Source organism: Bufo bufo, chromosome 7 (assembly GCF_905171765.1).
Source record: "Bufo bufo chromosome 7, aBufBuf1.1, whole genome shotgun sequence".
Classification (NCBI taxonomy): Eukaryota; Metazoa; Chordata; class Amphibia; order Anura; family Bufonidae; genus Bufo; species Bufo bufo.
In genome coordinates, this window is record NC_053395.1 from 128,353,774 (window position 1) to 128,497,952 (window position 144,179).

At 44.7% G+C, this 144,179-nt stretch overlaps 1 protein-coding gene across 1 annotated transcript; it reads right to left on the reverse strand.

Moving 5' to 3' along the window:
- Positions 1–2,428: 2,428 nt before the first annotated feature.
- On the reverse strand, positions 2,429–74,634 carry CREB1 (cAMP responsive element binding protein 1). The gene is given in 9 exon segments (XM_040440654.1): positions 2,429–4,579; positions 6,102–6,133; positions 6,135–6,253; positions 25,401–25,577; positions 32,155–32,297; positions 34,441–34,541; positions 41,078–41,224; positions 44,671–44,792; positions 74,480–74,634. Coding segments are annotated over 8 exon segments (930 nt in total). The 5' UTR covers positions 44,785–44,792; positions 74,480–74,634; the 3' UTR covers positions 2,429–4,482.
- Between the last annotated feature and the right edge of the window lie 69,545 nt (positions 74,635–144,179).

Below are 144,179 nucleotides of genomic sequence, written 5' to 3' on the forward strand. Positions count from 1 at the left end.
CTAGGAATTTTAGTGAACAGCAAACTAAGCTGTAAAAACCAGTGTCAGGCAGCTGCTGCCAAAGCCAATAAGATAATGGGTTGCATCAAAAGGGGAATAGATGCCAGTGATGAGAACATAGTCCTACCACTTTTCAAATCTCTAGTCAGACCACACATGGAGTACTGTGTACAGTTCTGGGCTCCTGTGAACAAGGCAGACATAGCAGAGCTGGAGAGGGTACAGAGGAGGGCAACTAAAGTAATAACTGGAATGGGGTGGGGGGGGGGGGGACTACAGTACCCTGAAAGATGATCAACATTAGGGTTATTCACTTTAGAAAAAAGACGACTGAGGGGAGATCTAATATTTATGTATAAAAATATCTCTCCCATCATCTATTTATCTCCAGGACTGTGACGAGGGGACATCCTCCGCATCTGGAGGAAAGGTTTGTACACAAACATAGAAGAGGATTTTTTACGGTAAGAGCAGTGAGACTATGGAACTCTCTGCCTGAGGAGGTGGTGATGGTGAGTTAACAAAAAAAAGAGTTCAAGAGGGGCCTGGATGTATTTCTGCAGTGTAATATTACACGTTATAGCTACTAGAGAGGGGTCGTTGATCCAGGGAGTTATTCTAATTGCCTGATTGGAGTCAGGAAGGAATTTTTTTCCCCCTTAAGTGGGCCAAAATGAGCTTCTACCTCACAGTTTTTTTTTTTTTTTGCCTTCCTCTGGATCAACTTGCAGGATAACAGGCAAACTGGATGGACAAATGTTTTTTTTTTCGGCCTTATTACTATGTCAGTCTAACGGTGACCCTGTAAGGGCTTTATCTCCTTGGCATCCTGATTGCAGAAGAAGCGGTTGTACTGAAGATCAGATTATACTGCGTGCCTCAGTCCGAGGCTGCCACAATCAATACAGGACCCTAGGGAGAGAGCACCCAATTGTCTCCTGTCATTTTTATTAATGGCACACACAAAGGGACATAAGCAGGTCGATCACAAGAATAAGGGATATATGGCTACCGGCATATGTCAGGTTATTTTCATGTAGTCATTTAGTGCTGCAACAAATAAATCTATCACTGAATATTCCAAGGTGATCCAGTTTAAAAATACTGTGTAGATTTGTTACCATTGCTACTGTATTATCTCACTGTCCACAGAGGAAATATGGATACCATTAATACATGAAATGTCACACTATCTTTGAGGCCACAAAACCACCTAGGACAGTACATTTTTTCTTCAATGTGAAATGAGTTGTGCAGTCCTCAGCTTCCATACACTGTGCTGATACAGCAGGAGATAAATTCAGGACTAGCTTACCCCCAAAACAGCAGGTTTTCTGAGGGCATCATTAGAAAGCTGCATGATGGCATGCTAATGGTTTAGTGGGCTCAAAGATAGTGACAGTTCATTTTGATGTTATCTGGGATCTATGTAATGGGAATATTTCAGCCATTTCTCACCCCACTGAACTGCTAACTGAATAGTTCCTGAGAAATCAAGGGTAACTGTTGGCGATCAAGAGAGAAGAAAGTTTTAATAACTCGTGTTGTAGTATTCAAACCAGTGGCAAAGTGTTCCAGGCTTCTTTGCTGTAAACGCTCCTCTGCAGGATTACGGATATCTCTCAGTCTCTCACACGTACAGTTGGACTTGGCTATTTGTATAACGCCTTTCCCTACAAAATTTGAGCGGTAATGGACTTTTACTCCGCACAACAAACTGGAACATGAACATTACATAAATGTCTGTGTGCACAGCAGGAAAAGGCACTGCATATGTGCAAGAGTTGGAGAAGACATCCTATGACACTGGCGACATCAATAAACTGCAGAAAGGAAGGTCCTTCGAGAATCACCTATGAGACAAAGCCAGTCATTTGCATATGGCATGTGAATTACTATAACTTTCTGACCTTAGTCATCCTTGATGTATCATCAGCAACTTATGCATCACTATACTTGAGCTTTTCAATGATTTTAGCGGTTCAGAAGTGTGAAAACCGCCAACAGACCTCCCCTTAAGGGAGTCTTGTCACCTCTTTTCACCAATATATTTAAGAGCATTGTACCACAGAAGATTACAGCACATTCCTAAGCATACCTGTGTGCACTTTGTGTCTGTATTCCACGGCAGAAAAAGCACTTTTATTCTGCTGGAAAACAGCTCCTAAGTGGCCAAAGCAAACCAGGACTGAAGAGGGGATGGCTGCTTCAGCTGCTCATATCTTCGGATTGGTACAGCTAGAAAGATTCTAACCTTTCAAACTATAACAGAACCACAGAATTATATCCACTATATCAGAAGATATAGCCGTTAGAAATCGAGTCAGGAGTGAAAGCCGTTTTTACTTTCACTTTTCAGCTGGGCACTTGGGAGCTGTTTTCTAGCATATAAAAGTGCATTTTCCTGGACATGAAATACAGACACATAGTACACAAAGGTATGCTTGGAAAGCGTTTGCAATCTTCTATGGGGCAGTGTTAGTTATATTGGTGAAAATTAGGTGCAGCCTCCTTTTAAGGCAACCTGCACATGGTGTGGATTATGCACGTTTTTTTCTGTGCAGAAAAACCACCATGTAATACAGCACCAGCAAACTGTAGGAGATTAGACAAATTCATGTGCAATTAGCTTTTTTTTTTTTAAAAGCAGAAATTGTCCTCCCACGGGATTCTGAATCCACAGCATGTCAACTGTTTGCGATTTTTGGTGTGGCTCGACCCTTTTCAATGGAAGGCTGAGGTTAAATCACAACAAAATCTGCAAGTAACACATGCAGATTTTGATGTGGATTTAGCGCGGAACACAGAAATTCTTGCAGAGCCCTACCAGTGCAGGCAGCCTTAAAACAGATTTATATTTCTTTCCAGGTTTGTAATTCCATTTTGTCATCTCGAAACCTTTAGCTGTTTAATGAAGTATAATTAATATCCGTAAAACGGTTCCTAAACCAAATCTGTTTTGAACCAGCCCTTGCTAGTTTCTATAAATTGTCTTGTAAATTTTAATACTGTAACTTGAAACTTTTAGCCCTGACCACCTCAGAAAACACATTCTAAGATTACAAAACTGTTTGAATTTCAGAAATTCAATTTATATAGTAATATATGTGTGTAAAAAGTTAAAATATAGGGTATATACAATAGCACATAAGCACAAAGGAATTCTGCACACAAAGTAAAAAAATGTTTTTGATGCAAAAATACATCATAAGTTTTAAAATACAAAATGATTTCAAATAGTACATGATAACTCTACTCAACATAAAATATTTTACAAGAACAACAAATCCCAAAACACTAAGTAAGCTTCGGATTTCAAATGTTGCAGTGAGCAGAGGCTAACAGTAAACCAATTGGATGTGCCCGTTTAGTACAATTTTTTTTTTTTTTTTTTTTTTTATATCTTTTCAAACATGGGCACAGGGAAGGAACAAAAAAAAAAAAAATAATCCAATTTATAAATATAAATGTGGAGTCAACATCCCACAACAGGTTGCTGGTGATAGGGATTTGAGTTTAACAAGGTACAGTACATAAAGAAATTGATTTCAGTTTTAAAAATTGCCCAGAGTGTCAACCGTTCAGTGAATAATTAGACATTCTGCTTTCCTTGACAGAATGCACAAGTGTTGAAATTCAAATCAATCATTCCTGTATTTCCTTTTGAACTAAGGAGTGCTTCTTTAAGGTCCTCCTTCGACTTTCGTCCTTTAAAACTTAGTAAATGTACCTCAGTGTGCTTAGAAAGACCTTTCAATAAAGTTTTGCACAGCTGCTTAATGTAGAAAGAGTAGAATGCGCTAACTTGTCAAATGATTGGTGCAGCTGCCGAGCAAAACCCCAGTCCAATCATCCCCAAAACACAATGCATTAAAATGGTTATCTTCCATTGTGTTGGCTATGGTCAGCTGGACAGCTCAATGAACTGATCAATCTCTCATCTATGCTTGGGCCAGGCTTAGTGGAGTAAAGTAGATGGCAAAGCAAGGCAGTGTCTGTAATTAGCTCCAATAATACAGTATATTAATTGTACTAAGAGCCAAATGAGTGATAGATGCCTCAATGCATTATATATATCTATACACAAACCTTCCCTGTACTAACAATGTGGAGCTAAAAGTAGGTAGGGCCAAAGCAGAATTGCAAATAAACAAAATCTGATAAAAAAAAAAATAATAATAATAATAATAAAATAAGTCTTTTTTCTTCTTGATCTTGACCAGATGTTAAATTCTCTTGGTTTTGGAGGCAGGAGTTAAGAAGCATTCACAGGTTTAATGCAAAAAGCATAGATGAAATGAAATCCTGTTGTGGCGGTCAGGCAGTTTTGCGCAAAAGGGGAATATAGAAAATGAAATAAAAAAATACAGTTCATCAGGTTTATGGTCAACCAGTCTCATCGTTAGGGGTTCATAAACCTAAATTAACCTGCCCATCTTAGTCAGATTTGTGGCAATAGAGGTCCTAAGTGCTTTCAGTTCTTCAATCAATGTTTGTTTGATTTTCAAGGACTGCTACTCTGTTCTCTAAGCATTTGACATATTCTTTCTTTTTCCGGCGACATTCCCGAGCAGCTATCCTGTTGGAACAAAAACAAACCAAACAGTGCTGTAAATTAGCCATCAATAAAAAAAAACATGTGTTCAACAAATGGAAGACAAATTACACTATATGGGCAAATGTGTGTTGACAACTGACCATCAAAACCTTTCGATCTTTTTGGAGATCTCTTTTTGCGGTGCGGACAGATCATGGACCCATTTAAGTTAAATGGGTCTCGATCCGTCCCGCCGCCGCCCGTGGCATTGGGGACTGCAAATTGCGGTCCCCCAATGCACAGAACGAACCCACAAAGGCCGTGTGTAAGAGGCCTAAGGCTGATTTCAGATGGCCATGTGTGGTCCCGAGAGAAAACAATCCATTGACCGCAGCTTGTCTGACCCAACTCATGGCACCATAGTAAACTTATGATGCTATGAGTTCTTACAAACCGTGGCACTACTTTACTGTAATCATAGTTATCATGATACATCACTTTGATGCTGTGAGTTCAGTTCAGACATGTCACGGTCAGTCTGGTAAAAGGTGTTTGTCACAAGAAACCATTTTTCCAGACCTCCCATGGCCATCTGAAATGACCTAAGGGTCCTTACACGAAAAAACAAAAAACACTGAATTTGAGTGTGGTTTTTAATGGCATAGTAGGGTGAGTTTGGTGTGGCAGAACTTGACTGACCCACACACAGCAGTGACCTCAACCACACTGAACACCTTTGGGAATTAGAAAGCAGACTGCGAGTCAGGCCACCTCATCCAACAACACAGGTCTGACCTCAAAAAATGCTCATCTGGGTGAATGGGCAAAAATTTCCACGGACACACTCCAAAACCTTGTAAAAGGCCATCCCAGAAAGGTTGTTGTACAATAAAAGCACTTATGCCTCATGTAATCACCCCTATCTCCGCAGGTTGTAGCTCTCACTCATACTGTCTGAACTGTTGTCTTTTCATTCTGTGATGTCCACTTTGTTTGTACCTGTTCCCTTTGAATTCTAAAGTGCTGCAGTTTTGTTGGCGCTTTATAAAGAAAGATTATTATTAACTCCATATTAATGCTAAGGATTTAGAAGGGGATGTCATAAAAGCTCCTGTAGGTGTAAACGTGTAGATGTCTCAATACTTTTGTCTATACATACTAGTATGTCAATGCCGTGAGGTGCCTAGTCTGAACATATGGTTGTAGTCATGACTTCATAGACAAATTATGTATCAAGGTTATCCCCATCTTGTTAAGTGATAGCATGGGGCAAAGATATGCCACCACTTTTTCATTAGTGGGGGAAGAACCTGTGGGACTCGAAACTGATCCTCAGAATGAAGAGGGCTTCAGAGATGATTAATGTTGCATCCTCTTCTAAATTTGCCCTGCAGAACAGTGCTCCTGACCATCTGGGAACTGCAACGTGGCCCTGTTCAACGGTAAAAACAGTGATGGGAGCGCAGTGCTAGAACTGCATTGCTGCGCCTTCAATTTTAATATCGGTGAGGATCCCAGGGGTCAGAACCCTTATAACCTTAAAACACACAGAGAACTATCATACCTGTTCTTCATAAGTCTCACTTCTCTCTTCCGTGCTGGCTTCCTCAGCAGGCTGGGCAGGGATTGCTGGAGATGATGCCATGACCACCCCTGGTGCAATCGTGCTTGTGGGAGCTGTGCGAATCTGGTAAGTCTGTACATCTCCTGAGGCAGCTAAAATGGGATATGTATATATATTTTTTAAATAGTTTATAGTATATATAGTCTAAACACAATAGTTATTGTAACAGGGATGATGTCAATTTACAGTTGAAATGTTTAGTAAAATATAAAAAAAATTATATATATATATAAAAAAATTATATTTTTATCCCATCTAATATCCACACTATCTATAATCTATCCTATGAAGTATACCATGCACAAAAGACTGTCCTAGAACAGATAAGCAACATATAAAAAGTTAAAAGGTAGACAATGAATAAAAAAAAATAATATAATAATACTATTTTAGGGTAACACATACAATCACAAGAACAACTAAAAAAGTTCCCAGGATTCCAACTCATCTATCCACAGGATAGGGGTGTAAGTGTCTAATCAGTGCTGGTCCGACCACTGGGACCCCTACCAATTACGAGAATCATGCAAGCTACCATTCCATTCATCTGACAAGAAACCACATTTCTTTTGATAAAAGTTTAATCCATGCAGAGAATTAGATGAATGGCAACATAAAGATAAAAGATGTTTGTAACCCAGTAAGACAGGTACATAAAAAATTAACACACAAAAAAAAAAAAAAAAACTTTATAAAATCAAAACTGGGATTTAAAAAAAAATAAAAATAAAAAAAAAAGTTAAAGAACAGGGATCTTGGCATGCACTAGTGCTGGGTGGGAGTCCTTGCAATCCAACATGAACCCTGTTGGTGACTGCCCATACGTGTTTTTATGGCGGTCACTAGTGGGCTTTAAACCTGCACAATTCCTTTTTACAGCAGAGCAGGTTTAGACCAGAGCACAGCGAGTGTTCAGATGTTTCAGATGGAGGGAGTTCCCTCTGTCACTAATTAGCACACCGCAAATGCAATCATGGGGTTTCAATGCCTTTACATAACATCTAGAGGTCTATTGAAGGCTCCCATGTCTGCCTTCAGTGTACACCTACTAGGCAATCAATAAGTCTTATGTATCCCCAAAATGGTACTAATAAAAATTACTAGTTGTCCGACAAAAATAGAGCACTCACACAGCTCTGTTATAATCAGTGAGCCCCGCTGTAAATCAAGCAAATGCTGGAGTGCCAGTGGCTGAAGGGCGATCCCTCAAGCCCAAACATACAAAAAGTAAGGGTCCATTCACACGTCCGTTGTTTCTTTCCTGATCTGTTCCATTTTTTGCTGAACAGATCTGGACCCATTCATTTTCAATGGGTCCTGAAAAAAATCAGACATTGAGCTGTCCGTTTTTTCCAGGACCCATTTGAAAATGAATGGGTCCAGATATGTTCAGCAAAAAAACGGAACAGATCAGGAAAGAAACAACGGACGTGTGAATGGACCCTAAAGATGCGTTTATTCACCTGGTATCGTGCAAACGTTTCAGTCCTCTTAGTGGGACTATTCTCAAACAGTGGTTACAAAGTAATGGTGCTCAATACACATATAAATAGTGACCCAATCATTATGAAGCAATTAAATAATGAAAAAAAAATAAAAATTTTATCACTCTCAAAAATTGTGTTTCGTTAATACGTTAAGGACCCAGGACGAGAATGCTCGTCCTAAACGGCCGATAGTTAGTGCCTCAGGACGAGCATTCTTGTACTGCTGTAACTTCCTCCCCCCCCCCCCCCCCCTGTTACTGACAGCCAGATCCCTGCTGCATCCACCAACATTGGTGATGATGCAGATGCATTAACCCGCATATACCGCGGTCAGCGCGGACCGTGTATATGGAAGGTTTGCACTCCATCACCTCATCCATCGGGTCCCCGTGCTGCTGTGGCGAGGACTCGATGGTAGCCATGGCAGCCCCAAAGCCATTCTAAGGCTTGGGGCTCGGCATGTACGGAGGCCTAAGAAGCCCAGCCCCCAGGCTGGGTCTCCTAGGCAACTGTTAGCGTTTTCCAGTGTAAGAACACTAACAGTTCAATACAGCACAGTTTCAAGTAAAAAATAAATAAGTGTCTTTTTCCCAAAATAAAAAATTGTAAAGAAAAAAGGAAAAAAAAGAAAAGTAGACATTTTAGGTATCGCTGCATCCGTATCGACCAGCTCTATAAAAATATCACATGACCTAACCCCTCAGGTGAACACAGTTAAAAAAAAAAAAAAGTGCTAAAAGAGCATTTTTTTTGTTACTTTACATCACTTAGGCTCAGTTCACACCTGAGCGTTTTACAGCGCGTTCCTACGCGCTGTAAAACGCTCAACAGGAGAATCCATTGCTTCCCTATGGGAATGGTTTCTCACCTGGGCGTTTTACAGCGCGTACGATCGCGCTGTAAAACGCCCGACGCTCACACAAGTACAGGAGGTTTTTTTGGGCGCTTGTCGCGCGTTCCCCGTAACATAGACTTTCGGGAACGCGCGACACTGTGTGCACACTTGTCTCTGTATGCGCGCTTGTAAACGTCCGTAACAATCGCGCATACAGAGCGCTCCTTTCAGAACGCTCAGGTGTGAACTGAGCCTAAAAGTGCAACACCAGCGATCGAAAAGGCGTATGCCCGACAAAATCAGTACCAATCTAACAGTCACCTCATCCCGCAAAAAACGAGCCCCTACCTAAGACAATCGCCCAATAAATAAAAATAACTATGGCTCAGAATATGGAGACACTAAAACATTTTTTTTTTTGTTTTAAAAATGCTGTTATTGTGTAAAACTTAAATTAAAAAAAAGTATACATATTATGTATCGCCGCGTCCGGAATGACCGGCTCTATAAAAATACCACATGACCTAACCCCTCAGGTGAACACCGTAAAAAAAAAAAAAAAAAAAAAAAAAAAGCCATTTTTTTGTCACCTTATATCACAAAAAGTGTAAAAGCAAGCGATCAAAAAGTCATATGCACCCCAAGATAGTGCCAATCTAACCGTCGCCTCATCCCGCAAAAATGGTACCCTACCTAAGATAATCACCCAAAAACTTTAAAAAAAACTATGGAGACACTAAAACATGATTTTATTTTATTTTTTAAATGAAATCATTGTGTAAACCTTACATAAATAAAAAAAAGTAGACATATTAGGTATTGCCGTGTCCGTAATAACCTGCTCTATAAAAATATCACATGACCCAACCCCTTAGGTGAATACCGTAAAAAAAATAAAAAAAATAATACATTTTTAAAAAAGCCATTTTTTGTCACCTTACATCACAAAAAGTGTAATAGTAAGCGATCAAAAAGTCATATGCACCCTATAATAGTAGCAATCAAACAGTCATCTCATGCCCCTACATAAGACAGTCGCCCAAAAAATAAATAAAACTATGGCTTTCAGAATGGAGACACAAAAAATATATTTTTTTTTTTAATGCTTTGTTATGTAAAACTGAAACAACCAACAAACAAAAAAGTTGTCATATTTGGTATTGTTGCGTCCGTGACAACCTGCTCTATAAAAATACCACATGATCTAACCTGTCAGATGAATGTTGGAAATAACAAAAAATAAAAACGGTGCCAAAACAGCTATTTCTTGTTACCTTACCTAACAAAAAAGTGTAATATAGAGCAACCAAAATCATATGTACCCTATAATAGTAACAACAAAACTGCCGCCCTTATCCTGTTGTTTTCAAAATGGAGGTCACTTTTTTCGAGTTTTCTACTCTAGGGGTGCATCAGGGGGGGCTTCGAATGGGACATGGTGTATAAAGAAACAGTCCAGGCAAATCTGCCTTCCAAAAAACCGTATGGCATTCCTTTCTTCTGCGCAATGCCGTGTGCCCGTACAGCAGTTTACGACCACATATGCGGTGTTTCTGTAAACTACAGAATCGGAGCCATAAATATTAAGTTTTGTTTGGCTGTTAACCCTTGCTTTGTAACTGGAAAAAATGGATTCAAATGGAAATCTGCCAAAGAAGTAAAAATCATCTCTATTTTCCATAATTCTTGTGAAACACCTTTAAGGGTTAACAATGTTTGTAAAATCTGTTTTTAATATCTTGATGGGTGTAGTATGTAAAATGGGGTATCTATTATGTAAGCCTCACAAGTGACTTCGAAACCTGAACTGGTCCTGAAAAGTGGGTTTTAGAAAATTCTGAAAAATGTCAAGATTTGCTTCTAAAACTTCTAAGCCTTGTAACATCCCCAAAAAAAATAAAATGGCAATTCACAAAATGATCCAAACATGAAGTAGACATATGGGGAATGTAAAGTAATACACTATTTTTGGAGGTATTACTATCTATTATAAAAAGTAGAGAAATTGAAATTTGCTAATTTTTCCTATTTTTGGTAAATTTGGAATTTTTGTTATAAATAAAAATTATTTTTTTGACTCAATTTTACCACCGTCATGAAGTACAATACGTGACGAGAAAACAATCTCAGAATGGCTTGGATAAGTAAAAGCGTTTTAAAGTTATCTCCAACATAAAGTGACATGTCAGATTTGCAAAAAAATGGCCGGGTCCTTAAGGTGAAAATATGGCAGGGTCCTTAAGGGGTTAAAACAAGTGCTGACCATGTACAATTCATTGACCTACACCCATGTTTTTTACATTCATACACAGTTATGTGCAAATAATGTGAAAAATATACAGTTCAATATAAGATAATTAAAAACACTGTATACAACCAGTGCTTTAAATATAGAATCGCTTACAGCTGATGGGAAGGAAGCGGAGAACACTAACTGCCCAGCATGTGTAGGGAAACATGGGCCTCCCAGAGCATCTGTGCTTACAGAGTGTGAGTGTGTGAGTGTGTGAGTGTGAGAGTGTGTGTATTATATATACTATATATATATATATATATATATACACATATATACATACATACATACATACATACACACATACAGTATATATACACACAAACACAACACAATTATTTAGATTTCAGTATATTCTTAAAGTTATCCTTCTTTAGAATATCGGGTGTCTATTGTTACTTTACACTCCATTTACTGTTTAAATATCTATATATCTTTGATCAGGTGGCTTTGTACCTTCCTGGACCCGTGGATTCAAATGTGATATATAGCTTCTGATTATGCCCTTCTTGGAAAGCTGTACCTTCCAGGACCTGTGGGTTCCCTGACAGCCTCTGATGCGGCTTGCGATCATGTGAGCACATGTGATTTGTCAGGTGGACGTCACAGGTCCTGGTTTTTCTTCTAAGTATATTTCTGACATGCGCAGTCTGTAAGCACAGATGGGAGCCATGTTTCCCTACACACAGCTGGGCAGTTAGTGTTCTCCCTTCCTTACCATCAGCTGTAAGCAATTCTATATTTAAAGCACGGTTGTATACAGGTGTTTTTAATTATCTTATTAATATTGAACTGTATATTTTAAATCACATTATTTGCACATAATAACTTGTATGAATGTAAAAAAAACTAGATTTTTGTATAACTTACCAGTAAAATCTCTTTTCTCGCTCTTCCTTGGGGGACACAGGAAACCTTGGGTATAGCTCAACTCCCTAGGAGGCGTGACACTAAGTGAAAACTGTTAAGCCCCTCCTCCAGCAGCTATACCCTCAGCCTGGAGAGAGAGACCAGTTGCGTGTCCAAGTAGTGAAAAAAAGGCAATGACCAATCATGTGAAACCAAACAAGTCAACTACCTGACAGGGGCAACTAAACCGTAACGGTAAACCAGAACAATGGGTGGGTGCTGTGTCTCCCAAGGAAGAGCGAGAAAGAGATTTTACTGGTAAGTTATACAAAAATCTCGTTTTCTCGCCCAATTCCTTGGGGGGGACAACGGAAACCTTGGGACGTTCGAGAGCAGTCCAAGAGGGGAGGGACTACAGCCCAAGGCAAAAACCACTGGAGGTATCAAGAAACCGCCGCCTGCAAGACCAGGCGACCCAAAGCAGCATCCGCCGATGCATAGGTGTTCACCCTGTAGAACTTGGTGAAGGTGTGCAAGGAAGACAAAGTGGCCGCCTTACACAGTTGTTCAGCCGAAGCCCGATGCCTCTGAGCCCAAGAGGCACCGACCACTCTGGTAGAATGAGCGGTAACACCAAAAGGCGTCTCCTTGCCCTTGGCGCTGTAAGCCTCGGCAATAGCCATCTTGATGAAGCGGGCAATAGACACCCTGGACGCCGCCAACCTCTTGCACGGACCTTCCGGAACCACAAAAAGAGTCCGTGCGCCGAAAGGGTCCGGTGACCGCCAGGTAAAGCCTCCGGGCCCTAATAACATCCAGGTGGTGAAGCTCCCGTTCTCTAGGGTGAAAAGGAGACGGACAAAGGGAAGGGAGGACGATGTCCTCATTGAGGTGAAAGGTGGAGACCACCTTCAGGAGGAAGGAAGGAACCGAACGGAGAACAGCCTTATCCTGGTGGAAGACCAAAAGGGGCTCAGTACAAGAAAGTGCCGCTGTAACGGAACTCCTAGCACCCCGACTGGGTACCTCCGTTGAATGGATGCTCCTAGTGCTTTCCGAGGACTCCAAGCACTCTACTTGACACCGTCAGCACTGCAGACCCCACGAACCGCCGAAGCTTGTTGAGGTCTCACCGTCTCCTACCCACCTGGACCTACGACAAGAATCCAGGCTCCAGTAGGTGATCCTCTCCTAAAACCAGAGAGCAGGAACAGCTCTTAAAAGAGCTAGTAGTTATAGTAGCCAGGGGAGTATAGCAAATCTCCCAGCGTATAGCAAATCCCCAGCGTCGATCAGTTACCCAAACATCAGCCTCAACATGATAAAAGGGTAAAACAGGAACACTTTATTGAGGGCTACCCGCCCGTATTTATGCAGGTCCCCATCTGGTGGACACTCCCCTAGGGGACCAGAATGAAGACTATGACACAGGACAGATATGCAGCACTGCAGGAAAGACAGACACAATACATCCCACAATGCATCATGGTTTCCTCCTCTCTGCCCTGGAGACACCCAAGGAGTAATCCAATTATCTCTCAAGACAAAAGGGAAATCACCAATACACATGTGGAACAACAGGACAGGAATCACCACCCAAATACACAAAATCCTCCCATCTGTCTGTGATATATTTATGGATTAACATAACTATCACAGACAGTAAAAATATAGTTTTTAAACATACACTAACTTTAAAACCATACATTCCATCTCCATAAAAATTACATATTTAAACTCAGCATACATCAAACAAACTTCCAAAAATCACACAAATCCCTCCAGCGGATCAAAAGTTAAGTGGAAGTCCTTTATGACCGACCGCAAGCACAATTTCCTGCCCAAAACCGTTCCATAGATTTAAGCTGTGCGGCCGGTCTGTCTGCTCCTTTAAAGTTAGTATGGGCCATAATCCTGAGGCAAGAGGCTGGTAGCCAGGCCCCTCCGAAGCCCAGTGGCGAGGTTGGCTTCGCCACAGCCGCCAATTCAGACACCCGTCGAAGGGACATGATGGTCACAAGGAAAATAACCTTGCAGGACAAAAGGCGAAGAGAGACCCTCCGTAACGGCTCGAAAGGGGGAGGACTGGAGCGCCGAGAGCACAACATTAAGGTCCCAGGGTGGAATAGGAGAGCGATACGGGGGAACAGAGTGAGCGACTCCCTGGATAAAGGTTTTGACAGGTCCGAGAGGGGCCAAAGGACGCTGGAAGAGGATGGAAAGCGCAGAGACCTGACCCTTTAACGAGCCGAGACCCAGACACAGGTCCAGGCCAGACCGTAGGAAGGACAGGATCGTGGGAAAGGGAAAAAACGAAGAGGATGAACATCCAGATTGGTCGCAAATACCTAGGTAAAACCGCCAAGTCCGGTAGTAAATCCTGGACGACGCTGGCTTCCGTGTGCGGATCATGGTACGAACCACATCCGCCGAAAAACCCCGTTGCGTTAAAACTGTGGTCTCAATTGCCATGCCGTTAAACGTAGCGACCCTAAATGCTGGTGGAAGATCAGCCCTTGAGAGAGAAGGTCTTCTCTTAGAGGCAGCGGCCAAGGCGCGTCTGCCAGGAGCAGCATTAGGTCGGCGTACCAAGGCCAGCGAGGCCAATCCGGAGCTATCAGAATCGTAGGCATGCCCTCTGTCGCGATTTTCCGGAGAACCCGCGGCAGAAGGGGGAGGGGCGGAAACACATACAGGAGGGAAAAAAATTCAGTCCACGGAAGAACACAGGAAGGTGGGGAGCTTGTGGTTCAACCTGGAGGCCATGAAATCCACATCTGGACGACTCCAACGGAGGCAAATGGACTCGAACACGTTGGGATGCAGAGACCACTCGCCCGGGTCGATCGTGGTCCGGCTGAGAAAGTCCGCCGCCTAGTTTTCCACCCCCGGGATGTAAATTGCCGACAGCGGAGGATGTGTGACACTTGATGATTTATGTATGCCACGGCCGTGGCGTTGTTCGACTGGACACAGACGGGATGGCCCCGAAGCAGGGGAGTCCAGTGTCAGAGCGATAGGAGAATCGCCCTCAGTTTCAGAATGTTTATCGGCAGCTTGGACTCCGATGGAGACCAAATGCCCTGGAGGGACCGGGGAGGAAACAACCCCCCCCCCCCCCAACCTTGCAGACTGGCGTTGGTAATGACCACCAACCAGGCAATCGGCAGAAAGGATTTTCCCTGGAGGGGGGTCCGTGGCCACCAGAGGAGGGAGGTCCGAACAGAGGGAGATAGGACGAAGGGCCAGTCCAGACTCTCCGGGGACTTGTCCCAGGCAGACAGGATCGCCGTCTGGAAGATGCGGGAGTGATATTGCGCGAACAGGATCGCTTTGAAGAAGGAGACCATCTGTCCCAATACCCGCATACTGGACCGGAAGGACGGACGGCAGTGGAGAAGAAGGGTCCGAACTGAACGGTGAAGGGTTAGACGCTTTTCCGGCGGGAGGCGAATCTCCGCCGCTTCTGTATCCAGCAGCATCCCCAGAAAGACGAGCTGTCTGGAAGGGGTAAGCGAAGACTTGAGAAGGTTGATAATCCAACCGAACCGCTCCAGGGTTTGCAGTGTGAGGTCCACGCTGGTGGACGTCCGGGAAAAGGAAGGCGCCTTGATAAGCAGATCGTCCAAGTAGGGAAGTAGAAAAACACCCCTGGAGCGGAGCAAGGGCTAGGATCTTGGTGAACACCCGAGGAGCCGTCGCCAGGCCGAAGGGAAGGGCGACAAACTGATAGTGGTCGCTCCCCACTGCAAAGCGAAGGAAACGCTGGTGAGACAGAGCGATCGGGACGTGAAGGTAAGCATCCTGGATGTCGATAGACGACAGAAACTCCCCTTTTTCCAGAGAAGCCACCACAGATCGGAGAAACCGGTTTAACCGTTTGAGGTTCAATATCGGTCTCACCGAACCTTCCTTTTTGGGGACCACAAAAAGGTTCGAGTAGAACCCCTGGAATCTGTCCCTTGGCGGAACGGGAGTAATCACTCCCTTGTCCAGAAGGGTGCGAATGGCTTCGGAGAAGGCGGCCGCACACTTGGGGTCCCTCGGGGCACGGGAGCGAAAGAAGCGATTCGGAGGGAGGGACGCGAATTCGAGTTTGTATCCGGACGACACAATCTCTGGTGCCCAGGCGTCGGAGACATGTGCCTGCCAGATGTCCCTGAAAAGGAGGAGGCGGCCCCCCACCCGGGTGGGTAGGGGCGCACCTTCAGGCGGGGGTCTGCTTGGCCGAGGAGGGGCGAGCAGGTTGGGACTTACGCCAGGAGGGCTGAGTTCGAAAAAACGGCTTTTTACGTGTATCCTGGGAGGGATTAGAGGACGGATCGGTCGCGGGTCGAGGGCCAGAGGACCTAAAACGAGAGAAACCAGGACGGCCTCGAGTGGTGCTCTTGGTCCTAGGTTGGGGAAGATGGGTGCTCTTCCCCCCCCCCTGTGGCTTCAGAAATGAGCTTGTCCAAGCGGGTCCCGAATAAACGGGAACCCGCGAAGGGAAGTCCAGCAAGAGACCGTTTTGAAGCGGCATCCGCCGTCCAAACTTTTAGCCAAAGTTCCCTCCTGACCGAAACCGCCAGAGCAGAGGAACGAGCAATGAGGGCACCCGCATCAAGTGAGGCCTCACAAATGAATTTTCCTGCCTGAACAACGAGCTGGGCTAAAGAACGGAGGTCCTGAAGGGAGACGTCCGAATCAAGTTCCTGGTCCAGTTGGGAAGCCCATTCCGAGACCGCCTTCCCGGCCTAGGCGGAAGACTGGTCTGAGGGCTGAACCGGAGGCGGCAAATATGGCTTTTGTAAGGGATTCCATGCGACGGTCTTCAGTGGACTGAAGAGAGGAGCCGTCCGCCACAGGAATGGCCGTGCTTTTAGACAAGCGGGCCACGGGAGGGTCGACCTTAGGTGGAGACGCCCAAGTGGAGATGCAATCCGCTGGGAAGGGATAACAGATATCAAACTTCTTAGGGGGAGTAAAGCGGGCATCGGGGCGGGTCCAAGCCTTAGAGACCACCGACGAGAAGTCGGCATGGAGGGGGAAAACCGTGGACGCCTGCCTGTTTGGGGCGGAAAAAGGACACACCGGCCTTGTCGGTGCTGGGAGGGTCGTCGTGAATTTTAAAGGTGTCGCAAATATTGGCAATGAGGTGACCCACAGCAGAGGCTAGCTTGGACGGCAACGCCGAGTCCATTTCCCAATCCGAATCCACCAGTTCTTCCTCAGAGGGCATGTCCTGTGAGGAGGAAGGCACCGACTGAGTCCGCACCAGCGGAGGAGACAGGGACGCATCTGAGGAAGATGCGCACTCTGTCCCTGGCGCTTCTGGAGGTGCCTGGCCCTGGAGGCATCACTGGGAGCGAGGGACCCAGACGGATTGGCAGAAGTAGCGGACCCGGGGGGTACGACAGGGGGTGTAGCAGACTGCGCGGCAGGCTGTGTGTCTACAAGGCGGCCCACAACATGAGTAAGACTTTCCACGGCCTGGGACAGGGATCTTGCCCAATCAGGTGGATCCAAGGAAACAGGGGGCGGCACAGCAAGTGGCGGACCCTGTATTGGGGCCTGGCATGCAGAGCAGTGCGGGTCTGATTGCCCCCGTGGAAAGGGTGCTTCACAGGCGGTGCAGGCGTGATACCAGGGCCTAGAGGCCCCTGAGGGGTCTGACATGTTGGTGGTGATAAGGTTGGGGAAAACTGCCTAGGCTAGGGGCTGGTGCCAGGAGGGGTCAACAGTCCTACCAGACGAAGTTAGGCAGTGCAGCAGCAGCAGGAGCAGCGGCGAGGTCACTTGTGGAAGGCGGGAATGAGAAGGGGAGCGGGAAGCAAAGTCCCCCCCACGCCCCCCAAGGCTCCGTTCGCGTGCGCGATTCAAAACAGAGAAGGAAGAAGGGGGGAGGGACGGAACAGCCACTCTCCCCATCCTGAAGTCTTCACCCTCTGTCCATTCCAGCAGGGTCGCCCCTTCAGCTGCTGGCACCGCAGTGGCAGGAAGCTGGAGAGGGGCTTGACGTGTGGGCGACCCTTACGCTGGCGGGATGCAGGAGAGCTGGGCTGCCCTGGTCCTCCTTATCTTCTGTGGGGGAGGCAGCAGTGCGGATGACCGGGAGAAACAGAGGTCCAGGGGTCTCTGTTGTCCCTGTGAAAAATAAAATTAAAAATAAAGTGTCTTGCCTCCTTGGACACTAAGCAAAAACTGGTAGTCTCTCTCTCCAGGCTGAGGGTATAGCTGCTGGAGGAGGGGCTTAACAGTTTTCACTTAGTGTCACGCCTCCTAGGGAGTTGAGCTATACCCAAGGTTTCCTGTGTCCCCCAAGGAATTGGGCGAGAAACATTGATGTAGGTCAATGAATTGTTCATAGTCAGCATTTATTTTAATGCAACACAATTTTTGACATTTTTATCACTGTTATTTATTAATTATTTTAATTGCCTCATAATGATGGGGTCACAATTTATATGTGTATTGAGCACCATTACTTTGTAACCACTGCTTGAGAATAGTCCCACTGTGAGGACTGAAACGTCGCATAATACCGGGTGAATAAACACACATTCACGGAAGTGCCGCTGAGTTTCTTTAATTAAATTATATATATATATATATATATATATATATATATATATATATATATATATATATAAAGAAAGACACCGCGGCACATCCGTTTAGTGAAAAGAGTGAGACCCTTTATTCACCCATGCGACGTTTCGGTCCGCTTGCTGGGACCATTTTCAAGCAATACAATACTGTGAGAATTCTGGGTATTTATGCAGTCATAATCAGTGCACATTCATAATTGACAATTAGCAAAACTTTACAAAAAACAAAGTATCAATACATATCATAAATATAAAAATGTGTTCAGCCCGGAGGAAAGCAAGAATCAAAACCATAATCGATATATGCAAAACTTCCAGGTACATATAAATATTAATATTACAGTGGAATACATAAGTGGCAATCAATAGTGAATCAATATCACCTGTACGTATGTGAGGATAACAGGACCGAGCATGGAATCAGGCGTGCTCAATGGAGGGAGGAAACAGTGTAGCGAGTTGCTCCACATGGAAGCGGCGTCCCGGAACTGCGGGTGCGCATGTCCGTGACGTCACTGGAACGTCTCACGTGACTTCTCAGAGAGGCGTCACATGACAAGCGGCAGGATGTAACATACAGAAAAGTATAAAGACAAGCGTCCTAACAGTAAATTCAACAAGTAATACAGTGATTCAAGGATAAGACACCCAGGGTATGATGTCTGGTGGCGTGCTATCATGCGATGCACCGTCACTGGATATCTACGGGCAAAAAGGGGGAGGGGACAGCGGCAGCCATCACCCTCCCACAATGCTCGTCACAATTTAACCCTTTGACAGGTGAAAAAAATCCTCCACAGTAGCAGATGCGCTTGTTGCAGTAATAAATGTGTGTGATAATAGGCAGTAATCAGGGAATAAGCCGCACCAATCCAAACAGTGAGCATCTCGCCTCCCGTTGAGCTAAGCCCATCCAGCAAAGGGTCCTGAAAGTGAAATAATAAAAGAAATATATTATCCAAATATTTTCATTAAAAGCAGAACAATTTTTTCAACACGTACACCGACAGGAACAGAATCGGGGGAAGTCATATGAAGAGCCATGGCCTATATTCTACATTCAAGCCCATTGGTCGAATGGTTTGTAGCTTAAAAATCCATTCAGACTCTCGTTTTTTAAGCATTTTGATGCGGTCACCCCCAGTTCGCGGTAACGGAACATGATCAAGGATCATAAACTTAAGATCACCCTCTACATGGTCTTTGTCCGCGAAGTGGTGTGAAACAGGCAGGTCCTTACGCTTTTTGCGTATGGAAAACCTGTGTTGATTGAACCGTGACTTAAAGTCACAGGTGGTTTCACCAACGTATAAAAGTTTACAGGGGCACCATAAAACATAAATCACAAAACACGAGTCACAGGTCAAATAAAATTTCAGTGGGTAAGAGATCCCAGTTTGAGGGTGGATAAATTCACGTCCCTTCACCATGTATTTACAGTTCACACAGTGAAGGCACGGATAACTGCCACAATTTTTAGGTGCCAAAAGTAATTGACGGGTGCTTTTTTGTGAGCCTATATCGTTTTTGACTAATTTGTCTTTTATGTTACGAGCTCTCTTGTAGGAGATGAGCGGCCTACTGCAGAATTCAGAGATGTTTTTGTGTTCCGTTTTGAGAACTGGCCAGTGTTTATTTAGAATCTTATTGACAAATGGACTCGCTTCACAAAAAGTGGACACAAAGGGTATTCTCTGGAATTGCTTCCGTTGTGTGCCCTGAAATAATTCGCTTCTTTCTTTTTGTTTAATGCGTTCAAGTTGTTGCTGCAATACAGCAGCTGGATAATGTTTTTGTCTAAAGCTCTGTGTCATAGTTTCCAATGTAGTATTAAGCAATGTGGTATCACTGACTATACGCTTAGCTCTGATGAACTGGCTATACGGTAATGACCGCACCATCGTCCGGGGATGAGCACTGTCAAACCTCAGGACGGTGTTGCGGTCAGTAGGCTTAGTATAGACCTCAGTGCCAAGTGCACCGCCAGTGCATCGTACATTGACGTCTAGAAAGTGTAACGTATGGGTAGAGAATTCCAAGGTGAATTGTATGTCAGGAATCAGGCTATTTAAATAGTCATGAAACAGGTGTAGCTCAGGGGCGGTACCCGTCCAGATAACAAAAATATCGTCTATGTATCTCCACCACCTCAGCACATGGCTGAAGTGGTGGGACACATAGACGTGCTGTTCCTCCAAATGGGAGACGACCATGTTGGCGTAAGTGGGGGCCACGTTCGTCCCCATGGCCGTCCCTCTGATTTGCATATAATAATCATCTCCAAAGAGAAAATAATTATTATATAAAATCATACGTAATAAAGCCAAGAAAAAAGTTTGTGCTTCAATGGTGTAATTAGAGTTAGCTAGAGCGGATTCCACAACAGACATCCCTATATTATGTTGTATAGAAGTATACAGACTGACGATGTCGAAGGAGGCCAAAATGGCGTCCTCCGGCATCGTCACGTCTGATAACTTGGAAAGAAAATCAGTGGTGTCACTTAAATATGATCTGGAGTTGATCACATATGTCTGCAAAATCTTGTCTAAAAAAATGGAAGCATTGCTAAGTAAAGAGCCACGGCCAGAAACTATAGGTCGGCCGGGCGGACATTGCAGGTTTTTATGGATTTTAGGCAATAAATAAAATAAAGGGGTAACTGGATGTTCTATCTGAAGGAACTCGCTCAATTGCTCGTCAATGAGGCCAATTTGTGTATAGGTGTTAATTAATGACTTAAATTCACGTTGTATGTCAAATCTGGGATCCCTTTGGAGTTTAACATAAACTGCAGAGTCAGACAACTGGCGGGCTGCCTCTGTTAAATCAGCCTTCACCGGCTACTTTTTCGTACACTGAAGCCGACAGGGACAGAATCGTGGGAGCATGTGGAGGTAATGTGGACTTTCTTACGGTTCCTTCGCTGCTTGATATTAAAAAAAGGTATGAACGTGATACAAAAAAATGCCTCACCTTGGAATTACATTCCACCACTTTAGTGGAATACATTAAAACCAATCGTATACCCAGGGGGATGCGTGTACAACCAAGATCCTCCATGTACTCTAATGACCTAGAATTCCGGTCAAAATATGAACAAATTTCCAACAAATATTCTTTAGATCTGATGCTTCTAAACATCGAGTTTATGCGCAAAGATTTATTTTCAACAGCAGCTAACAAGACCGCAGATGAGGCCTCATTAAGGGCAACCTTGTCCCCACAGGACTTTGACGACTACTACAATAAGCTTCAACCCCATCTTAACAAACTCAAAAATGATATTCAAGAGACCAAGCGAGGAAAATGGCAAAGGGACACAACGGATTACACCACGGGTCACGTCTATAATTGGAATGAAAATAATCGACCAAATCCGAACCTGAGTCAGAAAAAAACGAAAAAACGTGAGGATTCCAATACCAATAATCCAGCTATTTTTTTAGGTCCTCCACCAGTCCACGGAAAAAAGCTACAAGAAGGGGCGGTAGAAATAGAAACCGATACCGTAAAAACAAGAAGCCAAAAGATGCTGAGAAAGACCAACGCCTGACTGAAAAAACGGTGGTAAATATATCATCTCACATATTGACTCCGGTACAATTACAGTTACTTGAAAAGGGTTTAAGTTTTTGTCCAGCTAGTGTCACCAATTGGTATGAGTTGGAAGCTGATTTATTGTACTTCTTTAGATTAATCAAACTTAAGATCCATTTCCATAATGCACACAGCTCTGCCACTCAGCCTATGCATGAATTGCGTTTATCCGACTGGGGATTGAGGATCAAGAGGGACTTCTCTCCCCAAATAGCCTCCAAGGCTTTTGATGTTTTCTCAGATGCGGTGCTGGGTGATATACAGGAGCTAAAACAATCAGGGCTCCTGGATCACATCCAGCACCCCAATATTTCTAAACAGGAACTACAGGCACTTGAACAGTTAATCCATGACCACTCCCTCACCATCAAGTCTGCTGACAAGGGTGGTGCGGTAGTGGTCATGGATACTGCTATGTATTTGACAGAGGCAGCCCGCCAGTTGTCTGACTCTGCAGTTTATGTTAAACTCCAAAGGGATCCCAGATTTGACATACAACGTGAATTTAAGTCATTAATTAACACCTATACACAAATTGGCCTCATTGACGAGCAATTGAGCGAGTTCCTTCAGATAGAACATCCAGTTACCCCTTTATTTTATTTATTGCCTAAAATCCATAAAAACCTGCAATGTCCGCCCGGCCGACCTATAGTTTCTGGCCGTGGCTCTTTACTTAGCAATGCTTCCATTTTTTTAGACAAGATTTTGCAGACATATGTGATCAACTCCAGATCATATTTAAGTGACACCACTGATTTTCTTTCCAAGTTATCAGACGTGACGATGCCGGAGGACGCCATTTTGGCCTCCTTCGACATCGTCAGTCTGTATACTTCTATACAACATAATATAGGGATGTCTGTTGTGGAATCCGCTCTAGCTAACTCTAATTACACCATTGAAGCACAAACTTTTTTCTTGGCTTTATTACGTATGATTTTATATAATAATTATTTTCTCTTTGGAGATGATTATTATATGCAAATCAGAGGGACGGCCATGGGGACGAACGTGGCCCCCACTTACGCCAACATGGTCGTCTCCCATTTGGAGGAACAGCACGTCTATGTGTCCCACCACTTCAGCCATGTGCTGAGGTGGTGGAGATACATAGACGATATTTTTGTTATCTGGACGGGTACCGCCCCTGAGCTACACCTGTTTCATGACTATTTAAATAGCCTGATTCCTGACATACAATTCACCTTGGAATTCTCTACCCATACGTTACACTTTCTAGACGTCAATGTACGATGCACTGGCGGTGCACTTGGCACTGAGGTCTATACTAAGCCTACTGACCGCAACACCGTCCTGAGGTTTGACAGTGCTCATCCCCGGACGATGGTGCGGTCATTACCGTATAGCCAGTTCATCAGAGCTAAGCGTATAGTCAGTGATACCACATTGCTTAATACTACATTGGAAACTATGACACAGAGCTTTAGACAAAAACATTATCCAGCTGCTGTATTGCAGCAACAACTTGAACGCATTAAACAAAAAGAAAGAAGCGAATTATTTCAGGGCACACAACGGAAGCAATTCCAGAGAATACCCTTTGTGTCCACTTTTTGTGAAGCGAGTCCATTTGTCAATAAGATTCTAAATAAACACTGGCCAGTTCTCAAAACGGAACACAAAAACATCTCTGAATTCTGCAGTAGGCCGCTCATCTCCTACAAGAGAGCTCGTAACATAAAAGACAAATTAGTCAAAAACGATATAGGCTCACAAAAAAGCACCCGTCAATTACTTTTGGCACCTAAAAATTGTGGCAGTTATCCGTGCCTTCACTGTGTGAACTGTAAATACATGGTGAAGGGACGTGAATTTATCCACCCTCAAACTGGGATCTCTTACCCACTGAAATTTTATTTGACCTGTGACTCGTGTTTTGTGATTTATGTTTTATGGTGCCCCTGTAAACTTTTATACGTTGGTGAAACCACCTGTGACTTTAAGTCACGGTTCAATCAACACAGGTTTTCCATACGCAAAAAGCGTAAGGACCTGCCTGTTTCACACCACTTCGCGGACAAAGACCATGTAGAGGGTGATCTTAAGTTTATGATCCTTGATCATGTTCCGTTACCGCGAACTGGGGGTGACCGCATCAAAATGCTTAAAAAACGAGAGTCTGAATGGATTTTTAAGCTACAAACCATTCGACCGATGGGCTTGAATGTAGAATATAGGCCATGGCTCTTCATATGACTTCCCCCGATTCTGTTCCTGTCGGTGTACGTGTTGAAAAAATTGTTCTGCTTTTAATGAAAATATTTGGATAATATATTTCTTTTATTATTTCACTTTCAGGACCCTTTGCTGGATGGGCTTAGCTCAACGGGAGGCGAGATGCTCACTGTTTGGATTGGTGCGGCTTATTCCCTGATTACTGCCTATTATCACACACATTTATTACTGCAACAAGCGCATCTGCTACTGTGGAGGATTTTTTTCACCTGTCAAAGGGTTAAATTGTGACGAGCATTGTGGGAGGGTGATGGCTGCCGCTGTCCCCTCCCCCTTTTTGCCCGTAGATATCCAGTGACGGTGCATCGCATGATAGCACGCCACCAGACATCATACCCTGGGTGTCTTATCCTTGAATCACTGTATTACTTGTTGAATTTACTGTTAGGACGCTTGTCTTTATACTTTTCTGTATGTTACATCCTGCCGCTTGTCATGTGACGCCTCTCTGAGAAGTCACGTGAGACGTTCCAGTGACGTCACGGACATGCGCACCCGCAGTTCCGGGACGCCGCTTCCATGTGGAGCAACTCGCTACACTGTTTCCTCCCTCCATTGAGCACGCCTGATTCCATGCTCGGTCCTGTTATCCTCACATACGTACAGGTGATATTGATTCACTATTGATTGCCACTTATGTATTCCACTGTAATATTAATATTTATATGTACCTGGAAGTTTTGCATATATCGATTATGGTTTTGATTCTTGCTTTCCTCCGGGCTGAACACATTTTTATATTTATGATATGTATTGATACTTTGTTTTTTGTAAAGTTTTGCTAATTGTCAATTATGAATGTGCACTGATTATGACTGCATAAATACCCAGAATTCTCACAGTATTGTATTGCTTGAAAATGGTCCCAGCAAGCGGACCGAAACGTCGCATGGGTGAATAAAGGGTCTCACTCTTTTCACTAAACGGATGTGCCGCGGTGTCTTTCTTTATCTACACTGTACACCTTGGTAAGGTGTTTCCACTGCTGGCACCCTAACTTCTTATACTGAGGAGTGCTGCCTTGAACTTTCCTTTCTATATATATATATATATATATATATATATATATATATATATATATATATATATATATATATATATATATATACATACACACACACACACACACATATATACATACATACACATATATTATATAGGGTTTTCATTGTGAAAAAATAAACAAACTACTTAAAAATAACTCAATTTTTGGTATCACTTTAATCATATCGAACCAGACTCACGAAAAAACCCTGCATTTTGAGTCCCTGTGAAAAAAGCGTATTACAAAATGTTTCTCGTTATATGGATCATCATTCCTCTTACCTTGCACAACAACTTGGTTACTTGGGACAAGTATCTGCTGTCCATCTGTCGTCTGTGCATACTGTAAGATGGTAGGCTGAGATGTAGCTGTGTTCGCCATAGTTAATGTCTGAAGCCCTTGGACTCCATCTGTACCATTGTTAGCTAGCTGTATCGCTCCTCCCTGAGTAATGGCAACTAAGTCAGAAATACACAGCAAAATATTAAATTATAAGAAAAGGTGTTTGCAACAACAACAACAAAAAATAAAAATAAAGTATGTGTATATACACTGACCAAAAATATAAAACGCAACACTTTCGGTATTACTGCCATTTTGCATGAGCTGAACTCAAAGATCTGAAACATTTTCTACATACTCAAATGACCCATTACTCTCAAATATTGTTCCCAAATCTGTCTAAATCTGTGATAGTGAGCACTTCTCCTTTGCCGAGAAAATCCATCCCACCTCACAGATGTGGCATATCAAGGTGCTGATTAGACAGCATGAATATTACACAGGTGTGCCTTAGACTGCCCACAATAAAAGGCCACTATGAAATGTGCAGTTTGATCACACAGCACAATGCCACAGATGTCGCAACGTTTGAGGGAGCGTGCAATTGGCATGCCGACTGTAGGAATGTCTACCAGAGCTGTTGCCCGTGCAATGACTGTTCATTTCTCTACCATAAGCCGTCTCCAAAAGGCATTTCAGAGAATTTGGCAGTACGTCCAACCGGCCTCACAACCGCAGACCACGTGTAACCACACCAGCCCAGGACCTCCACATCCAGCATGTTCACCTCCATGATCGTCTGAGACCAGCCATCCGGACAGCTGCAGCAACAATCGGTTTGCATAACCAAAGAATTTCTGCACAAACTGTCAGAAACCGTGTCAGGGAAGCTCATCTGCCTGCTAGTCATCCTCATCGGGGTCCGGACCTGACTGCAGTTAGTCGTCGTAACCGACTTAAGTGGGCAAATGCTCACAGTCTATGGCGTCTAGCAAATTAGAGAGGCGTTCTGTTCACGGATGAGTCCCAGTTTTCACTGTTCAGGGCAGATGGCAGACAGCGTGTGTGGCGTTGTGTGGGTGAGCGGTTTGCTGACGTCAACGTTGTGGATCGAGTGGCCCATGGTGGCGGTGGGGTTATGGTATGGGCAGGCGTATGTTATGGACAACGAACACAGGTGCATTTTATTGATGGCATTTTGAATGCACAGAGATACCGTGACGAGATCCTGAGGCCCATTGTTGTGCCATTCATCCACGACCATCACCTCATGTTGCAGCATGATAATGCACGAACCCATATTGCAAGGATCTGTACACAATTCCTGGAAGCTGAAAACATCCCAGTTCTTGCATGGCTAGCATACTCACTGGACATGTCACCCATTGAGCATGTTTGGGATGCTCTGGATCGGCGTATACGACAGCGTATTCCAGTTCCTGCCAATATTCTGCAACTTCACACAACTATTGAAGAGGAGTGGACCATCATTCCACAGGCCACAATCAACAACCTGATCAACTCTATGCGACGGAGATGTGTTGCACTGCGTGAGGCAAATTGTGGCCACACCAGATACTGACTGGTTTTCTGACTCTGATCCCACCCCTGGCCACAGGTTGCCTGTTAATTCTAGGTTCCTGGCTATTTGTTGGACTACTGATTACTCACCTGATCCTGTTCCCCGACGATCCTTTGCCTGCTCCTCCTGTACTGCGCATCCCTCCTGGTATTGTGACCTCGGCTCCCACCTGACTACTCTTTGCGGACTCCTCTGGTACTTCTCTACTCTCCTAGTATTTGACCCCGGATTCTCCTGAACATTCTTTGCTTAACCCTTTGTACTGCGTAGCTCTCTTGGTTCTGACCCGGTCCGTTCACATTCCGTTATTTGTCTTGTCTGTCTTCCCAGCACGTATCCTAAGTTAGGGACTGCCGTCTAGTTGTCCCCTGTCATTAGAACTTGCGAGGCAAGTAGGCAGGGCCAGGGGTGAGGGTGGAGCGCAGTAGTCACTATCCTCCCCCCTGTGTGTAGTGCACGTGACCGTCACACCACACCTATGAGGTGGGATGAATTATCTTGGCAAAGGAGAAGTGCTCACTAACAGATTTATGAACAATATTTGAGAGTAATGGGTCTTTTGTGTATGCAGAAAATGTTTCTGATCTTTGAGTTCAGCTCATGCAAAATGGGAGCAAAACCAAAAGTGTTGTGTTTATATTTTAAACATGTTTATGTCAATGTGTTCCAAGTATTAAGACATGCAGATCCCTAGCTGAGCAAATATATGTCAGGGATCTAAGATTAGTTTCACACAAGTTCATCATCTCCGCATAGTCTGGATTCTCCTTTTCCACCCCAAAGACCATTGACTATAATGGGATCCAGGCAGTTTCCGGCATGAGTGTAAGGATTGGGCCTTATGAATCCCAAAATTCATGCCAGAAATCGTCTGGATACCCATTAGTCAATGGAGCCTGATGGTGCCTATCCAGCTATGAACTCCGACGGGCTAATTGTTTTCTCTGCCAGTATTTCAAACAATAAAGAGTTTGCTTGAACTTTCAGTATGATCACAACACCACAGATCAGCTAAAGCATTAGCTGTACATCCAGCTGTAAATTTACCCTAGTAGCTCCCTGGGCGACCTTACTGACTTAGGCCTCTTCCACACGACCGTATGGCTTTTTCAGTGTTTTGCGCTCCGTTTTTCACGGATCAAATGTTCCGTTTTTTTGTTTCCGTTTCTCTTCTGTTTTTCCGTATAGCATATACAATAATTGTAAAGAAAAAATTGGGCTGGGCATAAAATTTTCAATAGATGGTTCCGCAAAAATGCAACAGATACGGAAGACATACGGATGAATTTCTGTATGTGTTCTGTTTTTTTTTTTGCGGACCCATTGACTTGAATGGAGCCATGGAACGTGATTTGCAGGCAATAATGGGACATGTTCTATCTTTCAACGGAATGGAAAAACGGAAATACAGAAACAGAATGCATACATTCCTTTTTTTGCGGAACCATTGAATTGAATGGTTTCGTATACGGAACGCAAAAAACGGCCCGTATACGGAATGCAGAAAAAGTTCGTGTGAACGAGCCCTTACACACATACACGTAAGGAAGCCAGTCACCGAATGGGACTGAAAGTAAGCAGAGATTTAAAGGAGTTGGGCCATAATCAACATGTATCATTTATCTACATGACAGGTGATAAGCATCTGATGACAGTGGATCAGATCGCCAGGAACCCACCCAACTGTCCACTTCTGTTTGAATGGAACAACAGACATGCATCTTCTGGTCTCGGTGCTTGCGCAGTGTTTTTGCTGCAGAGTTCCAAGCAGCGCAGATTTACACTCAGCAAGCTTGTCCTGCGCTTTATCTTCAAGTCTTGGGAGACACAGTGCAGCCACGAGATGACATGTCTCAGCACTAGGAGAGCAGTAGGCACTAAAAGACTAACCCATCAATCCAGGAGAAGGACTGAAGTTGAAGGGGTTGTGAAACTGGTGCTTCAAGGGCTCTGGCTAGCCCTTTAGTGCTCCAGTTAGGTCATTAGCATAAACATAAAATGCAGTTCTCGCAGTAATGATGTCACAGAGAGTCATAATAAGGTTATTGTTTTTTAGCATCATCAACCCTACCAGGCTGTATGCCTGGTTAAATAGGGTTGATAATGCTGATAAATGCTCCTTCAGCTTATTGACCACCCCTGCTACTACTAGACAGGGGAACAGCATTAAATGTCATCCATAACAGGGCTAAACCTTTTAAACAGGGCTCCAGATGGCGACCAAAATGGTCGCCAATGCGACTTAGAATTTACAAATGGCGACAAGACTTTTTAGTCTTGTCGCCATTTGAGACTAGACCCGCCGCCGCAGCTCTGCAGTTGAATACAGCGGCGGGGCACAGGAGCTGATCGTTCTCTTCCCCGCCGCCGATGTTCTTCTCAGCAGAGCAGGGGAGAAGGAGTCTCTCCCTCCCCCTGTGCTGCCGCTGCCGCCAATAAGGAGAGAGACAGGAGGAGGGGAGGGGCTGCGGCCACTGCGCCACCAATGAAGATAACTGACCTGTTAATACAAATACAGGAGGCGGGTGCCGGAATCAAATAGCCAGCACCCGACCTATGACAGGGAGCTGCGATCCGCTGCAGTTAACCCTTCAGGTGCGGTACCTGAGGGGTTAACGGCAGCGGATCGCAGCTCCCCCCAACACCCCAGTATAATAAACATTGGTGGCAGAAATCTCGCCCATGTGAAAGGGGCCTAAGGGTGAATAGGACAAGGGTTCCAGCCCCTAAAAGGGCTAATAGTAAGTATAAAAATAAAATAAAAACACACAAACACTAAGGCTACTTTCACACTTGCGGCAATGTGATCTGGCAAGCAGTTCAGTCATCAGAACTGACTGCCGGATCCGCCGATCTGGATGTGTTTGAAAGCATTTGTGAGATGCATCCAGATGCGGATGCGTCTCACAAATGCATTGCAAGAACGAATCCATCTCTCCGCTTGTCATGCGAACAGACTGATCCGTCTTGCATCTCTTTTCACATTTTTACCGGTCTGCTCATGCGCAGACCGGAAGGACGAATCCGGCATTCCGGTATTTTGAACCCCAAAAAATAGGATAGGACTGTTCTATTATGGGCCGAACGTTTCATAAAATGCGATATGCACGCGGCTTTTTTTGGTGTGTTTTTTTTTTTGCGTGGTATGGAGTATCGCAATACTTTTTTATGGTGACGAAAGCGAATCAAAATTTTGGTATCGAAACAACCCTACGCCGATCTGATCGGCGTAGCGTTGTCACGATACCAAAATTTTGATTCGGTTTTAATTTGGCTCCTAAATTTTTCAGTTCAGGAGCCAATGGCTACTAGGTATTTTTTTTAGTCTGGAGCACGGTTAAAGCAGTCATAATGCTTGGGACGGCTGACCTTGCTGATTAAAAACATACCTTTCTTTCCCCAATCCCTTACTGCGTTAAGAAATAAATCTTTTTACAAGTATACCAACTAGAGCTTAAAGTGTACCTAAACCTTTATATATACTTTAATAAAATACATTTCTCTAATATACTTTTTTTTTTTTTTTACGTTTTCCCAGCAACATTAGGCACCTGAAGTTTAGTTGCCTATTGCGCTTTAGGATTCATGCAGCACTCTGTATTGGAGTTGTGCTGAGCATTGCTGCTCCTGCCTGTATCAAACTGCTCTCCTAAAGCATGGCGTAGATTGGCTATGTCAGTCTTATGTGAGCTCCTGTATCACTTGGCTCTGCTTTTAATAAGCCCTAATTTGCATATTTTTAAAACCCTTATTTCTCCTAAAAGCAAGGCAATCACTGGGTGAATAAAGGTGCCTTTCAAAGAAGCACTCTAGAATTTTTCTCTCTTTTATACTGGTCCTTGATTGAAAACTACACAAGGGATAGGGTATCGCAATGAACCACATTACCAAGCACTTTATTGCAGGATAATCCCAGCTGCAGTTGAATCATGTGACCTGCAGTCTGACCACCGCACTCCTATAGCATCTGCTGTGTTGGCTAGAAGTTAGTTCCTAAATGCAAATCTATGAGACTTCTATATGATGCTCATAGACTTGTGTAGACAGATTTGCTTCTGGCTAACACAGCAGACTCTCTTGGTCAGTCTGCAGGTTACACAACAGCTGTAATAAAGTGTATGGTAATTTCACTGCAGTACCCTATACTTTGTGTGGTTTACAGAGGCCACCATAAAAGAAAAATAAATTTAAAATCCAGGAGAGATTCTTTAAATGGTCACTTAAAAAAACTTAGCATAACATCAATAGTACAGCTGAATATAAGAAACTTTGTAATATATCTTATCAAAGAAAAATGTTTCTTTCTCCGACCAACAAAAGAAAATCTAATGTCTGACTCTCCTCCTCCTCCTCACATATTTAGCTGTCAGACACTAGCGATCCGCTAGTGTCTGCTCTAACAAACCATCCTAATATGATAGGTTTTGGGGCAGCCGTTTCGCTAAAATAAGAACTTATATCTATATGCTAATGAGCCTCTAGGTGCTATGGGGGCGTCATTAGCACCTAGAGGCTCCGTCTACCTTCATAAACTGTCGCCGCCCAGCGCGTCCCTCCAGCCCGCCCATCTCCTGCTGAATGCGATCCTCTCCGTGCGCGTCTCTGTTCGGCGCATGCGCAGTGAATGTATGACCGCTTCCCTGCACAGACATCTCTACTGCGCCTGCGCCGATGACATCATAGTGCTCCGAGGAACAGGCGCAGTGGAGATGTCTGTGCAGGGAAGCGGTCATACATTCACTGCGCATGCGCCGAACAGAGACGCGTACGGAGAGGATCGCATTCAGCAGGAGATGGGCGGGCTGGAGGGACGCGCTGGGCGGCGACAGTTTATGAAGGTAGACGGAGCCTCTAGGTGCTAATGACGTCCCCATAGCACCTAGAGGCTCATTAGCATATAGATATAAGTTCTTATTTTAGCGAAACGGCTGCCCCAAAACCTATCATATTAGGATGGTTTGTTAGAGCAGACACTAGCGGATCGCTAGTGTCTGACAGCTAAATATGTGATACCAAGTGATAGAAACCCTTTAAGGTTAAACATATATTAATATATCAGTGATTTCATTTTAGCTCAAACAATGCATCCAACACATTAAAAGCTGTGCAAATAAAATAAAATCACATATATGGTAGGATAGAAAAGTAAAAAGTATCTGCCCAGTACTTACTATACTGGCCACTGCTGGTTTGGTAGATAGGTGTTGGTACAGTTACTGTTGTAATGGCTGGAGCAGATGTCTCCTCCTCAGACTTTTCTTCTTCAATTCTTGGTACACCAGGGGCATCTGAAGACAGATCATTTAAGATTTTTCTATGGAAATAAAACAAAATATTGTTCTTAATCCCTCTTTCTGGTAGAAGAAGTTTATGATAAAATGTACAACTGGGTGCTACCAGTTGGCTGTAAATCCTTGCACAGTCTGGCACAATAGCACTGATCTGACAATGTCAGACTGTGCAGGGACACACCCCAACTGGTAAAACCCAGTTGCACATTTATTCATAAACTTCTAGTAGCACAACATACAGTCAAAAGACTAGATGCTCCAGAATTGTCATTTCCTGTAGAAGACAATTGTTTACTAAATGAGACATGTCAGGAGTGGCAACAAGTCTGATTTAACGTATGCAGCAAATTATGTGGTGGTGATAGGATATTTATATATAATGTGACAACCCCTTACCCACCTCTACCATACATATACAAGAAGCTGTGTTATATAGCAAACACCCAATAACAGCAATAACACAGATCAAAGACATTGAACCCCTCATTGATGCACTCCCAGGGACCGAATGGCCTCCCCATTTGCTACGATGGCACTCTCCTCCTCCGGCTGGCCCTGTCTGCATTTCAAATCTCGCGCCTGACGTGTCTTCATTCGGCGCAGGCGCTCTGAGAGAAGGATGCTCGCTTCCTCAGCACATCCTCAGTGCACCTGCGCCGATGACGTCTTCTCTTTCGGGTTTAGAGGTGACGTCATCGGCGCAGGCGCACTGAGGGGGTGCTGAGGAAGCGAGCGTCCTTCTCTCAGAGCACCTGCGCCGAATGAAGACACGTAAGGCGCAGGCGCGGGATTTGAAATGCAGACAGGGCCAGCCGGAGGAGGAGAGCGCTCGCTGGCCCTGTCAATCAACAGGAGGAGGGGGCGTTTTTTTTTTTAAAGGAGGATGCGGCGGCTACCAGCAAGTCACCGCCCTACTTGCTGGAAGCGAGCTAATTAACATATTTTAATTAGCCTAAAAATGAAAAATGACCTTTGGGGGGTGACAGAAGCCCTTTAAAGGGTGCTATTAAAAAGTACAACTCGTCCCGCAGAAAACAAGCCTCACACGTCTCTTTGAATGGAAAAACAAAGTTATGGCTCCAGAAAGATAGGGAGTAACGCAAACAAGGAAAATCGGAAGGTCTTAAAGAGGTTAATTGTTTGAACATTTATAAACTTAGTGATACTAATTATGTTTAGCCTGTATGTTTCAGGAGGAAACCAGACAACCACCCAGGATCCACCTGAAATAACAAAAATGTACTGTAAGTACTTACTTCACAGATACCAACCCACCCCTCTGGTTCTTCCTAGCCAGGCTCTAATTATCCAGCTTCAGCAGTAACATCGTGTCGACAATACATGACTGCTGCAGCCAACCACTGGCTTCAGTGAAGCATATGACAAGGTCAGTGATTCGCTGCAGCAGTTGCATGTTGTCAACACAACATCACAACTGTAGCTGGGTAAAACAGAGCCTGGCCGCATAGGATCTGTGAGGCAAGTACTTACCTGTTCTTTATTTCATGCACATCCTGTGGTTGGCCACTTTTATCCTGAAATTAGAAAACCCTGTTAAGATCTATATCAGGCATCCTCAAACTGCGGCCCTCCAGCTGTTGTAAAACTACAACTCCCACAATGCCCTGCTGTAGGCTGATACCTGTAGGCTGTTCGGGCATGCTGGGAGTTGTAGTTTTGCAACAGCTGGAGGGCCGCAGTTTGAGGATGCCTGATCTATATAGTGTACACAGCACATTGAAAATTTGCATTGTAGGACTGATGTGAAAAAATCATTAGCCCTAGTATGCTACATGACCCTAGAAGATCCATTTAGGGTCCATTCACACAATACACCCGGCCGGCACCCCATAGAACTGCCTATTCTTGTCCGCAATTGCGGACAAGAATAGGACATGCTCTATTTTTTTCCAGAGCCGCGGACCGGAAGATCAGGGGCACGCTCCGGAAATGCGGATATCACACTGTGTGCTGCCCGCATCCATTCCTGCCCCATAGAGAATGAATGGGTCCGCACCCGTTCTGCAAAATTGCGGGAACGGGTGCGGACACATTCACGGACGTGTGAATGGACCCTAAATGAATTATGAAAATTTGCCTGGAGTTTCTCTTTAAGTGAAAAGAGAACATCTCAGAAGTAAGGACAGATTTACCAACTCTTAATACCTGTATGATGGCCGTCTTGACAAGATTTCTCTGCGCTTCTGAGAGTCTGTTACACTGTCTACTGATTCTTGAGAATCTTCGCTTTCTGCAATTGTGGAAATCTGCTCAAAAAGTAAAGACAGTACATAATAGTCTATTTCAAATTATTATTCTTTGTCATCTAACTATAGTGGATACATAAGCAATGGCAATGACCTGCTAAAGGCAATCAGAAAAAAAAGCTAATACTCGACAAGTGTTCTGAGGGTACCGGGGTTTCCGCATGGCAGAAAATGGACAGGAGCTGCACTCATTGGCTGCAGTAATAACCTCCCTCTGGCAGTTATTGGCTGAGTGGCATTCCATGCTGAAGAGACCGCGGCACTGCTGGAACGGCAGCAACATAAGATCAACTTAAATGCATTTTTTCTTTTGAACTCAAAGTAACCACTAAGACTACTTTCACACTAGCATTTTTACTGGATCCGGCAAGGTCCAGCAAAAACGCTTCCGTTACTCATAATACAACCGTCTGCATCCGTTATGAACGGATCCGGTTGTATTATCTTTAACATAGCCAAGATTGATCAGTCATTAACTGCATTGAAAGTCAATGGAGGACGGATCTGTTTTCTATTGTGTCAGAGAAAACAGATCCATTCCCATTAACTTGCCTTGGGGGTCATGAAGGATCCGTCTTGAAAAGTTTCCCAGGACGGCAAGCAAAATATAACATGTTGCCGTTTGCTCTCCGGTATGGGAACGCAACTAAACGGAATGCATTTTAGAGCATTCAGTTTTGTCCCCATTGACAATGAATGGGGACAAAACTGAAGCGTTTTTTCCCCCGATATTGAGCCCCTATAATGGAACTCAATACCAGAAAACTTAAACACTAGTGTGAAAGTACCCCAACATATGTAAAAATAATTTTTTACATGTTAACCCTTTTTCAACTTGCAGCATACATGTATGACTCAACGGAATGCGAGATATCGCATTCTGCCATACATGTATGGCGCAATGCAAACCAGTCTACTGACAAGGTGACAGGGTAAAGAAGCTGCTGGCACCGACAGCTGGCCATCTTAGCTAAAGGGGGCAGAAAGGCTGCCCCCCCCCCCATTACATTGCAAGAGGGGCATGTAGATTAGCTAAGCCCTCTGTGCACATCGCCATTACAATTTGGAAGAGCATGCAGAGAAAGGTTTGTGCTGCGATTGGGCCCTGCTGGGACTTGTAGTGCACCACAGTGAAAGATAATCATCATTATTAGGCCTCATGCACATGACCGTTGTTTGGGTCCGCATCCGAGCCGCCGTTTTGGCGGCTCTGATGCGGACCCATTCACTTCAATGGGACCGCGAAAGATTTGGACAGCACTCCGTGTGCTGTCCGCAACCGTGGCTCCGTTCCGCGGCCCCGCAAAAAATATATAACATGTCCTATTCTTGTCCGCGCTTTGCGGACAAGAATAGGCATTTATATTGCCGGCGCCCATTCTGTTCCGCAAATTGTGGAAGGCAACACGGGCGACTTCCGTTTTTTTGCGGATCCGCTGTTTGCAGACCGCAAAAAACGGCATGGTCGTGTGCATGAGGCCTTAGGCTACATGCACACAACCGTATGTATGCCATCCGTTTTGTTTTGCAGATCCATTATAACAAATGCCTAAAACGGACAAGAATAGGACCTGTTCTATTTTTTTTTTGCAGGGCTACGGAACGGACATACTGATGCGGACAGCACACGGTGTGCTGTCCGCATTTTTTGCAGACCCATTGAAATGAATGGGTCTGCATCCTATCTGCAAAAAAACCCAAAACGGAATGGACACGGAAAGAAACAACGTTCGTGTGCATGTAGCCTTATATTGGTGTGATCTGATCACTCGGTAACACTGACATGGAAAAGGATCTAGGAATTTTAATAAACAGCAAACTAAGCTGCAAAAAACAGTGTCAGGCAGCGGCTGCCAAGGCCAATAAGATAATGGGTTGCATCAAAAGGGGCATAGATGCCCGTGATGAGAACATATTCCTACTACTTTACAAATCACTGGTCAGACCACACATGGAGTACTGTGTACAGTTCTGGGCTCCTGTAAACAAGGCAGACATAGCAGAGCTGGAGAGGGTCCAGAGGAGGGCAACTAAAGTAATAACTGGAATGGGGCAACTACAGTACCCTGAAAGATTATCAAAATTAGGGTTATTCACGTTAGAAAAAAGACGACTGAGGGGAGATCTAATTACTATGTATAAATATATCAGGGGGCAGTACAGAGATCTATCCCATCATCTATTTATCCCCAGGACTGTGACTGTGACGAGGGGACATCCTCTGCGTTTGGAGGAAAGAAGGTTTGTACACAAACATAGAAAAGGGTTCTTTACGGTAAGAGCAGTGAGACTATGGAACTCTCTGCCTGAGGAGGTGGTGATGGTGAGTACAATAAAGGAATTCAAGAGGGGCCTGGATGTATTTCTGGAGTGTAATAATATTACAGGCTATAGCTACTAGAGAGGGGTCGTTGATCCAGGGAGTTATTCTGATTGCCTGATTGGAGTCGGGAAGGAATTTTTTATTCCCCTAAAGTGAGGAAAATTGGCTTCTACCTCACAGGGTTTTTTTGCCTTCCTCTGGATCAACTTGTAGGATGACAGGCCGAACTGGATGGACAAATGTCTTTTTTCGGCCTTATGTACTATGTTACTATGTTACTTGCAGAAGTTACAGATCCCTGATCCTATCTCTATCCCTATCCCTCCTGTGCCCTTTTGGTGGACGCAGAGTCAAATCACTATACACCTCGATAAATTCCTTGAGTTACCAAAATTGAGGTCACTTTTTTGGGGTTTCCTTTGTAGGGGTACCTTAGGGTCTCTTGAAATGAGACATGGCACCTGAAAACCATTCCAGCTAAATAGTGCTCCTTCTCTTCTGAGCCCTGCTGTGAGCCCCTACAGCAGTTACGACCACATAAAGGGGTATTTCTGTAAACTGAAGAATCAGGGTAACTAATATTGGAGGTTTGCTTTGTTGTTAACCCTTGCTGTGTTAATGGGAAAAAATAAAGTGGAAATTCTGCAATAAAATAAATTTTAAATTTCACCTCCATTTTGCTTTAATTCCTGTGGAACACCTAAAGGGTTAACAAAGCTTGTAAAATCAGTTTTGAATAATTTAAGAGGTGTAGTTTCTAAAACTGGATCACTTATGGGTGGTTTCTATTATGCAAGTCCCTCAGTCACTTCAAAATTGAATTCGTCTTTAAAAAAGTTCGTTTTGGACTTTTTCTTGAAAATCTGAAAAAATTGCTTTCAAAATTCTAAGGGTACTTTTACACTTGCGGCAGAGAGATCCGGCAAGCAGTTCCGTCGCCGGAACTGCCTGCTGGATCAGGCAAAACGTATGCCAACTGATGGCATTAGTAAGACTGATCAGGATCCTGATCAGTCTTAAAAATGCCTGATCAGTCGAAAAAATGCATTGAAATGCCGGATCCGTCTTTCCGGTGTCATCCGGCAAAAACGGATCCGGCATTTATTTTTTTCACCTTTTTTTCAGTCTGCGCATGCGCAGACCGGAAGGACGGATCCGGCATTCTGAATGCCAGATCCGGCACTAATACATTCCTATGGGAAAAAATGCCGGATCCGGCATTCAGGCAAATCTTCCGTTTTTTTCGCCGGAGATAAAACCGTAGCATGCTGCGGTTTTCTCTTTTGCCTGATCAGTCAAAACGACTGAACTGAAGACATCCTCTCATTACTCTCCATTCATAATGCATGTGGATAAAACTGATCAGTTCTTTTCCGGTATAGAGCCCCTGTGACGGAACTCTATGCCGGAAAAGAAAAACGCAAGTGTGAAAGTACCCTTAGCCTAACATCCTTAAAGAATAAAATTTACAAAATGATGCCAACATAAAACAGACATATGATGAATGTTAATAATTTTGTGAGCTATCACTGTCTTAAAAGCAGAGAAATGCAAATGTGAAAAATTTTAAAATGTTAAAAATTTTCTGTAAATTTGGGATTTTTTAAATGGAGACAAAACAAATCGACTCAAATTTACCATTAATGCGTAAAAAAAAAGAAAACCGTTGTATCTTTGTAACGTTGAATCTTTGTGATACGTAAAAGCATTCCAAAAGGTATTAACCACATAAAGTGATGTGTCAGATTTGCAATATTAGGCTGTGCCAGGAAGGTCAAAATTGGCTCTGTCTGATAAGGGTTAGGGCTCTTTCACGCGAGCGTGTCCCTTGTGGGAATCACTGTTCTGGACTACAGAAGCGCAGGGCATTATCATGCTTGATAATGCCGTGTGACCTTTCTGTAACAGAATCATACTGACATAAAGCTGTCACTATGATTCAGTTACAGAAAGGTCAGGCAGAGGCACAGAGCATCATTAATCATGATAATACCCTGCGCTTCTGTAGTCCAGACCGCACAATCCCTCTCTCACATGGAGCGTGATTCCCGCAAGGTGTACATAGCCTTTAAAATGTGATGGCGTCAGTCTTCAAAAAGTAGAAGGAAAAAACATAAATAGAGAAAGTCTTAAAGGGGTTGTCTCATCTCAGAAAATGGGGGCATATCGCTAGCACTCGGCTATTTTCGACGGCTCCATAAAAAAAATGAATGAAGGGTGTTGCGCATGCATCTGCCACCAATTTTATGGCTCCGTTCTCGATATAGGTGTGGGTCCCCCACCGATCAGACAATGGGGGCATATCCTAGCGATACGCCCCTATTGCTTGAGGTGAGATAACCCCCTTTGAAACATGTGGTGTACATGTATGTCACATAGCAGGGGAATGTATGGAGATAGCTCAGAAGCTGAGCCATATGTAGCAAGTGCTGGCTGTGTTATACAACCGACACTTACCTACAATGGGAGTGCTGTGTTTTTTTCGACCAGCTGATCGGCAGGGGTGCTGATACTTGGACCCCTACCGATCAGATATTAATGACCTATCCTGAGGATAGGCATTCAATATCAAGCTCCCCAAAAACCCCTTTAATTCCATGATTGTGGGTTTGCATATACCATATTTTCCTCTTTATAAGGCACACTTTTTCCCCCAAAGGGGGATGGATGTGTGTCTTATAAAAGAGAATACTAGTGATTGCTTTCATCATGAAAGCACTCACTAGTATTCAGGAGGCACAGGGAGCGGTCCCTGTAGCACTGCACTCACCGTCACTGGTCTTCCTCTGGGCACTGCGCTGCACGACCTAACATTGTATGGAGTCAGCACAGTGCAGCATGGGCCTGGAGAAGACCAGGGAGCGGCACGTCCAGGAGAGGTAAGTTAATGTATTTATTTTATCTCTGATGGGGGTCTAATGAAGATTGGCGGTCTAATTTGGGATCTGATAAAGATTGGGGTCTGTTCTGAGTTCTGAAGAAAAATACTTTTTATTATTCACCTCCTCTTAAGCATAGGTGTGTCCTATAAAGCGAAAAATACGGTATATACTTTGACACTACCTTCCCTTATTGTTGAGAAGGGTTCCACTGTCTAGCTGAAATATTGACATCATGTACCATGGGTGAATGAAGCCTTTCCATGCATTTTTTGGAACTTTACTGGACTGCTGCTTCCTTCCACTTTGTACGGCTGGATTTGATTCATGTTTGTCTACAGCTGACCCCGATAGAGTATTTTCTCCAAGAAAAGCTTCTATTCTCAGAGCTTGCCCTATTTCTTGTAGTTTGCTATGAAACAAGATTTTCTAATTTAAACTAAAAGAATCAATAATGTGCGATCTACTCTTGTCCTCATATGGTTTACGTCAAACATTCAGCATCAAAACTTATTTGTGATATTATGACCTTAATAAACGTATTTAAAAGGGGTTGTCTGCTTTTTACTACTGATTGACTATCCTCAGGATTGGTCATCAATATCAGATCGGTGGGAGTCCAACTCCTGGCTGTTTGAAGAGAAAGCAGCACTCATATGAGCGTTACCTTCTCTGCTCTGTTTACCTGCTTGCCGCAGAAATTGCAGTGGTGAGCAGGTGTAAATACAAGTATGGCATCCCCATTCATTTCTATGGGAGAGCTGTCTGTTCAAGTGAATACTACAGAGCTATCCCATAGAAGTGAATTGGGAAGCCATTCTTGTAATTACACCTGCTCACCCCTGCAATTGCTGCATTGAGCAGGTAAACCGAGCAGAGAAGGCAGCGCTTATACGGGTGCTGCTCTCTCTTCAAACAGCTGCTCAGTGGGGTGTGCCGAAAGTCAGTCCCCCGTTATCTTTAGGATAGGTCATCAATGTTACAAAAGAGGACAACCCCTTTAATTTATTCTAATCAGTTCTGTGATATTGAGTATTACACAGTGGAAGTTAGAACAAGACTGTGCTGAAATCAATATATTTATGCCATGACTCAGGAGTAGGGATGAGCAAATTGATTCCAATGTATTGATACATCTCATCCCTACTCAAATCTTTAGACTGCCATGTAAACAAAATTGGTTTCATCAGTTACTCCTTAGTTCTGGGCTTTCACAATTTCAATAAATTCAAATAAAAGTGAAATACCTTTCTGAAATGTTATTGTGGGTGTGACCTAATATTTGTATTGCAAAATAAGTTAAAGAATGAACGATATGAAAAGACTTTACTCACTTGCACTGTCTGCACCTGTGGAGACTGGATGACTGATGGCTGGGCAGCTTGAATAACCCCGTGTACCTGTACTGTCTGTCCATTCGGAAGCTGGACTAATGTAACAGTTGGGGCAGATGACGTTGCGTGTGCAGCAGCCATGGAAACCTAACAAGATTGCAAGAAAGTCTGTTATGGCAAAACGTATGACATTTCATATACACTTTAAACACAAAAATGTGACTCATGTCCCCATGAAAACGCAGTGTAATCTGCCAGCAGCATGTTTTACAGGAGAAGATTCAGTATAACCTGTATTTCATTCTAGGCTTTGCAGTCAAGGAGGCGGTCCTATTAATCATACATGGACCCCTGTCAATCACTGATAGGACCACCTCCTTGACTTCAAAGCCCAGAATGTGCTGAGAGGTCAATCAGGGATAAGCGAATAGTCTTCGGATGAAACATCCAAAGACGATTTGCATAAAACTTTGTTAGAATACTGTACGGAGGGAGCGCTCTGTACAGTATTAGAATGTATTGGCTCTTATGAGCCTAAGGTATTTCTTTGCAAAGTCTAGCAGCACTTCGGGTAATAACTTCAGAAATTAATTTCTACTGTTAAAAACCTCTTACCGAACTCGGGTTCGGTTCCAGAACCGAACCAGAGTTCGGTAAAAGGCTTTTTACCATCATTATAAGTTTTATGCCAATCAACTTCGGATGTTTCATCCGAAATCGATTCGTTCATCCCTAATATCAAAACACAAGTTATTCCAAATCTTCCGCCACAAAACTAAGTCAGTCTGCTCATTTCCTTCTGCTCCATTACATGCTGCCTGTACCTCAGACACTATGTTCAATGTGACAGCTTGACTGTAAAACGAAACCTGCCAGCATGAAAATGCAGTACAGTGTGCACATGGGCTGTCAATCACAGATACGACCACACGGCTACTACAGTAGATTTAAACCAATTCTAGGCGTTGCAGAATCTTTTCCCGTAAAACTACATATCAATCCGCTCAGCTCCTCCTGCTCTAGAACATGATGCCCACAGACTGCACTGCATTTTCAGGGTGACAAGTTCACTTTAAAAGGGATTGTCCAGTTTTACATAAATAATGCTTAAAGAGGACCTTTCATCAAAACATGCAATACAATCTGAAATCACTATGTTATAGAGCAGGGGAAGCTGAGCAGATTGATGTATATATATTTGTGGGAAAAGAATCAGTAAAACCTGTAATGTATACATTTATATCTCAGGAGGGAGAGGTTGTATAAGTGTCCATACAGAGATAGCTGTCAGTCACTGATAACTCCTCCCTCCTGTACCAATCTATCTGCAGCCCTGTGAAGTGCTAAATGTAAAAATTACAGGTTTTATTGACTTTCCCAACAAAACTATATAATCAATTTGCTCAGCTTCTCCTGCTCTATAGCATGGTGCTTTCAGATTGCATTGCATTTTTGGTGACAGGTCCTTTTTAAAGAGCATCTGTTAGCATGATCAACCCTAGTAAACCAGGCATATTGGCTGGTAAGGTTGATCATGCTGAATAAAACGGAACCTTTCTTTTCTAGTAAGCTTCAAATTCTGCTTAGCTGCTCCGCTCCTCCACTGTCTGTGAAGCCGCTGGCACCTCCACTACTGGGTGGACTGAAGTCACCACTGGCTTCACAGACAGAAGATGAGCGACTGGGAGGATGGAAAGTTCTGTAAGTACTCTCCTCCCCCAACAGCACTCGCCCCCTTCTACAGAGGCTCTACTGCCACCAATGAATGCCTACTTATAAGCAACTGCACATTAGCAAAATGATGCATTCCTGGGGAATACACGATTTTACTAAAACACACTGACACCTATGACTTTTTACACCATAAATAACAATGGACCCCCAATGAATAAGTGAGCCACAGCACAGGCGCCATTAGACAATGCTATCTAGCCCTGTCAAAGGGGGTGGTGGAGTGTACCGAGTGGCGTAGCAATGCTCCAAGAACTATGCTGGCCCCTTGGTGCTCTAACTGCCTAATAATCCATATATCTCCACAGCAGAGCAAGCTAAAAAGAAAAGAAAGGCATGGTTTTATTCAGCATTATTAACCCAACCATTAGAAGTATAAAAAAAATATATATATTAGTTTGCTTTAAGTGAATAAAGATCATGTTTACTTGCAGAGACTGAAGTCAGTGCACATCTAGCCATGCTCTCAGCTGAGAACTGGATACAACTGTATGCAGCCTAGACCAGGGGCGCACAACCCGCCGCCCTCAATGTCCTTCTGTGTGGCCCCAACCATTTAGGAACAGACATGTATGTATGTCTTGTGGCTGCTCACACGCATTGTTTATGTAGTTTACTATTTGATGTAACCAGACATATGTGGTATATACTGTATGTTCCATATGCCATAAATACAGTATTTCAGTTGGCAAAACACCTTTAAGTTTTATTATTGGCCCTTGGGATTGGTTCAGTCTGACAACGTGGCCCCAAGCAGAAGAGGTTGTGCACCCCTGCTGCAGAGATTGGTTAGAGAGCATTTCCTACCCTGGATAGAACTATATACACTTCTCAGCTGGGAGCAGGACCAGTTATGTACCTGTTCAACCTCTGTATGTAAGGACTGTCCGCATTCACAGCAAACTAGTGTTGAAAATGGCGAGCAACTGAAACTAAAGGGGAGATTTAGCCAGACCTGCTCTTTCTGGGCTAGTCTCGATACCTCCTGTGCTGCTGGGGGATGTGCCTAATATATGACAAGGCTCATCCTCCTGCAGTCCGTGCACTTAAGCAGTAATCTACAGCGCTGAGCTGCTTTAGATTTCTGGCTTTATTTGTACCAGAAAAGTAGTGTAAATAAAGATAAGTTTGGCTGGCTATGTCCCTTTAGGGAAAGTGGTGAATGCAGTGTAAAATCGGAGAGATGCGACAACTTATTAAAAAATTGCAGTTAAAAAGTCGGAGAACACAAAGTTTGCGACTTTTTAGGTGCAAGGGAGATGCGGATATATGTACACACAATACAAATAGCAATTAAAGAGTTGGCCAATTTCTAATTTATTTTGTCAAAATGCCACACAGTCATGTAATCTTAATACAAGCATACATGACTGTATCCTGTTCTCTAGCTGACCTACTGGAGGACCCCACCTATCACCCGCCACGTCCATAGTAAAGCTGGCATTGACCAGTTCCCCTGTCTGCTCCTGGGGACCTTGTATTCTGCCCAGGTGCTGAACAGAAAACGGACGTGTCCAGTGCATGTGCAGATACTTGGGATCCTGTTGCCTGTATCTGTGCAAGTTCTAGATGCGTCCATTTTCCGTTAAGCACCTGAGCTGAATATAAGGGTACCAGGAGCAGCCAGAGAAAGCAGTCACTACCATCTTGTGGTGGGTGAAAGTTAAGTATGCTTATTTCACTGACACCAGGGCAGCAGTATACAGCTTCCATAGCGCATACATGACTGTATTAGCCATTTTGACAAATTAAGCTTTACTAACCTAAAACTAGATCATTCCTTAAAGAGAAAAGGACGTTTACTTTATATGTTAATTGTTAAAAGATTAAAAGCTACTCCACAATTTCTAACTGCGCTATACCTGTGCTAATGTTGCAATCTGTGGCTGGGTTTGAATAGTCATTTGTTGGGCTTCCGCCTCTGTCACAGCCGCATCTCCACCCTGCTGTGTCTCTGCTCCAGATTCCATGGTCATTTAGTTACCTAAAAAGTAGATCAAATATAGGCAGATCTTACTATAAAGTGGAATAATAAGTAAGGTTTACTGCACTGACATTTCTGCAAGCTTCTTATTCCTGCTCTCCATTGAGAACACATCTATATATGACCAAGTGTGCATGTGTATGGGAGGATTGGCAAGGAAGAGGGGAAAGGGCCAGCAGGAAAGGCTGTCGGCTGAAAGCTATCTAAAATGTATGACTAGCTTTACTTTAACAGTATAAATCCATAATTGTAAAGAATAATTCCACGGTTACCAACATTTAACCACTTAGCCTGGATACAAACTGTGTAAAAACGACATCAGTTAAAGTGCGGGTTCTTAAAATTCCCTGTTAGGTGATGAAAATCAAGTAGAATTCAGAAGCCTTGAAAGAACACACAACTCGGTGCTGTAGATAAAGGGCGTGGAAGAGAACATACAACCGAGTATTGTAGGAGCTGAAATGTATTTCTCAACAGGCATATGTCGTTTTAGTGAACACCATGGTAGCTACACTGCTCAACAAACGTACTCGGTGCTACTGAAGTGAAAGGAGAGCCACACATGGGTGGCCGCCTCTCCATTCCTGGCTGTGACGAGGCCCCGTTCTTCACACTGGTGCGGGCTCCACCTCTGGGACCTGCACCTATCAGACATTTACGCCATATCCTATTTTCGTATGCCATTTAACTATTTGATCTTATCTAGTCTATTTGAAAATAGACAGTTGTGAATAGCGGGTGAAAAAAAATAAAATAAATAAAATAAAAAAGGGTAATAAGTCCCAACACAATTTACCCATTATCCTATGGCTTACCTTGTACACAATGGCACATTATGTGTAGAAGATCAGCCTCTTAAGCCTCATTCACACATCAGTGTTTTGGTCAGTGATTTTCATCAGGGATCGTGAGCCTAAGGCTACATGCACACGACCGTATGTGTTTTGCGGTCCGCAAAAAAAAAAAAAAAAAAAAGGATGACGGATCCGTTTTTTTTACGGATCCATTGTAATCATGCCTATCCTTGTCCGCAAACTAGAAAAAAATAGGACATGCACTATTTTTTTTTGCGGAGCAACGGAACGGACATACTGATGCAGACAGCACGCGGTGTGCTGTCCGCGTTTTTTGCGGACCCATTGAAATGAATGGGTCCGCATCCTATCCGCAAAAAAATAAACGGATCGGACACTGAAACAAAATACGGTCGTGTGCATGAGGCCTAAACCAGGATTGGAGCCTCCACAGATACAAGATAAGAGCTCATGCACACAAACGTGCTGTGTTTTGGGGTCCGCAAAACATGGATGCCGCCCATGTACCTTACACAATTTGCGGAATGGAAGGCCCATCATACAAATGCCTATTCTTGTTGACAAGAATAGGACATGATCTATAATTTTTGCGGGGCCATGGAACAAAGTGCTGTCCACAACTTTTATGGCCCCACTGAAGTGAATGGGTCCGCATCTGAGCTGCAAAAAATGCGGCTCGGATGCAGAACCAAACCACATTCGTGTAATTGCGTCTTGAGGGAAAGATCTGCACCTGGTTTTGGCTTAAAATCACTGATCAAAACATTGACGTATGAATGAGGCCTAAGGCCTCATTCACACGAGCATGACGGATTAGGTCCGAATGTGTTCAGTGAAACTCACACCATTTTGCAAGCAAGTTCAGTCAGTTTTGTCTGCAATTGCGTTCAGTTTTCTACGTGCGAGTGCAATGCGTTTTTCACGCACGTGATAAAAAAAAAACCTGAAGGTTTACATACAACACCTCCTAGCAACCATCAATGAAAAAACGCATTACATCCTCACTTACGGATGCAATGCGTTTTTCACTGAAGCCCCATTCACTTCTATGGGGCCTGGGCTGCGTGAAAAACGCTGAATATAGAACATTCTGCGTTTTTCACGCAACGCAGAACTGATGTGTAAAAAAAAACACTCATGTACACAGACCCATTGAAATGAATGGGCCAGGATTCAGTGCGGGTGCTATGTGTTCATGTCACGCATTGCACCTGCGCGGAAAACTGGCTCGTGTGAAAGAGGTCTTAGGCTGAGATCACATCACCGATGAGCTTTCCATTCTTCTGAGCCATCAGAAGAACAGGACAAAAGATGCGTTATTTTAAGCATTAGTTTGTGTCACTGGTTCGCTGGTATTAAAGAGGACCTTTCACAGATTCTTACCCTATGAACTAAGTATACATACATGTGGAGCGGCGCCCGGGGATCTCACTGCACTTACTATTATCCCCGGGCGCCGCTCCGTTCTCCTGCTATGTCCTCCGGTATCTCCGTTCCCTAAGTTATGGTAGGCGGAGTCTGCCCTAGCGCTGGCCAATCGCATTGCAGAGCTCACAGCCTGGGAGAAAATAACCTCCCAGGCTGTGAGCTCTGCGCTGCGATTGGCCAGCGCTAGGGCAGACTCCGCCTACCATAACTTAGGGACTGGTATCTCCGCCTACCATAACTTAGTGAGCGGAGATACCGGAGGACATAGCAGGAGAACGGAGCGGCGCCCGGGGATAATAGTAAGTGCAGTGAGATCCCCGGGCGCCGCTCTACATGTCTGTATAGTTAGTTCATAGGGTAAGAATCGGTGAAAGGTCCTCTTTAATGCGATACAGCAATATGTGCAAACTTTCTGGGGATCAGCTCTCATGATGTGTGGCGCAAGGGCATTGAAGCTGTACACAAACATGGCACTACATTTCTGCCCTATGTCCAATCATGTTTGGTGTACAGCGTCTGGCATTGCACTTGCGCTATACAGTGGGAAATGGCGATTTCTGCAGATATTACTTCTCCCATTTAAATGAATGGCCAAATGGCTTCTGAAACACATTATTTATACTGTTTTTGCCACAAACAGTGGATCATCTGGTGTTGTGACCAATAATCAGCCCATGAAAACAGGCCTCAAACCTTGAGAAGAATTATAAAAGTAAAGACTAGATAAAGTTACTCTCATTGTTACGCCTCCTGCACGCGAACGCGTGAGCCCCGTTGCCGTAGTGCAGGTCCGCAATACACAGGCGCCGTTCCGTGGGCATTCCGCGTCAAGGATACGGACACATTACCCTTTAATGGGTCCGCAAATCCGGAGATGCGGAATGGAAGCACGGAACGGAAACCCACGGAAGCACTACGGAGTGCTTCCGTCCCGCAAAAAGATAGAACATGTCCTATCTTTTTGCAGAACGGACCGATCCGCTGCGGCTGCCCCACGGTCGGTGTTTGTGCATTGCGGCCCGCAGCACGGCCACGGGGCGCACACGTTCGTGTGCAGGAGGCCTTAATCAGCAGAGTTTTCTACAAGTTCCTCCCTGTGTCTTGAAGAGGGAAGTATTGCGGTCCATGTTCCATAAAATAGATTCTTTATACATTTTTTTAGTTTTAATTTAAGTGTGAGGCAACGAGTCAAGGAACGGAAGAAGTGCTTTGATAGATTACCAACACATCCTCTAAAACAGGGGTGCACAACCTGCGGCCCGGTGGCCACATGCAGCCCTTGATACCATTCTGTGCGGCCCCCAACCATCTAGTAACAGACATGTATGCCTATGTCTTGTGGCTGCTCAGATGTATTTTTCATTTATTTCTCCCATTAGATGGGAGTCCTGGAAGTGTAACTAGACATTAATGGTATATAATGTGTGTTCAATAAGCCATAAGTACAATATTTCAGTTGTTAATACACCTTTAAATTTTAATTTCGGCCCTCGTCATTGGTTCAGTCTGGCAATGTGGCCCCCAACCAGGAAACGTTGTGCACCCCTGCTCTAAAACATGCGCCTCCACCATCCATTCTGAAGTCAGATATTCCTAAATTCAAACATACCGTAATAAATGCTTTCTGTAAATAGGCTGGCATTCATTAAGATTACTTTAGAAGATCATCGCCTGACCAGTTTCAGGAACGTCTAGAAAGGATTAAGTTATCAAAAAGAATTAGCATACTTCACTCATCAGCTTTTGACAGGGAGTATTGTAAAGACAATGCAGCAAGTAAGGGTCCATTCACAACGTCCGTGTGTGTGGATACGCAAAACACGGACATCGCCGGGCACTTAATACAAAATGCCTTTTCTTGTCCGCGATTGCGGACAAGAATAGGACATGTTCTATATTTTCGGATCGAATTGCGGATTGCGGCAATTCCGGATCCGGGGCAGCACATTGTGCTGCCCCACAGAAATGAATGGGGGCCGCAATTCCGTTCTGCAAAATGAAATTGCGGACGTGTGAATGGACCCTAATAATGTTATTTTTCTATCGATGAGTTTGTTCAATAAAGGCATACAACTACGGGTGATCATTGCCATTTGGAAAAGGTTAAAGGCTATGAACACCTTCAGAGGCACATTTTTTTATGATTGCATGTTACAAAGTTATGTGATGTTCTGTCACAAAGGGTTAACTGTTTTTCGAGCTGTTTGACTGGTACTTTCAGCCAGTCATCTAATAACCCTTATCTCTAAACTACTAATAAGAGGTCATAAACACTTAAAGGGTTTATCCGAGTTATATAAATGTATGCTAAGAGCTATTATATTACTATATTAAACTCTTTTCTAAATCACTTACTTTATTGATTTGGCGCTGTTTCGCCACTGCCGATTTGGGTCATGTGACCCCGACGTCATCAACCCTGCTCAGGCGCTGACGTCTCGTTTACAAGCTTCTCTCTGCTTGAGGGAGTGTCCAGGCTCTGTTAATGAGACGTCAGAGCCTTTGGTGCCCGCCCCTCTCTCGCTTTCCTCACACAGCCTAGGCGATTGTAAGCGATCGCACATGTGCGATCCTTACCAGAGCCGTGGTGACAGATTGATTCGGCAGCAGGGTATGTGTCTGGCTCCTTCCTTCACTTCCATGGGCCAGTTCCCTCCCGCGTCTGGAGATCATTATTACAGCCCTGGCCTCCTCAACAAGTACACATTACACTCCTAATACCAACCCCCAGGACACAAAAATATTCATGAGGGGAGAGCTTAAACCAATGTTATGTATGTTCTGATGAGTTTTATGAGGTTTTAATTTTTTTCCCCATAACTCTGATAACCCCTTCAAGTCACGTTGTTCTATCAGGAAGATAAGAACTGAGCTATAATGAGTGTTTATAAAGGTCAGAGAGCAGAGATAAGGAGCCTGTCAGCTCCGGGTCTGACAGAAAATCCAAATGGTGCTACTAGTGCATGTCAGCTAAGTACAGAAAAAAGGATGCCAATTAAATAAATAAAAATATTTTAGCTCAAAATGAGTACAATGCAATAGTAAAAAAAAAATGCCCCCAAAGGTGCACATACATTCATGGCCGTAAGTGTTGGCACCCTGAAATTTTTTCCAGAAAATGAACTATTTCTCCAGAAAATTATTGCAATTACACATGTTTATTTCCTTTGTGTGTATTGGAACAAACCACAAAAATGAATATTTGGTTGCACACCCTTTGGAAGAAATAACCGAAATTATCACTTCTTATAACTATCAACAAGCTTCTTAAACCTCTCAACTGGAATTTTGGACCACTCTATTTTTGCAAACTGCTCCAGGTCTCTCATATTTGAAAGGCACCATTTCCTAACAACAATTTTAAAGGGAACCTGTCACCGGGATTTTGTGTATAGAGCTGAAGACATGGGTTGCTAGATGGCCGCTAGCACATCCGCAATACCCAGTCCCCATAGCTCTGTGTGCTTTTATTGTGTCGAAAAACGATTTGATACATATGCAAATTAACTGTAAGCGGAGGCTCTGTAATATATAGACCCGGTCACTTTAGATACAGATCACACATGTAATAAGTAGCGGTGACCGTGGCGTCATCGTTGCCATGGCGCCGATGTTTGCGCCGTGTCTTCATTGCCTGCGTACCCCACGTGACTAACACTATTGACGCACTGTTGTGCGCACTTGAGTGGGGTCATGGGGTGGACGCACAAGCGGTGACGTCAGTGAGTGCGTCCTGCAGCACATTGGCTGGAGACACGTGCGCCGCCGGGAGCCATGGCAACGTATGATACTTCCGGTATGCAAATACATTGAGATGCGGCTGCGCATTACAGACATTGGAACGCCGAGGTGAACAACACGAGCGGGGTGGACATATCATTAACTGTGAGTTGTAATATCAACATGTGTATACTATTGTGCAGTGATTTGTACTGATGATGTAACGGGGTGTGTCTTTTATGTGGGGGGTATATATATGCCTACCAGAATGTATGTCATTAGGCTTGACAAAGACTGGTGTACAGTCGAAACGTTGCCAATTGTGTCTGGGGTACGAATAAAGGATAGTTTTGATATTGCGGAATGCTGCCAAAGCCATCTTCTTTTCTACATGTGTATTTCATGGCCTGATGGATCAAGGGCCTACGGCTAGGCTGCTGCATTGATATAGACGCATTATCCGGGATACCGTATAGTGCCTGCCTCTACACTACTTTTAGCACTCCGTGTGCTGTCCGCATCCGTTGCTGCGTTTCCGTGGTCCGCAAAAAATATATAACCTGTCCTATTCTTGTCCACGTTTTGCGGACAAGAATAGGCAGTTATATTAATGGCTGTCCGTGCAGTTCCGCAAATTGCGAACCGCAAAACACATAACGGTCGTGTGCATGAGGCCTAAGTTCAATGTTTTGTTAATCAGAATTTTATGTGATGATCAGAACACAATAGTCTAAGTTAATTAACCCTTAGGATACCAGCGCCGTACATGAACGCCACAGAAATGCGGGACAGAAATCCCAACGCAGTACAGGTACGGCACGCTGATCGGGAGGGTGCAGGAGCTGTGCCCGCATGATCAGAGGCTGTGGTCCGGCTGTCACCGATAGCCGGCGCATTAACCCTTGCACTGCCAGCGCTGACCGCGGCACTTGCGGTATCCTCACGGGTGCCGTTGTCCATGGGTCCCCGTGCTGCTGCGACGGGGACCCCATGGCAGGGAAGGCAGCCTGATGCCTTCCTTAGGCATCGTGGCTGCCTTCTGGGAAAGCCTGTGAGATCCAGGGGGCTGGTAATACACTTACAGCCAATGCATTACAATACAGAAGTATTGTAATGCATTGTAAAGGGGATCAGACCCCCAAAAGTTGAAGTCCCAGAGTGGGACAAAAAAATAAACTGAAATTAAAAAAAATATTAAAGTTTCAAGTATAAAAAAAAACAAAACACACACACACACACACACACACACACATCCTGTTCCCAAAATAAAGTTAAAAAAAATTGGAAACAAAAGAAAAGTAGACATTAGGTATCGCCGAGTCCGTATCGACAGGCTCTATATATAAAAAAAAAAAAAAAAAAAAAAAAAAAAATAATCACATGACCTAACCCCTCAGGTTACCCCATCCAGCAAAAAATGAGCCCCTACCTAAGACAATCACCCAAAAAAAATAAATAAAAACTATGGATCTCAGACTATGTGAATACTAAAACATGATTATTTTTTTGTTTCAAAAATGCTTTTTGTGTTAAATGTAAAAAATAAAAGTAAACATATTAGGTATCGCCGTGTCCGTAACAACCTGCTCTATAAAAATACCACGCAATCAAAATGCCATATGCACCCCAAAATAGTGCCAAACAGTCATCCCATCCCGAAAAAAAATTATACCCTACCTAAGACAGTTGCACAAAAACTGACTCTCAGACTATGGAGACACTAAAACATTACTTTTTTTTTTTTCAAAAATTATATCATTGTGTAAAACTTACATAAATAAAATAAAAAAAGTATATAAAAAAGGTATTGCCACGTCTGTAACAGCCTGCTCTCTAAAAATATCACATGACCTAACCCCTCAGGTGAACACCCCAAAAAATTTTTTTTATAAAAACTGTCAAAAAAGCCATTTCTTGTCACCTTAAATCATAAAAAGTGTAATAGCAAGCGATCAAACAGTCACACGCACCCCAAAATAGTACCAGTCATCTCATCCCGCAAAAAATGAGATCCTACGTAAGACGATCGCCTAAAAAATAAAATAACAAACTATGGCCCCCAGAATACGGAGACACTAAAACATGATTATTTTTATTCAAAAATGCTGTTATTGTGTAAAACATAAATAAATATAAAAAATTGTACATATTAGGTATCGCCGCGTCCATAAGAACCTAGTGTATGAAAATATCACATGAACTAACCCCTCAGGTGAACACCGTAAAAAAAAAAAAAAAAAATTAAAAAAGCTATTTTTGGTCACCTTAAATCACAAAAAGTGCAATAACAAGCGATCAAAAAGTCATATGCACCCTAAAATAGTACCAGTCATCTCATCCCGCAAAAAATGAGCCCCTACATAACAGTCGCCAAAAAAAATAAACGCTTTTTTTTTGTCAAAAATGCTTTATTGTATGAAACTGAAACAACCAAAAAAGTAGTCATATTTAGTATTGTCTCGTCCGTAACAACCTGCTCTATAAAAATAGCACATGATCTAACCTGTCAGATAAACTCTGTAAATAACAAAAAATAAAAAACGGTGCCAAAACTGCTATTTTTTGTTTCCTTGCCTCACAAAAAGTGTATAAAGAGCAACCAAAATCATATGTACCCTAAAATAGTACCAACAAAACTGCCACCTTATCCCATAGTTTCCAAAATGGGTTCATTTTTTGGGGAGTTTCTACTCTAGGGGTGCATCAGGAGGTCTTCAAATGTGACCCCGGCAGCTTAAAATTATCCCAGTGAAATCTGCTTTCCAAAAACCCATATGGCGATTCCCTTTCCTTCTGCGCAAAGCTGTCTGCCCGTAACAGCTGTTACGATCACTTATGGGGCATTTTCTGTAAACTACAGAAATCAGGCAATAAATATTGAGTTTTGTTTGGCGGTTAACCCTTGCTTTGTTAGTGGTATTTTTTTTTTTTATTAAAATGGAAAATCTGCCAAAAAAGTGAAATTCTGAAATTTCATCTCCATTTTCCATTAATTCTTGTGGAACACCTAAAGGGTTAAAGTTTAAAATCAGTTTTGAATACCTTGAGGGGTGTAGTTTCTAAAATTAGGTCATTTTGGGTGGTTTCTATTATGCAAGCCTCACAAAGTGACTTCAGACCTGAACTGGTCCTTGAAAAGTGGGTTTTGGAACTTTTCTGAAAAATTTCAAGATTTGCTTCTAAAGTTCTAAGCCTTCTAACATCCCCAAAAAATAAAATGGCATTCACAAAATTATCCAAACATGTAGTAGACATATGGGAAATGTAAAGTAGCAACTATTTTTGGATTTACTACTGTCTATTATAAAAAATAGAGAAATTTGCTTATTTTTTATATTTTTTGGGTAAATTTGGTATTTTTAAAATAAAAATGAAATTTTTTTGCTTCATTTTACACTGTCATGAAGTACAATATGCGACGAGAAAATCTCAGAATGGCCTGGATAAGTAAAAGTGTTTTAAAGTATTACCACAAAGTGACACGTCAGATTGCAAAAATCGGCTTGGGGTATTTAAGGTGAAAAGTGGCTCGGTACGTGAAGAGGGTTAAGCGAAATAATAAATAGAAAACAAAAAATTGGCATGTGCATAAGTATTCACCCCCTTTGTTAGGAAGCCCATAAAAAGCTCTGGTGAACCAATTACCTTCGAAGTCACATAATTAGTGAAATGATGTCCACCTGTGTACAGATACACACCTTTTTGAAAGGCCCCAGAGTCTGCCAACACCTGTAAGAGGCATCACCTAACCAAACACTGCCATGAAGACCAAGGGAACTCTTCCAAACAAGTAAGGGACAATATTGTTGAGAAGTACAAGTCAGGTTAGGTTATAAAAAAATAAAAAAAAATATCCAAATCTTTGATGATCCCCAGGAGCACATCAAATCTATCATAACCAAATGGAAAGAACATGGCACAACAGCAAACCTGCCAAGAGACACGGCCCGCCACCAAAACTCACCGACTAGGCAAGGAGGGCATTAATCAGAGAGGCAGCACAGAGACCTAAGATAACTGAACTCCATCCCCACAGTGAAACATGGTTGTTGGCAGCATCATGCTGTGGGGAAGTTTTTTCAGTAGCCAGGACTGGGGAAACCTGTCAGAGTTGAGGGAAAGATGGTGCTAAATACAGGGATATTCTGAACAAAACCTTGTACACTCTGTGTGTGATTTGAGGCTTAGGATGGAGGTTCACCTTCCAGCAGGACAATGACCCCAAACACCTGCTAAAGCAACACCTTGAGTGGTTTAAGGGGAAACTGTAATGTGTTGGAATGGACTAGTCAAAGCCCAGATCTCAATCCAATAGAAAATCTGTGGTCAGACTAAAGATTACTGTTCACAAGTGCAAAACCATCTAACTTGAAGGAGCTGGAGCAGTTTTGCAAGGAGAAAATGGGCAAAAATCCAGTGGTAAGATGCAGGCAAGCTCATAGAGACTTATCCAAAGCGACTTGGAGCTGTGATTGCCGCAAAAAGGTGGCTCTACAAGCGGGCGAGGTATGGCGTGAAGCTATACAAAATTTGTGAGAGTACCTCAGGGTACACTTACAAATTTCGTTTGTACGAGGGGCGAGATTCCCGGATTGAACCCCCAGAATGTCCCCCCACTCTGGGCGTTACCGGGAAACTTGTGTGGGACCTTATGTACCCACTGCTGGATAAGGGTTACCACCTTTACGTGGATAACTTTTATACCAGTATCCCCTTGTTCCAGTCCCTTGCCGCCAGATCCAAGTCCGCTTGTGGGACCGTGCGGAAAAATCAACGCAGCCTCCCTGCCCACCCCCTCCAGGTACCTATCCCCAGGGGTGAGACCCGTGCCCTTACCACTGGAAGCCTGTTGCTGGTCAGGTATAAGGACAAGAGGGATGTCCTTATGCTGTCCATAATTCATGGTAACGGCATCACCCCTGTCCCTGTGCGAGGTACCACGGCAACGGTCCTCAAGCCCGATTGTATCGTCGACTACAATCGGTATATGGGAGGAGTTGATCTCTCTGATCAAGTCCTCAAGCCATATAACGCCATGCTCAAAACCCGGGCATGGTACAAAAAAGTTGCGGTCTACTTGGTGCAGGTTGCCATGTACAACTCTTTTGTGCTGTCCCCAAGCGCTGGCAACACAGGGACATTCCTTCAGTTCTATGAGGCAGTCCTCAAGGCCCTGATCTTTTTGGACCAGGAAAGAGCAGGCTGGAGTACCTCGGGAAATGGAGGCACCCGGATCGTCCCTGGCCAACACTTTCCAGGTGTGGTCCCCCATACTGGAAAGAAGGGACGAACCCAAAATAAGTGCAGAGTGTGTCGCAGGAGGGGGATACGGAAGGACACCACCACTCAGTGCGACACGTGCCCGATCATCCGGGCCTCTGCATTGACGGTTGCTTCAGGGATTACCACACTTCCATGGAGTACTAAATTTATATCCCAATTTAGCACTGACAACGGATTAAAAAAAAAAATGGTTCTCAGACTTGAGACACCCAAAAAAACTAAAATAATTTATTAAAAGTAGACATATTAGGTATCGCCACGTCGGTAATAATCTCCTCTATAAAAATACCCCATGACCTAACCCCACAGATTAACACGGTCCAGAAGAAAAAAAAAAAAAGGTGCAAAAATTTTATTTTTTTTGTCACCTTACATAATAAAAGGTTTAATAGCAATAGCAAGCGATCAAAAAGCTATATAGCCCCCAAAACAGTGCCAATAAATCCGTCCGCTCATCCCACAAAAAATGAGGCCCCACATAAAATAATCGGATAAAAAAAATAAAAAAAATAAATGACACTTAGACTTTAGAGATACCAAAAATAAAATTTTGTATCAAAAAGGATAATATAGTCAAAAACCTAAATAATTGTAAAAAAAAGTAGACTTATTAGGTATCGCCGCGTCCATAAGAATCTCCTCTATAAAAATATCCCATGACCTAACCCCCCAGATTAACACGGTCAAAAAAAAAAAAAACACGGTGCCAAAACCGCTATTTTTGTCACTTTTCCATTTCAATCGGTTTTTTTCCGGTAACAACCAAACAAAAGTTAATATTTATTACCCCGATACTGCAGTTTACAGAAATGCCACATTTGTGGTCGTAAACTGCTGAATCAGTAAAAGGGAGGCCGCAAAAGGAAAGGACCGACATGGTTTCTGGAAGGCCGATTTTGATGGCCTTTTTTATTGACACCATGTCCCTTTTGAAGCCCCCCTAGAGTAAAAACTCCTAAAAGCTGACCCCCATCTAAGAAACTACACCCCTCAGGTATTCAAAACCTGATTATACAAACTTTATTAACCCCTTTAGGTGTTCCTCAACAGTTAATGGCAAATGGAGATGACATTTCAGCATTTTCAATTTTTGGTAACCTATGCCTCACAAAATGTAATATAGAGCAAACCAAAAATCATATGTACCCTAAAAATAGTCCCCAAAAAAATGCCACCTTATCCCGTAGTTTCCAAAATGGGGTCACTTTTAGGGAGTTTCTACTCCAGGGGTGCATCAGGGGGGTTGAAACAGGACACGGTGTAAATAAACCGGTCCATAAAAATCAGCCCTCCAAAAACCAAAACGGCGCACCTTTCACTCTACGCCCCGCTGTGTGGCCGTACAGTAGTGTACGGCCACATATTGGGTGTTTCTGTAAACGGCAGAGTCAGGGCACTAAAGATACAGTCTTGTTTGTATGTTAACCCTTGCTTTGTTAGTGGAAAAAAATGGGTTAAAATTTTCAAATTTCATCCCCATTTGTCAATAACTCTTGTGCAACACCTAAAGGGTTAACAGCGTATGTAAAATCAGTTTTGAATACCTTGAGGGGTGTAGTTTCTTAGATGGTCATTTTTGGGTGGTTTCTGATATGTAAGCCTCGCAAAGTGACTTCAGACCTGTAGTGGTCCCTAAAAATAGTTTTTTTGTAAATTTCGGAAAAATTTCAAGATTTGCTTCTAAACTTCTAAGCCTTGTAACATCCCAAAAAATAAAATATCATTCCCAAAATAATTCAAACATGAAGTAGACATATGGGGAATGAAAGTCCATCACTATTTTTGGGGGATTACTATGTATTACAGAAGTAGAGAAACTGAAACTTGAAATTTGCTAATTTTACAAATTTTTGGTATATTAGGTATTTTTTTATGCAAAAAAATAATATATTTTTTTTAATTCATTTTAACCAGTGTCATGAAGTACAATATGTGACGAAAAAACAATCTCAGAATGGCCCTGGATAGACAAAGTGTTTTAAAGTTATTAGCACTTAAAGTCACACTGGTCAGATTTGTCAAAACTGGCCTTGTCCTTAAGGTGAAATAAGGCTATGCCCCTAAGGGGTTAATATAGCAATAACCGTATAATTTACATAAATTATAGCTGCATCCACTTTTATGACCTATTCTGAAGATAGGCCTTCAGTATTTGGAAAACCGGACAACCCCTATAGAGGACCCTGACAACCCTCCTGACCTGCCTGTTTTAACAGCTACATGCATTCCCCCATGTAATAATTCCAGAGCAACTATTCTTATGACTATGTTGTGTCATTGCATTATTATTTCTACTAGAAGTTACAAATGAATTGCGAGCAGTCTGCAGTAAATGTACAGAGGGGTGGTAACAAGTTGGGGGGGTGGGTGTACCTGCACAGTCTGAAAATGGTAGCACTGATTGGTACAGATACACCCCACCCCAACTAGTTACCACACCTCTGTAGCCTTACTGCAGACTGTTAGCAATTCATTCATAACTTCTAGTAGAAATAACACAGGAATGGCACAACATAAGGCGATAAGAATAGACGCTCCAGAATTGTTGTTATTCCATTGGGAATGCATGAAGCTATTAAAACAGGCATGTCAAGAGTGGTGAGAGGTCCTCTTTAAAGGGGTACTCAGGAATTAAGAAATGAAAATAATTATATTCCAAAAATACCTTTCCTTAGTTATAATGGTTCATTTTGTCTGGGGAGCAATTATTAGGAGAAATAAAATGGCTGCTGTCCCTATTAGTACACACAAAACCTGTCCTAATCACACAGCAGGACAAGTTACTTCACAGCACTGATGTAAAGATCTGCCTCATCCTCCTCTCTGCTCTGCTTGTCAGGGATTATGATCCTGAATACAGATAAGATCTTCTGCTGAATCTCCGTGGGACTGGAGTTCATGAGGAGACATGAAGTACAGAGAAGATGGACAGGACAGACTGTGGTAATGGAGACTGCATACAAGTGCTGCTGCTACTTAGCCACATCCCCTCATGAACTCCATTCCTACAGAGATTTAGCTGAAGATCACAATAAACTGTATTCAGGATAATAATCTCTGACAAGCAGAGCAGAGAGGAGGAGGCGGCAGATCTTTACATCAGTGTTAGGCTACATGCACACGACCATGCTGTTTTTTGCGGTCCGCAAAAAACAGAAGCCGCCCGTGTGCCTTCTGCAATCTGCGGAACGGGCGGCCCATTGTAGACATGCCTATTCTTGTCCGCAAAATGGACAAGAATAGGACATGCTATATTTTTTTTTTGCGGGGCCACGGAACGGTGCAACGGATGCGGACAGCACACGGACTGCTGTCCGCATCTTTTGCTGCCCTATTGAAGTAAATGGGTCCGCATCCGAGCAGCAAAAACGGTGGCTCGGATGCGGACCCAAACAACGGCCGTGTGCATGAGGCCTAAGGAAGTAACTAGTCCTCTTGTGTGATTAGGACAGGTTTTGTGTGTACTAATAAGACGGCTGCCATTTTATTTCCCCTGATGATTGCTCCCTAGACAAAATGAGCCCATTATAACTAATGAAAGGTAATTGAGAACATATTTATAATAAAGTAATATTAATGTATATTAATTTTCTTAATTCTTAGAGAACCCCTTTAAGTTTTAGAATGGGGGTACAATGCGACGTGTCAACAGTAAGTCTCAGAAGCATCACAATAGGTTGCTATCACGTGACTACCTGGGAGCTGTGGTTTGGCTATAAAAAACACAGCCAAGTCCCACGTTGCAGGTGAACTGCATTGTGGTCTGTGAAGGCAGCTGTGTGTGACCAGAAATTCATCAGTGTTGGATTTCTCTGCAACTGGCAGTTATAGCGTGTCACATTGCAACCACATTGACAATCATTAGATTCAATGTGACATGGGCTCTTCATGTCACCAGTGCTTGATGCGTAATTTATACCAAGCTGTGGTCTAAGGCCTCTTTCAGATGAGTGTTTCCTGTGCGGAAATCACACTCCGTGTGGGAGCGCCATTTTTCGTTATGGACACTTTCACGTATCTTTAGACTGCCTTAGTAAAACTGCCCCACTGTATTTTTCTAAGCCTTCCTCTTAGTTCATCAACAACAATTGTTTTTTCCCCCCAGTTTTTGCATTTCTTGACCTGGTTTTATACATTTTCATACCCACGCAACTACATTTCTTGTCATTTAAATTTTATATTCCCTCCCTTCTTGGAGCAATTTTCCGTTTACACAACTAAATGTATGAAGGCTTGTTTTTTGCAGGACAAATATGACCATTTTATATGGCATATGACATTATGGGAAGTTAAAAAAAAAAAAAAAGGTAATTCTGCCATAGTTTTATGACTTTGGTTTTTACTGTACGGCAAACCTGTTACCATCATTCTCTGGTTGAGTACGATTACAGAAATACCACATTTAATACTTAAAAAAAAAAAATGTTTAAATTTTTTTTTTGTTCTTTGATCACCTTATTCTGAGCCCCATAACTTTTTTTTTTTAATTCACTTTTTAGTAAAAAAAAAAAATAATAATTATATTATATTTTTAAAAACTCTTAACACATACTTTAGTGTCCCCCTAGGGGACTTTAAAATGCAATAGTCTTATTGCTTCTTCCATGGATTGCAATAATTTAAAGGGGTTGTCTCGCTTCAGCACATGGCATTAATCATGTAGACAAAGTTAAAGAGGTTGTCTGGGTTTCATGCTCCGATGCTGCCCCTTACCCTGTGCTGCATCACACAAGGCAAGGGCTTTTACTTTACATACCAGGTCTCAGCGTGGATATGCTAAGTGGAGGCTGCGTCCATCAATGTACCATAGTTTAGTTTTCAATAAAAAAAGCACTTGGGCTTCATGTACACACGGTTGTAACTTTTTTTTTGAAGTGGGGGGGGGGGGGGGGGGGGGAATTGGACAAAGTAGCCACACTACATTTCTTCCAGAGGAGTAAAAATACTCCAGAAAAACATAGAAAATGTTCTATTCTTGTCTGTATTGGGAACGTGAATAGGCATTTCTACAATAGTGCGGAACAGGAAAGTGCAGGGCGCACACAGCTGGGATCCATGGTTTTCCGACCACAAAACATTTACGGTTGTGAGCATGAGGCCCTATATCAAGAGACTTTTTTTTTCTTTTTTTTTAAGAGAGTTTATGACGCCTGTACAGGCAATACTGTGATCTCAGAGAGCTTGTCCAAAAAAAATTCCATGAATTTCAATGAGTTTATTTTAGTTCCCCCCAGGGTGGATTTGTTTTAAATCAAACTGATTTAAATCACTAGTCAGTTAGGCTTGATTTAAAATCATAGTTTTCTACATAAAGACTAATTCTTGCTGGTATAACTTATAATATGCAAGTACCGGTAGATGAAGATTTTTAGAATAACAACTTTTCATATTCGTTTGATTAGGTTGATTCTGAATTCATAGGTTTGTAGAAGTTAGGATTAAGGTATTTTTCTCAACTCTGTTCATGTTATAAAATTTTTGCTGTGAAGAAGAGGCATGTGATCTCTGCTGAGTCAAATTCAGTTTTGATAACTGCAAAAGTAAACCAAGCATCTGTGATAATATCTTGTAGGCAGAGAAACTGCCCAATAATCTTAGGCTACTTTCACACTTGTGGCTGTGTGATCCGGCGGGCAGTTGCGTCGTCGGAACTGCCCGCGGAATCCGCATGTGACTGAAAGCATTTGTGAAACGGATCCGGATCCGTCTTACAAATGCATTGCAAGAGCGGATCCGTCTCTCCGCTTGCATACGGATCAGTCTATCTTTTTTCACATTTTTACCGGTCTGCGCATGCGCAGGCCGGAAGGACTGATCCGGCATTCCGGTATTTTGAATGCCGGATACGGCACTGATACATTCCTATGGGAAATAATGCCGGATCTGGCATGTCTTCAGTTTTTTTTTCGCCGGAGATAAAACCGTAGCATGCTACGGTTTTATCTTTTGACTGATCAGTCAAAACGACTGAACTGAAGACATCCTGAATGGATTAGGCCTCTTTCACACTTGCGTTGTTGGGATCCGGCATGCACTTCCGTTGCCGGAGGTGCCTGCCGGATCCGGAAAAACGCAAGTGTACTGAAAGCATTTGAAGGACGGAACCGTCTTCCAAATGCTTTCAGTGTTACTATGGCACCCAGGACGCTATTAAAGTCCTGGTTGCCATAGTAGGAGCGGGGAGCGGGGGAGCGGTATACTTACACTCCGTGCGGCTCCCGGGGCGCTCCAGAATGACGTCAGAGCGCCCCATGCGCATGGATGACGTGATCACATGGATCACGTGATCCATGCGCTTGGGGCGCCCTGACGTCACTCTGGAGCGCCCGGGGAGCCGCACGGACGGTAAGTACACTGCTCCCCCGCTCCCCACTACACTTACCATGGCTGTCAGGACTTTAGCGTCCCGGCAGCCATGGTAACCACTCTGAAAAAGCTAAATGTCGGCTCCGGCAATGCGCCGAAACGACGTTTAGCTTAAGGCCGGATCCGGATCAATGCCTTCCAATGGGCATTAATTCCGGATCCGGCCTTGCGGCAAGTGTTCCGGATTTTTGGCCGGAGCAAAAAGCGCAGCATGCTGCGGTATTTTCTCCGGCCAACAAACGTTCCGTACCGGAACTGAAGACATCCTGATGCATCCTGAACGGATTACTCTCCATTCAGAATGCATTAGGATAATCCTGATCAGGATTCTTCCGGCATAGAGCCCCGACGACGGAACTCTATGCCGGAAGACAATAACGCAGGTGTGAAAGAGCCCTTACTCTCCATTCAGAATGCATGGGGATATGCCGGATCAGTTCTTTTCCAGTATAGAGCCCCTGTGACGGAACTCTATGCCGGAAAAGAAAAACCCAAGTGTGAAAGTACCCTTACAAAAACCTCTGGAAGAGCATGACATTGTGAATGGATTAATGGAATTTATTTACCAAAAAAATATACAGCCTTATTCTACATAATTAAAAAACTCATCTTTAATTCATGATGGAATAACCTTTGGACGGTAATATATTTTTCTCAAAAAGCATTTTATATATAAAAAAAATAATAATCTGATTTAAATATTTAAATAAAAAATGATTTGATTTTTATCCACCCTGGTTCCCCCCCTCCTTCCCCAAAAGAGAAGTCAATGGAAAAGGTCCTGTATGGGGAAAAGGTACAATAGAACATTCTGGGGGGAAAAAATGGCAAAAAACAAAAACAACTTGCTGACTTTCAGCAAGCATCTGGCAGCAGCGATTCTGACCAAAAGAAAAACCCATGATAAACACTGCACCATTTCTCCCTAAAATGGCGGTGTGTCAAATCACCCATAAAGGGGCTTTCCTACAAGCAACTTGTGGCACACACCATAAACACTAATTATTAGTGGATGAGCCAAGTGCACCCCAGCAAATCATTAGAACAGACCGTTCCTAGCCACAGGCACCAGTACAGCCTGCTCTCCATTATCAGAAATGGAAGTTAATCTCTCTATTAGTTGCACAACTGCAATCAGTTGGCAGGATGCACCTGCAAGGTCTCCTCTAGGCCCCTTTACACAGGCCGAATCTCAGCCAGATAATCTCGTCATGTATCATGATTGACACAGAAAGGGGAGGCAGAGGCAAACAGCAGTCTCACGATCACACTGACAGAAAAGTCAGACAGGTACACGGCAGTATCAATCATTCAGAACGCACCATCCCTCTCACACAACGCGCAATTCCCACAAGGGACACGCTCGTTTGAAAGAGCCCTAAGTTATGGTTTGCTGGCAGCAGATTGTGCCGTCTAAACCCGCTCTGCTGCCGACAAACAATTATTCTGTATGGGGAATTGGAAATGCAGAGGTCTCCTTCACTGCTTCCTTTCTGACAATCGCCGGCTGAATTGTCCGGTGTAAAGGGGCCTTATCGCTTGCAGCTGTGCATCCCATATGTGGAGGTACAGTAATATACTGGAACATTTATCTTCATAAACAGCCTACAAAAATTAGAACCAATTTATGCTGTAGAGTAACAATAATTGATTTTATTCAATATACATTACATGGATGGTACACCAATAATAAATAGCAGTGTATGGTATAACACAAGGATTATTAGGACTGATGCTATAACCGGGATGGCACCCATCCCAACGCAGGTTTCGATGTGCCTTCGTCCAGGGGTCTGTGCTATAACACAATACACACAATTTGCCTACAGTCAGTGCCAGAGACTCGTAGACCGTTTATAAGCGTGGCTTCACACAGGTTTCAGTGGTGATGTTAGTGGCTTTCTCGGAGGTAAGAACATCAGCTCTAGTTGTTAGCTGAAAGACTATGGGACATATAATACTTTTTTTCTACTGTGGCTCTTTGGTTCTCTGGCAGAGGTAGTGCTATAGTTTTCCAAAACAGTAATAATACTCCTCAGCATTTTCAGCCAAGGACATGAACGAAATACTGCAAGTTTATTTTCTGGCCATAACTTTTTTTATTTTTCTGTCCTATGTAGCCATATAAAAGAGATTGTTTTTGATGGGTAAATTGTATTTTTTAGTAACACCATTTTGGGGTAACTTAAGTTTTATTACCAATTTCGGGTGGTACTCACACCACAGCTCCAGTGCCGAAGGTTGCTGATCCCTGCACTAGACAGTATGGAGACGAACGATGGCATAGCCATCACTACTCCCCATGCTGCGGAGGAAATTGCTGCATGTAATAGAGTCGGTCTCCTCCGTTAGCTAGCAAGAGATTGCGCTCCCACACAACAGTCGCTCTCTGGGCACAGAACATTTTTCTAAAACCACTAAGGCTAGTTTCATAAATCTGTATTTCTATACATATTAGAAGTTCTCTGGTCCGGAGCACTGTATCAGCTCAGTGTTCTGTTCTGTCCCTTGGTCACAGACAGATAAACAGACTTTACAGAGGCTGCTCCAGATCACTGCGGGAGTCCAGCACTGAATAAAAAGGGGCTCCCGCTGTAACAGCTGGGATAACTCTGATCCCTGCTGCTTTCAAATTGGTCTTTATTAAAAATATGGAATCCTTTTTTCTGAACAGAGCTGAGATGCTCTAGTAGCAGCCTGTGGATTTTTTTTGTCTTTTCCGTCATCTGGGGAGCAGACAAGCTCCTTATCTCTGACATTATAAACACTCATTATAGCTCAATATTATTTTACTGATAAGAATGTGGCTTAAATAAGTGTTTATGACCTCTAAGGCCTCTTTCAGACGGGCGTTACAGGAACACCCACGATTTTTCCGCGCGAGTGCAAAAGATTGTAATGCGTTTTGCACTCGCGTGAGAAAAATCGCGCATGTTTGGTACCCAAACCCGAACTTCTTCACAGAAGTTCAGGCTTGGGATCGGGGTTGTGTAGATTGTATTATTTTCCCTTATAACATGGTTATAAAGGGAAAATAATAGCATTCTGAATACAGAATGCATAGTAAAATAGCGCTTGAGGGGTTAAAAAAATAATAATTTAACTCACCTTAGTCCACTTGATCGCGCAGCCCGGCATCTCCTTTGCTGAACAGGACCTGTGGTGACGTCACTTCGGTCATCACATGATCCATCACCATGGTAAAAGATCATGTGATGACCGGAGTGACGTCACCACAGGTCCTGTTCAGCAAAGGAGACAGAAGGAGATGCCGGGCAGCGCGAGCAGATGGATTAAGGTGAGTTAAATTATTAATTTAATTTTTTTTAACCCCTCCAGCCCTATTTTACTATGCATTCTGTATTATTTTCCCTTATAACCATGTTATAAGGGAAAATAATAATGATCTGGTCCCCATCCCGATCGTCTCCTAGAAACAGTGCGTGAAAATAGCACCGCATCCGCACTTGCTTGCGATTTTCACGCAACCACATTCACTTCTATGGGGCCTGCGTTGCGTGAAAAACGCTGAATATAGAGCATGCTGCGATTTTCACGCAACGCACAAGTGATGCGTGAAAATCACCGCTCATGTGAACAGCCCCATAGAAATGAATGGGTCGGTATTCAGTGTGGGTTCAACTCACGCATCGCATCCGCACGGAATACTCGCCCGTGTGAAAGGGGCCTTAGTAGTGAGGGTTATTAGATAACAGGCACAAAGTGAAAGTCACACAGAAAAACTGTTAACCCTTTGTGACAGAGTGGCTCAATATTTTTCAATAAAGGCTAATTGAAAATATGATTTTTAGCCAAAAATGGCAATTATAAACAAAAATTGCCCCCGAAGGTGTCCGTAGCTTTTAACTCCCTACATACTGCAGTCAATAGCAACCACAGCATCTAGTCAGTTAGGGAGCTCTTCCTGTCCCCAATGGCTCCCCATGAATGGAACTGCTGATGTGATAGGTATTTGGAACACAATGGGAGTCATTTAGGAGTTTTTTTTGCCAGTCTCTTATATCCCATGCTGCAGGATGCCCCTAATATGTGATGAGGCGCAGACCTCAACATAAATTACCGTATTTTTCACCCTATAAGACACACCTGACCATAAGATGAACCTAGGTTTTTAGAGGAAAATAAGAAAAAAAAAAGTGTTAACTAAAAGGTGTGTGTTAAAATTTATGGGGAATCTGCTGACATTTATTGGGGGCACTTTAATGGTACCTTTTTCACAGGAAAGCCTCTTTTGCATTGTAGATACTGCAGACTACAGCACTGACAAATTGTGGACTGGCCTTCTACTGTACAGGGTCGCACGTACAATGGACCAGTCACATGGGACGTAGAGGCAGAACAGGCAAGTATGAAAGGAAAGCCTGGTCCCGTCCATCATCTCCCTGCTTTAGCGCACTGTCCATATTCCAAACACATGGGCAGGAGCGCTGCCGGACGGGCTCTCCCCTGCACACAGAAGTTCCGGGCTCTTTCTTCCAGGTACCCTACATGTCAGGATCGATGACCGGTGCATCGCAGGCTTCTGTCCTTATGCAGTACAGCCTGCGATGTATCGGGCACATGCAATGTGGCGGCCATTTTCTTCTGCCTGTTTTCGTCCTATAAGACGCATTATCATTCCCCCCCCTACTCCACCAGTCTGTGTTCCTATTTACTCCAGCCTCTGAACGGAGTGGATTTCAATTGTCATTTACGTGGACGTGTAAATGTTAGTGAATATTCCTGGACTGATGGTAATGACCCCATCACTTCCCAGTGTTGAGGGTGACAAAACATGCAGCGTGCACCTACATTTAGGCACATGGTTGCTTAAAAAGTCACAAAATGGCCGGTGCAAATTATTTATGCCAGGAACTGGGGTAAGGAGTCATAATAAATGATCCCAATATTTATAATAAAATTCCCTCGCTCCCTATGGTGTCCACTATTCTAAGCAAAGCTGCATGTCCCACTACAGTATGCAGAAAGTACTGGTGTGCCATATTACAAGCTAGAGTGCTCCGTTTACCTGTGTGCAGCTTCCCAGTTATCCCTTTCTGCTCATGAATGTAATCATACATGCTAAGTAGACCGCACATGGTGATGCACAGGAGTCATCCTAACAGTTTATATCATGTATTGGTGGCTGTGTTCCAGCAGCCCATTTTCGCCACAAGTGGAGACTTTTTATTAATCACCCTTTATATTGTCTGCTAGTTTACACTCCATGTAATGCTGGCCTTGCATAGGTACTTCCTGACAGTAATCTCCCCTATGAACATGCGTGTTTACCATCATACAGAAGGGGATGGGAGGCTGCTAAAAACCACTATCAGCAGCACATGTCAGCAGAGCAAAAGGTTGAGTTTCAAAATCAAATATACTTCTATCAGACGATGGGCTGCCCCATACATATATTTGCCTGTCATTGAAATCTGCCACTAGTTGCCTAATGTTTATGGCCAATCAGGGATCTTTTCAGGCAGACCCCAAACTCACATGGCTGAACTTGCGGAGGGAAGCACACTTACCTGCTCCTCCTTGCTGAGTTCAGGCCCCTTCGCTCCTGGTCGCCGTATCAAAATTTGGTCTAAAACGGGTCATGTGGCCGCTGAGGTGCCAGTTATTGGCTGAAGGAGCCACATGACCCATGTCAAAGCAGATGGTGAGCAGTTGCGCAAAATAGCCATAAGCCAGCGGTGGGGAGCCGCCTCCATAGGTCCAGTTACATGGTTTGAGGTCTGCCTGAAAGGCCCCCAGGTGCGAATAGCCCTTTTAAAGGCTATGTACACCTTTGAAAGCAATTTTTGTTTATGATTTTACTCATTTTTGGCTAAAAATCTTATTTTCAATTGACCTTTATTAAAAATATTCAGCCAAAGGGTTAACTGTTTCTAGCTGTGTGACTGGTACTTTCACTTCGTGCAGGTCATCTAATAACCCTCTTCTCCAAACTACTAAGAGGTCATAAACACTTATTTAAGCCACAATCTTATCAGTAAGATAAGAACTGAGCTATAATGAGTGATTATAATGTCAGAGAGCAGAGATAAGGAGTCCGTCTGCTCCTGGTCTGACGGAAAAGGCAGAAAATCCAAAGGGCATGTCAGCTCTGTACAGAAAAAAAAAAAAAGGGCCATATTTTTAATAAAGACCAATGTAAAAAAAAAAAAAAAAAAAATGTTTAGCTCAAATTGAGAATAATGCAATAATAATGCCCCCAAAGGTGTACATAGCCTTCAAGGTTTGACTGACCATCTAATATGTATGGGTCAGGTCCAACATATATGCTTGGCCAGGCAGAGTGTGCATTGATATGGGAGGAGGAGAGCGTCGTTGGCCAAACAAGTGTTTGTCCGACAGGCATCTCTTGTACGGCCAGCTTTAGAAAGCTCTCTTCCGAGTTTGTACATCTGTCCTCTTGCGTTATAAAGAGAGGACAGCAAGCTTCAGGGGACTTAAGGTCCCTTTGGACAGGACAATTCAGCAGGCAATTGTCAGAAAGGAACTGCTCCGCCTTCTTGTCAGTGAAGGAGACTGCTGCTATAGCATACAGCAATCTCCTCCACAGTATGGGGAGGAGTGATCGCTAATGCCATTGCTTGTCCCCATACCAACTTATTTGCCAGCAGCAGAGCGCGTTTAGACAGCACAATATACTACTGGCAAACAAATACTTATGTGCCTGCACAAATGATTCAATTACCTGATGACTAAACATTTCGCTCATTCATCAGCGGCACCATTACACTGCCAGATAACCCATAATGAGCGTTGCTATGAACACTAGTTAGCATATATCTGGCTGTGTGTCGGCCCGTGTAAAGGGACCTTTACAACTTGATGAACGACACCAAAGGTCAGTCCTGTGCATACTGGAAGCCCTTTACGAGCGGGCCTACATTAGGGATTTCAGAAATCCTTTTCTGAATGACTTGCCAGCTAAGGTTGGTCTGTGAAGGTTGTCCTCTTGGGAAAAAAAAGGAATTTGTCGTGTTAGGCTCCATTCACACGTCCGCAAAATGTGTCCGCATCCTTTCCGCAATTTTGCGGAAAGGGTGCGGACCCATTCATTCTCTATGGGGACGGAATGTGCTGTCCGCATCCACATTTGCGGATCCGCACTTCCGCATCCGTGCTTCCGTTTCCGCAAAAAAATAGAACATGTCCTATTCTTGTCCGCAATTGCGGACAAGAACAGGCATATTCTATTATGTCGGCAATGTGCGGTCCGCAAAATGCGGAATGCACATTGCCGCTTTCCGTGTTTTGCGGATCCGTGTCTCCGTGTATCCGCAAAACACATTGCGGACGTGTGAATGAAGCCTTAAACAAAAAAGGTCTAGGGTTTTCATAGATGCAGACCTTATGTTCAGCATGACTGAAAAATACAACAGCAGATCTACTATTCACTGAATATTTGTCCTCAATCAGGTTGTCTGTGCCATAAAAAGGCTGCAGTAGTTGGTGGAAAAATGTCTAAACTGGACTTTTTAGCCGATTTACTACATGGTAGCCTGCTTTGTCTTTTCCTTTTATGACCTCTAAGAGATTATTATTGGTACGGCTACTTTCACACTTGCGCTGTTGGTTCCCGGTATTGAGATCCAGCAGAGGATAACAATGCCGGGAAAAAACCATTGCAATTAGTCCTCATGCATTCTGAATAGAAAGAGATCCGTTCAGGATGTATCAGGATGTCTTCCGTTTTGTGACCGCACACAATCGCTAGTGTCAGATCTGCCCGTCTGTGTATACCGTAAGGCCTTTCACACGGCGTGTCCGGATGCGTCCCGGTGCATCACGGCAAACCCGCGCAAGTAGGAACGCAATTGCAGTCAGTTTTGACCGCGCTTGCGTTCAGATGTTCAGTTTTTATCGCGCGGGTGCAATGTGTTTTGCACGCGCGTGATAAAAAACCGACTGTGGTACCCAGACCCGAACTTCTTTACAGAAGTTCAGGTTTGGGTTAGTTGTAGTGTAGATTGCTATTATTTTCCCTTATAACCATGTTATAAGGGAAAATAATACATTCTTAATACAGAATGCATAGTAAAATAGGGCTGGAGGGGGTAAAGAAAAAAAATATATATATTTAACTCACCTTAATCCACTTGTTCGCGCAGCCGGCATCTCTTCTGTCTTTAACTGTGAGCAATAGGACCTTTGATGACGTCACTGCGTCCATCACATGATCCATCACCATGGTGATGGATCATGTGATGAGCGTAGTGACATCAAAGGTCCTATTGCTCACAGTTAAAGGCAGAAGAGATGCCGACTGCGCGAACAAGTGGATTAAGGCGAGTTAAATTTTTATTTTTAACCCCTCCAGCGCTATTTTACTATGCATTCTGTATTCAGAATGCTATTATTTTCCCCTATAACCATGTTATAAGGGGAAATAATGATCAAGTCCCCGATCCGATCATCACCTAGCAACCGTGCGTGAAAATCACACTGCATCCGCTTGCGGATGCTTGTGATTTTCACGCAACCCCATTCATTTCTATGGGGCCTGCGTTAGGTGAAAAACGCACAAAGAGGAGCATGCTGCGATTTTCACGCAACGCACAAGTGATGCGTGAAAATCACTGCTTGTGTGCACAGCCCCATAGAAATGAATGGGTCAGGATTCAGTGCGGGTGCAATGCGTTCAACTCACGCATCGCATCCGCGCCGAATACTCGCCCGTGTGAAAGGGGCCTTAATGAAAAACTCCAATTTATACACAAGACGTTTTCCCTGCAGGGCACAGTAATACACATCGCGAGCTGGTAAGTCACAGGAATGTCCGGAACAGCCTCAACCTACAGAAATACCTTTCCCGCCTGACAGAAAGTAATACACAGATACAAAAAGAAAACCAAGACGGTTGCTTTGAACTTTATTGTAAAATTAAGTAAAAAAAACTAAAAAAAAAAAAAAAAAACAACAAATTAAGTGCTGGGTTAATAAACTAAACACAGGCGATTTGTGATAACCGCCTAAAAGACAAACTGTCTGTTGTCCGTAGCAACCAACGACAGAACAGCAGGATATGAACTAAAATGCTGTGCAGCGATAGGTCAGTTTTCATAAATCTCCCCAAGCAATGGACATCAGAACTTTTTCTATACACTGGCATCACCGCAATAGATTTTCTAAAATAATAAATTAAAGGGGTTATCCGGAAATGTGATATTGATGAACCATCCTCCGCTCCATGAGCGCTTAGACCTCATAGGCCAGTGACATCACCGTACATGCCACACGTGTCTCACGCCCTAGGGGCAGCTCAGTTGTGAATGGGCCTGAGCAGCAATATGGTGCTGTGCGGAGACTGGCTGATATAGGCCATCAATATCTAGTTCTTTCTCAGGACTGGATTTCAAACAGTTTTTGAATATTTGACTAAACGGCTTTCCCCAGAGCCCACAATGCATATGGGCAGAATGGTGGCTCAGTGGTTAGCACCAGGGTCCTATGTTCGAAGTTTGTATGTTCTTCCCCACACTCCAAAGATACTGATAGGGACCTTAGATTGTGAGGCCCACCGGGGACAGCGTGATGCTAATGTCTGTAAAGTGCTGAGGAATATAGTAGCGCTATATAAGTGCATAAAATAACTCTGAAACCCTACCCGCAGCTGCACCATTTTAAAGGGCAATGCAGGACTTTTTTTTGTCCAACAACAGATCTGACGGAAACTGCTCAAACGGATGTCAAAAGTGCGTAACTGTCTCAGGAGCCGTTTTTTGTATAGGATATTCTTTTCCTTCTGACGCATCAGAAGAACTGAAAAATAATGGTGCTGTGAGCCCGCGCTAAGGCTGCTGTCACACAGATCTCTCCTGGCGTTCTTTGCTGTACAAATGCCAGCTCCAGGTGTTAGGCTACTTTCACACCTGCGTTTGGTACAGATCCGTACCGATTATGCAAACGCTTGTATCCCTTCAGAACGGATCCGTTTGCATTATTCTTTCAAAAAAAAGTCTGAGTCAAAACGGAGAGTCAATGAGGGAAGGATCCGTTTCCTATTGTGTCAGTGAAAACAGATCCGTTCCCTTACACTAAGTCAGGACGGATCCGTTTGGCTCCGCAGCGTCAGGCGGACACCAAGAAGCTGCAAGCAGCGTTTCAGTGTCCGCATCCAGAGCGGAATGGAGGCAGAACGGAGGCAAACGGATCCTTATCCATTCAGAATGCACTGGGGCTGATCTGATCCGTTTTGGACCGCTAGTGAGAGCCCTGAAACAGATCTCACAAACTGAAACCAAAACGCCAGTGTGAAAGCAGCCTTAGCTCAAAGTCTATGGGAAATCTGAAGTGACAGACAATTCCCTAGTGTTTTTGGTCATTTGGGGGTGTTCTTTACCCTTCTTGATTTTATTTATTTTTTTAAACTACACATGCTGTAGCTTTTAGGGGGGTGGTGGGTGCATTTCCAGGCTCTCTGACAACACCTCTATAGGGGAAAAATGCCATGAAGAAAACAACGCTAGTGGTAAGATACTGGGGGACCTAGCAAACTGGCTTATTACCCTCAGCAACCAATCAGATTCCACCTATCATTTTCCAAAGGAGCTGTGAGATACGAACGCATTGATAAGCCACTACAGAGTGCCTCTGTGGGGTTTCGTGCCTCCACTCCGCAAACAACTAGTGCATGCAATCCTTTTTTGTGGCGCGGACAGGTCACGGACCCATTCAAGTTGGATGGGCCTAGATCCGTCTGCTGAATCCGCACTGATGTTGCCTGTGCATTGGGGACGGCAGATTGCGGCTGTGTACATGAGGCCTTACTGGAGCAAAAACTGCCGGAGCCAAATTCATGTGTAAGGACGCCAAGCAGTGGTAAAACACCAGCTCCAGATGTCAGGGACACAGGTCACAAACATTTTTTTGCTCCTGGTGTTTTTTTTTTTTATATATTTCTGGCTTCTTTTCAAAAACATACTGTTTTCAGATCACCTTGTCTATATGACAAGGAAAACACTAGGGGGGCACACTGCAAAAAATAAAAACAGAAAAAAAGAGACAAAGTGCTGGAAAAACACCAGAAAACAAAAAAAACACGTGTTTATTTTAAAGCATCGCAAAAAAAATAAAATACCAGTGCAAATGTATGCATGTACCCTAACCGCTATGTAGCCGACCAGCTACCCCTTCCAATCTCTACCGCCATCCAACAGATTGGACATGTCCAAATCCAACCACCTGATCCTCATCTTCTCAGAGAGCAGTGAAGTTATGACGCCATATAAATGGGGGGGTCCACATCTCCATTTCCCGTCCTTACGATTATCAGAAGAACAGAAAACAACGGATCCTGTCCATCAGTTACGGACATTTTGCAGCCGTTTTAGCCATTTCTGACATCCTGTACTTTTTTTCTCGTCTAAAACAAAGGATCGCAGACGGAAAAGGCTCAAACAGATACAAAATGCCCATAACTGCACCATGCTATGAGTGGGCAAGGAGCTGAACCCCTACAGAAAGCACCCCAAAGGCTTCCACTACATCACAGGAGGCGATCTGTCGCACAAGAATCGCACACAGACGCTGCAGCACAACACGTTTATTGATGGCCAGACTACAGGCGAGATCACATCCCTGAGGTCAGGAGAAATGCAGATTACCAGGGGCAGATTGCGGTGAATTCTGATTTTACATATAATAATAATGCAAAACCAGCAATGACCAAACCTGGCCCTGGCAAGGTGAGCCCAGGAGCTGACACTCACTCGCAGGCGGGAGAGCGGCAGCAGGAGAACTGGAAGGGTCTGGAGCCCTCCGGTGCCCCCCGTGTACACCCCCGGTCCAGGCCGCCGCCGGCCGCCATTATCCTTTGTTCCGCGGCTCCGGCCCCAGCCTTCCTCGCTCAGCGCGGGGCAGCGGCCGCACGCGCACGGATTTACACTAAACCATCGCGGGAGGAAAAAAAAAAAATAAGAGAACAAATGCCGGGAAAAGGCTCGGTAAAAAGCGGCGAGCCTGCGGGAGTGTGCCCTTATGTCTGGGAGGAGAGCCCGGTGCTGCGGCCTGCTCCACGTCTCTCCTCCAGCCTCTCCCTCTCCTCCTCCTTCCTCTTACCGGGTTACACTGCCTCTCCTCCGTCACTGCTTTCGTTCGCGGCTGGGATCTCGCTGGGCTTTTTTTATTCTCTTCCCCACCACGTAACACACCGCGTCAAACTACACCTCCGCCGCGTCACTGTGCTGTTCGCTCCTCTCTCTCCTTCCTCTGCTGCTGGGCGGTTTCTTCTCCTTTTTTTTTTTTTTTTTTTCTTTTTTTTTTTTCCCTCTCAGTCTATGTCGGGCGTGGCATTGTGCGGCGGGCTCTGCTTTGACAGGACGCCTGCCTTGCCACAGCAGCGTCGGCAGCCAATCAGCGGGAGGGGCGGGGCTTAGAGCGCCTATCCCGCATGCGCGCTGCTGCTTTGGAGCCGGAAGTAAACTGGGGTTCCCGCTTGTTGTGTGACAGGGAGTTGGTGGAGCTGGATGGTTCTCTTGTAGGGATAGCTTGTGTCTTGTGCGCGCGATTTCTATAAGTGCTGGTAGTCTGCCAAGTATCCGGCGTCCTTGTCACCTTCTGCGGCAGGCACCGACATATCCATGCTGCTGCTTCCTCTCCTCATAACGCACCACATCACGGTTGCAATTTTTCTTTTTTCTGTACAACTTATCCCAAAACCGACATTGTTTAGGACAAATTGAAAATCTATAATGAGTGATGACGATTATAAGTAAGGCTACTTTCACACTAGTGGTTTTCTTTTCCGGAACTGAGTTCCGTCAAAAGGGCTCAATGCCGGAAAAGAACTGATCAGTTTTCCCCCCATGCATTCTGAATGGAGGGCAATCCAATCAGGATGTCTTCAGTTCAGTCTTTTTGACTGATCAGGACAGAGATAAAACCGCAGCATGCTACGGTTTTATCTCCAGCCAAAAAAACTGAGCATTTGCCTGAATGCCGAATCTTTTTTTTTCCCCCATAGGAATGTATTAGTGCTGGATTAGTGCCAGATCCATTTAGCATTTTTCTGACTGATCAGGCATTATTAACCACCTCCGGACCGCCTAACGCAGGATTGCGTTCCGGAGGTGGCAGCGCTGCGCAGAGTCACGCATATACGCGTCATCTCGCGAGACGCGAGATTTCGCTCAAAGCCGGCCCGCGCATGCGCATCGCGGGCCGGCAAAATTAAAAGAAGTATTTCGTCACCAGCCTGCCAGCAACGATCATTGGCTGGCAGGCTGGCGATTTTCAAAAAATCCAATCCAAAGTCATATAACAGATCATATTAGTAAATATGATCTGTTATATGGCTTGTCTGCTCCTGTGCTGGTCCTTTTCGTCGGTTGGATCCAGCACAGGAGCAGACTGAACTGTGAGTAGCACCAACACTACACCTTAGCCCCAGATCACCCACCTGCACCCCAATTAACCCTTTGATCGCCCCTGTCAATCACTAGTGAAAGGAAAAAAAGTGATCAGTGTAAACTGTCACTTTTTTTTTTTCACTGGTATTGGCTGTTAGGTTTTAGGGATAGTTTAGGCCCCTTGGTTAGGTAGTTAGCGTCAGTTAGCGCCCACCCCACCGCACCACAATCACTTTTATTCGCTGTTTAGCGTATCGCTAATCAGCATTTGTACTTTTATAGTATCTGTAAGTGATCAAAACTGATCACGGTCAGATCTATAATAGTATTAGTGTCACTTTAGTTTGCCCTCCACCCAAAACGCAGTGTTTGCCCGATCAGGCCTGATCGGTCGCCCACACGTGCGTTCACCCACGCCCGCCCCACCGCAGTGACAAAAAATTATTATTTTTTGATCACTGCACATTCATTTTACACGCACTGCGGCGATAAAAAAATCAGTTTTGATATTTTTTATCAACCGCAGCAGCCTCCGGTACTTCGCTAGCCTCCCCTTTGTAAGACAGGTTTGCTTTTTTTCTTGGGTAGTCTCAGGGAATACCCCTAAATTTAGTAGTCCAAAATGTCAAACAGGGGGTATTCTTCTGAAGAGGCCTACAGGATTCTGACCCAGTCGGATGAGGAGTGGGAACCCTCATCTGACGAATCTAGCGGGTCAGAATATGAACCTGTGGAAAGCAGTGGCTCTCTGACCCAAAGTTCGGACGAGGAGGTGGAGGTCCCTGGCAGCACCAGGCGTACCCGGCCCCATGTCGCTAGACCACAGGTTACGCAGGATCCGCTTCAAGAGCAGCAGAGTGGGGCTGTCGCTGCCGGATCACGTGGTGAGGCATACACCAGCAGCGCAGCCCTTCCTGGACCTAGTACCAGCACTGCCGTACAACATGGTGAAGTAGCGAGCACCAGAAGGGCAGTTGAAGCTGGTACGGTGGCACGTGCAATAGTTACCCCGTCGCAGCCACCGCAAAGACAGGCCCCTAGAGTCCCTGAGGTGCTGGCAAATCCTGATTGGCAGTCACCAACTTCAGCCGCACCAGTAGTTCCCCCTTTCACCGCCCAGTCTGGAGTTCGGGTTGAGACGGCTCAAATCGGTTCGGCCCTGGGATTTTTTGAGCTGTTCTTGACTGCGGAGCTCTTGGACTTAGTCGTGGCAGAGACCAACCAATATGCCACACAATTTATAACCGCTAACCCGGGAAGCTATTATGCCCAGCCTTTCCGGTGGAAACCAGTCCAAGTTTCCGAACTTAAAATTTTTTTGGGCCTTCTCCTCAACATGGGCCTGACAAAAAAGCATGAATTGCGGTCATATTGGTCAACGCACCCAATTCATCACATGCCCATGTTCTCTGCTGCTATGTCCAGGACACGATTTGAGACCATCCTACGTTTTCTGCATTTTAGCGACAATACCACCTCCCGTCCCAGAGGCCACCCTGCTTTTGACCGGCTCCACAAAATTCGGCCCCTCATAGACCATTTCAACCTGAAATTTGCAGATTTGTATACCCCTGAGCAAAACATCTGCGTAGACGAGTCCCTAATACATTTTACCGGGCGCCTTGGCTTCAAACAATACATCCCAAGCAAGCGTGCCCGGTATGGGGTCAAATTGTATAAGCTCTGTGAAAGGGCCACAGGCTATACCCACAAATTTCGGATCTATGAGGGAAAAGATCAGACCCTGGAGCCGGTCGGTTGCCCTGACTACCTGGGGAGCAGTGGGAAGACAGTCTGGGACTTGGTGTCACCCTTATTCGGCAAGGGGTACCATCTTTATGTGGACAATTTCTACACAAGTGTGGCCCTCTTTAGGCATTTGTTTATAGAACGGATTTGCGCCTGTGGCACCGCGCGAACTAGTCGCGTGGGCTTCCCCCAACGGCTTGTAACCACCCGTCTTGCAAGGGGGCAGAGGGCTGCCTTGTGTAACGAAGAACTGCTCGCGGTGAAATGGAGAGACAAGCGTGACGTTTACATGCTCTCCTCCATTCACGCAGACACGACAATCCAAATTGAGCGAGCAACCCGTGTCATTGAAAAGCCCCTCTGTGTCCACGACTATAATGCGCTCATGGGAGGGGTGGACTTCAATGACCAGATGTTGTCTCCGTATTTAGTTTCCCGCAGAACCAGACGCTGGTATAAGAAGGTGTCTGTATATTTAATTCAATTGGCGCTCTACAATAGTTTTGTTCTCTACAGTAAGGCTGGGAGAACAGGATCCTTCCTCAAATTCCAGGAAGAGATCATCGAGAACCTCCTTTACCCAGGAGGTTCCGTGGCCCCATCCACCAGTGTAGTTAGCCGTCTACACGAGCGACATTTCCCCAGTGTCGTTCCTGGTACCTCAACCCAACCGTCACCCCGAAAAAGATGTCGTGTCTGTAGCAGGAGTGGAATAAGGCGTGACACCCGCTATTTCTGTCCTGACTGTGCTGACCACCCTGCCCTATGCTATGGAGAGTGTTTCCGGAAGTACCACACACAGGTACACCTAGCATAGGGATCACATCTCACCAGGACAGGCACACAGGGCTATTAGGGCCCATTCACTCACAGCTGCTGCAAACCTCTCCTTTCACCTGGGATAAAGTGCATAACGTACTTCGCCACATCTTTGGGCGATTTGCGCTTTGCACATTGTCCCATGGGGAAGGAGAGGTTTGTTCTATAAAAGGTAAAAAAAACTAAACAAAAAAAAAAATACCGGTAAGTAAAAAAGTTAAATGTTCAGTTAAAAAAGTTTAAAAAAAGTTTCTATGTTCTGTTCAACAGTTAATAAAGTTATTGCTTTGCGGCCTGGTTTTTTCTTTTTTGTTTTGTTTTTTTTACCTTTCAGGTGGACCAACCGATCGACTAGCTGCAGCACTGATGTGCATTCGGACAGAAGCATTGCGCTGCTGTCAGATTACACGCAAGTCGGTGTATGCGGCGCTGCAAGACGAGATTTCTCCTCTGCAGTAAAAGATACGTTTGCCGAGGCATATGAGCTGAGGAGGTGGCGGTGTTCATATACTTTGGCAAACACTTTGTATATATAAAAAAAAAAATCCCGGCAATGATTTATTCATCCACATCGATTGATGTGAATGGAGAAATCTGGTTTGCCAGGGCATACGAGCTGAAGTGGGTATGGATGTTGGGCGGAGCTCCTATGTCCTGGCAGACGCCTTTCCCCTCCTTTTTCTTTTTTTGGCAGAGATTTTTTCATCCACATTGATCGATGCGAATGAAGAAATCTGTGCCGTTCATTTTTTTCTTTCAGCCCAGAGGCTGAACGGAAAAAAAAAATCTCATTACCCGTATGCTCAATATAAGGAGAATAGCAGAAACTCCTAATGCTGGGCATACATGTAATGATTGCGGAGACCCTCAAATGCCAGGGCAGTACAAACACCCCACAAATAACACCATTTTGGAAAGAAGACACCCCAAGGTATTCGCTGAGGGGCATATTGAGTCCATGAAAGATTGAAATTTTTGTCCCAAGTTAGCGGAAAGGGAGACTTTGTGAGAACAAAATCAAAAAAATCTATTTCCGCTAACTTGTGCCAAAAATTTTTTTTTCAATGAACTCGCCATGCCCCTCATTGAATACCTTGGGGTGTCCTCTTTCCAAAATGGGGTCACATGTGGGGTATTTATACTGCCCTGGCATTTTAGGGGCCCCAAAGCGTGAGAAGAAGTCTGGTATCCAAATGTCTAAAAATGCCCTCCTAAAAGGAATTTGGGCACCTTTGCCCACCTAGGCTGCAAAAAAGTGTCACACATGTGGTATCTCCGTATTCAGCAGAAGTTGGGGAATATGTTTTGGGGTGTCATTTTACATATACCCATGCTGGGTGAGATAAATATCTTGGTCAAATGCCAACTTTGTATAAAAAAAATGGGAAAAGTTGTCTTTTGCCAAGATATTTCTCTCACCCAGCATGGGTATATGTAAAATGACACCCCAAAACACATTCCCCACCTTCTCCTGAGTACGGAGATACCAGATGTGTGACACTTTTTTGCAGCCTAGGTGGGCAAAGGGGCCCACATTCCAAAGAGCACCTTTCGGATTTCACAGGTCATTTACCTACTTACCAGACATTAGGGCCCCTGGAAAATGCCAGGGCAGTATAACTACCCCACAAGTGACCCCATTTTGGAAAGAAGACACCCCAAGGTATTCCGTGAGGGGCATGGCAAGTTCCTAGAATTTTTTATTTTTTGTCACAAGTTAGTGGAAAATGATGATTTTTTTTTTTTTTTTTTTTTTCATACAAAGTCTCATATTCCACTAACTTGTGACAAAAAATAAAAATTTCCATGAACTCACTATGCCCATCAGCGAATACCTTGGGGTCTCTTCTTTCCAAAATGGGGTCACTTGTGGGGTAGTTATACTGCCCTGGCATTCTAGGGGCCCAAATGTGTGGTAAGGAGTTTGAAATCAAATTCTGAAAAAAATGACCTGTCAAATCCGAAAGGTGCTCTTTGGAATATGGGCCCCTTTGCCCACCTAGGCTGCAAAAAAGTGTCACACATCTGGTATCTCTGTACTCAGGAGAAGGTGGGGAATGTGTTTTGGGGTGTCATTTTACATATACCCATGCTGGGTGAGAGAAATATCTTGGCAAAAGACAACTTTTCCCATTTTTTTATACAAAGTTGGCATTTGACCAAGATATTTATCTCACCCAGCATGGGTATATGTAAAAAGACACCCCAAAACACATTCCTCAACTTCTCCTGAGTACGGGGATACCAGATGTGTGACACTTTTTTGCAGCCTAGGTGGGCAAAGGGGCCCACATTCCAAAGAGCACCTTTTGGATTTCATAGGTCATTTTTTACTGAATTTGATTTCAAACTCCTTACCACACATTTGGGCCCCTAGAATGCCAGGGCAGTATAACTACCCCACAAGTGACCCCATTTTGGAAAGAAGAGACCCCAAGGTATTCGCTGATGGGCATAGTGAGTTCATGGAAGTTTTTATTTTTTGTCACAAGTTAGTGGAATATGAGACTTTGTATGAAAAAAAAATAAAAATAAATAAATCATCATTTTCCACTAACTTGTGACAAAAAATAAAAAATTCTAGGAACTCGCCATGCCCCTCACGGAATACCTTGGGGTGTCTTCTTTCCAAAATGGGGTCACTTGTGGGGTAGTTATACTGCCCTGGCATTCTAGGGGCCCAAATGTGTGGTAAGGAGTTTGAAATCAAATTCTGAAAAAAATGACCTGTCAAATCCGAAAGGTGCTCTTTGGAATATGGGCCCCTTTGCCCACCTAGGCTGCAAAAAAGTGTCACACATCTGGTATCTCCGTACTCAGGAGAAGGTGGGGAATGTGTTTTGGGGTGTCATTTTATATATACCCATGCTGGGTGAGATAAATATCTTGGTCAAATGCCAACTTTGTATAAAAAAATGGGAAAAGTTGTCTTTTGCCAAGATATTTCTCTCACCCAGCATGGGTATATATAAAATGACACCCCAAAACACATTCCCCACCTTCTCCTGAGTACGGAGATACCAGATGTGTGACACTTTTTTGCAGCCTAGGTGGGCAAAGGGGCCCATATTCCAAAGAGCACCTTTCGGATTTGACAGGTCATTTTTTTCAGAATTTGATTTCAAACTCCTTACCACACATTTGGGCCCCTAGAATGCCAGGGCAGTATAACTACCCCACAAGTGACCCCATTTTGGAAAGAAGAGACCCCAAGGTATTTCGTGATGGGCATAGTGAGTTCATAGAAGTTTTTATTTTTTGTCACAAGTTAGTGGAATATGAGACTTTGTAAGAAAAAAAAAAAAAAAAAAAATCATCATTTTCCGCTAACTTGTGACAAAAAATAAAAAGTTCGATGAACTCACTATGCCCATCAGCGAATACCTTAGGGTGTGTACTTTCCGAAATGGGGTCATTTGTGGGGTGTTTGTACTGTCTGGCCATTGTAGAACCTCAGGAAACATGACAGGTGCTCAGAAAGTCAGAGCTGCTTCAAAAAGCGGAAATTCACATTTTTGTACCATAGTTTGTAAACGCTATAACTTTTACCCAAACCATTTTTTTTTTTTACCCAAACATTTTTTTTTTATCAAAGACATGTAGAACTATAAATTTAGAGCAAAATTTCTATATGGATCTCGTTTTTTTTGCAAAATTTTACAACTGAAAGTGAAAAATGTCATTTTTTTGCAAAAAAATCGTTAAATTTCGATTAATAACAAAAAAAGTAAAAATGTCAGCAGCAATGAAATACCACCAAATGAAAGCTCTATTAGTGAGAAGAAAAGGAGGTAAAATTCATTTGGGTGGTAAGTTGCATGACCGAGCAATAAACGGTGAAAGTAGTGTAGGTCAGAAGTGTAAAAAGTGGCCTGGTCTTTCAGGGTGTTTAAGCACTGGGGGCTGAAGTGGTTAAAGGGCTTCTGTCACTCCCCCAAAAGTCATTTTTCGTTTTTGGGCTACTTAAAACCCTTATACTGCGATTTTTCTATATATAGTGCTCTTAACCTTTTTCGTTAAGTAGTTTCTTTAAAAAACACACTTTTATAATATGTAAATTACCTCTCTACCAGCAAGTAGGGTGGTTACTTGCTGGTAGCAGCCGCATCACCCCCTCCTCCTGTTGATTGACAGGGCCAGCGAGCACTCTCTTCCTCTGGCCGGCCCTGTCTGCGTTTTAAATCTCTCGCCTGCCCCGTACCGGTCTTCAGTCGGCGCAGGCGCACTGAGAGGAGGACGCTCGCTCGGCCGCTCCTTCCTCAGTGCGCCTGCGCCGGGTGTAGATGTGATGTCATCGGCGCAGAGGCATTAAGGAAGGAGCGGCCGAGCGAGTGTTCTGTCTGCGTTTTAAATCTCGTGCCTGCGCCGTACCGGTCTTCAGCCGGCGCACTGAGAGGAGGGCGCTCGCTCGGCCGCTCCTTCCTCAGTGCGCCTGCGCCGGGTGTAGATGTGATGTCATCGGCGCAGGGGCATTGAGGAAGGAGCGGCCGAGCGAGTGTTCTGTCTGCGTTTTAAATCTCGTGCCTGCGCCGTACCGGTCTTCAGTCGGCGCACTGAGAGGAGGGCGCTCGCTCGGCCGCTCCTTCCTCAGTGCGCCGGGTGTAGATGTGATGTCATCGGCGCAGGCGCATTGAGGAAGGAGCGGCCGAGCGACTGAAGACCGGTACGGCGCAGGCGCGAGATTTAAAACGCAGACAGGGCCGGCCAGAGGAAGAGAGCGCTCGCTGGCCCTGTCAATCAACAGGAGGAGGGGGTGTTTTTTTGAAAGGATGATGCGGCTGCTACCAGAAAGTAACCGCCCTACTTGCTGGTAGAGAGGTAATTTACATATTATAAAAGTCCATTTTTTAAAGAAACTACTGAACGAAAAAGGTTAAGAGCACTATATATATATATAAAAAACGCATTATAAGGATTTTAAGTACGGTAGCCAAAAAATGACTTTTGGGGGGTGACAGAAGCCCTTTAACCACCTCAGCCCCCCTAGCTTAAACACCCTTAATGACCAGACCACTTTTTACAATTCTGCACTACACTACTTTCACCGTTTATTGCTCGGTCATACAACTTACCACCCAAATGAATTTTACCTCCTTTTCTTCTCACTAATAGAGCTTTCATTTGGTGGATTCCAGACTACTTCTCACGCTTTAGGGCCCCTAAAATGCCAGGGCAGTATAAATACCCCACAAGTGACCCCATTTTGGAAAGAAGACACCCCAAGGTATTTCGTGAGGGGCATGGCGAGTTCATGTAAAATTTTATTTTTTGTCACAAGTTAGTGGAATATGAGACTTTGTAAGAAAAAAATAAAAATCATTTCTCGTGCATGGCATTGGGGGACACAGCACCATGGGTATATGTCCAACTACCACTAGGAGGCGACACTAGACATAAAAAGTGTTGGCTCCTCCCCGTTGGGCTATACCCTCTCCACAGACACTAGGCAGCTCAGTTTTGTTCTAGTGTCCGTAGGAGGCAGACCTGACCTGCTTTTTTGTGCAGGTCATCCTGCTACTTTTTTATTTTATTTTTTCTTTAATCATTTTTTCTTTCTCTGCAGGTTTCGGCCTGCGGCAGGGGTGGCTCTATCGTGTTCCACTTTAGTTGCCCCCCTGCGGGCGCGTACTCAGGTACCTGGCAGCCACCCGGTCCCCAAATCTGCTTCCGCAGTGGAATTCCGGTAGTCCCACGGTTCCCGTGTTGAGTCCGCCGAGGGGGTGGTTACTGCTGCGCCTGAAGACGTCTGAGGGTGAGTATTTTAGTTTAGGGTCTCCCTCCCTCCCGGGCCTGGGTGCGTTCCCTCCTCTCCCCCCTTCCCCCATATTTGATACAGCTCCATTGCTGTGTGGGAGCCTTGCCTCTGATAGTGCCTTACCTCTGATACAGCAGGTTGTAGGTTCAGGCCCCAACAGTCACTTTTAACTCTCTGCTGTATCCTGGCCCCAGAAGCCCCCTGGCCTTCCGTTTTTCTCTCTCTGGGGGTCGCTTCTTCTGTTCTCCCCCCCCACCTGGCCCCCGTTCGTCGCGGCTTCTCTGGGGCACTATCGCGATCGCGGCCGTTTTTCGGGCCGCGCTCCACTAATTTAGTCCCCGGCTTTTCGGGCCTACTAGGCCGCGACTTCCCGCCCACTTTCTGACCTTCCCGGGCTTACTCTGTCACCTCCCCTCCGTGGGGGGAGCCTGGGAGGGGCCTCTCCTGCCTGCCAGTCCAGCCCCAGGTTCCTTCTCTCTCTCTGAGGGACGTTTCTTCATCCGGCTGTCGGCTCCTGCACTCTCCGGTCGCCATCTTCTGGTCTCCAGCTTGGGGTGCGCTGCACAGTTACTGGGGTCTGGTAGGCAGCCTCTGGCTGAATTTCTCCACAGGCTCTTTTCCTTCCCTCCCCTCTCTATTGCTGCATTCTCCTGCAGCCCTTCCACTGCTCTATAGCTGCTGCAGCACCTCTTGGGGGACGTGACATCCGGGGTCAGATAGGACAGCCCTGCTGCTCTATGGGGCCTCCTCTCCCAGCCTCCCTATCGAATCGCCACGTATTTACGTGCGTCCGTTGTCTTCAGAGGTTTCCACGTGGTCGCCTTGTCCCCCCTCCCACCCTTTTGTGTGTAGGTCCCCCCTGAGTGGGCTTCCTCCATGTCGTTCCATGAGAACCTTGCCTGACTCGCCCAATCCCTGGCGGAGTCACTGGAGCGCTACCTACAAATTGCGGTCTCCTTCCTCCCCCTGAGCCACGCTCACGCTCAGATTCTGGGTCACGCAAGGAGTAGCCCATGGACCAACCTCGGGTGGTCTCAACTAGCTTCCACCCCTCCTCGGCATCCTCGGGTCCCCCAGGACAGGCCGTAGGCTGGTGACGAAGCCTTCTCTGTCAGTTGCCTCTGGGGACACCTCTGCACCGATTCCTTCGGAACAGAGCATCAGGCGGTCTTCCACTGTGCAGAATCCCTCTGCGTGGTCAAGTCAAACGTGCATGGTGGTACCTACCCTACCCAGGTTTGGTGCCCCTCTAGTGGACTTTCGGATGGCGCTCTCCTGCCTGCACAGGTAATTATCGCACAGGTAAGGCAGCCGTCACCGTGCTTAGCAACTGGGACACCTACGCGGTGTCTCTGGTATGTACGCCCTCGTAGGCTGTGCACGACAGACCTTCCTGGTTCCCCTATCCAGGGGCTATGTTCTAGGCAAGCTGATCTTTCAGGCAAACGCCACTTGTAGGGTTGGCTCCCCTTCTCGGCCTCTAAAGGTTCTTTTGTAGTGCCTGTACCAGAGAATACAGGCCGGCTTCTATGCCGTGGCGATTACATCTGTCTGTTTCCAGCTGCCTTGTTACTTTCGCAGGTAGAGTTCCTGCTGACTGGTTAGATGTTCCATGCGGCACTATTTCCCCCTACCGGGCGAAATACACAGGCCGCCTTCAATTGCCGTAGCAATTGCACCTGTCTGTTTCTAGCCACCTTGCTCCCTTCATGGGTAGAGTCCCTACACCATCTCCTGATGCTGTATCCAATATCCCTGGCGGGCTCTCATGTGTTCCGTGCAGCACTATTTCTCCCTTCTCGGCGAGATTTAGAGGCCACTCTCAATTGCTGTGCAATTGCCTCTGTTTGGTTCTAGTGGGCACCAGGCTGCCACCTTGTGCCCTTCATTTTTATTTAACTTCTCTATCTCCAGGAGCTGTTGCGGTTGCTCCTGTCTGACCTTATGGTGTACCTTGCGGCACTATTTCTCCCTTACTGGACGAGATATTGAGGCCACTTTGTAGTGCCGTTGCCACTGCAACCTCATCTAGTGTGCACCAAACAGCCATCTTACTCCCTTCTTAGGTGAGTTCCTGCACCGCCTCTGATGCTGCAGCCGTTACACCTGTCGGGCTCTATGGTGTGACATGCGGCCCTGTTTCCCTCTTTTAGGTGAAATAGAGGGCATTCTTCAGTTGCCATGGCACTTACCTAGTTGTGGTGTGCACCTGTCGTTCCTTGTGGTACCGTGCGGCCCTATTTTTCCAGAGCGAAATATAGGTGCCATAGCTAACGTGGCAGCCGTTGCACTTCTCTGGTCCTAGGGTGCTCCATGTGGCCACATCGCTCTAATCTTAGACCTAGTACCTCTGCCATCTCCAGATTCTGTACCCATTGCACCTCTCTGGTCGTATCTCTGCACTACACAGCCTTTTTTTCTACCTTACAGGTTGAGGACCTGTACCCTCCAAATGCGGTCGCATTCCTGGATGCTGTGGCTTTGTTTCCACCCTCCTTAGTGTGCAACATGCAGCCACTTTACCTCGGTTTTGGGTGTGTATTTTTAGTCCCCACGTGCTGGGCCCTATGGTGCATTCTGTGGCCCATACAGTTTCTGTATTACTGGGTGCTTCCTTCCCCGGGCTCTAATCTGTGCTGCGGATGTTGGTTACTTCCCTTTTCGGCCATCCTGGTTCAGCACGAACATGGTAGCCATATCTGGCAGGGGTGGGCCAGCCCAACCTCCTCCTTGTCGGTCTATTACTGCTTCTGGTGTACCCAGTATATGACTGATCTGTTCTGATCTGGTGGATGGTCCACATACAACCACGCTCCCTACACCATGGCCTGGTGGTTGTTGGTTTTTGTGCTAGGGTTGCTATTGCCATCCCTATCAAATACTACTTTCGGCTGCACTCCGCGTTCCCCATATTATAAAGGAGCACCGCGTTGTTTTCTATTACAGGGCGGACCATTCCTGGTGGAGTACAGTGATCTCCACTGGATCTTCTCCTTGTTGGGATACGTAGCTTGCTGAGCACCGGCCGCTGCAGCAGTTTTCGGCCATCACTGGATGTCCTCCGCCACACGGAATCCTCCTGGGGTCAGCGACATATCCTCGCTGGACGTCCTCCCTGATGAGTCAGGGACAGAACCACTGAGCGTCACACACCTGCCTGGTAGGTGAATTTTCTGCTGATTGCTCTGACTTAGGACAGGGTTCCGTAGTTCCTTCTGGGTCCGGATGTTACCTTATATTCTCTGCTTAGTTGAACTTCTAACAGAGGGCAGTCCATCGGGACCTTGCTATTGTCTGCGCCCATCCGGTACTCTCCCCCTGGGAGCCTTCTGTATGTCGGTCGCAGCTGGTTTCTACATTTCGTGTAGTCACTCCCGCTTCTTTTATAGCGACTTCACCATTCCTTATGCATATGGACGTATGTTGTTTTAGTGGTACAACCCAAGCCGCTGTATTTGCCCTCCCCGGGACAATGTATGCTGATTGCTAGCCACTATTCTTTGAATGGCTAGTTGTCCATGGCCAATTCCTTCCCATAGGGTGGTTCTTTTCATTTTTTCTTGGATATTCTGGTTTTTGTTGTCCTCTGGTGGTTCGGTTCCTTGTGAGCCCATTGCGGGTACTCCTTTCTGGAGTCCCTGTCCCCGTTCATTTGACCACACAGATTCTGTAGGATTATCGTTGTTTGGGAGGGGCCTGGGTTGATTGTTCCCCTTGCGGGTTCCAATAGCCTTTTGGACCTCATGGGGTTCATGTCTGTCTTCCCATCCTCCCACTTCAAGTACCTGGTATTGAGTGGTTTAGTGCTACGGTTTGCATTTCCACCTTATGGTCTCCTTCGGGAGGGACTTCCTCCTGTTTGTAGAGCCTTCCTCCTTAGACTGTTGGGAGTACTTTCCTTCTCCTTCCATTTCTCTCAGTCCAGTGTGTCCCTGCTGAGATTTCCTGGGCCTGCATCTCCCTGATACTTCATTTGGCCGGAGTTTCTCCGGTCTTGCGCTTCTCAGCGATATTTTGTTTTCAGAGGCTCGTTCCTCATCTCCTGATTTTGGGATGCAGGTCTTCTCTTATTTTTTTCTTTTTACCTGGCCCTTACTTCCTACCTCCTCCCTTTCCAAGGGTTGGCGGTTTCCCTTAGCGCCTTTTGGGTTTTCACTTTCCAATAGGACGTTTAACTTCATCACCTGCTTTGCAGTGGGGGGAGTCCTGCTCCCTTCATATGTGAGCCTTGCTATGGCTTCCCTCACTCCAGTGTGCCCCTGCTGAGATTCCTGGGCTTGCATCTGGTTCCCTTCTTCCCTGATAATTAGTTTCGCCAGAGTTTCTCCGGTCTTGCGCTTCTCAGCGATATTTTGTTTTCAGAGGCTCGTTCCTCGTCTCCTGGTTGGGGATGCAGGTCTTGACTTTTCTCTTTTCCTGGTTTTTACTTACAACCCCTTCCCCTTCCAGGGGTTGGCGGTTTCCCTTAGCGCCTTTAGGATTTTTTCCTTTCAATAGGGCGATTTAATTTTTTCACCTGCTTTGAGGTGAGAGGAGACCCGCTCCACTCACATGTGAGCCTTGCTATAGCTTCACTCTCTCGTTTGGCCTTCAGTGATTCCAATTTCCCTTGCTCCCCTGGCCCTTCAGGGGTTCTCCTCAGGGTGTCTGTGCTTTCGCCTGAGGCAATTGGGATGTTGGGTAGATCCGATACGCGACGCTGTCCTACTTTCCCTCCAGCCTTCGGCTGAGCTGGGTGTTCCTTTGCCTTCTTCTTGCATTTGGGACCTTCTCCCAGGCATTTGTCCTGGGGTGCTGACAGTCGTCACTGTGGCCTCCTTGGAGTTTCTCCCTTGTTATGAGGCTTCCTGCCTATTCCGTGCTTTTCTCCTGTTGGGTCACATGGTTCTCCCGCACCTGTATGCCCACAGGTGGCATGGTTGTTCTTCCCACCCTCGGGGACTGCTTTGGGACGTCCCATGGTGCTGTGTCCCCCAATGCCATGCACGAGAAAATTGGATTTTTTGTACTCACCGTAAAATCCTTTTCTCGTAGTAGGCATTGGGGGACACAGATCCCTCCCTATGTTGTTTTACTTCAGCTTCTCCGGGCTGGTCTCTTGATCTTTCCCGGTACGGGAGTTGTTGGTTTCTTGCCTTTCTTCTCTCTCCTACTGCTTTTGGTACAAACTGAGCTGCCTAGTGTCTGTGGAGAGGGTATAGCCCAACGGGGAGGAGCCAACACTTTTTATGTCTAGTTTCGCCTCCTAGTGGTAGTTGGACATATACCCATGGTGCTGTGTCCCCCAATGCCTACTACGAGAAAAGGATTTTACAGTGAGTACAAAAAATCCAATTTTTCCGCTAACTTGTGAAAAAAAATAAAAACTTCCATGAACTCACTATGACCATCAGCGAATACCTTAGGGTATCTACTTTCCCAAATGGGGTCATTTGCGGGGTGTTTCTACTGTCTGGGCATTGTAGAACCTCAGGAAACATGACAGGTGCTCAGAAAGTCAGAGCTGCTTCAAAATGTTTGTAAACGCTATAATACTTACCTGCGAGCTGCGATGTCTGTGACCGGCCGGGCGCTCCTCCTACTAGTAAGTGAAAGGTCTGTGCAGTAGCGTCCTGGTTGCCATGGTTACCGATCGGAGCCCCAGCGATTAAACTGGGACTCCGATCGGAACTCTCCACTGCCACCAATGATGGGGGAACGTGATTTTAACTGGGGGGGGGGGGAGATGTGAGGCCGCACTGGCCACCAATGATGGGGGATTCGGAACGTGATTTTAACTAGGGGGGGGGGGGGATGTGAGGCCGCACTGGCCACCAATGATGGAGGATTCGGAACGTGATTTTAACTAGGGGGGGAGATGTGAGGCTGCACTGGCCACCAATGATGGGGGATTCGGAACGTGATTTTAACTCGGGGGGGGGGGGGGTGAGAGGGGAGGCCGCACTGGCCACCAATGAATATAATATTTACCTACTTACCACACATTAGGGCCCCTAGAATGCCAGGGCAGTATAACTACCCCACAAGTGACCCCATTTTGGAAAGAAGACACCCCAAGGTATTCCGTGAGGGGCATGGCGAGTTCATAGAAGTTTTTTTTTTTTTTTTTGGCACAAGTTAGCGGAAATTGATATTTTTTTTTTTCTCACAAAGTCTCCTTTTCCGCTAACTTGTGACAAAAATTTCAATCTTTCATGGACTCAATATGCCCCTCAGTGAATACCTTGGGGTGTCTACTTTCCGAAATGGGGTCATTTGTGGAGTGTGTTTACTGTTCTGGCATTTTGGGCGGGGCTAAATTGTGAGCAACCCTGTAAAGCCTGAAGGTACTCGTTGGACTTTCGGCCCCTTTACGCACCTAGGCTGCAAAAAAGTGTCACACATGTGGTATCGCCGTACTCAGGAGAAGTAGGGCTATGTGTTTTTGGGTGTATTTTTACATACAACTTTGTATAAAAAAATGTGTGACACTTTTTTGCAGCCTAGGTGCGCAAAGGGGCCCAAATTCCAATGAGAATCTTTACGATCTCACAGGGCATTTTTTACGCATTTGGATTCCAAACTACTTCTCACGCTTTAGGTCCCCTAAAGTGCCAGGGCAGTATAAATACCCCACAATTGACCCCATTTTGGAAAGAAGACACCCCAAGGTATTCCGTGAGGGGCATGGCGAGTTCCTAGAATATTTTTTTTTTGGCACAAGTTAGCGGAAAATGATTTTAAAAATTTTTTTTTTATTTATTTATTTTTTCTCTTACAATCTCATAATCCACTAACTTGTGACAAAAAATTAAATTTTACATTAACTCGCCATGCCCCTCACAAAATACCTTGGGGTGTCTTCTTTCCGAAATGGGGTCACATGTGGGGTATTTATACTGCTCTGGCATTTTAGGGGCCCTAAAGCGTGAGAAGAAGTCTGGAATATAAATGTCTAAAAAATTTTACGCATTTGGATTCCGTGAGGAGTATGGTGAGTTCATGTGAGATTTTATTTTTTGTAAGGCTCCACGGATCGGATCCGCAAAACACATACAGACGTCTGAATGGAGCCTTACAGGGGGGGGGTGATCACCCCATATAGACTTCCTGATCACCCCCCTGTGATTGATCACCCCCCTGTAAGGCTCCATTCAGACGTCCGTATGTGTTTTGCGGATCCGATCCGTGGATCCGCAAAACACATACGGACGTCTGAATGGAGCCTTACAGGGGGGTGATCAATGACGGGGGGGTGATCACCCCATATAGACTCCCTGATCACCCCCCTGTCATTGATCACCCCCCTGTAAGGCTCCATTCAGAGGTCCGTATGTGTTTTGCGGATCCACGGATCGGATCCGCAAAACACATACGGACGTCTGAATGGAGCCTTACAGGGGGGTGATCAGGAAGTCTATATGGGGTGATCACCCCCCCCCCTCCTGTAAGGCTCCATTCAGACGTCTGTATGTGTTTTGCGGATCCGATCCGTGGATCCGCAAAACACATACGGACCTCTGAATGGAGCCTTACAGGGGGGTGATCAATGACAGGGGGGAGATCAGGGAGTCTATATGGGGTGATCACCCCCCTGTAAAGCTCGATTCAGACGTCTGTATGTGTTTTGTGGATCCGCAAAACACATATGGACGTCTGAATGGAGCCTTACAGGGGGGTGATCAATGACGGGGGTGATCAGGGAGTCTATATGGGGTGATCACCCCCCTGTAAGGCTCCATTCAGACGTCTGTATGTGTTTTGTGGATCCGCAAAACACATACGGACGTCTGAATGGAGCCTTACAGGGGGGTGATCAATGACGGGGGTGATCAGGGAGTCTAATATGGGGTGGTCAGGGGTTAATAAGTGACAGGGGGGGGGTGTAGTGTAGTGGTGTTTGGTGCTACTTTACAGAGCTGCCTGTGTCCTCTGGTGGTCGATACAAGCAAAAGGGACCACCAGAGGACCAGGTAGCAGGTATATTAGACGCTGTTATCAAAACAGCATCTAATATACCTTTCAGGAGTTAAAAAAATCAGATCTACAGCCTGCCAGTGAATGATCACCGCTGGCAGGCTGTAGATCAGCTTGTTTACCTGCAGTTCCTGTTAACGCGCGCTCCTGTGTGCACGCGTTCACAGGAAATCTCGCGAGCTGACGCACCGGCGCGTCGAAGAGGCGGTCCGGAGGCGGTTAAGATGGATCCTGATCAGTCCTCCAAATGCCGTCAGTTTGCATACGTTTTTCCGGATCACTCAGCCTTATCCCTGTCTACAGCTCTGTACCCTGATAGGGGCTCATTACGAGCATTTACTAGGAGCTGTAAAATAATTACCTCCAAAATAATCTAGTCACTGTACCGCCAGCCTCAAATCACAGGCACATCATTTTATTTTTATATTTTTCACGAACACAGGAAAAAAAGTTGCGTGGTGCACTCCCATTCGCTTCAATGGGGAGAGCGCTTGGTGGTTGCTGGACCGGAGTCCCTATGTAGACAGTATATACAAGCCACTTACTAATGTACTGTTATTATCCATATTACCCCCTTTGCTGGCTTGATGCATTTTTCTATCACATTATACACTGCTCATTTCTATGGTTACGACCAGTGGCGACTCTAGGATCAATATATAGGGGGGCACAGAAGATACACAGTCAAAAATGGGGGGGCACTAATAATTTTCACCAGCTAATAATACTACTGAAAAATACTAAATAAGTATATATAAATAAGATAACAAAATACTCTGTACAAGCTGTAACACATAAGAAAGGATGTTACACGTCTAGATCCATCTGCTCACTTACATCTATATTCGCTTCATGGAACGGGGCAGTAAAAAATTTGTTGTCATTGGGGCCCTCAGATCTGTTACACACACTGGTGCTGTGGCTGACTGGCACCTGTAGCAGGCTATGCCATCCTGCAGTGTGCCACCAGGACTCCTGATACCCATACCCTGCGAGAAACAGGAGACAGCCTACCCCCTAGTCCTCTGCTGCTCCCTATTTGCAGTGCTCTCGCCTGTTACTATCGCACACACTATGTCACATGTTACCCCTGTATAATGCACCCTGATACCCCTTAGTTATATTATATAACTAAGGGATATCAGGGTACATTACACAGCGGTAATATAACTGAGGGGTATCAGGGTGCATTATACAAGGGTAATATAACTGAGGAGGGCTATCATGGGACATTATACAGGGGTAATGTAAGCTATATTACCACCGTATAATGCCTGATAGGCCTCCTGAGTTATATTACCCCTGTATAATAATGTACCCTGATACCCCTTAGTTATATGACCCCGCCGGGATCATATAACTAAGGGGTATCCGGGTACATAATTATACAAGGGTAATATAACTCAGGAGGCCTATCAGGCATTATCCGGTGGTAATATAAGTTATATTACCCCCTGTATAATGTACCCTGATACCCCTTGGTTATATTACCCCCTGTATAATGTACCCTGATTACCCTCAGTTATATAACTGAGGGGTATTAGGGGACATTATGGGTAATATTATAACTAAGGGGTATCAGGGTACATTATACAAGGGTAATATAACTGAGGAGGACTCAGTGCTATCAGGGGACATTATACAGGGGTCCTCAGTTATATTACCCCTGTATACTGTACCCTGATACCCCTAAGTTATAGGGGTATCAGGGTTGAGGAGGGGCTGGGCGCAAGCAGGCAGGCAGGCCATGAGGCGAGGTAGTGGGGGTACATACTTTTTCAAAAACTTTTTATTCTTACTTTTCTTAGCTTGCCTAGGGGCCGGCCAGGGCAGGGCCAGGCAGAGTTCTTGGGAGAGTGCCTCGCCCTCTGGTGCAGGCGCAGCAGTGCCAGTGCAGTGCTGCCACACACAGTCCTCCTGTCCGAAGCTGGGGCCTGGGCACAGACAGGGTCACTAGCAGTAGCAGAGCTGCAGAAGCAAGCGTTCGCGCGGGTGGGCAGGCACGCAGCTTTACGTGGTGACGTCAACTCCAAAGCTGAACTAAGCTTCGTTATGAGGCATGAAGCCGAGTTCAGATTCGGATTTTGACACTGTTTATTCGCATAAATTACAGTGTCAAAATCCGAAGCTGAACTCTGCTTCCTGCCTCATTAACGAAGCTAAGTTCAGCTTTGGATTTTGACACTGTAATTTATGCGAATAAACAAAGTGTCATATAATAGACGCGAGACGATGCGGATCTCATACATTTTACGGTACGACGGAGGCGATATTGTTAACAAATTTTACAAACGAATCTGGTTAGGATACAGCAATCCAAACCTGATTCGCTCAACACTACCGGTAGTTGTAACCATGGAATCAAGAATGCAATGGAAAAAGGAATCCAGGAAGCAATATGGACAATCACGATACATTAGTAAGTGCCTTGTATTAATTTTCTCTACATAATACATGTCATTTGCTGAAGAGAGATCCCCTTTAATCATGGCTCTGAGGCAGTAGGACACCATTGAGGTTTTGGGGTCCTGGCTGTACTTCTATATGCATCCAACTTCTTATGCTGGGTGAGATTTCATCTCAGTTATATCCAACCCCCACAGCAAAAGTATGTATATCCATGAATCACTCAAAATCCAAAAATAATCATAAAAGATAATCTTGTACCATACTCCATGCCACTGTCTGCAGTCAGGGAATGAATGTGCAATGGATTTGTTTGCAGCGAATTGAAATCTCATCCACGCTGTTCCTAGAAAAAAATTAATTAATTTATGCTGTCGATGGCCGCTAAGGATTTCACCCTCTCCAGTTCATATGGTAAAATCTGAAACAAAATCTTTCCCATGTAGCTGTGCCCTTATATAGCTGCCTTGTATTGCATGAAAACTGCGCAACCTAGTATCTTTTAGAGAGCATGCCCCTGGCCACGCACCATGCTCTTCTGAGCCGGCACAGTGGAGAAGGAGGGAGTCCCCCTCTCCCTCCCCACTGTGAGGCAGCTGCCGCTGGCCACCAATGAGAAGATAATACTGAGGAGGAGGGGCTGTGGCCACTGTGCCACGAATGCATATAATTAACCCCTAAATACAAATGTCATCCGCCGCTTACATTTGTATTTAGGGGTTAATTATATGTATTAGTGGAGCAGTGGCCGCAGCCCCCCCTCCTCCTTAGTATTATAATAATGTTAAATATTTTCATTGGTGGCGCAGTGGCCTACCCCCACCCCCCAATATTATATTCATTGGTGGCGCAGTGGCCACAGGGTCCTTTCCCCTCCTCCTCAGTATATTCATGGGTGGCCCAGTGTCCACAGGGTCCCCTCCCTTCCTTCTCAGTATATTCATTTATGGCAGTGGTAGCTTCCCATCAGAGCGCCAGCAGTGAAATTGCAGGGCTTCGATCTGTTACCATGGCAGCCAGGACGCTATTTAAGCCTTCCCTGGCTGCCATGTTAAGCTCCCTGCTGCTGTGTACACAAAGCACAAGTAGGCAGGGACAGTGTAAAATCCTATTTACCCTAATAGAGCTCTATTAGGGTGAATAGGACAAGGGATTAAAAGATCCCATGTTCTAGCCCCCTAAGGTGGCTAATAGTTATTAAAGGGATTCTGTCCCCTCGTTTTAGCTTATAGAGCTGCGGACATGCACGGCTAGATTGCCGCTAGCATGTCCGCAATATACCTGTCCCATAGCGCTGTGTGCTTTTATTGTGTTTAAAAAATGATTTTATAGATATGTAAATGACCTTGGTAAGGAGCCCAAGGGGCTGTACTAACATGCTTGGAGCCCAGCCACGCCCCCCTGTGAAGGAGCCCAGCACCGCCTGCGTCCTCCGAATCTCCTCCTTGCTCACAGTTAGATCGCGATGCGCAGTGCCGCTGTAGTGTTCCTTCCCTGTGCTGTCATCAGCCTCAGGGAAGAAACTGCACATGCGAGATTACGGCAATCTAACTGTGAGCAAGGAGGAGATTCGAAGGACGCAGACGGTGCTGGGCTGCTTCACAGGGGGGCGTGACTGGGCTCCAAGAAGGTTAGTACAGCCCCTTGGGCTCCTTGCCAGGTTCATTTACATATCTATAAAATCATTTTTTAAACGGAATAAAAGGACACAGCACTACAGTGCTCCAGACTAAAAAAAATACCTACAGGGAGTGCAGAATTATTAGGCAAGTTGTATTTTTGAGGATTAATTTTATTATTGAACAACAACCATGTTCTCAATGAACCCAAAAAACTCATTAATATCAAAGCTGAATATTTTTGGAAGTAGTTTTTAGTTTGTTTTTAGTTTTAGCTATTTTAGGGGGATATCTGTGTGTGCAGGTGACTATTACTGTGCATAATTATTAGGCAACTTAACAAAAAACAAATATATACCCATTTCAATTATTTATTTTTACCAGTGAAACCAATATAACATCTCAACATTCACAAATATACATTTCTGACATTCAAAAACAAAACAAAAACAAATCAGTGACCAATATAGCCACCTTTCTTTGCAAGGACACTCAAAAGCCTGCCATCCATGGATTCTGTCAGTGTTTTGATCTGTTCACCATCAACATTGCGTGCAGCAGCAACCACAGCCTCCCAGACACTGTTCAGAGAGGTGTACTGTTTTCCCTCCTTGTAAATATCACATTTGATGATGGACCACAGGTTCTCAATGGGGTTCAGATCAGGTGAACAAGGAGGCCATGTCATTAGATTTTCTTCTTTTATACCCTTTCTTGCCAGCAACGCTGTGGAGTACTTGGACGCGTGTGATGGAGCATTGTCCTGCATGAAAATCATGTTTTTTTTGAAGGATGCAGACTTCTTCCTGTACCACTGCTTGAAGAAGGTGTCTTCCAGAAACTGGCAGTAGGACTGGGAGTTGAGCTTGACTCCATCCTCAACCCGAAAAGGCCCCACAAGCTCATCTTTGATGATACCAGCCCAAACCAGTACTCCACCTCTACCTTGCTGGATTTGTTTGCAGCGAATTGAAATCTCATCCACGCTGTTCCTAGAAAAAAATTAATTAATTTATGCTGTCGATGGCCGCTAAGGATTTCACCCTCTCCAGTTCATATGGTAAAATCTGAAACAAAATCTTTCCCATGTAGCTGTGCCCTTATATAGCTGCCTTGTATTGCATGAAAACTGCGCAACCTAGTATCTTTTAGAGAGCATGCCCCTGGCCACGCACCATGCTCTTCTGAGCCGGCACAGTGGAGAAGGAGGGAGTCCCCCTCTCCCTCCCCACTGTGAGGCAGCTGCCGCTGGCCACCAATGAGAAGATAATACTGAGGAGGAGGGGCTGTGGCCACTGTGCCACGAATGCATATAATTAACCCCTAAATACAAATGTCATCCGCCGCTTACATTTGTATTTAGGGGTTAATTATATGTATTAGTGGAGCAGTGGCCGCAGCCCCCCCTCCTCCTTAGTATTATAATAATGTTAAATATTTTCATTGGTGGCGCAGTGGCCTACCCCCACCCCCCAATATTATCTTCATTGGTGGCGCAGTGGCCACAGGGTCCTTTCCCCTCCTCCTCAGTATATTCATGGGTGGCCCAGTGTCCACAGGGTCCCCTCCCCTCCTTCTCAGTATATTCATTTATGGCAGTGGTAGCTTCCCATCAGAGCGCCAGCAGTGAAATTGCAGGGCTTCGATCTGTTACCATGGCAGCCAGGACGCTATTTAAGCCTTCCCTGGCTGCCATGTTAAGCTCCCTGCTGCTGTGTACACAAAGCACAAGTAGGCAGGGACAGTGTAAAATCCTATTTACCCTAATAGAGCTCTATTAGGGTGAATAGGACAAGGGATTAAAAGATCCCATGTTCTAGCCCCCTAAGGTGGCTAATAGTTATTAAAGGGATTCTGTCCCCTCGTTTTAGCTTATAGAGCTGCGGACATGCACGGCTAGATTGCCGCTAGCATGTCCGCAATATACCTGTCCCATAGCGCTGTGTGCTTTTATTGTGTTTAAAAAATGATTTTATAGATATGTAAATGACCTTGGTAAGGAGCCCAAGGGGCTGTACTAACATGCTTGGAGCCCAGCCACGCCCCCCTGTGAAGGAGCCCAGCACCGCCTGCGTCCTCCGAATCTCCTCCTTGCTCACAGTTAGATCGCGATGCGCAGTGCCGCTGTAGTGTTCCTTCCCTGTGCTGTCATCAGCCTCAGGGAAGAAACTGCACATGCGAGATTACGGCAATCTAACTGTGAGCAAGGAGGAGATTCGAAGGACGCAGACGGTGCTGGGCTCCTTCACAGGGGGGCGTGACTGGGCTCCAAGAAGGTTAGTACAGCCCCTTGGGCTCCTTGCCAGGTTCATTTACATATCTATAAAATCATTTTTTAAACAGAATAAAAGGACACAGCACTACAGTGCTCCAGACTAAAAAAAATACCTACAGGGAGTGCAGAATTATTAGGCAAGTTGTATTTTTGAGGATTAATTTTATTATTGAACAACAACCATGTTCTCAATGAACCCAAAAAACTCATTAATATCAAAGCTGAATATTTTTGGAAGTAGTTTTTAGTTTGTTTTTAGTTTTAGCTATTTTAGGGGGATATCTGTGTGTGCAGGTGACTATTACTGTGCATAATTATTAGGCAACTTAACAAAAAACAAATATATACCCATTTCAATTATTTATTTTTACCAGTGAAACCAATATAACATCTCAACATTCACAAATATACATTTCTGACATTCAAAAACAAAACAAAAACAAATCAGTGACCAATATAGCCACCTTTCTTTGCAAGGACACTCAAAAGCCTGCCATCCATGGATTCTGTCAGTGTTTTGATCTGTTCACCATCAACATTGCGTGCAGCAGCAACCACAGCCTCCCAGACACTGTTCAGAGAGGTGTACTGTTTTCCCTCCTTGTAAATATCACATTTGATGATGGACCACAGGTTCTCAATGGGGTTCAGATCAGGTGAACAAGGAGGCCATGTCATTAGATTTTCTTCTTTTATACCCTTTCTTGCCAGCAACGCTGTGGAGTACTTGGACGCGTGTGATGGAGCATTGTCCTGCATGAAAATCATGTTTTTTTTGAAGGATGCAGACTTCTTCCTGTACCACTGCTTGAAGAAGGTGTCTTCCAGAAACTGGCAGTAGGACTGGGAGTTGAGCTTGACTCCATCCTCAACCCGAAAAGGCCCCACAAGCTCATCTTTGATGATACCAGCCCAAACCAGTACTCCACCTCTACCTTGCTGGCGTCTGAGTCAGACTGGAGCTCTCTGCCCTTTACCAATCCAGCCACGGGCCCATCCATCTGGCCCATCAAGACTCACTCTCATTTCATCAGTCCATAAAACCTTAGAAAAATCAGTCTTGAGATATTTCTTGGCCCAGTCTTGACATTTCAGCTTGTGTGTCTTGTTCAGTGGTGGTCGTCTTTCAACCTTTCTTACCTTGGCCATATCTCTGAGTATTGCACACCTTGTGCTTTTGGGCACTCCAGTGATGTTGCAGCTCTGAAATATGGCCAAACTGGTGGCAAGTGGCATCTTGGCAGCTGCACGCTTGACTTTTCTCAGTTCATGGGCAGTTATTTTGCGCCTTGGTTTTTCCACACGCTTCTTGCGACCCTGTTGACTATTTTGAATGAAACGCTTGATTGTTCGATGATCACGCTTCAGAAGCTTTGCAATTTTAAGAGTGCTGCATCCCTCTGCAAGATATCTCACTATTTTTGACTTTTCTGAGCCTGTCAAGTCCTTCTTTTGACCCATTTTGCCATAGGAAAGGAAGTTGCCTAATAATTATGCACACCTAATATAGGGTGTTGATGTCATTAGACCACACCCCTTCTCATTACAGAGATGCACATCACCTAATATGCTTAATTGGTAGTAGGCTTTCGAGCCTATACAGCTTGGAGTAAGACAACATGCATAAAGAGGATGATGTGGTCAAAATACTCATTTGCCTAATAATTCTGCACTCCCTGTAGTAGCCATTGGCTCCTGAACTCAAAAAATTTAGGAGCCAAATCAAATTTTTAGTCGCCAAATCGAAACCGAATCAAAATTTTGGTATCGTGACAACGCTACGCCGATCAGATCGGCGTAGGGTTGTTTTGATACCAAAATTTTGATTCGATTTCGTCACCATAAAAAAGTATTGCGATACTCAATACCGCGCAAAAAAAAAAACACCAAAAAAAGCCGCGTGCATTTTGCATTTTATGAAACATTCGGCCCATAATAAAACAGTCCTATCCTATTTTTTGGGGTGACAAGGTGACTTAAAAAGGGCGAATGCTCACCGCATAGGAGATATTTTTTAATAATTTAATAGTTTGGACAGCGCTATGTAATATGTTTATTTATTGTTTATATATTTTATATGTAAAATTGGGAAAGGGGGGGATTTAAACTTAATATTTTAGGGTACTTTCACACTAGCGTTTTTCTTTTCCGGCATAGAGTTCCGTCATAGGGGCTCTATACCAGAAAAGAACTGCTTAGGCATATCCCCATGCATTCTGAATGAAGAGCAATCCGTTCAGGATGCATCAGGATGTCTTCAGTTCAGTCATTTTGACTGATCAGGCAAAAGATAAAACCGCAGCATGCTACGGTTTTATCTCCGGCGAAAAAAACGGAAGATTTGCCTGAATGCCGAATCCAGCATTTTTCCCCATAGGAATGTATTAGTGCCAGATCTGGCATTCAAAATACGGAATGCACCCACACTAAATCCGGACCCATTCACTTCTATGGGGCTGTGCACATGAGCGGTGATTTTCACGCATCACTTGTGCGTTGCGTGAAAATCGCAGCATGCTCTATGTTGTGCGTTTTCCACGCAACGCAGGCCCCTTAGAAGTTAATGGGGCTGCGTAAAAATCGCAAGCAAGTGCGGATGCGGTGCGATTTTCACGCATGGTTGCTAGGATGAAAGTCTATTCACTGTATTATTTTCCCTTATAACATGGTTATAAGGGAAAATAATAGTATTCTTTAATACAGAATGCATAGTAGAAGGTCAATATAATAAACATTGGTGGCGCAGTGCGCCCCCCCAACACCCCAGTATGATAAACATTGGTGGCGCAGTGCGCCCCCCCAATATAATAAACATTGGTGGCGCAGTGCGCCTCCCAATATCCCAGTATAATAAACATTGGTGGCGCAGTGCGCCCACCCCAATATAATAAACATTGGTGGCGCAGTGCGCCCCCCCAACACCCCAGTATGATAAACATTGGTGGCGCAGTGCGCCCCCCCAATATAATAAACATTGGTGGCGCAGTGCGCCTCCCCAATACCCCAGTATAATAAATATTGGTGGCGCAGTGGGCAGTGCCAATGAGGGTTAAAAAATAAAAAAATAATTAACTCACCTCCTCCAATTGATCGTCTCCTGTTCTTTCTTCAGGACCTGTCAAAGGACCTGTGGTGACATCACTGTGCTCATCACATGATACATCACCATGGTAATGGACCATGTGATGAGCTCAGTGACGTCACCACAGGTCCTGAAGAAAGAACAGGAGACCGGCAGCTACGCGATCAACTGGAGGAGGTGAGTTAATTTTTTTTATTATTTTTTAACCCTCATTGGCACATCCCACTGAGCCACCAATGTTTCTTATACTGGGGGGGGGGGGCGCACTGTGCCACCAATGTTTCTTATACAAATACAGGAGGCGGGTGCTGGAATCAAATAGCCGGCACCCGACCTTTGTGACAGGGAGCTGCAATCAGCGGCAGTTAACCCCTTAGGTACCGCACCTGAAGGGTTAACTCAACTGCAGCTGATCGCAGCTCCCTGTCACAAAGGTCGGGTGTCGGCTATTTGATTCCGGCACCCGCCTCCTGCATTTGTATTACAGGTCAGTTTTCTTCATTGGTGGCGCAGTGGCCACAGCCCCTCCCCTCCTCCTCCCGTCTCTCTTCTTATTGGCAGCAGCGGGGGCAGCAGCACAGGGGGAGGGAGACTCCTTCTCCACTGCGCTGCTGAGAAGAACATCGGCTGCGGGGCAGAGAACTATCATCTCCTGTGCCCCGCCGCTGTATTCAACTGCAGAGCTGCGGTGGCGGATCTAGTCGCAAATGGCGACAAGACTAAAAAGTCTTGTCGCCATTTGTAAATTCTAAGTCGCATTGGCGACCATTTTGGTCGCCATCTGGAGCCCTGCACTATGGGACAGGTATATTGCGGACATGCTAGCGGCGATCTAGCCGTGCATGTCCGCAACTCTATAAGCTAAAACAAGGTGACAGAATCCCTTTAAATAAAAAGTAAAATATATATATATATATATATATATATATAAATATTAAAAAAATAAACATATTAGGTATCGCCACGTCCGAAAAAGTCAGAATTATTAAAATATCCCAAAAATATCTCCTATGCAGTGAACGCCGTAACAGAAAAAATAAAATAAAATGCGATTTGCCATTTTCCCCACACCTCCACAACGGCACCACCTGGAGGGAACCCCGCCTTTCCAGGGACAGGAAACAACTGTGAGATCAGCCAATAAAAGGCTCTTACCTTCTCCAGTTGTTTCCTGTCCCTTTCAAGGCAGGTGGTGGATCAGCATGTGGGCCTTTAGGTTTGTTTTCCCAATTCTTCCGGAGGGCCGCTACAGGAGAGGGGGGGGGGGTCGCAGAGCAAGGTGGATCGCTCTTCCCTCCTCTTGGTATACATAAGTTCAGCGTGTGCTGGCTACCCCGGGCTCTCCATGTTCCCAGGTAGGGAACCGTATGGTGCAGTGTCTGGGGGTGTTCCCTTGGGCGGGGAGCGCTACTGCAGTCTCCGGAGCGTTGCGGCGTGATAGCGTCATGACGTAAGCGCCGGGGTCAGGTGGCGCCGACAACATCACGTCGATCCAGGAAGTGGAAGATACGAAGGGAGAACGTCGGGGCATAAGAGTTCATCCCTACTACAGTAGAGCAGCGTGTCTTCCTCTCGGGAGAATGTCTTCACAGGCGGAGAATAAACCCACTTGCAAGGCCACTGACACCTCCAGCCCGGTAAGCCTCCTCCCGGAGCTTGATGTTTTATAGCTTCTTTTATCCTTCCTCCCTTTCAATACACAGGGGATTATTGGTTACTCCTCTTCTTGGGTGATGGGTCTCTATTTTTGGCTCTGTATTTTTTTCTAATCGGCTCCCCTCCTCTTGCTTATGTTTTATATATAGGGTAGGGAGAGCATGAAGAGGAAAGGTTCTTTGTGTAAAAAAAGGGCTCTTTGCTTCTTCCAAAAAGTCACTATGCTCAAAATGTATCAACAAAGTGGTCTCTGAAGAAACTCCTTTTCTAGTAGAGAGCTTAAGAGCCATGATTAAAGAGGAAGATGGTGCAGCAGTTGAAGCAAAGCTATCTGCCATTTCTCCTAAAGCTTCCACTTCTAAATCTATAATACTGAAGGAGCAGGCTTCTGATGTTGATGAAGGAAAAATTTCTTCTGATACGGACTCTAATGTCTCGGAGAAGGTCTCGGGACGCCCACTTTGTTCCATTGAGGATACGGAATCCCTGTTAAAAACTATCAGGGCCACAATAAATTTGGAAAAATCCAAAGAGCCTCTTTCTGTTCAAGACCAAATGTTCCTGGGACTGGCGGACAGGAAAAGATGGTTTTTTCCTGTTCATAGTAATATTAAGACACTTATATTGAATGAGTGGAAAGATCCTGAAAAGAGGCAAGCTGCATCTAAGATGTTTAAAAGGAAGTATACTTTTTCTGAAGAGGATTCCAGTTCTTGGGATAAACCTCCAAAAGTGGATGCTCCGCTAGCAAGGATATCCAAAAAGTCTTCTCTACCGTTTGAAGATCTCGGTGTGCTGAAGGGCCCAATGGATAAAAAATGTGAATCTCTCCTTAAAAAAACATGGGATCTCAGGCTACGGCTACGTTAAGACCTGAGATCTCAGCCACTTACACAACTAGGACTCTGTCTTTATGTTTGAGCCAACTCGAGGAGAACATTGGGTCAGGTACTTCCAGGGAGGATATCCTTGCTTCCATCCCTGTATTGAAGCAGGGCTCTAATTTTCTTGCGGACGCCTCAGTGGACATCGTTAAACTGTCAGCAAGAACTGCAGCATGATCTAACGCTTACCGCAGAGCGATCTGGTTGAGATCCTGATCAGGGGATACTTCATCTAAGAATAGATTATGTTCTCTTCCTTGTGAGGGCAATCGAGTATTTGGTACTGCACTGGATGATATTCTAGAAAAAGCCTCTGACAGACAAAGGGGGTTTCCTACGGAGTCAAAATTCTTTCACCAAAGACGCTCCTTTCGCACCCAAAAACATGCTAGATTTGACAAAAAGAAAAAGGAATCCAGTTCTTCCTGGCTGTTTGCTAAAGGGAAAAGTAGAGGTTTCTTGTTCAACCCTGAGAAGTCTGCCCATCCTTCCTCCCAATGACGCCCGAAGTCCTGTGGGGGGGAGGCTGATGCAGTTCGGATTGGCCTGGAAAAAATTCGAGCCTTGCCTTGGGTGCTCTCCACTTTCACCGTGGGTTACCGTTTAGAGTTTTCGGAAATCCCTCCCGACAGGTATCTTGTAAATACAAGATTGAGAGGAGAAAGCAGGAGGAACAAGGAAAGGGCTTTTACTCCTCGATCTTCCTGGTCAAAAAGCCAAACGGTTCCTTCCATGCTATAATAAATCTCAGAAATCTGAACAGGTACATTGTGTACAAGAGATTGCCGTAAGGGACTGTTCATGGTGACGATAGACCTCTCAGATGCATATTACCATGTACCAATTCACGTGGATTATCAAAAATATTTGAGAATGGCGGTATGGTTCCAGGGGAGGTTGCTTCATTTTCAATTTCAGGTGCTTCCTTTCGGTCTGTGCTCTGCACCGAGAATCTTTACAAAGATAGTGGCAGATGTATCGAAGTTCTGGCAGGAATTGTATTAGTACCCTACTTGGACAGCTTCCTAATCTCGGCTCCAACGGAGAAGCACCTGCTGGTTCAACTTCAGACAGTATTAGACACTCTTTCAGATGTGGGTTGGATAATACATTTTCAGAAGTCAAATCTTCTTCCCGAACAGAGGAAGATATTTTTAAGGGTTCTTCTGGATTCTCGTCAGATGTCATCTTTTCTCCCCTTACAGAAATGGGAAAATTTGATTCAGAAGATGCTAAAGTGGGTCTCTGTTCAATCGCTGAAAATCAGGGAAATCATGACAATTCTGTGCCTCATGACAGCTACCATTCCGTCGGTAAAGTGGTCACAAGCCCACTCGAGAGTTCTTTAGTCTTTCCTGTTATAGTCCTGGGACAGAAGGCAGGCATCTTTGAACAAAGGAGTAAGAATTCCATTCAAGATAAAAAGGCCTCTCTGTCATGGTGGGTCAGACAGGAAAATCTATCCTGGGGAGTAGAATGGCGGCAGACGAAGCAACTAGTAATCACAACCGATCCAAGCAAGCAAGGTTGGGGAGTGCACATGAATGAGGCCGTGAAGCAAGGATTGTGGCAGATAGAGCTAAAGTACGCATCTTCCAACATGAGAGAATTAAGTGCGGTTTGCCAAGCCCTAAAAGCATTTGCTCCCTTGATCCGCCTGAACCACGTGATCATTCTATCAGACAATACTACCGCTGTGGCTTATCTAAACAAACAAGGGGGGACAAGAAGTTGTTCTCTCTTTGTGATAGCGAGGAGGATCTTTATCTGGGCCGAAGATAATTTACTTTCCCTTTCTGCCGTTCATGTAAAAGGAAAAGAAAATGTAATGGCAGATTTTTTGAGCAGGGAAAAGCTAAGAGAGGGAGAATGGAGTCTGAATTCGGAGGTATTCAATCAGATCTGTTTGAGATGGGTCTTCCAGAGATCGACCTATTTGCTTCAAAGAAAAACAAGAAGATGGAAAAATTCTACTCCTTGTCCTTCTGGGATCAGTCTCTACAAGTGGATGCTTTATCGATCCCTTGGCCCAGGGCTCTCCTTTACGCTTTTCCTCCGTTACCGCTAATTTCCAAGGTGTTAACCAAGATAATAGAAGAGGGAGCTCAGGTCATCCTAATAGCACCCTTTTGGCCCAGGAGGGCCTGGGTTCCTGTAGTTAGGGGGTTAGCGAGAGATGATTACTGGATTCTTCCTCTCCGGCCAGACCACTTGTCCCAGGGTCTGGTACTTCATCCCAAAGTTCCTCAGCTCTGTCTGACGGCCCGGGAGTTGAAAAATCTTGAAAAAGAAAGGCCTCTCGGAGGCAGTCATTAACACTTTAATGCGGAGCAGAAAACCAGTGACCTCAAAATTTGACTTGAGATCTTAGGAAGCCTTTTTACGATTCGGGGAAGATGCCTGGGACTCCTCCATGCCTCCAGATATAAAATTGATCTTGGATTTTCTGCATACAGGCCTTGACAAGGGTCTGAGAGTGAGTACACTGAAAATTCAGATGACGGCTCTGAGTGCCTTTATGGAGGTAAAGTTAGCAGATGTGGACTTATTTAGAAGATTTTTTAAGAGGGCAAGTAGGATTCGTCCTGTTTTTAGATCCTGTGTTCCTCCGTGGGACTTAAATCTGGTCCTTTCTGTTTTGAAGCATCCTCCCCTTCGAGCCTATCAGTGATATCTCCCTGAAGATGTTGATCCTTAAGAAGACAGCTTTTTTGTTAGCCATTACAATGGCTAGACAAGTGGGGGAGATTCAGGCTTTTTCAATTCTTCTGCCTTACTTAACAGTTCTTGAGGATTGTTTTGAGACGTTCTCCTGAATTTCTCCCTAAGGTTGTTTCTAGATTCCATTGTCAACAAGAAATCTCTCTTCCTTCCATTTGTTCCCAGGCGGTTTTGAAAAAGAGAAGTTGTTCTAGAACCTGGACGTCAGGAGATGTAACCTTCAATATTTAGAGGACATCAGGAAGTCGAATCAATTGTTGATCCAATATCTTGGACTTAATCACGGAAATGCGGCAAGCAAGGCATCCATTGCTCGGTGGATTAAGTCTTGTATTTGTTTCTGTCATAACAAGAGGGGAATTTCTCCTCCTGGTTTAAAGGCTCACTCCTTTAGAGCATTGGCAGATTCTTGGGTGGAGGGTGCCTCTGCTTCCCTTAAGGACATTTGTCGGGCTGCCACCTAGTCGAATCCCTGTACCTTTTTTAGACACTATAAGTTAGATGTCTTAGCCAGCAAAGACTTATCTTTTGGCAGGAAGGTTTTGTCTGTGGTAGTCTCCCCCTGATTGTTTCTCTGTTTTTCCTCCAGGTGGTGCCGTTGTGGAGGCATGGGGAAAAGATGAAAATTACTCTTACCGGTAATTGGATTTTCCTTTAGCCTCCACAACGGCACAAAGAATTCCCACCCAGGTTTCTGTATTGAGATTTTTTTGTTCTTTCATGTAACTGAATCAAGTTATTTTGGTTTCTGTTATGTGTCAACATTTATTAAACTGTGGCATCTACCTCTGAGTCCTAGGTTATTAACTGGAGAAGGTAGGAGGGAGACGGCCTTTTATTGGCTGATCTCACAGTTGTTTCCTGTCCTTGGAAAGGCGGGGTTCCCTCCAGGTGGTGCCGTTGTGGAGGCAAAAGGAAAATCCAGTTACCGGTAACAGTAATTTTCATCTTTTTTAGTCACGTTGTCCCCCCAAAAAATAGGATGGGACTGTACTATTATGGACGTTCCAAAAAATGTGGAATGCACACAGCTTTTTTTGCGTTTTATTTTTTCTGCATGGTATCGAGTATCGCAATACTTTTTTATGGTATCAAAATCTGAGCAAAATTTTGGTTTCGTGACAACCCTAATTGGAAATAAAGGCAAATCTGCCATCGTTTTTAAGTTTGTTAAAAATGACATGATGACCTCAGGTAAGTACAATTATGGCGATACCAAATTTATATTTTTCCATTTCATCCTCCATGACAGTACCACAGTGAGATGACTCTTCTCCAACCAGAGAAGACCAGTGTCTTCTTGTCCGTTCCAGGTGGGAGAGGCCTTTATCACAGTAGTGCAGGGGCATTTTTTTTTGTTACAGATGCCTATTTGAATAGTGAGGACACAGATAGTGGTACCTGTGACTGTTACTACAGACCTATATGTTTTGCTGAACTCTTCTATCCCTCTGTGCACCATGCTGGGGATGTCATATGAAGTGCGGACACTCAAGGAGTCGATCTGTTTAGTATTGCGCCCTACGCTATTCGACTGGTTTGGTGCTGGTGGGTGTTAAAGGGGATATTAATTATTGATATTTATGCAAATCTCAATAATTAATATTCATAAATAGGCGTGAGTCGTCTAGTGATGACTCCGCCTATTTATGCCTAAATCATAGTATAAATAACTAACCTATTTAGCTATGTTAACTAGCTAACTACCTCTGTTACCTATACACTCCACTGAACTACTTGTGGCTATTGCTGCGGCGCCTTATACTACAAAAGACTACACACTGCTTAAATAAAAGGTATTTATTAACATACTATACGTAACAGTCTAATATTTGCTTATAATTATATATATCTATATCAATGGAATAGATATATATATTTATAGCAGCACACAGCAATATAAGTAAACACACTATAACAACACACTAATACGGTTCTAACTACACTAACACAGTCCCAAGTCCTCCCCAGGATCTAACTACAATTACAATAATACACTTATATACACACAAATATCAGTAACCCAACCGACTGGCTACTCACTGTCCCTACAGGTTACAAGGGGTTTAAAAACACAATTGTGGCACTGCAGGAGTTAATACATGCAGGCCAAGGAAAGGAGCTCATCAGGGATTAATGCTGAGGCAGGGCAGTATGCAGTGAAGGGGTTAATGGTAAGGGCTCTGCAGGGACAGGGCAATGCAGAGGTTAAAGCTCTGCAGGGACTTGCAGGGCAGACTGCAGGGGTGTCAGGGCAGAGCAGGGGAACAGGGCTGAGGTTAATGCTGCAGGAGGTCAGCAGCCAGGGTAAGGGGATGGTTGGTGAGGACAGGGCCTGCAGGGATAGGGATTGCAATGGGATGTGTTGGTGGCAGGGAAGAGGTAACTATTGTTGGGGATATAGGGGGTATGTGAGGGGTAGGTAGGGGCTAGACAGGTAGGGGTTAATACTTAGTCCTTCCAGGGTTACTAGGCCAACTCCAGGGGCATGTGGCCTCTCTTCCTTCAGGGAGCTGTTCCCATGTGTAGTCCGGTTCCAAGAGGCCGCACCTTTGTCCTGCTTGTTCTAATATAGCCCAAAAGCAGCCCCCTCCTCCTTCAACAGGAGGGTGATGACATCATCGTGGGCGTGTGACAGAATGCTTAAACTGAAACAAAGGACTTCCTGCCCAAGCTGTAAATGAGAGCCTCCCCCCCCCCAGCTGCTACACCATAACATCACACACTCCCACGTCATAACAGAACCAGGCTGATCAATATATATATATGTACACATATACACACTACACAACCTGGACAGATCTATATACTGGTCCCACATTTAGGTATATACATCCATATATATGTTTGGGGCACATCTACCTGCATGTATATATACACAATATAATTCTGGGGCATACATGGGCAGTAATAAGCCCACCTGCATATGGATATATTATAAAAGGGCATACCGTATTTTTCGCCCTATAAGACGCACCGGCCCATAAGACGCACCTAGGTTTTTGGGGAGGAAAATAAGAAAAAAAAATGTTTTAACCAAAAGGTGTGCTTTTGGTGGGTTTGGAACTAATGGTGGTCTGTGGATAACGGACACTGTTATGGGGGGGATCTGTGGATGACGGACACTGTTATGGGGGGGATCTGTGGATGACGGACACTTATGGGGGGATCTGTGGATGACGGACACTGTTATGGGAGGATCTGTGGATGACGGACACTGTTATGGGGGATCTGTGGATGACGGACACTTATGGGGGGGATCTGTGGATGACGGACACTTATGGGGGGATCTGTGGATGACGGACACTGTTACAGGGGGGGATCTGTGGCTGGCACTGTTACAGGGGGGGGGATCTGTGGATGGCACTGTTACAGGGGGGGGGATCTGTGGATGGCACTGTTACAGGGGGGGATCTGTGGATGGCACTGTTATATATGTGCCATCCACAGACCCCCCACCCCATAACAGTGCCATCCACAGACCCCCCCCAGCCCATAACAAAGCCATCCACAGACCCCCACCCCTTAACTGTGCCATCCACAGATTTCGTGTGCCCCCCCAGTATACAAATATAAAATGTATTATTGAATTAAAAGTTATTAAACATGCCCCCCTCACTCCTAATAGTACCGTATATCCTAATTGCTTCTGTATAATGCCGGCAGGTGGGCCGGGCGGCCGGCGCGTCACTCACTGACGTCACTTGCCTGCGCCGCCTGCTTCATTCATAAAGGAGGCGGTGCAGGCACGTGACATCAGTGAGTTACGCTGCCGCCCGGCCTGCCTGCCGGCATTATACAGAAGCAATTAGGATATACAGTACTATTAGGAGTGAGGGGGGCATGTTTAATAACTTTTAATTCAATAATACATTTTATATTAGAATACCGGAGCGGTGGGGCAGGGCTATAGTACAGTGACCGCACCGCCCCTATTGCCGGCCCCCAGCTCCTCCTCCCAGTCCCTCCCCCGGCCCCCGCTCCGTACATCGCATCCAGCTATGTTAAAACTGTCAGCATTCGCCCCATAAGACGCAGGGGCATTTTCCTCCCATTTTTGGGGAGGAAAAAGTGCGTCTTATGGGGCAAAAAAGGTATATACATATATATTTAAATCCAACACTTCCCTCAACAGTGGGTGACATTGAAAGGGAGCCTCTGACAGCTGGCTATGTCATGCCAGAGAGATTGCTTCCGGCATGGTGCTATGCTGTCAGCACGGAGATCTATCTCGGTCATAGAGTTGTAAGTGTCTTGGTCTTTTCAATGGTGTAATGACTAATCTCTCTTATGTCTTTTCTCTGTGTGCATGTACATTGACGAAGACAGCTCTCATAAAAAAGAAGTTTCTAAAGTTAGGAAGTGTGCAATTAGTCTGACAAAACTGGCTCATATGTGTGTAAGTTATTGTACTAGTAACACTGCAAGAGATATAGGGGGAGATTTATCAGCCTGATGTAAAGTAAAACTGGCTTAGTTGCCCATAGCAACTAATCACATTCAACCTATAATTTTTCAAAGAAACTGTGAAAAATTAAAGGTGAAATCTGATTGGTTGGTATGGACAACTAAGCCAGTTCTACTTTACACCAGTTTGATAAATCTCCCCCTATATCTCTTGCAATGTTACTAGTACACTCCTGACATAACTTACTCACACACATAGTACTTGTTTTAAAAGAGGAATTAAGAGACGTTGATTAAGCAGGAGATGCACTTAACTATTGCTGAAAATCCTGGCTCTGAACCTAATCCATCCTCCTCTAAGTGTAGAGAGACCAAGATGGTTAGGTCCAGAGGTCGCGCTACATTTTTTCTGGAAGAGTATAAATACTCCTCTTACCATTTTTGAGGAGTATTTTCAGCCGATGAGGAGTACGAAAGTTACAGTAATTCAGATAGTTAATACGAAGGCCTGTATAACATTAAGGGGTTTCTATTTATGCAGGGAAACCATTACTAGTACTCTAGAACTGTCTTCCATGCATAAATAGCAAATTTAGACAATTTTTTATTTAGCTGAGGTCACTGTTGCTCTGAAGGGTCGGTACCACTGAGGTCACTGTTGCACTGAGGGGGTCGGTACCACTGTGGACACTGTTACGCTGAAGGGTCAGCACCATTGAGGTCACTGTTGCAGTGATTTTATGAGGTTTAATGGGTTTGTCCTAAGATCGCTATTTATCACATGTCGTTAGGCTACTTTCACACTAGCGTTCGGGGCTCCGCTTGTGAGTTCCGTTTGAAGGCTCTCACAAGCGGCCCCGAACGGATCCGTCCAGCCCTAATGCATTCTGAGTGGATGCGGATCCGCTCAGAATGCATCAGTTTGGCACCGTTTGTCCTCCGCTCCGCTCAGCAGGCGGACCCCTGAACGCAGCTTGCAGCGTTCGGGTGTCCGCCTGGCTGTGCGGAGGCAAACGGATCCGTCCAGACTTACAATGTAAGTCAATGGGGACGGATCCGTTTGAAGTTTACACAATATGGCTCAATTTTCAAACGGATCCGTCCCCAATTGACTTTCAATGTAAAGTGAAAACGGATCCGTTTGCATTATCATGAACAAAAAAAAAAAAAAAAACATATATATATTTTTTTTGTTTTGTTCATGGTAATGCAAACGGATCCGTTCTGAACGGATCTAAGCGTTTGCATTATAGGTGCGGATCCGTCTGTGCAGATACCAGACGGATCCGCACCTAAAGCAGGTGTGAAAGTAGCCTTAAAGAGGACCCCTCACCTCTCCTGACTTGTCTGTTTTGGTAACTACTTGCACCACTCCATGTAATAACAATCCTGTAGCATCTATTCTTATGACTTTATGTTTCACAATTCCTCTGTTATTCCTGTTATTAGTTATGAATGACTTGCTGGCAGTTTGCAGTGAATGTCCAGATGGGGGTGTCCCTGCACAGCTTGACATTATTCAATCAGTGCTGTCAACTGGTAACATCCAGCTGGACCCTTATTGCAGACTACTAGCAACTCGTTCATAAGTTCTAGTAGGAATAATCGTTAATTTCTAACGATAATTTGTTTTCCCTTAGTCCTAACAGCAGCACAGATGGGGTTAACTGCCCCTGTGGACTGGTAGGACCGGCAGGATTTTTAATGAGCCCAAGAACCAATAAACGATCTTCAGCTCCCTGAAAGGGAGGAGATCACCCCCCAGCCCACCGTGTTTTTAACAAGCAAAATGTATTTAGGGTGGGATATTTGTGTGCTGCTGTTAGGACTAAGGGAAAACAAATTATCGTTAGAAATTAACGATTCCCTTACGTCCTACCAGCAGCACAGATGGGGAGATAGCAAGAAGAATCCCCTAGGGAGGGTCCTCATGCTTGGCAGAACTAAGAACTGTCTGCCCAAAAGCCGAAAACTCTGCCACCCTAGCATCTATCCTATAATGGGAGATGAAGGTTGACTCAGAGCTCCAGGAGGCCGCCTTACAGATCAACTCTAAGGGGAGAAGTCTTCTCTCCGCAACAGAGGTGGAGACAGCCCTAGTAGAATGGGCTCTCACAAACTCCGGAGGATCTAGGGATTGGGAGACGAAAGCCTCCCTAATGGCCTCCTTGATCCAGCGACTAATGGTAGCTTTAGACGCTTTACGGCCTTTAGACTTACCGGCAAATAGGATAAGGAGATTCTCATCTATCCTGAACTCTCTGGATCTATCCACATAGACCTGGAGGCATCTTGAAATATCCAGCGGGTCTCTAGCTGGAGTATCAGAGGAGTAGGCTTAAAACAAAACTGGTAAAGAGATTACCTGGTTGATATTTTGGAAGGTAGGCACCTTAGGCCTGAAGTAGGGTAAAAACTTCAGGAGTACTCTGTCCTGTAAGAAGATAATATACGGGTGAATTGCAGAGAAAGCCTGCAATTCAGAGATTCTTTTGGCTAAAGCTACAGCCAGAAGAAAAACCATCTTTAAAGTCAAAAACTTGAATTCCACCTCCTCCAAAGGCTCAAAGGGGGGAGATGCTAGCCCCCTGAGCACTACTGAAAGATCCCACTGGGGGATAGGTTTCAGTATAGTAGGCTTTAGTCTTTCAGCTCCCTTCAGGAAGCGTTTGATGAGTGGGTCCCGAGAATGTGGCCTGTTGAGACAGGCCGAGATGGCACAAATCTGTACCTTCAGGGTAGCTGGAGAAAGGCCTTTATCTAATCCATCTTGAAGGAATTGTAGTATCGCAGGAAGGGGCGGATCTGCGGACGCCACCTGTTTGGAATCACACCATGCCACGAAGATTCTCATGATCCTGGAGTAGGCCTTCTTTGTAGACTCTGCTCTGGAATGCGACAAAGTTCTCAGGACCGACTCGGAAAGCCCTTCTATGTTGGGAAGGGACTGATCAACCTCCAGGCTGTCAGGTTGAACCTGTGCAGATCTGGGCAGAGGTGAGTGTCCCACGACACCAGGGTCTGCTTCGGGGGGAGTCTCCAGTATTGTCCCCGACTCATCTGAATGAGCTGGGTAAACCAGGATCTCCTGGGCCAGAACGGTATGATGGCTATTACCGAGGCCTGATCCTGACGGATTTTCATCAATACCCTCGGTATCATGGAAAATGGAGGGAAGATGTAAGCCAGCCTGAACCTCCACGGTATCGACAGAGCATCTATCGCCAGGGGGTTGTCTTCCCTGTACAGGGAACAGAACCTCAGCACCTTGGCATTGAACCTGGTTGCCATGAGATCCATCTCTGGCATACCCCATCTGTGAACTAACTGCCTGAAGATCTCCGGATGCAGAGACCACTCCATGGTCGGTAATCCTCGACTTAAGCGGTCCGCTATCATATTGAGGGAACCTCGAATATGAGTGGCAGATAGATGGGAAAGGTTAGTCTCTGCCCACCGAAGAATTACCCCGATCTCTGACAGAAGGGGCAATGATCTTGTGCCTCCCTGCTTGTTTATATAGAGAACCGCAGTCATATTGTCTGACTGGACTTTCACTGCTTTGCCCCGGATCTGAGGGGCGAAGAGAAGGAGGGCTAGCCGGATAGCTCGCATCTCGCGAAGATTGGAAGAAAGACGCCGCTCCAGAGGAGACCAATATCCCTGTACTGGGGATCCGTCCAGGTGAGCGCCCCAGCCTACAAGGGACGCGTCTGTAGTCAATATGACCCAAGCTGGTTGGGTCATAGACTTCCCTGCTGGTAGCTGAAACCACCATCTGAGGGAATTCCGGGTTTGACCGGACAGGGAGCACAGGGAATCTAGCCCCGCAGGGCTGCCGTTCCATAAGTGTAAGACCTCCGACTGAAGGGGACGGAGGTGCCATAACGCCCAAGGGACTGTGTCTGCAGGCGCTGACATGAGCCCCAGCATCTTCATGAGAGTCCGGATAGAGACTCGACGAGGGACAAAAAGGACTCTTGCTAGGTCCTGAATCCGCGCTCTCCTTTCTAGAGTCAACCGGAGGGACATCTCCACAGAGTCGACCACGAATCCTAAATAATGGATTGAAGTCGATGGGCTCACATTCGACTTCTGCCAGTTGATAATCCAGCCCAGGCGGAGGAGAAAGGAGATTGCGATCTGAAGATGGTGGGTAAGAACCGGAACTGAAGAGGCTATGAAGAGCCAATCGTCCAGATAAGGGATAATAGTCAGTCCTTGAAGTCTCAAAGCTGCCACCACCGACACCACCACTTTGGTGAAGATAAGGGGGGCGGAAGAGATTCCAAAGGGAAGCGCGGTGAACTGAAAGTGCCTGCGAACCACTAACATCTGGACCTCGATCCTGAGGAATTTCCGGGAGGCGGAATGGATCGGGATGTGCAGATACGCATCCTTGAGGTCCAGAGTAGCCATGACGTCCCCAGGGTTGAGGATATGGCTGACTGACCTTATGGTTTCCATCCGAAACCTGGTTTTCCTTATAAATCGATTGAGATATCTCAAGTCGATGATCATCCGGACATCTCCCGTCTTCTTGGGAACCAGGAACACTGGAGAATAAATCCCTAGGCCTCTCTCCCCTGCCGGCACCTCCTCTAGGGCTCCCTTGGAGATATAGTCCTGAATATAAGATTCTAGGATCTTTTGTTTGGCAGACCCGAAGTTTCGCGTGGCGATGAATCTCTCTGGGGGGAGGGAGATAAGATCTACCCGGTACCCAGCAGAAACTATGTCCTGAACCCAGGGGTCTGCGATCAACTGGGCCCAAGGGTCTTTGAAATGGGAGAGACGGCCCCCCACGGGAATCTGGGGGAGGGGTACGGGAAAGTCTAGAGGAGATACTGCAGGGGCAGCAGGGCTTATCCAAGAGCCTCGAGGAGGCCCATAGTCAGGAGGGTTTTGCCCTGGTGGCTTTGCGGGAGCATCTCGAAAATTTACGAGACGGCCCCCCCCCCAATCTCTGCGCCTAGCCTGCTGCCCTGGACGGCCTCCGCCTTTCTTCTCTTGTCTGGGGCGTCCCCGAAAGGGCTGCTGGGGGAGACTCTTCCCTTTCTTGTCGGAGAGTCCCTCCATAATCCCGAACAGCCTATCCGGCTCGAAGGGGAGCCCACAAAGATTAAATTTGGACGCGTTGTCCGCGATCCATGGCTTCAGCCAAAGTGGTCTGCGGGCAGCTGAAACTAGGGCCATAGTTTTGGCGGCCAGCTTCAGCTGCATCTGGGTGGAATCGACCAGGAAATCCATAGCCAGATTGGCTGATTTGAAGGCTGCCAAGATGTCGTCTCTCGAAACGCTCTGGTCCACGTCCGTCTGGATCTGGTTAAGCTTGGAGCGTAGAAAGGAGGCTACTTCAGTGGCCGCAATTGAAGTTGATGCGGAGGCAGCAGCCGCCGCGTAACCCCTTCTGAGGGTGCACTCTGCCCTCCGGTCTAGAGGGTCCTGCAGACTAGACCCATCGTCTGCAGGGACCAGAGTGCGCCTTGACAACTTGGCTATAGCCATGTCCACCTTGGGAACGGAACCCCACGATTCCACCAAGGGTTTAGCCATCGGGTACATGAGCTTAAATTTCCTGGTGAGGACTGGGCCTTTCTCAGGCTTTCTCCACTCTGTACGCATTACAGAGAGAAGGGTCTCATCCGCTCTAAAGACACGCTGTGTCCGTCCGGCGGGATCGGAGGACTCCCCCATGTCAACATCTTGGTCCCCCGACCTGATGGACTTCAGCAACTTCTGCGTTTTCTCTGGAGGAAAAAAGCAAGAAGTTAATTCTTCTTCCTCAGAAGAAGACCCCACGGAACAGGTGGGGTGCAACCACTTCCATGGGAGTCTGAGAGGATCCTGGTAGCCTCTCATTAAGCAGACGCACCACTCCCTTAATGGAATCATCCACGTAGGTCTTTGTCCACTGGAACATTTCTTGCATAGTGGGTTCCGTGAATGCCTGTGTGCGACAACTCTCACACCTTGAGTAAGGACAGTTGTCGTCTAGAGGTGTGTTACAATCGTAACAGGCCAAACGCTTCCTCTTGGCCCCAGACTTCCGCTGATCCGAATCCTTAGGGGAAGCCATAATTCTGTAAAAAAGAATAAACAGGTCATAACACCTACAAACACCAGGAGGAGGTGATACAAGACCATATGGGCGCCCACCAGCGCTGAAGAAAATAGAGCTGTGGAGAAGAAGAACAACCCAAGCCAAGCAGTATATCACTAGAATAACACTAGAATATATCAAAGCACAGGGAACTCTGGAGCTAGCTTGTGAAAGCGATGCAACCAGAGCACTGAATGACAGGCTCTGGGCGCTTAAAATGAGGAAGCCCCGCCCCCTGGGCGGGCCCTCAATCGAGACCAGCCCAGAGAGGTAATAGAGCCTATACTGGCTCAGCTTGACCCTATGTGTCTCCCCAAAGCTATCCTGGAGTTCAGGATGTCCATAAGGAGACAGATTGAATAGAGCGGTGAGGTTTAGAAACCTCACCGCATCGATACGAAAAACCGGAAGTGACATAGCGCACCTGGTGCGCGTCACTTCCGGAAGATGGCGGCGCCCACAGCGCCGCACACATGCGGCAATGGAGAGAACGGGACACCGCAACCAGTGGAAGAAGAGGGGAGGGGGACACCCCCCCGACGGTACCCTAGAGAAAAAAATAGCCGCGATAAGGCCTATAATAAAGGCATTAAGAGCAAAAAGAGGGCGATCCTAGATTAAGGAACAAAAGAGCCCCTAAACACTCTTCAGCTCCCTGAGGGGGAGCGACACGCCAGTCCACCTGTCCAAAGGACAGAAAAAAACACGGTGGGCTGGGGGGTGATCTCCCCCCTTTCAGGGAGCTGAAGATCGTTTATTGGTTCTTGGGCTCATTAAAAATTCCGCCGGTCCTACCAGTCCACAGGGGCAGTTAGCCCCATCTGTGCTGCTGGTAGGACGTAAGGGAATAAAGGAATGGTACAATATATAGTCACAATAATTGATTCCCCAGAATTGTTATTGCATGGGAAATGCAAGTCGTTACTAAAACAGACATGTCCCCTTCAAGTACATGATCGCTGGGGGTCTCACCATGGGGTCTTACCATGTTCTAGTGTTCTCTGGTTCAAGTATGTATAGGTAAATAGTGTTGATCTTGGGACAATCCCTTTTAATTTTTGCTGCTGTTTCTGTGCCGCTGGGCACGTGGCCATTGCTGCCCACCAAAGTTACGTCCTTGTAGATGAGCTCTCAGGTGGGTATGTTGGTGCCACCAGGGCTGTTGGTAGACTCTGAAGAGACCTGAGGCACTGGCGGAGCAGGACACAGGCACAATGGATGGTGGTGCATGCTGGTGCCAAGGACACAAGCGAAAGACCCGGGCACATACCTCGCACCGCCACAGTCACATGTGGATTTGGATGATTTGTGATAACCACTGATCTAGGGTGCAGCAACCTTTGGCACTCCAGCACTGCTGTGAAACTACAACTCCCAGCATGCACACTTGCTCAGCTGTTCTTGTAACTCCCAAAGAAGTGAAAGGATACTGGGAGTTGTAGTTTCAGAAAAGCTGGAGTGCCAGAGGTTGCTGATCCCTGATCTAGAGGCTGTCATTTTGTGTTTTGCTTGATCTCGCTATAAAGGGGAGTTTGTCTTCCATGACCAGGTTGCCCTACCTCATGCCACAAAAGTGCCACCACCGCTGTGGTTATTGCATTATACAGTCTTACAGCAAAGACTTCATGCGCTTGGCATGTCCTGGAGGCTGCAAATGGCCACATGCAGTCCTTGTAGCACCATGTGCCACCATGCGGCGCCGCATTACAGAAGAAATCCTTATAGCAGCGTCTGATGGAACATGCTGCAATAAATCCTTGATAGATTCATAAGAAAGTTGACAGGTCTGTTGTAATGGAGGTCTCTTGTTGGCGTGTCCAGCGCTGAGACCCCCGCTGACTTCTATAAGCAGGAGTCTGAAGCGCTCAGCCACTTTTCCTCACTGCTGAGCGCGGTAGTGAAGACGGTCCCGTAGACCTTCTATTGAGGCTGTCTTCAGTACTGCACTCAGCAGGGAGGAGAGACCGTGCTCGGCTGAGGCTTCAGACTCATCATTCTAGGGGAAAAACAAGGCGCTCAGATCCCCACAAAATCTCACAGATCCCCACTTACCCCGCCAGTGAGGATCGTGCGCCTCCTACATCCCTTCAGAGCGGTGTGCCATAAGCTCCGGCAGCCGCTCAAACTGACCAATAACAAAGCTCATCACTGTAAGGAGCCTTGTTATTGGTTGTTTCAGGCAGCAGCCACATCGCTGCGCTGCCTGCGCCGTTCACAGCATTCACTGCGCTGTTGAATGGCAGGGAAAAGTCTAAGGCGTATCGGTACGCCTTAGACTTTTTCCAGGGAGTAAAATGGCCTAAACAGGCGTTTATGACGCTTGTACAGGCGTTATTGCAACCACTGGTTAGGTCTGATTTTTCCTCTTTAACTCAGACTCCGAGGTGAATCTCGTGATTCTGATGGTTCTTCTGGGTCAGATTCTGAGTAGGGATGAACGAATCGACTTTGAATGAAACATCCAAAGTCAATTCGCATAAAACTTCGTTTGAATACTGTACGGAGGATTCTAAATAATTAATCAAGACTGATAGAGCAACTATTAATTTATCAGATGATAAAATTCAAAGAACAATTCAGGATGAAATGTTCAGTGGTCATGAACAGATGGAAAAGAGATTTTTTCCTGTTCATAAAAACCTTCATACATTAAATAAAAGGGAATGAAAGGTCCCAGATAGAAAACTTTTCATTCCCAAGACTGTTAAACGTAGATTAACCTTTGATGAGGAGAATTGTTAACAGATTTCCCTAAGGAGGATATGTTTTTACTGATGATCTATCCTCTGTCCGACACCCAGGACGTCCGCCGATCAACTATTTGAGAAGGCAGTGGCGATGCTGTGAGCACTGGGGACTTTTCTCTTCTTTTCCTAGGCTGTGTGATGACACTTTCATGGAGCAGCTCTGCCCCATTCAATTAAATGGGGCTAATGGTGATACCAAACACAGCCGTTATACAATTTATGGCACTGTGCTTGGTGAGCTGCAAGAAGGCAGCTGCACTCACAGGAGCTTCACTGCCTTTTGAAACAGCTGATCAACGTTCTAGGTATGCGACCCCCACTGACCAGTTACTGATGACCTTTTAAAAGTTCCTATGAATCAGTCAAAACGCTTCAGATATGTTTCAAAGGAGGAATACTGTTTTTATTGTTTGAATATGAAGAAATAAAAACTTTGCAGATTTTACTTGCTGGATCAAACTCTTTTCTTTATAAAAAGGTGGATACCTGTCTTAAAAAGATCTTGGGAGACGGTATCTGCCTTATTTAAGACAAATTTAGTATCCTTTTTAGTAGCTAGATCCCTTAAAAGATGGTTTGTGCAGCTAGAGTCTTTACTAAATAAAATATTTCTTATGATACATTGAAACATTATTTTCCTCTTTTACTGAAGGCCGTAGATTTTCTCTCTGATGCCATAGGACAGTGGTGGCAAACCTATGGCACGCATGCAGGGACGGAGTATAGACAGACAGGCCTGGCAAACTGGGGGCCGCCAGGCCGCTGTTTAAATGTGAGGCACAGTGAGGCGCCCTGGCTGGCAGATTGTCCGCCCTCCACTAGATCTGTATGGGCCGTCGGCAACATTGCCGTGCGCCTGCAGGAGTGCTGACATCAGCAAGTCAGACACTGTACTGGAACACTTGTCCTTTTCATACCCATAGTATTTGAGTGTACAAAGTAACTCGTCTTGTAGGATACTCACATATAGCTCACCACTGAGACCACCAAGTTAAGTATCCAACGCCTTTGGCTGTGAAACAACCCCATATCATCAGTCTTCCTCCACCCAACGTGACAGTTCCTTCAATTTTTCGATCCATTAGCCCCCTTTTCCCTTGTTTCTTCCAGACTCATTTGCACCCATCAGAGCCCAGTCTATTGACTTTTGTTTCATCGCTCCAAATTTCATCGCCCCATTTCCAATCTTCTACTGTCTAATGTTCGTACTTTTTTGCAAACTTAAGCCGAAGCATCTTATGACGACATTGTTTGACTGTGCTATGCTAGTGAAGACACTGTTTGCCATGTGCTATGCTAGTGAGGACACTCACATGTGCAATGCTACTAACGACATTGTTTGACATGCTCTGCTAGTGAGGACACCCCTAAATACAGTATTTTAGTTATAAAATAATGGTTTTATGATATTGTTTGTAGTTGATGAAGTAAAAAATTGATGGACTAGCTACCGGGTCCAATTCAGGAAAGAGATCCTCCAGCAAGGCCGCACTGGGTCGGGCCAACTCAAAAAAAGGCGCTATATATTCAAAGAACAATTAGTGTTCCTTCGTGATGTAATGCACCTGCGCTCATATATAATTATATATTGAAAAATGCTTGGTTATGGTTAGGAAATTACTGTATAAGATTTCAATAATGCATATTTGCCCTTTATCCCCCTGTTTTTCTGCTTTCTCTATTGATGAACGAAGGACGACCTGGAGGAGGAGAGTTACCAGGCTGCCCAGCAGCATTCGTCCGCAGCTAAGGACAACAATCCCCCTTCATAAGCTATGGAAGATACAGCCAAAGCAAGACCTTCCACTGTCTCAATGACCAACATCCCTCCTGCAGTGGAGTCGGTGCCTTCACTTCAGCTGCTGGCACGTCGGAAATGGTTGTTGCCATCAACTGAAGTGGAAGTGAATACTCGGGCCCTTTACTATCTCTTTCAAGCCCGCCAGAAGGATCATTATGAACTTTATGGCTGTAGTCTTGGCCCTATTTTGAAGAGGTGCCTCTGGATCTGTACTAGTGGACCCAAGGTGCACTTGGGATTGTTCTGGGGGCAGCCATTCCACCAAATGACCCTACAGAAGTTTTTTGTGCCCTAGAAAACTGGCAATTATATAGGAACATCAATGGGCCACCTCCTAGGCCTCCTCCAAAGGTACCCATCAGGCCTCCTCCTTGCTAAACATTCGACCCACCACCACAACAATATGGGCAGCTATATATTGGTGAGGCAGCCCATATGCATCCTGATTTTTTCACATCTCAGGCTGTTCCACCCCAGCACTAAGGACTCTCTTCTCAGGGCACTTACCAGCCCTCTCAATGTGAAGGTCCCCCAGCCACACCAGGACGTTATTATAATTTGTAATGCTATTTTTCTTGCTTAATAATTTATAATTACATTGTCACACCAAGCTAAGGTTATTTAAGTTTTATTTTTCAAATAAAAAAGCCTGAAACTGTGTTATTGTTGTACAAACCGGATTCCAAAAAAGTTGGGACACTAAACAAATTGTGAATAAAAATTGAATGCAATGATTTGGAGATGGCAAATGTCAATATTTTATTTGTAATAGAACGTAGATGACAGATCAAACGTTTAATCCGAGTAAATGTATCATTTTAAAGGAAAAATACGTTGATTCCAATTTTCACGGTGTCAACAAATCCCAAAAAAGTTGGGATAAGTAGCAATAAGAGGCTGGAAAAAGTAAATTTGAGCATAACGAAGAGCTGGAAGACCAATTAACACTAATTAGGTCAATTGGCAACATGATTGGGTATAAAAAGAGCTTCTTAGAGTGGCAGTGTCTCTCAGAAGCCAAGATGGGTAGAGGATCACCAATTCCCACAATGTTGCGCAGAAAGATAGTGGAGCAATATCAGAAAGGTGTTACCCAGCGAAAAATTGCAAAGACTTTGCATCTATCATCATCAACTGTGCATAACATCATCCGAAGATTCAGAGAATCTGGAACAATCTCTGTGCGTAAGGGTCAAGGCCGTAAAACCATACTGGATGCCCGTGATCTCCGGGCCCTTAAATGACACTGCACCACAAACAGGAATGCTACTGTAAAGGAAATCACAGAATGGGCTCAGGAATACTTCCAGAAACCATTGTCAGTGAACACAATCCACCGTGCCATCCGCCGTTGCCAGCTGAAACTCTACAGTGCAAAGAAGAAGCCATTTCTAAGCAAGATCCACAAGCTCAGGCGTTTTCACTGGGCCAGGGATTATTTAAAATGGAGTGTGGCAAAATGGAAGACTGTTCTGTGGTCAGACGAGTCACGATTCGAAGTTCTTTTTGGAAATCTGGGACGCCATGTCATCCGGACCAAAGATGGACAAGGACAACCCAAGTTGTTATCAACGCTCAGTTCAGAAGCCTGCATCTCTGATGGTATGGGGTTGCATGAGTGTGTGTGGCATGGGCAGCTTGCATGTCTGGAAAGGCACCATCAATGCAGAAAAATATATTCAGGTTTTAAAACAACATATGCTCCCATCCAGACGTCCCTGCATTTTTCAACAAGATAATGCCAGACCACATTCTGCATCAATCACAACATCATGGCTGCGTAGGAGAAGGATCCGGGTACTGAAATGGCCAGTCTGCAGTCCAGATCTTTCACCTATAGAGAACATTTGGCGCATCATAAAGAGGAAGGTGCAACAAAGAAGGCCCAAGACGATTGAACAGTTAGAGGCCTGTATTAGACAAGAATGGGAGAGCATTCCTATTTCTAAACTTGAGAAACTGGTCTCCTCGGTCCCCAGACGTCTGTTGAGTGTTGTAAGAAGAAGGGGAGATGCCACACAGTGGTGAAAATGGCCTTGTCCCAACTTTTTGGGGATTTATTGACACCATGAAATTCTGATTCAACATATTTTTCCCTTAAAATGGTACATTTTCTCAGTTTAAACTTTTGTTCCGTGATTTATGTTCTATTCTGAATAAAATATTAGAAGTTGGCACCTCCACATCATTGCATTCAGTTTTTATTCACGATTTGTATAGTGTCCCAACTTTTTTGGAATCCGGTTTGTATTTTTTCATTCAAGTAGTACAGAGTGTAATCAGAATTGACTATAGTTGAAGCTCATTCAACATATTCCTCAATATCCATTATCACAAAAAGCACAATAAATATGTATTTTATTTAGACACACTATACATACACAATCATACACTTGAAAATGTATAATTCAATAATATAATGATATATATATATATATATATATATATATAAAAAAAGAAAAAAAGGGGATGGCAGCACCGTCACAATGAAATATAGAAAAAAGGGTGCACAGGCCCAATATGGATAAAAGCCAATCCAACGAATTGTATAAGATGAAAAAGGGCAGCACTCCACTGGATAAAAATAAAACAAACTTTATTTACCCATAAGGCTGTAGCGACGTTTCGGCTCTTACACAGGAGCCTTCCTCAAGCAGAGTGTGCACATAAAAACTCTGAATATATATAGTGTGTACAGCCAATCAAAGCCAATTACAAATCAAGTGAACATAATTAATAAAAAATCTAAATACATAATACATTATACAAATATGAAGCAATAAAACCAACAATGTGAAAACATTAGACCGTGATACATACAGTTGTAAAGTAGTTCAGTGCATATAAATAACACAATACATTTATATTACATAAATCATGTAATAAGTGCCAGCTGTGAATAATTTCATAAAGTGCAAGGTGCTTACTGGTACAGGTGATACACATGATAGACGCAGGAGGGAGGGCGGCTGTCATCCATGTTGACATGTGCGATCCGGCGTACCTGAATCGCCACTGCGCATGCACCTATGACGCATAAACTGTGCTTCCATCTAACCTTAACCACGTCACATGGCGCATGCGCTCTTGAGCTGTAACGCTGGAACGGCCATTTTGGATAGGGGAAAAAATACCCACTAGATTATAATGTTGCTGAAAGCAACTAGTGTTACCGATACATTGCAGGCTAGGGGTGACAATGACATATCAAAATGCCAGAGTGTCACAGTGGCTAAGTGGACATAAGGGAGGGTCACACCTACAATTAAAGTGGAACACCCCACCATGACTATAAAGTGGCAGCGCATCCGCATGTAAATGCGGGGTTGCGCCGCCACAACAGTCAAAGTACACCCCTTACCACCACACTCTGAGGGTTCTCCTCCTAACACCCCGCCATACTTGTAGCGGAATAAAAATAAACAATGCAGAAACAGTTATTTGAGGAAATACACAAGTCTAAGGACCACAAAGTGCATGAGCAGACGCGTCCGGACAACACGATCGCACAGCCCACATGAATGTTACGCCACTTCTCCTTATCCCGAATCCAGTGAGGAATTATCTAAAGGAATAAGAAGGAAAAAAAGGGGGGGGAGAGAAAAATATTTTTCATTAAAAATATAAATCAAAAACCATGTTTTTGACCAAAGGAGAACTCGCGGAATAAACAGGAATATATGTTTTTGTGCACACAAGTCACATATTTTGCAGCAGGACAGTCGACATTTAAAATACTAAGAGAGAGGGCAAACCACGTAGTTAACCCACTCCAACCCTGTAGTCCACATTAAGACCACATGGTTGCAGGGAATTAAGTGTATAAATCCATTTAAGCTCTCTCTTTTTTAGGAGGCCAATTCTGTTGCCACCCCTCCTTGGCATTGGTATATGGTCAATAATATAACACTTCAGATCTTTCTCAGTGTGTTTATGCTTGGCAAAGTGTTTGGAAACTGGTAAATCCAGTCGTTTCTTCCTGACACTAAGTCGATGGTTGTTAAATCGTGTCTTGAAGTCAGTTGTTGTTTCTCCAACGTATAGCAAATTACACGGACAAACAATCACGTATATAACGTGATTGGAGTCACAAGTCAGATAATGCCTTATCTGATATGAGACTCCAGTTTGTGGGTGTACAAAGGACCTACCCTTGATGATATATTTGCAATTTACGCAGGACAAACATGGAAAACAGCCGACACTGGCACTAGTCAATGTCCGCTGTCTTGTCATTTTTGAGGTTCCTACGTCTGCCCTAACCAATTGGTCCTTAAGACTCTTAGATCTACGGTAGGACATAATAGGGGGAGAATGGAATTCCTTAATGGTATTGAGACAACCACCCAGTATGTTCCAGTGACGTCGAATAATGTTGTTAATATCGACGCTCTGTTCACAGTGGGTGGAGATAAAAGGGATCCTACTAGTTTTCACTTGTTGCACTTTCCTTTTGAGGATGTCGTCCCTATTAAGTTGACCAACCATTTTCTTTTTCTCATACAGCAATTTGGTTGGATAACCTCGTTGCTCAAATTTATGCAGTACTGTGTCAAGCGTACTGTTAGATGTAATGGGGTCAGAGACTATGCGTTTAACTCTCAGAAACTGAGAGTATGGAAGAGATTTTACCATGGATCTAGGATGATTACTAGTGTAAGTCAATAGCGTGTTCCTGTCGGTAGGTTTCACAGACAATTCTGTCTGTATTTTGCCCGCCGACAGGATCACGCGAGTGTCGAGAAACTGCATTTCAACAGGAGAATGCACCAGAGTGAACTGCAATGCCTCATCAACCCCATTTAGGTAGCCATGGAAATCAAAAAGTTTTGGCAGATCCCCCGTCCAGATGAGGAAGATGTCGTCTATGTACCGCCACCACGCCCTGATATATTGGAAGTGGTGGCTTCCATAGACGACATCCTCCTCAAACCGACGCATAAAAATATTCGCGTAAGTTGGGGCCACATTGGACCCCATCGCCACGCCCTGTTCTTGTACATAATATGAGTCCTGAAATAAGAAGTCGTTTTGTTTGAGCACAATTTCCAGCAAAGATAATATGAAATGTTGAGCACCATCTGTGAATGTGGATTCATCCAGCATGGAAGAAACCGCTATCAAGCCTTTTTGGTGATCTATTGATGTATAGAGTGAGGTCACATCAAACGATGCTAATGTCACCTCAGATACATCAACCAGATCAATCTCCTGCAGTTTAAGCAAAAAGTCGCTGGTATCGCGAATGTATGAACTGCCTCCACATGCAAAGCTGCGCAGAACCTTATCAAGGAAAATGGCTACATGACTGAATATTGAGTCGGAGCCCGAAACAATGGGGCGGCCAGGTGGATCGACGAGGGACTTGTGGATCTTGGGCAACACATAGAGCACCGGAGTGACAGGATGTGCCACCGTAAGAAAATCCACAAGCCCCTCGTCGATGACCCCCGCATGCAGGGCCTCCGTCAATACACTGTCAATCAACCCTGCAATTTTAAATCTTGGGTCAAGATCAATGTGTCTATAGATGGTTCTATCACCCAATTGCCGCATAATTTCGGCAATATACTTATGGGTGTCAAGCACGACCACCGCACCGCCCTTATCAGCGGCCTTAATGGTGAGTTCGTGGTCGAGCTTTAGTTCTTTGAGAGCTACCATCTCCTCTGTTGTCACATTGGGATGACCAAAGGGTTGAAAAGAACATGCAGCTTTCAAATTCTGAATATCAGATTTAACAGCAGCCATATATGCCTCAACTCATGAGCCTGCAGTTGAGGCATATATGGCTGCTGTTAAATCTGATATTCAGAATTTGAAAGCTGCATGTTCTTTTCAACCCTTTGGTCATCCCAATGTGACAACAGAGGAGATGGTAGCTCTCAAAGAACTAAAGCTCGACCACGAACTCACCATTAAGGCCGCTGATAAGGGCGGTGCGGTGGTCGTGCTTGACACCCATAAGTATATTGCCGAAATTATGCGGCAATTGGGTGATAGAACCATCTATAGACACATTGATCTTGACCCAAGATTTAAAATTGCAGGGTTGATTGACAGTGTATTGACGGAGGCCCTGCATGCGGGGGTCATCGACGAGGGGCTTGTGGATTTTCTTACGGTGGCACATCCTGTCACTCCGGTGCTCTATGTGTTGCCCAAGATCCACAAGTCCCTCGTCGATCCACCTGGCCGCCCCATTGTTTCGGGCTCCGACTCAATATTCAGTCATGTAGCCATTTTCCTTGATAAGGTTCTGCGCAGCTTTGCATGTGGAGGCAGTTCATACATTCGCGATACCAGCGACTTTTTGCTTAAACTGCAGGAGATTGATCTGGTTGATGTATCTGAGGTGACATTAGCATCGTTTGATGTGACCTCACTCTATACATCAATAGATCACCAAAAAGGCTTGATAGCGGTTTCTTCCATGCTGGATGAATCCACATTCACAGATGGTGCTCAACATTTCATATTATCTTTGCTGGAAATTGTGCTCAAACAAAACTACTTCTTATTTCAGGACTCATATTATGTACAAGAACAGGGCGTGGCGATGGGGTCCAATGTGGCCCCAACTTACGCGAATATTTTTATGCGTCGGTTTGAGGAGGATGTCGTCTATGGAAGCCACCACTTCCAATATATCAGGGCGTGGTGGCGGTACATAGACGACATCTTCCTCATCTGGACGGGGGATCTGCCAAAACTTTTTGATTTCCATGGCTACCTAAATGGGGTTGATGAGGCATTGCAGTTCACTCTGGTGCATTCTCCTGTTGAAATGCAGTTTCTCGACACTCGCGTGATCCTGTCGGCGGGCAAAATACAGACAGAATTGTCTGTGAAACCTACCGACAGGAACACGCTATTGACTTACACTAGTAATCATCCTAGATCCATGGTAAAATCTCTTCCATACTCTCAGTTTCTGAGAGTTAAACGCATAGTCTCTGACCCCATTACATCTAACAGTACGCTTGACACAGTACTGCATAAATTTGAGCAACGAGGTTATCCAACCAAATTGCTGTATGAGAAAAAGAAAATGGTTGGTCAACTTAATAGGGACGACATCCTCAAAAGGAAAGTGCAACAAGTGAAAACTAGTAGGATCCCTTTTATCTCCACCCACTGTGAACAGAGCGTCGATATTAACAACATTATTCGACGTCACTGGAACATACTGGGTGGTTGTCTCAATACCATTAAGGAATTCCATTCTCCCCCTATTATGTCCTACCGTAGATCTAAGAGTCTTAAGGACCAATTGGTTAGGGCAGACGTAGGAACCTCAAAAATGACAAGACAGCGGACATTGACTAGTGCCAGTGTCGGCTGTTTTCCATGTTTGTCCTGCGTAAATTGCAAATATATCATCAAGGGTAGGTCCTTTGTACACCCACAAACTGGAGTCTCATATCAGATAAGGCATTATCTGACTTGTGACTCCAATCACGTTATATACGTGATTGTTTGTCCGTGTAATTTGCTATACGTTGGAGAAACAACAACTGACTTCAAGACACGATTTAACAACCATCGACTTAGTGTCAGGAAGAAACGACTGGATTTACCAGTTTCCAAACACTTTGCCAAGCATAAACACACTGAGAAAGATCTGAAGTGTTATATTATTGACCATATACCAATGCCAAGGAGGGGTGGCAACAGAATTGGCCTCCTAAAAAAGAGAGAGCTTAAATGGATTTATACACTTAATTCCCTGCAACCATGTGGTCTTAATGTGGACTACAGGGTTGGAGTGGGTTAACTACGTGGTTTGCCCTCTCTCTTAGTATTTTAAATGTCGACTGTCCTGCTGCAAAATATGTGACTTGTGTGCACAAAAACATATATTCCTGTTTATTCCGCGAGTTCTCCTTTGGTCAAAAACATGGTTTTTGATTTATATTTTTAATGAAAAATATTTTTCTCTCCCCCCCCTTTTTTTCCTTCTTATTCCTTTAGATAATTCCTCACTGGATTCGGGATAAGGAGAAGTGGCGTAACATTCATGTGGGCTGTGCGATCGTGTTGTCCGGACGCGTCTGCTCATGCACTTTGTGGTCCTTAGACTTGTGTATTTCCTCAAATAACTGTTTCTGCATTGTTTATTTTTATTCCGCTACAAGTATGGCGGGGTGTTAGGAGGAGAACCCTCAGAGTGTGGTGGTAAGGGGTGTACTTTGACTGTTGTGGCGGCGCAACCCCGCATTTACATGCGGATGCGCTGCCACTTTATAGTCATGGTGGGGTGTTCCACTTTAATTGTAGGTGTGACCCTCCCTTATGTCCACTTAGCCACTGTGACACTCTGGCATTTTGATATGTCATTGTCACCCCTAGCCTGCAATGTATCGGTAACACTAGTTGCTTTCAGCAACATTATAATCTAGTGGGTATTTTTTCCCCTATCCAAAATGGCCGTTCCAGCGTTACAGCTCAAGAGCGCATGCGCCATGTGACGTGGTTAAGGTTAGATGGAAGCACAGTTTATGCGTCATAGGTGCATGCGCAGTGGCGATTCAGGTACGCCGGATCGCACATGTCAACATGGATGACAGCCGCCCTCCCTCCTGCGTCTATCATGTGTATCACCTGTACCAGTAAGCACCTTGCACTTTATGAAATTATTCACAGCTGGCACTTATTACATGATTTATGTAATATAAATGTATTGTGTTATTTATATGCACTGAACTACTTTACAACTGTATGTATCACGGTCTAATGTTTTCACATTGTTGGTTTTATTGCTTCATATTTGTATAATGTATTATGTATTTAGATTTTTTATTAATTATGTTCACTTGATTTGTAATTGGCTTTGATTGGCTGTACACACTATATATATTCAGAGTTTTTATGTGCACACTCTGCTTGAGGAAGGCTCCTGTGTAAGAGCCGAAACGTCGCTACAGCCTTATGGGTAAATAAAGTTTGTTTTATTTTTATCCAGTGGAGTGCTGCCCTTTTTCATCTTATATATATATATAGATACACACACACAGGTGAAACTCGAAAAATTTGAATATCGTGCAAAATTCATTTATTTCAGTAATGCAACTTAAAGGGAACCTGTCACTGGGATTTTGGGTCTAGCGCTGAGGACATGGGTTGCTAGATCACCGCTAGCACATCCGCAATATACAGTCCCCATAGCTCTGTGTGCTTTATTGTGTATAAAAACCGATTTGATACATATGCAAATTAACCTGAGATGAGTCAGAGCTTGAAAATATGACTCTTCTCTGGTCACACAAGTAAGATATGACTCTTTTATGTTAATTTGCATATGTATTAAATCGGTTTTTTTTTACACAATAAAAGCACAGAGATCTATGGTGACTGGGTATTGCGGATGTGCTAGCGGCCATCTAGCAACCCATGTCCTCAGCTCTATACACAAAATCCCGGTGACAGGTTCCCTTTAAAAGGTGAAACTGAAATATGAGATAGACTCATTACATGCAAAGCGAGATATTTCAAGCCTTTATTTGTTATAATTTGGATGATTATGGCTTACAGCTTATGAAACCCCAAAGTAAGAATATTGATCTTTTCACAAAATTCAAATTTTAAGCTGCATTAATGCAATTCCTTTTAATTTGCATTACTGAAATAAATGGACTTTTGCACGATATTCAAATTTTTTTTTGTTTCACCTGTGTGTATATATATATATATATATATATATACAGTACAGACCAAAAGTTTGGACACACCTCATTCAAAGAGTTTTCTTTATTTTCATGACTATGAAAATTGTAGATTCACACTGAAGGCATCAAAACTATGAATTAACACATGTGGAATTATATACATAACAAACAAGTGTGAAACAACTGAAAATATGTCATATTCTAGTTTCTTCAAAGTAGCCACCTTTTGCTTTGATTACTGCTTTGGATCTCACAGGCCGGAAGCTGTATGAGTAATACACACTGTATTAGTCATACAGCCAATGCATTCCAATACAGAAGTATTGGAATGCATTGTAAAGGGGATAAGACCCCCAAAAGTTGAAGTCCCAAAGTGGGACAGAAAATAAAGTGAAAAAAAGTTGGAAAAATAAAGTTTCCCCCCAAAAAAATTAAAAGTTTCAAGTAAAAATAAACAAAAACGTCATTTTCCCCAAATAAAGTAAAAAAAAATAGGGGAAAAAAAAGTTATATTAGGCATTGCCGCGTCCGTTTCGACTGGCTCTATAAACATATCACATGACCTAACCCCTCAGATGAACACCGTAAAAAATAAAAACTGTGCTAAATTAACATTTTTTTTTGTCACGGTACATATCAAAAAGTACAAAAAAATAAAAAAACTATGGCTCAGAATATGGAGACACTAAAACATTATTTTTTTTGTTTGAATAAAGCTGTTATTGTGTAAAACTTACATAAATAAAAAAAATATATACATATTAGGTATCGCTGCATCCGTATCGACCGGCTCTATAAAAATATCACATGACCTAACCCCTCAGAGGAACACCATAAAAAATAAAAACTGTGCTAAATAAACAATTTTTTTGTCACCTTACATCACAAAAAGTGTAATAGCAAGCGATCAAAAAGTCATATGCACCCCAAAATAGTGCCAATAAAACCATCATCTCATCCCGCAAAAAATGAGACCCTACCTAAGAAACACCAGACGGATCCGCTCCGAACGCTAGTGTGAAAGTAGCCTAAAACAGGATTTTTTTTTGTTTCAAAAATGATATTATTGTGTAAAACTTACATAAATAAAAAATAAAAAAAGTATACATATTAGGCATCGCTGCGTCCGTAATAACTTGCTCTATAAAAATATTACATGACCTAACCCTTAAGGTGAATACCGTAAAAAAAAAAAAAAAACGGTGTAAAAAAACCCCATTTTTTGGCACCTTACATCACAAAAAGTGTAATAGCAAGCGATCAAAAAGTCACATGCACCCCAAAATAGTCCCAATCAAGCCGTCATCTCATCCTGCAAAAATCATACCCTACCCAAGATAATCGCCCAAAAACTGAAAAAACTATGGCTCTCAGACTATGGAAACATTAAAACATGATTTTTTTTGTTTAAAAAATGAAATCATTGTGTAAAACTTACATAAATAAAAAAAAGTATACATATTAGGTATCGCCGCGACCGTGACAACCTGGTCTATAAAAATACCACATGATCTATCCTGTCAGATGAATGTTGTAAATAACAAAAAATAAAAACTGTGCCAAAACAGCTAATTCTTGTTACCTTGCCTCACAAAAAGTGTAATATAGAGCAACCAAAAATCATATGTACCCTAAAATAGTACCAACAAAACTGCCACCCTGTCCCGTAGTTTCTAAAATGGGGTAACTTTTTTGAGTTTCTACTCTAGGGGTGCATCAGGGGGGCTTCAAATGGGACATGGTGTGAAGGTGTCAAAAAAACAGTCCAGCAAAATCTGCCTTCCAAAAAATGTATGGCATTCCTTTCCTTCTGCGCCCTGTCGTGTGCCCGTACAGCGGTTTACGACCACATATGGGGTGTTTTTGTAAACTACAGAATCAGAGCCATAAATAATGAGTTTTGTTTGGCTGTTAACGCTTGCTTTGTATTTGGGAAAAAATGGAAAATCTGCCAAAAAAGTGACATTTTGAAATTGTATCTCTATTTTCTATTAATTCTTGTGAAACACCTACACAAAGTTTGTAGAATCAGTTTTGAATACCTTGAGGGGTGTAGTTTCTAGAATGGGGTCATTTTTGGGTGGTTTCTATTATGTAAGCCTCACAAAGTGACTTCAGACCTGAACTGGTCCTTGAAAAGTGTTTTTCTTTTAAATTTCTGAAAAATTTCAAGATTTGCTTCTAAACTTCTAAGTCTTGTAACATCCCCAAAAAATAAAATGTCATTCCCAAAATGATCCAAACATGAAGTAGACATATGGGGAATGTAAATTAATAACTATTTTTGTAGGTATTACTATGTATTATTGAAGTAGAGAAATTGAAACTTGGAAATTTGCAAATTTTTCTAAATTTTGGGCAAATTTGGTATTTTTTTATAAATAAAGATGATTTTTTTTTACTCCATTTTACCAGTGTCATGAAGTACAATATGTGACAAAAAAACTATCTCAGAATGGCCTGGATAAGTCAAAGCGTTTTAAAGTTATCACCACATAAAGTGACACTGGTCAGATTTGCAAAAAATGGCCTGGTTCTTAAGGTGAAAATGAGCCCAGTCCTTAAGGAATTATTAGTGACCTCAACAGTGCCCGCCCCTTTAAAAGTGACCTTCACAGTGTCTGTCCCTTTAACAGTGACCTCCACAGTGCCCGCCCCTTTAACAGTGACCTCCATAGTGCCCGCCCCTTTAACAGAGACCACCCCTTTAACAGTGACCTTCATAGTGTCCGCCCCTTTAACAGTGACTTCTGCCCCCCATGCATATAGCAGTGTAGTTGTGCCATCATACGTCATATGACTGAATATTTAAGGACCTGCGAACTGCTAAAACCTATGATCAGTTGTTATGGCAACCTCGAGTAGGACCTCGAGCTTCTGTTGGCTAATAAGGGACATGTGACCGTGTAAATGGCAGTTCGGATTTAAGTGAAAGGCTTGCTGGCTTCAATTGGCTAATGCAGGTCATTTTTGGGGAATATCTCAGGAGCGGTAAGTCCTAGAGAGCTGAAACCCGGTCACCTGATATACCTGTGTGCCCAATTTGGTGAAGATCGGTCCAGTCGTTTGGTCTCGTATAAGACAGACGTCTAGACAGACAGAAACTCATTTTTATATATATAAGAGACTAGGCAAAAAGACCCGGCTTCGCACGGGTATATTTAATTGATTGTGCCCACCCCTTTAACAGTGACCTCCACAGTGCCTGCCCCCTTTTAACAATGACCTCCACAGTGCCTGCCCCTTTAACAGTGACCTCCAGTGTCCACCCCTTTAACAAATACCTATACAGTGCCCGCCACTTTAACCATGACCTCCACAGTGCCCACCCCTTTAACAGTGACCTCCATTGTCCACCCCTTTAACAGTGACCTATACAGTGCCCACCCCTTTAACCATGTTCTCCACAGTGCCCGCCCCTTTAACAGTGCTTGCCCCTTTAACAGTGACCTTCATAGTGGCCGCCCCTTCAACAGTGACCTTCACAGTGCCCGCCCCTTTAACATTGACAATCCCTTTAACAGTGACCTTCATAGTGGCCGCCCCTTTAACAGTGACTTCTACAGTGCCCACCCCTTTAACAGAGACCTCCAGTGCCTGCCCCTTTAATAGTGACCTCCACAGTGACCCCCACAATTCCCGCCCTTTAACAGTGACCGCCCCTTTAACAGTGACCTCCACAGTGCCCGCCCCTTTAACAATTACCCTTACAGTGCCTGCCCCTTTAACAGTGACCTGCACAGTGTCTGCCCCTTTAACAGTTACCTCCACAGTACCCGCCCCTTTAACAGTGAACTCCACAGCCGCCATCCATTTAATAGTGGCCCCTTCCCCCATCATGTAGCAGTGTAGTTGTGCCGTCATACGTCATATGCCTGAATATTTAGGGACCTGCGAACTGCTAAAACCTGTGATCAGTTGTTATGGCAACCTTGAGTAGGACCTGCAAGCTTCTATTGGCTAATAAGGGACATGTGACCGTGTAAATGGCAGTTTGGATTAAAGTGAAAGGCTTGCTGGCTTCTATTGGCTAATGTCATTTTTGAGGGAATATCTCAGTCCTAGAGATCTGAGACCCTGTCTAAAACCTCCCCGGACACCTGATGTACCTGTGTGCCATATTTGGTGAAGATCGGTCCAGTCGTTTGGTCGCGCACAAAAAACGGCCAGACAGACAGACAGAAACTAATTTTTATATATATACTAGCAGAAGGACCCGGCTCAGCACGGTATATTTCATCTATTTCATTATATGTTTCCGTGTGTCGTTAAAAGATAGATAGTTTCCCCCATAACAGTGACCTCCACAGTGCCCGCCCCTTTAACATTGACCACCTCTTTAACAGTGACCTTCATAGTGACCGCCCCTTTAAAAGTGACCTTCACAGTGCTCGCTCCTTTAACCCCATAGGGACACAGCCTTATTTCACCTTAAGGACCAGGCCATTTTTTGCAAATCTGACCACTGTCACTTTAAGTGGTGATAACTTCAAAACGCTTTGACTTATCCAGGCCGTTCTGAGAAAGTTTTTTCGTCACATATTGTACTTCATGACACTGGTAAAATGAAGTCAAAAAAATTATTTTTTTTGCACAAAATAATACCTAATTTACCAAAAAATTAAAATTTAGAAGCAAATCTTGAAATTTTTCAGAAATTTACAAAAACTCAATTTTTAGGGACCAGTTCAGGTCTGAAGTCACTTTGCGAGGCTTACATAATAGAAACCACCCAAAAATGACCCTATCTAAGAAAGTACACCCCTCAAGGTATTCAAAACTGATTTTACATACGTTGTTAACCCTTTAGGTGTTGCACAAGAGTTATTGGCAAATGGGGATGAAATTTGAAAATTTCACTTTTTTTATTTATTTTAAATTTTAACCCATTTTGCCACTAACAAAGCAAGGGTTAACAGCCAAATAAGACTGTATCATTATTGCCCCGACTCTGCCGTGTACAGAAACACCCAATATGTGGCCGTAAACTACTGTACGGCCACACAGCGGGGCGTAGAGTGAAAGGTGCGCCGTTTGGTTTTTGGAGGGCTGATTTTTATGGACCGGTTTATTTACACCGTGTCCTGTTTCAACCCCCTTTGATGCACCCCTGGAGTAGAAACTCCCTAAAAGTGACCCCATTTTGGAAACTACGGGATAAGGTGGCATTTTTTGGGGGACTATTTTTAGGGCACATATGATTTTTGGTTGCTCTTTATTAAATTTTTGTGAGACAAGGTTACCAAAAATTTTAATTCTGAAATTTCATCTCCATTTGCCATTAACTGTTGAGGAACACCTAAAGGGTTAATAAAGCTTGTATAATCAGTTTTGAATACCTTGAGGGGTGTAGTTTCTTAGATGGGGTCACTTTTAGGGAGTTTTTACTCTAGGGGGGCATCAGGGGCAGGGCCGGATTAAGAGCATCATGGGCCTGGTGCTGAGGATTTTGCTGGGCCTTTTTATGGAACTGCACTCAGTGTCTTAATCATTTGGCGTCTATCTTGGCAACATGGAGGGGGACCACGGGAGGGGGACCCTGAGGGTGGGGGCACCCTCAGGGCACTATAGTGTCAGGAAAACCGCTTTGTTTTCCTGACACTATAGTGATCATTTAACATGACTATGAAGATTACTGTTTTCTAGCTGCTGTGGACTGTGGACAACAGCAGCTAGAAACAGTAATTTTCATAGAGCTGTGTTATGATTTATGGACACAGCACTCAGCATGCTTAGCCAGTCAGATAGAAGGCTGGCTAAGCATGCTGAGAGCTGTGTCTAAATAACATAACACATTAAAGGGATTCTGTCACCAGGTTTCACCCCTGTCAGCTAAACATATGCTGATGTTCAAGGCGTCTTCACGATTCCTAATGTGGGCTTATAAATGTCATCTGTGGGCTTATTTAGCTAAAAAACAGCTTTTACTAACCTGTCAGTCAAACAAATAAGGTGCCCAAGGGGATGTTAATGAATGCAAGGTGTCGGCCGCACCCGCCGCCGTTCGTGCCCAGCGCCGCCTTTCCGGACTTCTGCGCCGCCTCCTAATCCTCTGTGCTGCCTCTCGCTCTCCCTCCCTCCCCCCTCCTCCTGCTGTAAGATCTCGCGCATACAGGGGTTGAGCGAAGTGCCGGCGTATGCGCACTTCGCTGTAAGAAGCCAAATGGAGAAGTCTGCACGGGCGCATCAGGCAGAGCCCTGTGCGCAAGCGCGAGATCTTACAGCAGAAGGAAGGGGGAGGGAGGGAGAGCGAGAGGCGGCACAGAGGATTAGGAGGCGGTGCAGAAGTCCGGAAAGGCGGCGCTGGGCACGAACGGCGGTGGGTGCGGCGGGCATCTTGCACCCATTAACATCCCCTTAGGCACCTTATTTGTTTGACTGACAGGTTAGTAATAGCTGTTTTTTAGCTAAATAAGCCCACAGATGACATTTATAAGCCCACATTAGGAATTGTGAAGACGCCCTGAACATCAGCATATTTTTAGCTGACAGGTGTCAAACCTGGTGACAGAATCCCTTTAAAGAAAATTATTGTTTCTAGCTGCTGTGGACTGTGGACTAGCAGCTAGGAACAGTAATTTCTTTAATGTGTTATGTTATAGAGACTGAGCTCTCAGCACGCTTAGCCAGTCAGTAATTTTCATAGTGCTGTTATGATTTATGGACACAGCTCTCAGCATGCTTAGCCAGCCTTCTATCTGGCTGTGCTTCTTGAGAGTCACAGTCCACAGGCTGTTTCTGAGCCTGTGGACTGTGACTCTTAAGAAGCACAGCCAGATCGAAGGCTGGCTAAGCATGCTGAGAGCTGTGTCCATAAATCATAACAGCACTATGATTGCCCTCCCTTCCAACTGGATGAGTTTATCTGATACCTGCCCTGCTTCAGAAGCTCCTGCTGTCTCACGGGCTGGTGTGGCTGAGCGCTGTGGGCCGTGTGCTGGTCGAAACTGCTGAGTAGGTTGTACACAGCGCAGCGTGCAGGAGGGATAACCGCGGGCGCACTGAGGTCATATCCGGCGGGCCGGCATTACAGGAACCGCACCAGCTGCTCTGACGTCCTGCCGCCGGATATCCTGTGACGTATATCCGGCGACAGGACGTCAGAGCAGCTGGTGCTGTTCCTGTAATGCCGCGGCCCGCCGGATATGACCTCAGTGCACCCGCGGTTATCCCTCCTGCACGCTGCGCTGTGTACAATAGTGATGGGAAGTTCGGATCTTTCAGATTAATCGGTTCATGAATCGGATCTTCGGTTCACTTGCTGAGTCACTGACTGCTGAGCTGACTCGCAAGTGAACCGAAGACTCTAGGTGCCGGTGCGCATGCGCAGATGCTATCCATTCGATTCACTTGCTGCTGCTGACTCAGTCGGCTCTTCAGCTCTCTAATGAGTGAGTCCGGATCAGGAAGAGTGATTGATTATAGTGATAGTGAAGGGAAGCTGAGGCTGACGCCGGACAGGAGGACTCAGGAGCTGTCACTGTGGTGTGCATTGTTGTCTGTTGTGCATTGTTACCCACAGTGACAACAGTCTGACACTGACAGTAGTACAACCAACCAAGTGAAGTGAAATGTGAATGCACGCACAGGGAAAACTATGTGCTGAATTGATAACAGTATTACAGTAACACAGTCACTGGCTGATAATAAAATAGTCCCCACAGTCCCCACTTAACGGAATGCATAAAGGAGATGTGAACCCACCCTTAGTTATATAGCTACTGAATGAGATGCCTTTAACATATATATCTCCTGAGAAGCCAATTTGATCCTAAGGGTTAATTCAACCTGTAATCTAAACTCTGTGTCATCTGTCACTTCTCTTATCTCTCTGCTCCTGTCAAAGGCGTACATAGAAATCACTGGGCCCCATAGCAAGAATCTAAATTGGGCCCCCATTCCCCTTTTATAGCCCCTCCCACTACCCATTCCAGGCCTCTCTCTTTGTTCCATGAACTATGTTCGCTGCTGTTTTATAATTTATGCCATCAGGGCCGGATTGGCACACAAAAGAGGTATAGTAGATACAGTGTGTACAGATGTATAGTGTATACAGCAGTGTACTGATATGTGAGGAATGTGGTATAATATATGCAGTGTGTTCAGGTATATAGTATATACAGCAGTGTACTGATATATGAGGTATAAATTACAGCTCGTACCTCACATATCAATCCAATACTGTATATACAATATACCTGTACACACCATCTATTATACCTCGTACCTCACATATCAGTACACTGCTGTATATACAATATATCTATACACACTGCATATATTATACCTTGTACCTCACATATCAGTACACTGCAATATATATTATATATCTGTACATATTGCATCTATAATACTGTTTAATATATGCATTGTGTGTGTGTGTGTGTATATATATATATATATATATATATATATATATATATATATAGATGTGAGGCATACAAGGTATAATACTGTAGATGCAGTGTTTATAGAAATATGTGGTCAGTTATGCATTATAGTCACTGTGTGTGTGAGGTACATGAGGTAGTGGTCACTGTACCTGTCTGAAGTATTATACATGAGTGAGCAATGAGTAAAAACAGGGCATGGAGGGGGGGTAAATGACAAGAAGTGGAGGACCTCCTCTTACCTCTCCATTCCAGTCTGTATGGATCAATGCAGAGCTGCTTGTGAACTTCTAATACTTGCTGTTAGGGGTTGAAGGACCTGTGATGATGTCATCACAGGTCCTGGCAGATGTACCTTTCAAACCTAGGAACTACACCATTTTTGGTGCAGTTCCTTTGCTAGATTCTGCAGGACCTGTGATGCTGAAGATGATGTCATCACAGGTCCTGGCAGATGCACTGTTCTAACCTGGGTACTACACTTTACACTGTGCAGTTCCCTTACAGGACCTGTGAAGACTCCCTGTACTACTCAGACGACTCAGAGCTGCTAGTGCTTGCCTTGCCTCAGCTCTGATTGGTTGGTGGGCGGGGAGGGGAGGGGCTGGCAGAAGCATCTTCCACTCTAGGATCATATTACGCTCCTCCCGAGTCCCTCCCTCAGGCTCCTGCTGCCAGCGTGAGGTGAGCGTCTCTGCATTGTCTCTGTGCTATGTGACGCTGCGCTGTGTACAACAGAGGACTATTAACCCTCCCGACGGCCTTTTGGCTGGCAGATGGGCCTATTTTATGGTAGGGGCCTGGAGCTGCAGCTCCATCAGCCCCTACGTTAATCCGGCCCTGATCAGGGGGGCTTCAAAAGGGACATGGTGTCAATAAAAAAGGCCATCAAAATCGGCCTTCCAGAAACCATGTCGGTCCTTTCCTTTTGCGGCCTCCTATACAGCAATTTACGACCACAAATGTGGCATTTCTGTAAACTGCAGTATCAGGGTAATAAATATTAACTTTTGTTTGGTTGTTAACCCTTGTTTTGTTACCGGAAAAAACGGATTGAAATGGAAAAGTGCCAAAAATGGCGTTTTTGGCACCGTTTTTTTTTTAACCGTGTTAATCTGGGGGGTTAGGTCATGGGATATTTTTATAGAGGAGATTCTTACGGACGCGGAGTTACCTAATAAGTCTACTTTTTTATACAATTATTTAGGTTTTTGACTATATTATCCTTTTTGATACAAAAATAAATTTTTTGTATCTCTAAAGTCTAGGTGTCATTTTTTTATTTATTTTTTCTCCGATTATCTTATCTGGGGGCTAATTTTTTGCGGGACGAGAGGACGGTTTTGTTGGCACTATTTTGGGGGCTATATGACTTTTTGATCGCTTGCTATACAATTTTTTGTTATGTTTTGTGACCAAAAATTTTTTTTTTGCACTTTTTTTTTTTTTTTTTGACCGTGTTAATCTGGGGGGTTGGATCATGGGGTATTTTTATAGAGGAGATTCTTATGGACACGGCGATACCTAATAAGTCTACTTTTTTTACATTTATTTCGGTTTTAGACTATATTATCCTTTTTGCTACCAAAAAAATTTTTTTGTATCTCTAAAGTCTAAGTGTCATTTTTTTTTTTATCCGATTATCTTATGTGGGGGCTCATTTTTTGCGGGACTATTTTGGGGGCTATATGACTTTTTGATCGCTTGCTATTAAACTTTTTGTTATGTAAGGTGACAAAAAAAAATCTTTTTTTGCACTTTTTTTTTTTTTTCTTGACCGTGTTAATCTGGGGGGTTAGGTCATGGGGTATTTTTATAGAGGAGATTATTACCGACGCGGCAATACCTAATATGTCTACTTTTAATAAATTATTTTAGTTTTTTTGGGTGTCTCAAGTCTGAGAACCATTTTTTTTATCCGATGTCAGTGCTAAATTGGGATATAAATTTAGTACTCCATGGAAGTGTGATACTCCCTGAAGCAACCAATAATGCAGAGGCCCGGATGATCGGGGCACGTGTCACATTGAGTAGTGGTGTCCTTCCGTATTCCCCTCCTGTGACACACTCTGCACCTTTTTTGGGTTCGTCCCTTCTTTCCAATATGGGGGACCACACCTGGAAAGTGTTGGCCAGGGACGATCCGGGCGCCTACAGTTCCCGAGGTACTCCGGCCTGCTCTTTCCCGGTCCGAAAAGATCAGGGCCATGAGGACTGCGTCATAGAACTGGAGGAATGTCCCTGTGCTGCTAGCGCTTCGGGATAGTACAAAAGAGTTGTACATGGCAACCTGTACCAAGTAGACCGCAACTTTTTTGTACCATGCCCGGGTTTTGCGCATGGCGTTATATGGCTTGAGGACTTGATCAGAGAGATCAATTCCTCCCATATACCGATTGTAGGCGACGATACAATCGGGCTTGAGGACCGTTGCCGCGGTACCTCGCACAGGGACAGGGGTGATGCCGTTACCATGAATTGTGGACAGCATAAGGACATCCCTCTTGTCCTTATACCTGACCAGCAACAGGTTTCCAGTGGTAAGGGCACGGGTCTCACCCCTGGGGATAGGTACTTGGAGGGGGAGGGCAGGGAGGCCGCGTTGATTTTTCCGCACGGTCCCACAAGCGAACGTGGATCTGGCGGCAAGGGACTGGAACAAGGGGATACTGGTATAAAAGTTATCCACGTACAGGTGGTAACCCTTATCCAGCAGTGGGTGCATAAGGTCCCACACAAGTTTCCTGGTAACACCCAGAGTGGGGGGACATTCTGGGGGTTGAATCTCGCCCCTCGTATATACGAAATTTGTAAGTGTACCCTGAGGTACTCTCACAAATTTTGTATAGCTTCACGCCATACCTCGCCTGCTTGGAGGGCACATACTGGCGGAAAATGAGTCTCCCCTTGAACGCAATGAGAGACTCATCAACCGCAACCTCCCTTCCAGGTACATAGGCCTCCATGAATTTGGCCCCAAAGTGATCGATGACCGGCCGTATCTTATACAGACGGTCATGGGCAGGATCACCTCGGGGGGGACATGCTGCATTATCGGAATAATGCAGACATTTCCGGATAGACTCAAACCGAAAGCGTTTCATGGCCTGTAAAGTGGGGTCTGGTATAGGACGTCTCCACTCCAGTACAGCCTGACACTGGGTTTCTTGACCAGGCCCATATGCAGCACAAGGCCCCAAAATGTCCTCATTTCGGCTGCACTGACCGGCGTCCAGCCACCGGGCCTGGCCAAAAAGGAGCCCGGGTGTTGAGCGACGAACTGTTGGGCGTACAGATTCGTCTGCTCCACCATCAGATTTACCAGTGGGTCACTGAAAAAATGACAAAAAAAGTCATATTCAGTCTAGCCCACTGTGGAAATCTGGATTCCTGATTGGCCTACAAAATCAGGAATCACGGGCTCGTATCGCTCTGGGCTACACCAGACAAGTTCACCGGCAGGGTGCTTCGGTGGATTTAACTGGTGGGCCGGGAAACCAGTACGAGCCCCAGAGCTGCTCGTACTAGGGTGGGCCACAGGGTCCCTAACATGGCGGTCCCCTTGCTCCGCCGCCTTGGGGGCTCATCATCATCGCTAGATGATGAGGAGGACGCGGATGATAACAGGAATGTGGGGTCATCCTCGTCCTCACTGGGACTCTCGGAGTCGGAGGCAAGCTGGGCGTATGCCTCCTCGGCCGAGAACGTCCGGCGGGCCATAGGGGAGTGTGTGTCTGCGTGTATATGTGCGTGTGTGGAAATCTTTATTTTGTGTGCGTGTGTGTGGGGGCACGGATGTTCACGAACTCACCCTAAAACTAACAGAAAAAAAAAAAGACTAACTAAAAAAAGGCCAAAAAAAAAAATAAATAATCAAAACCGCTGATCAACCGTCCGAAGTTGATCAGAGGTGGGGTGTGCGATGCGCTAACAGTGGCCGGACGCTAAGAGTGTCGGCCACAGTCAGTGTACACAAAAAAAAAAGAAATCCTGCACCCCAAAAAAGTGTGGGGGGGGGAGGCAAGCGGCAGCACCCCTGGGGGGGTCTAGGGTGATGCAATGAAAAGTTAACAAACTAACTTTCCCTTTTTTTCCCCTGCCTAACCCAAACTTTCCCTACGCTGTCCCTATGTACCTGATCGGGTCCTGGGGGCACAGATCGGGGTGCTGGCAGCGATGGCGGACACACGTGCAGGCAGCTCCTCTCTCCTCGGCTCCGGAACACAAAAGGAGGAGGAGAGGAGCGCCTGCCTCTTTTGAATCTGCCGCCGGACCGCCCACAGACCAATCAGAAGCGATCCTGAGTGGTGATGTCACCATCACCACTCAGGATTGCTGGATGGTGATTGGTGGGGTGAAATCACACCACCATC